Below are 121,896 nucleotides of genomic sequence, written 5' to 3'. Positions count from 1 at the left end.
ACAACACCAGTTTTAGCAAAATTCTCTGCTCCTCTCAGTCTTCCTTCCCAATCACAAACCTTTTTGTCAACATCATTTACATCAATCATTCGCTTTCTGTGCTCCAGAACAACTGTCCTGACACAGGCTGGGGCAGTGGCCCATCTGTGAGCAGGACCATTAACAAACCCTTAGGAAAGATTACATGAAACAGGACACTTAAAGAGATTATCCCTCTCCATTATTTCTCTGTCAGATTGCAGTGATCTGACATCAGGGACTTTCTGAACTTAGGGTTCAGAAACTTAAGGTTCAGGGACTTTCTGAACTTAAGTCTGCATTAGACTGATAATATTTAATACTCTATTTCTTCAGGAATCTGTCTAAATTTTTTTTAATCTACTTATAATTTTGATGGTCATAAAGCTTGCAATTTAAATATACATTGTGTGAAAAAAGCTATTTCTTTTGATTTTAAATCTGAAGCAATTCCTGCATCTTGAGAAGGAAGGGATACTTTCCGATTTGCAGTATCCACCTTAGTCATGAATTCTTATGCAGTGATCATATCCTACAGTTACCTAAGCTAAGCTGAAACAAATGCTGTCCGAGTTTTCATATCTGGGGGGTGTGTGTGTGTGTGTGAAAGAAGCCCATTGATACCTTTTTGCCATGTTGCTTTGAACCTTCTCTTGTTTATGGAGCTTTGACAGGGAAAACCTCCAGTGCCAGTCTGCTCTGTGTTGCTTACATAATTCTGGCAGATGTCTTCCAATGCTAAGAATTAGGAGATAAATGTTTGCTGTTAAATTTTTACAAAAATCCATACGCCTATTTTTATTGCATTCATTTCTTTCAACTCTTTCCTCTTTTAAAACAAAGCCTGGATTTTAGACAAAGCTGGTGAACAGAAGTGATTCTGTAACTTTTAGGCCCAGCTTACTTTTATGAACTCTAAGTAATTTATTTTAAGGAAGCCACTTGTCCACTTTCAGCATAAAAATCCCTGCACTTATCTCCTAGGAAGCTTTCATGTCAACTGACTGGAGGTCTAGATTGATGGAGGCATGGGGAGGTCTCCAGGGCAGCAGGCAGAGTAACTTATAAAGACAAATGTCCTCCCCCTAATCAATTCTCCTGCCCTGCTACTGTCACTAGCTCCTGACACATTGGTTTTCTGTCAGATGAGCTCTTGAACCTTCATTCTGTGGCTGTACATCTGCAAATGACTCACATAACACTGGTGTCCTGGTTTCAGCTGGGATAGATTTGGCTTTCTTCTTCAAAACTGGTACAATGCTGTATTTTGGATTCAGTGTGAGAATAAGGCTGATAGGAAACTGATGCTTTGGTTGTAGCCAAGTGGTGCTCACCCAAAGTCAATGACTTTACAGTGTCCCATGGCTAATGAGGAGAGGCACAAAAATCTGGGAGGGAGCATGACTGGGACAGCTGACCTGAACTGGCCAAAGGGATATTCCATGCCACAGAATGTCTTGCCCAGTGTATAAACAGCGGGGAGTGATCACTGCTCAGGGATGGGCTGGGCACCAGTCAGCTTTGTGTGAATCACTTATCTGGGGATTTATTTCTCACTTGCTCCTTTACATTACAATTATTATTGCTATTTTTCTTGTTATCTCAATATTATTATTATATTTTACTTTGCTTCAATTATTAAACTGTTCTTACATCAACCCACAAGTTTTACTTTTTTTTCTGATTCTTCTCCCCATCCCATCAGAGGGACAGAAGTATGCGAGGACTGCATGGATTTAGTTACTGGCTGAGGTTAAATCACAGCAACTAGGAAGGGTCTCCATTTAGGTCAGCTCAAAGAGCACTGACATGGCTGGTGTAAAAAACAATCTTTCCATGGAAAATGCCAGACAGAAGCAAATGAGAGGACATGGTAACAGAGTTGGATCGGTTGGATCTTAAGATGGTGTTTGAATGCACCAGAATAGAGGAAGTACAATTTTCAGTCCTAATATATTTGAGGGAGAGAGAGAAAAAAACAAGGAGAAAGAGAGAGATACTTGGGCTTCATTATTCCTTTCTGGAATTTTAAACTTTTCTTAAGGTAATGAAACTAAAAGTTGTTTTTTGAAGTTCAGTTAATGTAGCAGAAGGTAAATTCCAGTGTTGAATTGAATCTCAGGCTCATCCAGAGATGAAAAAATGAGAAATGCAAGGTAATTTGAGGTGGCCCCATTAAGGAGAGTGGATTGAATAGAGACCAACAAATAGAACAAAGCTTCAAAAAGACAGCAAAGCTTTATACAGCTGCAGAAAGAAACTGATTTCAGAAATCATTTGTTACCATGACTTGGAAGTACCAAATATAATCACAGTAGGAAAAAAAAATCATTGCATTTTCATCTAGAACAAAACAACTTCAGTAATTATATGTGTGGGCATTTCTTGCTAAGACTACAATATGGATTTCATTCTTCAATAGAAGAATGCCAGATGAAAGGAAACAACTTATTTAAAATTGCCCAGACACGAATTACAGGTTTGACTCACTGACAGATTTATGTATTTTCTGCCTACATTTTTTCCTACATCTCTTTTTCCAAAGGCTGTTCTTCTGTTGCCATAGAGACCATTTCCAGTCTCTTTTCACTTCCACAGGGTCTATTCTGGGGGATCACTACTGCAGCTTCCCAGGCCACTCTGTCTGTGTCTCGTGCCAAGAGTAGCCAAGAGAAAACCGTAAAGCAAAACATCTGCAGCCACACAATATGAGATAAACAGGGCCAGGAGACCAGCTCCATTAAAAAGGCCTTTTTAAAGACACCTCTGGGTGGGGAACCCAAGGGGTTGCGCACACCACAGATGCTCCCACTGGATGACACTGAGGAGGAGAAGTGCAGCTTTGTTTCTCAGCAGAGCTGGGGCTTCCATCCTCATGAGACTCCTTAGGAAGATGATGTTGGCTCGTAGCTTACGGGTGTCATCCAAGCTGGGTGCTATTTAAATTATGGTGACAGGACGGAATCTGGCTGTGGTCAATGGTGGGTGATTTTGTGTGGTTCTGCTGGATTAAAATCAGTTTATGTGCTGGTTTGTTGTTTTTGAGAGGGTTCATATAGTACCAACAGCCTCTCATTAAATTCAGCCTGGGTGCAAGTCCTTCTGGGAGCAGGGGAAGTGGTTCCCGACAGAAAGGGATACAGCTCCGGGGTAAGACGGAAAGGGGTACAAATACAGAGCATGATGGAAAGGGATACAAATACAGGGTAAGACGGAAAGGGGTAACTTCAAGGTTGAACAACAATTTAAATAACACAACTTGTTCTAACAGTATTACCTTGTGAACTTGTTCACAACACAATACAATTCTGCTGGTAGCAGAAATACTTCCATTTTTTTACCCACAAAGCTGGTGTGTAATTGGAAGGATAAGCTCCAGCCACCCAGCACATGGAAATGTGGGCGTTCATCACGACTGCCACATCTACCAGGATGTTTTCTTGTCATTTAAAGGGATCTGTCACATCAATCACACTCCTGAATTTACTTTTTCCCTGGCTTAGCTGTGATGGGTGTCATTAGAAATAATGGGAAGACACAAAGGATTGACTTTCGCTTCACTCCATCACCAATACCCCTGAGCCTGCACACCTGGGGGAGCTGTTCGCGCGGCAGCAGCGCGGGCCGGAGCAGGTCTGAGCACCGATGCCCATGAAGGAAATGTCTGTCCCAGGACAGGCCCTGCCCGGCCTCGGGCTCTCCTGGGTTTCTTTTCACTTCACTCGGGGGCGCTTCCAGCGAACCCAGAAGCACCTCAGCCGTCAAGGGAAGGGAGCAGGCCCTGTCTCAGGACCGCAGAAGGTCCCACTGCACAGAGAGGTCCCTCCCCTGCTCGCTCTTGTGCAGCGCTTGTTCTTTTTTGGTGGGGGGCGGGGGGGTCTTTTTGTTCTTCATTTCACGCTCGGGGGCCTTTGTGGGGAGGCGCAATCGTGAGGCAGCGCGCGCGGCCGACTGGAGGCACCGCCCGCTCCGCGCCTTCCGCGCGCGCTGCTCTGCTCTCCCCCCCACCCCCGCCCCTTCAGGTACAGGAGCGCGCGCAGAGTGACGTCAGTGCCCTCTACCCGCCCGGCGCCGCCGCCGCACTCTGTGATTGGCTGTTGGCGGGCGGAAGCGGCCCCGCCCCGTGCGCGGGACGGGTTGGCGGGAAGGGCCGGCAGGGCCTGAGGGGTCTGTGGCTGATGGGACCGTGAGGGCCCCGGCACAGCCCGGCACAGCCCGGCACAGCCATGCAGGCCTTCCTTAAGGGCCCGGCCTCTATCAGCACCAAGCCCGTCGCTGCCAAGGAAAAGAACGCGGCCGGGAGCAGCGGGGAGAGCAAGAGGACCAAACCCATTCCCTGGGTGGAGAAATAGTAAGGGATGCTCTGGGGCAGTGGGGGCTGGCCATGATGGGGGAGGTTGGCTCTGGAGGGTGTTGACAGGTAGTTGGTCCATAGCAAAAGGGGGTCGCAGGTGTGGGTGTCCCCACCGGGGAGAACAGCTTAACTTTCCCTGTTCTGGGGGAACTCCAGAGCTGGGAGGTGCTGTAAGTGCCCTTTGTGACTGGTACTGAGCAGGAAGTCTTGGCCATGCCAAGCTGTGCTGTTTCATCGCTGTGTTTTGGTGCATGAATGCATTTAATGCTTTGGTTTTTTGAGAAGCCTTTATCACAAAGTGGTAAAATATTGTAGTTCTGCTTTTAAAAACATCTCAGACAGGTGTTTATAACAGAAAAAGACAAACAGCTTCCTGATGAATTAGATCACTTCACTAATAGAGACCAGAGCCATTAGACTTCCTGTTGTGATTTTGATTTCAACTACAAAATTCACTGTAATTCTTCAGTACCTGATGTAATCAATAGGGGAAATGTTGTTTTTTCTCAATTTCAGCTTTCCTATAAAACTTTGTTAGCTAATACATTTTATTTAATGTCTTTTTATTTAGTCGTCCCAAAAATGTGGATGAAGTCGCCTTCCAGGATGAAGTTGTAGCTGTGCTGAAGAAGTCCCTGGAGGGTGCTGATGTGAGTGTAATGATAACATCTACCTAATCAGCATTTTTAAATAGGCACTTGTGTCAGTGGTAACAACAATTTCTCTTTTCCCACTCAGCAGTGATTGTTTTTACAGTACTACTTCATGAACAGGCTAAGTGACTTCCTCGTGGTATATCCTGTGTGTTATCCTGTTGTCCTATATGTGTAAAGCTTCTTATATTCCCAGTCCTCTGAACACTGTAGAATTGTAAGTTCCGTGATGCAGTTTGGAATTTTTCTAGAGAAGCTCAAATAGTAAACTCCTTGTTAATAGTTTTAAACCTGGAAAAGCTTTTGTTGTCTCCACACTGCTACTCCACTAGTACTTGTGACATTCATGTTGAGACAAGAGGAGAAAGTTTCTCTTTCATAGACAAGTCTGAATTGCCATTTTTAGTGATCTAGGAGTGCTTCTGTGAAACTGCTGAACACTAAAAATTTTGGTTGATGAGAGAAATTTAATTTGTATGTGCCAGATCTACTGCTTGGATAGTGATTCCCAAACTTTTTGCGTTAAAGTTTCCAAGTCTCTTTGGCTTTAAAAAGGTAAATATAGCAGTTGCAGGGTGGGCTTGTGTGTCCTAAGAGAGTAGATAAGCAGAGCATTTGTAGTTGCATTTGTTTACTCTTGCATTTGCTTTTGGATAAAAATGCATTCAATATTTGGTATGTTTGATGGTTATTTCTTCCAAAGGCAGCTGATGTGAAAGTGAAGGGGCTGAAGGGAGAAATAAAGTACATAGCCAAGAGATGGCTCTGCTTTTTTCCAAATCTAAACAATTCCTTCTTTTGTACATACTGAGACTTTTTTTCCTCCTCACCCAGGACAATCCCACTTGTGCTTCAAAAGCTGTCTGTTTTCATGGGCTGCAGTTTTGGTTTGCTCTGCAGTGATATGAGTCTGTTTATCTCTGAAAATAATAATTTAATCATAGCTTGCAAAACAGACATTCCTTATTTGTCTGAGCGTATGAAGCCAAAATCAAACAGGTACAACACAACTGCAAAAGATTTGTGCTTCTTTCTTTAGCTCCTTTCTCCACATTCAGTTTGCTTTGAGAATGCTCTTGTAATGTGACCTTGTCAGGTAATGTTGTACCCCAGAAATCTGTGTTTCAACAGCAATGCTTCTGAATTACAGTATTTATAGAGTTGAGGTAATTAGGAAGGAACTGTTAACAGCAAAGGAGAAATGAGCTGCTGCCACCTATTCTGTCTGGACATATCAGTTGTCTAACATTGCTTAGGTGATGGGTTGGGAAGTTCTATTTTCAGCAACAGTTATTTAAAACCCTACAGCTTGTGGATCAGCAATGTTTCTTGGATTCTGAGCCTAGTGCACTTGCGTTGACTTTTGGCCTCCTGAGAAAAGGCCAATTATAATTCCTCCTTATGGTTAGGGGCTCTGTATTTTGCTATAGCTACCCAAACTCAGCAAGGCATTTGAGAATAAAATCATGCAAGTTCTTTAAAATATTTGGTTTTTTTTTTAATTTAGTCATTTTTATTAGTTTCTTGAAAGGACTCATTCTGTCAAACAGACAAAAGTGTAATCGAACTCTGAGGTGGCTTGTACTTTCTTCAGTACATACTCATTACTGCAGAGGTTCTTACTGAGTTTGGTGATCTGGTGAGATCAAAGAAACAGCTGTGACAATGCTGTAGGTTTGAGTAATGCGCTTTATTTAAACCATAGTGTTGGAAATGGAGAGTCAGTCCTCTGTCAATTGGCCTGTATTTGTGGGCCTTGATTTGGGAGCTGCTAAATGGAGCAGGACTTGTAACTCCCTGTAACTAATACAGGATTTGTAACTCTCTATAGCCAATATACCTCCATCTGCAAGAGCACACATCATCCTGTTATAAACTGGGGACAGCAGAGTCCCAGGGGGTTTGAACTGGAGAAATTGATTTCTGTCTGCCAGGAGTGTTGATTTCTTGTTGTTTTTTGGCAGAGAAACTGACAACGGTCATGGTATTCTTTAGTTTTCATTTGCTTCATGATACTTTAATAACTAAAAAGAGAGTGTAGGATTATAATTGCAATTTATATCTTCACTTGTACTGAAACTTCTGGAAAAGCATCTGAGGTTTGCACTGTATGAGGTAGCTTTCCCATGAGCAGAGTAATGCCTGCAGGTATCATCCTTACTGCTGGCGAGCGAGGAAAAATGGATAACCAGATCAGGTTGCAGTTTATTTAAAAATACTGCCACGGTTACATAAAGGATTAGGTTGTGCTTGTGAAAAGTGGTGTAAATACTTCAGTGAGAAACCAGCATAAATGAGGTTGAAACAGAAACAGTGATAATGTTGTGGTGTAGTGGAATTAGGAAACATTCTAATTAAATCCTTTTACCTGCTTGTGCTTTTTTTGAGGACAGTAGTGTGTGAATTAGCACAGAGACATGAAATTATGAATGTCCTCACAAACATCTACCTTTGCAATGTGCCAACCTAGCACAGAGATTGGTGAATTTTCAGCTGTCATTCAGTACACTTTTGATCTCTCTGGCTGTCACAAAAGAAGGGGATAATACTATTGTGGTATCTAAACTTGAAAAGGTGTTTGTAAGTAGGGGATGCTGTTTGCTTATTAGTAATTAGAGAAACTAGCAGAAAGAGCAGGCAAAACTTGAAATTCGTTTATTTACTAGAAGTTGATTGAAAATTGAAATTCTTCTATCTCTACTTGTAGGTGCATACACAGTTAAGTCTGTGCACTGTGTCTTGTCTTAGTTGTTAAAACAGGATGTTTGTTACCAAACTGATTGTCTCTGTTTCATTTTCTGATTATGGGTTGTGTACTCCTGTATGTTTGTCTGCTCTTTGAATGATTTTGGTTTTGCTGTTCCCATTCTGTCTGCATTACATGCTATATTCAGCATAGAATTCTCTAATCTAATTTTAGTTGACTCTTTAAAAATAGAATGCTTATTAAGGGCTAGAAATCAAGTAAGACTGAGAGGTTTGGTTGGAGGGAACTTTTGGATTCTTGTTGTAAGAATGTAGAAGTGGAACATCCCCTATTGTCAAAGACAGCAGTTTTAAAGTGATAATTTATAAAATTGGTTGCTTGAAATAGTAATATAGAAAACTATCACTCCTGTTTCAGCTGGAAAGCTTCTTGATTTCAGCTAAAATTCAGTCATGGCTTGTATAGATTTTGTTTATGCCAGCTTTTTTCTTTGTGTTGCTCAAGTGTATTTATGAAGATCAGTCATATTCCCTCTCAGCTTTTGTTTTGCTGAGCTAACTAAATCAAACTCTTCAAAAAGTCACTTCTCATAAAATAGGCTTTTTACTCCTTTAATCACTTTTCTCAGTTTGGATTCATTATCCTTGTCTAAGGATGACTTGAACTGTGTGCAGCTCATTGCCTGTTAGTATTAATAATTTGCATCTGCATTAAAAGTGCACAATTCAGACCACCATGTTACACAGGCTTATACTGCTCCTCTGACAGACAAAATAGAATCAGCTTATGTTTCATTCCATGTAATGAATTTCAGGTATGTCCCAGGTACTTTGTTATGTTCTCAAATTGAGAGATATTTTTGCTTTGTGCTGCTAAATGTCATCCTAAAATTATTGCTGCAGTCTTTGCTGTGCTGCTCTTCCTGTGTCAGCATATCTCCTTAATGCAGTTGTATTTTTCATGCTGAGGTCATTAATTAAATTATTTTAAAGATCAATTAACCTAATTTCTTTAAGAAATGCCAGTGGTCTCCTTTGAAAACGGCTTGGATGGGTGCAGGAATTTGCCAGGGCGGTGCAGTGCAGGGAGTGGGTGGCACTGTCCCCGCGGTCGCCGTTGGGCTGTGTCAGCACTGTCTCGCTGCAGCCCGGCGCTCCCGAGCTGCCCGTGCTCGCTGCGGTGCACTTGGGGGCAGCACAGAATCCTCAGCGTGGCTGGACAAGGCAGGCTGGGGAGCTGAGAAAGCAAAGGATGGTTTCATCTGCACTGCTGATATTGCCCAGGCTGTTTAAGGCCATTCTTGGATAAATTTGGGTGTCACTACAATCAGAATAATAGGGTCTGTAGGCTTTAGGGGTCTCAGCCATGCCCTGGAGTGTATATATAAAAATAAATACAGATTGGAATATCAGTTTGAATTGAATGTGGGGTGGTGCCACCAAATAACACTTGTTCATACTGTACTATAAACAGCAACTGTTTGTCCTCCTTTAGAGACCAAAAGAGAAAGACTGGCCATTATTTACTGTGAGGAATAGACAGTTTTTGTTCTATTGGGTGCTCAGATTGTCAGTAGTTTTTCTTGTTAGTGGGTTTTTTTATTTCCTTTTCTTACAAATGATGCTTTGCTTTTCAGCTTCCCAATCTGTTGTTCTATGGCCCACCTGGAACTGGAAAGACTTCCACTATTTTAGCAGCTGCTAGAGAACTGTTTGGGTAAGCTAGAATCAAGTTGCTTCAGCGTAATCAACTGTCACATGTCTCCTAATCATGTGATGAAGTGCCTTTGGTCATAGCCTGCTCTTAGGTAGTTCCCAGCACTTTTTCAGGAATATCTTTGTATTCTAATTCAGCTCTAACATGAGATTTCTTTCTCATTTGTCCTGTCACAAGTCACCAATTCCTGTTACCAGTATGGACTTCAGATTGGCAGCCATGTAACCCCCTAGCAAAGACTATGGAAAGAATATGGTTTGCATATGATTTACTAAACTTTGTAAAGGAATTCAAATTTTTATTTAGTAAGTTGTTGGCTACACATAGATCTTAAAGTATTTCATAAAATGTCTGACTTTTAATCTCTCTTATGCACCCTTGAATTGTGTCTGGAAAGTAGTGTTGGCACTCAGACTAAAACTCAGCATGTAGACATTAATTAACTCACTTGGAACATTTGGGAGTTTTTGAGTAGCAAATTCAGTGATCTATAAGCAAAAGATGGATGAGAAGGTGGTTTGATGTTATGATCAAATGTAATGCTGAATTTAATACCTCCCCCATCCCATTTGTCATCTTTAATCTTTGACTCACTGTTTTTTGAAGAGAATCACTTCTACTTTAGTAGGAGGAAGACAGCTCCACATAGTGAGTCCATCTTAATTCCCAGGATTTAAAATCCAGTGTATTAATTGTTGGTTTGTTTTTTTAAATGGAGTATAGTACTGCAGGTGAATACTGAATGTCTTACACTGTTTGGATCTTTAATTCTGGTAGTGCTGCTAGTGACTGCATTGTGGCATTTTACTTGTTGTTTCACATTGCTCACGGGCTGTAAGTAAAAAGGCATTTAACCTAGTGCTCTGAACAGATGAAGCCAACTTCCTACTTTTTTTTTTTTCTTCCTGGTTAACTGATATAATTTTATACTTCATTGTTTTCAGTAGCCTGGGAGGAGATTCTAAAAATATCTAATGGAAATTCATACTTCACATTTTATGATCTCAACTTAAGTGTCTTTTAACAATGTTATTTAGTAATGCTGATAAAAATAATCCCTGCCATTCAAAACAGCCAGAAGGGTTATTGTTATATTTCATACCATATCATTATGAGGGTTAGCAGCTAACATGTTGCAATAAAAATTTTGCAGGCCTGATTTATTCCGGCAGAGAGTCCTTGAGCTGAATGCTTCTGATGAGCGTGGGATACAAGTGATTCGGGAAAAGGTGAAGGCTTTTGCTCAGCTAACGGCATCTGGAAGCCGTTCAGAGTAAGTGCTGCATCAAACCCCTCCTGCTTAGGACAAAGCATGTGGTTGTTTTTGTTTCTAATATAAATGATGGGTCAGCGCTGCCCAGAAGTTGGCAAAACACAGTGCTTTGTCTGAGCTTTTACTTCATGGAATTTCACATTGGGCGTTTGAATACCCAGGAGGATTTTTACTGTTGCTGTTATCATTGGAGGCAGACAGCAAAAACACCACAAGGTCAAGACTTCTGGGTTTGGGCACATGTTGTTGCTTTTGCAGAGGTTGTCTGACTACCATAGAAAAATTTCTGTGGATAAATTGTGCCAGAAGTTACTTCTCTAGTCCTTCTAATCTGCAGGAATTTCTACAACATGGGTAGATGATTGATTTCTAAAAGGATTCTGCTGTTAGGTGATGGGAAGCTCAGTGCAGGTCAAGCCATGTGTATGGACTGTGGAAAGAGGAAACTGCATGCCAAGACAGCCTGACTGATTCCAGTACATTATTGTGTACTGGAATTGGTCTCTTGAGTATTCTTGGGAGTTTAGGGAATCAGGAAGCCTGTAAAAAGAAGGGCTACATAAGGTGTTAAAAGAAGCATCTTACAGTTAGAGTATGTGTTTTAGAGGACTTTTGCAGTATTCAAGTGTTGGTCTTTTTATGGTAATTCAGTCCCTGCCTTTATTACAAATTTAAGTCTTCAATCTAAAAATCATTTTAAAAAGATTGAACCTCTGAATCTGTTCTATGTTTCAAGGATACATGCTTAAATAAAGTATTACTTGCTATTTGCAGTGATTTTTCTGTGTATATTTTTCATTTTTTTTCCTTTGTCTGTACATTTAATGTCTGCTGAATAACAAATTTCTAATTTTCAGTGGTAAAATGTGTCCTCCTTTTAAAATTGTGATCCTGGATGAAGCAGACTCTATGACTTCAGCAGCCCAGGCAGCCTTAAGACGCACAATGGAAAAAGAGTCTAAAACAACACGTTTCTGTCTTATTTGTAACTACATCAGCAGGTATACCTGGAATTTGTTGCTTATTTGGATTTGCTGTCTGCTCTGTAGTCTCTTTTTTATTTTTTCCCTGTTTAAAAGTTGAAATCTAATTTTCATAGTTTTCAGTTAATAGAGGTGTCACTATATGCATGCAGGCCTGAAACAATACTTAAATTTCACTTTTAATTTTTACAATGTTGCAGTTTTAGAGTTATTTAAACCTTAAGGTATTTTAAACCTTTTCTGCCTTTGTTAGCTTTGTCTGTGAGAACTTGACTCATGCATTCTTTACCCCTGTCCTTCTTTCTTTCAGAATAATTGAACCTTTAACATCTCGATGCTCCAAATTCCGCTTCAAGCCTTTGTCTGACAGTATCCAACAGCAGAGGCTGTTGGATGTTTCTGAGAAGGAACATGTGAAAATCAGTAATGAGGTAACTTTGTGGTTGCCATGTAATTTTACTGCTTAATCCAGTGCATAATTGCATAGCCAAGTCAGCTTACTTTTCCAGGCTGCTCAATTGTATGAAATAAAATATATGAATTAATTTATTCTCCTTCCATAGATGAGATGAATTTTAAGTTGTCCTAAAAGCAGAGAAATATCCACCAGAGAAAACTGAAGCCAAACTGTAGGGATTTTTTTTTTCTCTGCTGAGTGTACTGGCTGAGAACTGTGCTTCTTTCTCAAACTGTCAGCACACATTTGTGTTAGTAGAGAGGTTGTTTTGTAACTTGTGTATTGTGCTTGGCTCAGACAATCTGCTTTATGCACTACTTGGTGTTTTAAAGTAACTGCTGAAAAAGTGTATTAGATTTTAATTAACAGTGAACACTTAGCATTTTCTGACATTATTTTTCAGGCAGTGTCATATCTGGTTAAAGTGTCAGAAGGGGACTTAAGAAAAGCAATTACTTTTCTTCAAAGTGCCACTCGCCTAATGGGTGGAAAGGAGATCACAGAGAAGATAATCACTGAAATTGCTGGGGTAAGCTATGCCTTACAGTTTCTCCTGGAATTACTCTGAGAAGCATTTTTCTTACCTCTATCTGCCATTGCTCAAAGTTTGGTTAAAAAATGATTCTATACTCACTAGTATTGCAGTATGGTAATGATGCACTGCCTGCCAGAATTTTAAAGACTGCCTGATTCTGTATACTTATTACATAGCAGGTTTCTAGCGACTTCTTCTGTAAATCATTGAAAACTGTAAAACAGTCTTGTAATTTAAACTGAAGCTGAAATAATCTGCCCATAAATGCAAACTGTGGGTTTTTTTTTGTGGGAGAGTAGATTAGAACATTTTTTGGTGCTTTTCTGTATGTGTGCATAGAAGTATAGATCATCGTAATATTGGTTTGGAAGCTCCACAGGGAAATGACTTTCAGTAGCAGCTCATTTTCAGCTTAATGTTCACAGTGACAGGGACAAGGATCTGTGGGGATCCTGCTTTTTAATGAAAGAGCAGTGTTTTTTTCTAGAATGACATGGGTAATACTGAGAGGCACGGGAGAAACCTGAGAGAAAATGTGTTTAATAAAACTTGTGTGAAGGTGTTCCTATAGCAACAAAACACCCCTGAAGAAGGCGAAGTGAGATTAGGAGCTGAGGAGCTGAAAAATAGATGGGCTTTAATGATGGACACATTTCCCATGAAGGTGCAGCCATCATAGCTCATTGTAGGGTTTGGGAGGTTCTGACTTTGATGAAACCAGAGGCAATTGCTGCTGTGCAGAATTTACAGAACAATTTTAAACAATTTTACAGTAAAGTCACTGTTCACTTTTGTGTATCTGTAGACCAGTTAGTATCTGAATAGATATCAGACATCTGAAACCTGGCAGAAATTGACTGTAATGATAAGAAAGAGAAGCATGACATTCCATTATTGAATGAATAATGCTCATTTAAAGCAAGGGAACCCAACTTTACATCTTCATAAAAACTTCTTGGTCATTCACAACTTCCATGACCCTGGAGTGACCTTATTACAAAAGTTTCATAAAGAAACTTTGAAACCAAACTGTCCAGGCACTCAACTGACAGAAGTGACAATGAGTGAAGGGGGAAAGGGGCAGCTCTTCTCTGCACAGAGTGACATAATGGCATCTGTCAACTTTTTTCCTTCTGATTTATTGTCTGGTCTCGTTGCATTGGGCATTTTTTTGATGCCATTCATTTGTCACTGGAAATAAAAACTATTTGCTGTGTTGTTTAGGTGTAGAATGGTACAGAAAGCATTGGCTGATCTAACTGTTGAAGAATGTCCTCCTCTTAGTCAGTGTCCTGAATAAGCAGTTGGATTTAGGAAGGTGACTTTGACAGTCTATTGTCACGTTATGGTTTTTGTTTTAATATCACCAGTAAAGTACAAATATCACAGCCTAGTTTTCACTTTTAAAATTTATTTAGTCTGTCACACATACTTGCTAGAAGTGGATGGGTGTGTAGAGGAATGAAATCCTGAAATGCCTTCTGCCATGAGCAGTTTGTTACTGTAATCATCAACCCCAATTTTAAGTTTACAAAGTTGAAATTAAGCAATGTCACTTCTTGTTACAGGTAATCCCTAAAGAAACAATTGATGAACTGTTATTGGGCTGCCAGAGTGATTCCTTTGAGAAACTTGAAACACTGGCAAAGGTAGAGTTCTTTTAGTGCTTAGCCTGGATATTTGTCTCAGTCAAGGCCCTGTGAATTCTTTGTTCCCAGGCTATTGAGGAACATTAGGCCTCAGTCAGTTTGGATGCACATTTGGGAAGTGTCTTTTATCAGTCAGGACTCCCAGTCTTTCCCTTCTGAGGAAGAGCTGTCAAAGTTGCAAATAAATTTCCCTACCAATGTGACTCAGGTCTTCTCCTGTGTTAAACTGATGTAGATCTGTTCAGCTGAACAGAAAAATAAGGTTGCACCAATGATGTCTCTGTTTTCATTAAGTTCTCTCTCCTTAAATGGCTTCACTGGCCATTATTCTCAATACTTGACACTTTTGTAACTGGGCACTATTTTTTTTTTTTTTAAGCTCTCTTTAGTTGCCATGGGCTTTATTTTATTGAGAAAGCTTTGGTCTTACAGATCTCTCAATTCCTCAGACTAGCAATGACCAGATGAAGAAAATAAATCCTAAGTCGGTGGCCCTTTAAAATGTGAAGGCTGTGGAACTGCCATCTGATGCTGTGGATGCCAAGCCCTCCTAAATTTAGAATAGGATTGGACAGGTTCAGTGGAGGTTGTTAAATGTGTTAAATGTCTCATAAGATTTCTGAGATGTAAATTGTCAGAAGCTGGAAGAACATTTGGACAAAACTGCTGCTCTGTGCCTGCCTTGCTCGTGCAGCCTGTCAATGTCGGGCTGGGTGCAGGGCAGGGCTGTGCACAGGCTACTGAATTGTCCTCTACAATGTACAAGTTCCATACTAAATTGCAGTGCAATCTCTCAGTGCAGTCTCTCAGTGCAGTTCAGACAGAATTTTTCAATATTACATTTCCAGTTTGCAGTGTTTCTGCTGCTGAATTACTTCCATTTTCCTCTCTCCCTGTGCAGAATCTCATCAATGAGGGGTTTGCTGTTGCTCAGCTTGTAAACCAGCTGCATGACACCATTGTGGAGAGTGAAGATTACAGCGACAAACAGAAATCTGCCATAGTTGAAAAACTTGCAGTAAGTCTAGCTTGAGTTAAAAAAAAGCAAAACAGATTAATCTCTACAGCTTGATTTTTGTTTGCACAGTCTCTTCCAAGAAGTACATGGTGATTTTTTTGTTCTGGATGTTTCTTGGTAGAATGTAAACTTCTGTCCTGAGAAATTTCATAAGAAGGAATTGAAATCTTGTTAAGTGAATTTGTTATCCATATAATGTTTAGTGGATTCGATCAAGAGGTTTGTGGGTTTGGTTGTTTTGGGGTTTTTTAATATAACGTAGAAGGGAAAATTAAGATGAGAGTAAGTCAGCACTTAAAAGCAACTTAGGAGCTGCAAAATGCAAGTTTTTGGTCTGGTGAATAAAATACACCTTTCCAAAAAAGAGGAGATACATTAACTTGCCCCATTTTTAATGAAGAAGGCAAGCCAGCTGTGGTGGAGGTTTTGCCTAAGTGACTGCAGCCAGGCAGGTGGTGTGGATGCCCAGCAGTGATGCTCCTGGCAGGGGCTTGCAGGGCCAGTGCCACACCCCTTTGTGTATGGAGCTTTCATGTGGTGGCCTCTAGGAGATGAGATGGAGGCTGGAGAGCTGATAGTTCCCAGTCCAGCTGGAGGGGGATGTGATGTGGCTGCTGGAGAAATCTGTGCTGATTAAGAGAAGAGCTGGCAAACTTGTTCTCCACTGTACCCCAAGACACAGCTGCCTTGAGCATGGCCATTTTTAGAGGGTTTTCCCTTCTCTGTTTCCTCTTCAGGAAGTGGACAAATGCCTGGCAGATGGTGCTGATGAATTCTTGCAGCTGATGAGTCTCTGTGCCCTTATGATGCAGCAGCTCACACAGAACATCTGACTCCTCCAGCAGCCCTTTGTTCCAGGGGTGGCTGTGGCTCTCAGAGCAGGGACCTGTGTACTTTTGTACTGGTTTTTTTTTTGCAATAAAAGGACTGCACTGCAGTTGGAAAACCTGAGGCTGGAGTATTTCATTCAATTTTTTACTCTAATGCTCCTCAATGAAATGTGCAGTTCATTGTTAGGCACTTACACATGCAAACAAATTATCAGAAGTGAGCATATCCATACTAAAGTCTTCATCAGCTGCAAGCAGAGACACAAGGATTAGTCCTTGTAGCCTATATTTGCTTAGCAAAATGATCACATCCCTATAGAACACAGCTCCAGGCTGAACACAGCCCACACCTCCACCATCTTGTATCTGATCCTTTTGGGTTAAACATAGCAAAAAACACTACTAGCAAACATACTGCAACTTTAATTCCATTCAAGTTCACCAAGAAAAAAAAGTTCAGCAAAGGGTAGGTCACGTTCTGAAGGTGTCACTTAGGATTTCCTGTCATCTCACACTATTCTTTCTCACAAGCCATTTTAAAGCTGGGACCTGGATGAGCATCTTTGGGACATATTCTTTCTGAGGTGCTGTTTGGACCACCTGCCCCTCCTTCCTGAATGGCTTGGGAAAAAAAATACCCTTGGACAAGCATTAAGCATAAATGATGTAGTGCAGAGCTTTTTCATCAAGCCAGCACCAATTATTAAGTGAGCCATTTTCTACTGTGATGAAAGGGTGTTTCAGTTTTAAGGACATAGGTACAGCACCCCCAAGCCACAATGGCACGTGAGGCTCATCTGCTCTGGAGTCCAGAATCACCCCTGCAATTAAAGACTAAGTATGGGAGCTGTGGGCACAAGGCTGCAGCACTTGCTACCCTCACAGCTCCCACCGTGAGACAGTGCAGGTCACTGTCACCCTCCCACCACCCAAGAAGCAACTATTTACAATTTAAGTGAATATAGAAGTATTTTATTGAACATTCAAACTTCATTAAGACATGTGCAATATGGCAAATTTTACTGGGTTTAACCCTAACTAAGACAATAGTATGATTGCTTGCTTGCTGGGGCTTAGCAACAGGGTCCAGATCACACTTACCACTAATTAAATACTTTATTGAATAAATACATATGAAACAAAAATGCATTTTAATGCTCTTATAAAAGTTTAGAGATTTTGAAAGGCCTTTCCAATTTAATCTGAGGTGTAAGTACATACAATAAAGGAAGGTAGGCTAGTTTAACATAATTGGCTGACTTTATACAGCACTTATATCTTTTAGTCCATAAGTAAATTATTAAATGATAAAGAACATCTAATACAACCACTTCTATTGAACTAGGAAATAAATTTCTAATAAAGAAAAAATTTACAGACCCCATGACTTTCCACCCAACCCCAACAGTCTAACCCTAAAGTGGACAAAGCCAATGGCCTTCCCCACAAGAGCTCACGACAGAAAGTCGCTTCTCTTATCAAAAATCTGTATTTCTGATCCGTAATGAGCATTGAGACAAGATTCAATATATCCCCAAAGAAAGAAGCACAATGCGCGTTGTGAATCGCCTATTCAGCAACAGCGAGCACTGGATTCACAACCACCTCATTCCGGGGATTAAATGAGATCAGCCACATTCATCGGCATCTCCTCCACTGTAGTATTGTAGAAAGTCTCAATGTCTCGCAGGATCCTCTTGTCCTCTTCAGTGACAAAATTGATAGCCACACCTTTTCTGCCAAAACGGCCACCCCGGCCAATTCTGCACAAAAAGAAAACACATTTACATTTAAGGTAACCTCACCCATCTGCTTTACATGTCTGCAAGATCCATTCTTGATCTGCCACTGGCCCCTCTATGCTGCCTTAAGAGGGCCAGCTGTCACCCAAGTCACATCTGGTCAAGAAAACCAGCAGCTGGTGCCAGCAGTACAGCAGGTCCGTTCCATGGCAGGCAGCAGGGTACACATGGTTACTCTTTGGCTGCAAAGTAAGATCTTCATTTAATGCTTGGTGCTGTGTTCTCTGAAGTCCTGGATCAGACTCTCTCCTGTTCAACTATGCGCCCACCCCTCATGCATTCACTCCCAAGCACAGAGCACATGCTGATGTTTAACAATTGGACTGTTACCAAGTTAATCCAGTAACATGGAACACTGGCACACTTAACTTCAGAATTTCAATTCAACCTGTTTCCAGTGGGAAAACTTAGGATTTGTTGGTCTCCTTTCGAGAGTTAAATCCAAGCTTAATATTTGTGTTTAAGTCCACATCAGTCACTGACACATCAGGGCATGTGGTTTAGTTACACCCACCGTGAGCTCCACCTTCCTACAGAACGCACCATAGAGGACCTTGCCAGCAGGAGCGAAGTACACAGAAAGGGCTCTCAAAACTTAGGGGATAGTCATGACAAAATAAATAAATAAATACCAACTCGCTCTTTATTCAAACTGTGCCGCTTACGAATCCACGTCCTAAATTACGTCAACGCCGTTTCTGAGCACCATCTTGTGTCATCAACTGCTGCTATCGACTCCTGTATTTTTTTACATCAAGTAACAAAGCACAGTTTACTTAATTTAGGGACAGTCACTAGAAGCAGTTAACTAAACCTAGGGAGACAAACTGGAATTGCTACCAGAAGACACACCACAGAGAAGAATCCCGCTAAGGAGCCACCAGGAGCAAATATGGCACACACAACATGGGACACAGCTGAACCTCCACAAGCAAAGGCAGCCCTTACAAGCTAGGAGGAAGGTCTGTCTTGTCACTGAGCAGCAACAATTCCAGATCAGCCAAAATCCTGAGCAAGCTGACACTGCTGTCAAAATACTGCAGCACTAACTGTCACACTCATATGTCACAGTCTACATGAGAAGAGGAAAATCAGTTGCTGGCATTTTCCCCACAACTATAAGGTTCATCACTAAACCTGTTACATATCTAAGTTTTCCCACTGCTTCAAGTGTTCAAAAGTTCTGTTCTTCCTTTGTTTTAGAACCACTGCTGTGCAAGGCAGGGCTTTTTTATAGCCAATCTGCAAGTGATTGGGTTGCATTCCCTGCTAGCTCTGAGAAGTTTATGCATGGATACTAACACCTCTGGTTTGGTGAGGTTTTGATCTACAGGTGAGGAGGGTGTGTGCCAATGCCCATCCAGCACAGCACAGGGACTGACGTGGGGCAGAGCCAACTGACCTGTGAATGTAATTCTCACGATTGGTCGGCAGGTCGTAATTGATAACCAGGGACACTTGCTGCACATCAATGCCACGAGCCTGCAAAGCAACATCAAGTCTTTAATGCAAGTTAGAGGCTATTTTCAAGTTTATCTATCTCAGGCTTTTGTCAACCACATCATTAGTTATGAACTACAACTGTGTAGTCCACAGTGGAGCATGGTCTTTGCTGTTCCAAAAAGCTCCCAGCAGTTCAGGTTACAAAAACCATCACTCAATTATGAAGCTTTTGGGACAAGGCTGTAACAGGAACATGTTCCATGAAAGACAGTGCTCACCAGCAAGTCAGTAGTGATCAGGACACGGCTGGACCCTGACCTAAACTCTCTCATGATAACATCCCGTTCCTTCTGGTCCATGTCACCATGCTGGAGTTAAAACAAAAAGCTGCAATTAGTATAGTTCCAATGCTCCAAACCACAATATTCTTTGAAGAACAAAGGCATGTATGAATCCCAGCGTCCCTACCTGCTGTGGGAACGAAGCAGGTAGGGATAGAAAGGAAACATTTTACTTTAAGCAGGGGGAACGATAATACAGCACTGCACAGCTATATTATAACTTTCCTGCTTCTCACTGATATCCTCTCCTCACCATTTCTTCTCCAGTAAATACACAGCATTTCAGAAGTGTTTGGAAGTAGCAATTCTTACCAGAGCCGAGACTGTGAAGTCCCTGGCATGCATTTTCTCCGTAAGCCAGTCTACTTTTCTCCTTGTATTCAGGAAAATAACAGCCTGTGTAATGGTCAGTGTCTCATACAAATCACAGAGAGTATCCAGCTTCCATTCCTGAGCAGAACAAAGATCATCAGGAAACACATCATGACACAGCTCAGTACACAACAGGAACTTGAAACAAGGAATAGAACTCCAATACAACCACCAATTAAGCCTACTTTGGCACACAACTACATTCAGTATAACCTGGAAACTAAGACAAGCTTTTGCATCAATTGTTGCACCAAATCTTCAGACACAGGACACTGGACATTAAGAAAGAGGTCCACCCTAGTCCTTTTCGATCTAGTGCGTAGTTTTTCTTCTTCTTGCATTTACTCTGCTAGCATTATTGCAGAAACTAAAGCTCAGCCTTGGTTTCCGCAATTTTAGCACAGTGCTTTAACAAGAAGGTAAGAAAACCTAACTCTTCCTGCTAGAGCAAGTGTAAAGAGTACCAACCTCTCTCTCAACATTAATGTAGAACTGCTTGATACCCTCTAGAGTCAGTTCTTCCTTCTTCACCAAAATACGGATGGGATCTCTCATGAACTTTTTGGTCACTTCCAACACATCCATGGGCATTGTAGCTGACAGCAACACAACCTAAAATACATCACTCTATGTTAGCACATACCCCGTACTACCATTTTCATTTGTGCAATTCAGTTCTCAGCCACACCGTAACCAAATCTGCATGCATCACTTTACCATGCGAAAGCTTTTTTACCTGGATGTTTGTGCTTAGTTTTTGAAAGATCTCATAAATTTGATCCTTAAATCCACGGCTCAGCATTTCATCAGCTTCATCCAGAACAAACATTTTGATCCATTTTGGTGCTATTGGAAAAAGAAGCATCTCATGAAGTTTCAGAAATACACTATCCTTCAAGAATATCATGCTTCTGGTAGTACTAAGCTTTCCAGCACAACTCTCTACAGTGACAACAAATACACTAAAGCTCTTAGTGGGTATGAGGCTTTCATTGGAAATTTATCAGCAAGTGCACAATGAGGTTTATACTTACAAAGATAGCGCCTGTTTAACATATCAAACACACGCCCTGGAGTTCCCACCACGATGTGTGGAGCCTCAGCCTGGAGTTTCTGCATTTCATTGCGCACATTTGTGCCACCAATACAAGCGTGGCATGTTGCTCCCATGTAGTCTCCAAGGGCCAGGATTACCTTCTGAATCTAAAATAGAACCTTCCATTAGTAGCTCATAGGAGAATACAGCTTAAGCCATTATCACAGGCTCCTATGGACTCTGAAGCCAAGACACCAAACAAGGACTATGGAACTCAGAGCTACTAAAAAGACTGCCCAACTTCACAGAGCTCAAGAAGGCACAGGAACAGTTAAGTTACATTTTTGTTTTTACTGGCTGAACTTGCAGATGGAGTGACTGCCATGAGACAATTACTAAGCTGAGAGCAGGGCCAGGAGAAGTGAGCTCAAGCTCTCAAGCTTTCAGGCTGCATGTTAAGCACTTGAACACTCTAGTGATTTCTCTCCATGGCAGCACTACAAGACAGGTTTCAGAACAAACCTCACTTTAACAGCTTTAGGTCAAAACAAAGGCTTAACATCCAGCTAGAAGGCCCTAATTAAATTTATTATGTTTTCTGTCTGATTTAGTTATGTTTCTTTACCTTGAGAAACAGTAACATAGCACTGGCAGTTCAGTATAATCTAGTTGAAGATAACAGTAGGTTTTCTACTTTAGAGTTGGTTCAGCATTGTACTTTTAGACCCCTCATTACTGATACAGTTATCCTAAATATTCAAGAGTTCTTGAAGTGATTACCACACCCACTTTAGTATAACAGAATACCAAGCCTTGAGAGTGAAAGACATGCAATTATATTGTCAGGAAAACATACAAAGAAACAAAATCATTAAAGTAACCAAATGTGCACTGCAGTTTTCATGTTGCACAACTGCATTAAAGTTTAAATAGCATCCAAACAAGTTTATTTTTTGTTTCAGCTCAGAACACTGTGCTTTAGTAATTGTGGTTTTCTGCTGAAGATGCTTTCTTCAACTTTACACACAGCACAGCAGCTGCCTCCTGCACCCCTGCCCCAGCACACCCTCCATGTTTATCAACTCAGCTCTTCAAGGAGGCAGAGGACTTGCGGGACAGAAGCCAGTTTGTATCCCCCATTATTTGACACAAAAAGGGTTCTGAATGGATATTTATTAGAGCCCCTCAAGAAGTCTGGTAATGTTGTCTCACAGTTGTGAAACCTGAAACCTATGCAACACACAGTTTTTTGGTTTTTTTTTTTTTTTAACTACACTATCAATACCTGTTGAGCCAGTTCTCTGGTAGGGGCCAATACTAGTGCCTGGGACTCCTTGAGATCAATCTCCAACTGCTGCAGGATGGAAATAGCAAATGTGGCTGTCTTGCCAGTACCTGACTGAGCTTGAGCAATCACATCATACCCTAAAAAAAGTAGGATACACATTTACTGCTCCCACACGGGTCAATCGTGTTAGTTTTACTTAATCCCCTTGAAGTAAGTGATCAGTACTAAAGAGGTCTCTCCATTTCAGGTCAGTCCCGAAAGATGGTGTACCATCATATCACTTGTTCAATGAAGATTGGTATTAGTTATTACTGCACACTAATGAAATAACATAAGTACTTCACAATGCTTTCCTAATTATCCGATGCTGATATTAATGAATCTACTGCATACCTTTGATGCATGGAATAATAGCTCTCTGCTGAATAGCTGAAGGCTTCTCAAAACCATAAGCGTAAATGCCCCTTAGAAGGGATTCTTTTAAATTCATATCATCGAAATTGTCAACAATCTCATTCCAATTGCTCTGTAATAAAGAAAGAATAAAAAAAAAAAATAAATCCAATACCCCTGTCCACCAGCGAATAAATTCTCAGGTCAGTCCATAAGTGCTCACCTCGATGACACCATCGGGCTCCATTCCCTCTGGGCCGCCATGGTCTCTGCCATGAAAGAGAACACGTTGTTAGCACAGGAGCCGCCACCACGAAGAAGCGAGCTGACATGTCGCCCAAGACAGCGGCGGGACCCGTGACCGATCATTCCAGCAGGTGCTCTGAGCTTCTGCCAATGGACAAACTCCTACCCCTGCTCCCTAGTGTCCCAGGCGCCACTGAAGCCGGTGCCCAGCTCCCGGGGCCGGGCCCGACGCCGCGGCCACGGCCGCACCGAGCGCGCGCTCCCGCGGCGGCGCGAGGTGGGGGGGGGGGGGGGAGCGGGCGCGCTCCCGGCGCTGCAGCGGATCCCCCCGCCCCGCCCCGCCGGGGAACTCTCGCGAGAGCTCCACCCCTGGGATTGCGCAAACCGGGCGCTGCGGGCGGACGGCGCCGGGCGATCGCCCGGGGGGGCCCTCCCCCTCCCCCCGCAAAAAAATATAATGGTCTCGCCCTCAGCGCGGCCCGAAAACCCGGGGCAAACCAACGGCGCGAGGGAGAATAGAAGGACAAGAAAAAAAAAATCCCCAGAAAAGCATTTACATATTAAAACTACAACACAGCTGTATACGAATTAATATCGAGAAAGTCCCTATTAGGGCTGACTGGACTGCTAAGAAAGCCAGTAACGAAAATCGAGCCCCGAGGACTAGAGCTAAGCCGTTGCTGAACCGCGAGCAAGGGGAGCGCAGGGAAAGAAACGTCTAGAACGGGAGGGGCCAGGGCGCAGGGCTGATTGAGCACAGCTTCCCTGCCTCCCCCAGGGCGCTCCGGCTCCCACCCCTCCACCTCTTTCGACTTTTCCTCTCTCCCTGGCCGCCACCGCATAACACACGAAGCCCCCCAATGTATAAAGAGCCCAGGCCCCCGCCATACCTGCTATAATCCGCGGAGCCCCCTGACATGTTCCGATCACCAGCTCTGTCCTCAACTGAAAAGGCAAGCCCTCAGCGGCGCCCGCCTTATATACCCGTCCTACTGCCGGACTCGTTGCGCTCTGCTCTGCGCATGGATATACACCTTATACCACGAGCAAAAAAGCAAGAATCCCTCTAGTTTAAGCCCTGTATCCCAAGAGATTCCCGTCACGCGACTTTTTCAGTTAATACGAAGGTTGTGTATGAACCTCTGGGGTTTAGGAGGCTACGTGGAACATAGAACTACTTTTTTTGTCGGCTCGCGGAAGGATATTGCACCATTGAGTGCGTCACAGCGCCCCACTCCTTCCTCCCTCTGCCTCCCCTTCCCCCCCGCGCGCACGGGGTTTCCCGTCCGGTCCCTGCTGCAGCGCGGGGTGGGAGGGGGAATGGTGGCGCCGGCTTTGCCCGGCTGAGGGGATACCGCGCGGCCCTGCAGCAGCTGCTGAGGCGGCATAGCGGCCCCTTTTCGTGGCCGCGTTTTTCCCCACTGTGTTGGTTGTTTTTAAAGCCCTGGAGTTGGGGGGTTACAGGAGAGGGAAAGAGGCTTCCTCGGGCGGGGGCCGGCGGTCGCGCATCCGCCCGATCCACACACAGAAATGGCTCCCGCCTCCTCCTCCTCCTCCCTGACAGGCGGAACACACCCCAAGCTCTCCCCCTGCATTCCCGGAGCCGGGGCAGCGTTAGTCATGAGGGGGCAGCGCTGAGAGCTCATGGAGAGGCCCTGAGGCGAGGGGGGCAGATGGAGGCGCCTCTGAGGGCTCCTCGGCCCGGGCTCACACCCAGTGCAGGCCGGCGGGCCCGGGACTGGATCCTGCAGACTTGTCCCGAGGCGCTGAGGGTGGATCATTCCTGAAGGGGATGCAGGAGTATTTGTAGGAGACAGGTTAGGTGGTCCTCGGCGTGCTGCCGAAAGCAAGGTGCCGCGATGTGCTGCAGATCGCAGTACACGGAAAAAACTGGCAAGAATGATTTAAAGGTTAGTGCAGTCCAAAATAAAGCACTAAGAACTGTTACTGTGCAAACCGATTGCATGATCATGCCCAACACTTTCTACTGTGGCAGAAAAAATATTGATCATTTTAATGCTCGTATCAGGTTTCACAATAATCTAATCAATTAATCAGTATTTCTTATGGTGGCAAGTAATATCAATTATAAGCGATAATTTTGTGCTGCCTTTGTATGGTTTATGTGTATCACTTTGCAATCTGTTTCCATAGTGATTATATATGAAGAAATGGAGGCAGTGCTTGAAAAACTCAACCCTTTACTTGTCTATAATATTGTAAATTGTCTAGAACCATCTAGAATATCCATAAAGGGAATGTCTCAAAGACTGTATATATCTTAAATCTTCCTATGATAGCATCTGCAGGGGCAATATTATTTGTAGAAATAGTGCAACCTACCACTATCCCAGCAAAATTATATAAATGCAGCTCCACTGTCAGCCTATCCTAATGCTCTCAAGTTCTTTCTGTCCACCCCTCCTGGGTAGAAAATATTGAGGATATTTCTTGTTTGCAATTCAGCTAGGCACACAACAATAGCCAGAGGCCTTTTAAATGAATGTGCCAGTTTGTGTGGACTATTAACCTCTGGTTGAAAAACAAACAGAATGGTCCGAAGAAAGAATGTGAACACAGTTTTGGGCTAGCACACTTAGATTTCCTACTGCATTAAAAGTGATTTGAGTCTAAATGGAGAAATAACACTACTGAATATTTGTTAAAAATCCTGAATATTTATTAGGAAAACTGTTGAATTTGATTTGATGAATATTTTTATTCAAGCACTGCATTTAAGTCTTAGTAGATTTGCAAATCTGAGAGGAAAAGGTTTCCAGACATGTGGGAATTTCAGGAAGGTAAGCCATCATTATTCACAGACCTGGAATGGCATCTAAGAAACAAGTATCTGCTTTATCTTTTCCAATAAAGAAATCAGTGTCATTTCAGGTTACCCAGGTATTCAGATCACTTTGAGTGTTCAGATTTGACAAAAGTTTTCTAGTAACAAGGCCTTACTGACTTTCTTTATGGAGAAATTGTTCTCATTGCTCTAGCTTGCAGCAAATTTTGTTTTACAATACTTGGTCAAACTTCATTCTACTAAAAAATAAAAAAAACCTTGAAAATTTTTAAAAAATTATTATCTTCAATCAAGAGGGACAATTTTAAAAGTTGGTATTGTAATTTATTGGCTAAAATAGTAGGAGGTCTCTTGATTAAATGCCAAGACTTCTTGGCATTAGGCAACTACAGAGCCAAACAGGTCCCCCTGAGCTCCTGATCACTGGCCTTTATTGAGGACCTTGAAATATCCATGTATCTGAGGATTTGGTTCATTTCTGATTCACCTAATGCTTAAAGTAAAGCCTGTGAGCAGACTGGTTTCTGCTGTCATGTGGTTGTGGCAGAGTTTGGCAGAATTTGATAAATTATTGGATCATGTCATTTGCTCTGGTTCGTGGTTGTTTTAATGCAGTGACACTCCTCAGTCCAGTGGCCCCTTGGCAGATGCTCTATTTGCCTCAAGTGTTGTATGACTGGAACAATGAAATTATGATTTAAGAACCAAGTCATCAGTTCCGTGTGAAAGGCATTTATTTTATGGATGTTGCACATCCATATGGTATATTAGGTATGTGAGAAAAGGACCCCAGTGTTTCTTCCTGTGGAAATCATCGACTTCTTTCACCAAATGAAAAGATGAAAAAAATGTTGTTTCATAAACTTCAAGCAAACAGCTGGAAATGCAGAATCAGTCTTCTATTTTTGTGAAATAAGATATCCAGGCCTCTTGTATTAGCAATGACCCCTAACTGTACTAGAGGAGAAATTCCTACATTTTATACCCTTTAAAACCTTTGTAGAACATTTGAAAAATTTCTCTTTGGTTACAGTATTGCAAACACCCTTTTCATGTGTGTTCATACCTACTTTGTGTATTTTTAGGCCACTGTTAGCCATACTCTGCCTGGAATTATTTGTGTTCTGAACAGGAAGCATCAAACTGAGAGGTACCAAAAGGTCAGATTTTGTCACTGACAAAAATCTTGTAATAACACTGGGATTTCTAGTGGTCCCCTGGCTTTAAATCTGATTAAGCTTTTTAAAGCAACCTCAACTGAAAACTTGCTCCCCAAGCACCAGCTTCATGTTATCTTCAAGCAGAAGGGAAACCAAGAAGACACTAAATAATATGTCTGGGTTGCTAAAGATAGGATCCACAACCACATATATATATGTACACCTAATATACTTCAGTAGATGTTTCCCAAAAAGACAATCCCACTGAATCATGAGCTCTTTAGTGAGAGTGAACATAATAATACGTTTATTAACAGGGGTAACAGATGGACTAGCTGGTTTAGCAGCTGGGTTTCCAGTGATTATTCATGCAGACTGAGTGAAGTAAGGAGTGACGTAGTTAAAGAAAGCAGTTGGAGCTGACACCTCCTGAAACTGAGCTCCAGTTGAGCAATTCCTGCTCACCAATATCCTGGCAAAGGTGATGGTACAGTTTGCATTAGGAAATCTCAGAAGTCTCCTTTTAATAATCTCATGGCATGGTTTGAATTTGCCATGAAACTTCCAGGTACTTCATAGGAAACCTGCAAGATCCTGGAATTCTTTTCCTGCATTTTTAAGTCTGATGCCAGGGTTCAGACTGTATTACTTGATTGCCATGACTGGCAGGGCAAGGATGGTAATGGTAAACAGAGTTTGTTCACAGTAGGTCATGTTAAGGATCAAGATGATTTCTTAGGGTGTTGTTAGCAAGAAGTGATATTTTCAGTTCATCAGTCCCAAAGGATCCTGCCTAAACAAAAGCATGCTTCCTCAGATGTAGGAGTGGAGAGGTTCTGGAAGACCTCCAGAGGAGAAAGAAAGTCCAAATTCCTGGAGTCCCGTGCTTGTTATTTAAATGCAGTTGGGGTGTTATTAATGCTAAAAAGTATTTTTGGTTACTCCATTGAAATTACCATCTAAAAAGCTGAACAATAAAAATGTAGAAGATACAGTGTTTTTAATGGATTGAGAATGCCAGCTTTGTATTCTGTAGTACTTCAGTGTAATCTAAATTGCACATTGTGATGACTTTAGTACATTGGGTTGTTAGGCTTGCTTTGTCATCCTTTTTTAAAGTTATTTACAACTTTGTTATGTTTTGACAGATACTTCTAGTCCTTGTAACTGTAGTCAAATTTGTGTTGTGAAATCTCAGTGATGTCCCTGCTGAGTGAATTGAAAGTACATCCAGAATTTCCTCTCTCTGTCCAAGTTCTGTCTCACTGAATAGTTGTGCACTGGCCAATAAGGAACATATTCAAAGATGCTTAAATGATTTAGGTGCCAAGCACTATGGAAATGCAGTGGGATTTAAACTGCTTTGGTTGATTTAATTGCTCCACATGCTCAGTCTATTCAAGATATTCAGGCTTGTGCAGAGGATGTGGGGTGGACAGGGCCTTTTGCTGGTGAGCTGACTCACTTGTCTGAAATGTTTGCAGGGTGGTTTATGTCTTGTGCCTCCTAATTGCTTGGAGCACACATCTCCAAGGAGTGTTCCTGCTTCACTTGTGCAGAATTTTGTTTCTTAGCTTAAGTTCTCTCATTCCCAGTTAGATTTTTTCTTGATTATAATAATTTGTTAAACTATTTAAGACGAACTTACTTGGGTTGGTTTAAAAAAAAAAAAAAACAGCAAAATTTTGTGAATTTAATTTTTCAGGTTATTCATCCATTAATTCATCTTCTCTTAGAGTTTGAAGTTTAAATTCAGACTTGTAGTGACACTCCCACCTTCAGGGGTTTGGAGTTACTTATTACTTGTTTCTTGCTCTGGAATGGTGAAGTTCTTGCTGAATTTTTAAGATGGTGTTTCTTTTATACAGTGGGACAGCTCTTGTAAACTGCTGCTGAGAAGGAAGCAGCAGAAGTGCTCTGGGCCCTCAGAGGAACCTTGGTTTCTCAGCCCTCTCTCAGGGGGTCAAAAAATCTAAAGAACTAAGGCAAGTTAATTGCTACTTATTTTTATAGTGGGTATAGTTTCATCAAAAACTTTTAATTTGTAAAAAAATTTCCTTTTACTTTGTTTAGCATTTGGTTGGTCTTTTAATAAAAAACTAGGGTTAATTCTAGCAAGTCAGTATTTAATCTGTAGTGGAAGTATGTAAATTACTGTTAATTCTTTAAGTGAGTGTAACATAAGAAAACTGTCATATGGAATCACTTATGGTGGCCTTGTAATTTTAGTAACGATTCTGGTAATAAGAAGAATGTTGGCAAAATAAAATCTTAACCCAAATACTTGAAACAGAAATATGCTTTTCTTTCTATGATTTTTGTAGTCATCCAGGCCTCTGCATGCTATGAAACTCAATAATTACACTTTTATATCTTGAATGTTCTTCTTGATTGAGAACTTAGATTCTTTGTTTCCAAGTTTTCAAGGTTTGTAGTCAAGCCCAGGACATGAAATCAGCTTTGGTCTGTTCCTCTGTTGTGTTGACTCCTATTGTCACCACAGATTGGAATTTTAGCACTAAAATTGAGCAGGTGATATTTATTAGACTTGCCATTGACTTTTATTGGAATGAGAGCTCTCTTTGCACTTCAGTTGTCTTCACTGTAATGTGGGGGTGATATTATTTGTTTCAAAGGTTATGCGTGGGTAAATCCTTGAAGAATGTGGGGATCAGTAATGGAAGGAGGCCTAGAAATCTTTGATAGAAGTTGCAGGCTACTTTCAGGGTAGAGTTTGTTCTTTATATTACAAAAATAAATAAACCTGAGAGGTGAGCCAGGTGGCAGATAACACCCTGACATAGTTGTGGTTACATTTATTTTTTAAGCCATGAAATACTGCATGTCATATATTTCTGTGAGACAATTGGCCAAGAATATTTTTTCCAGTTCTTGGAGAAAGGTAAATATAAGCCTGTGCATTATTTTGAAGAAAGCTCTTTTCCTTCTGTTATTGGTTAACCATCTCTGCACATTGTTTGTTCTCGTGATTATACAAATTTGCAATCCACTGACATGGCTTGAGTTTTTTGATTGCTATTTTCAGTTGGTTAGGTTTTGGAACAGCCACTACAGGCACACCTATGTCTGTATTTAATTTGAGTACTTTTCCTTATTGGTAAAAATGTCGAGTGTTATGTACCTAGTAGGAGGAAGTAATGCATGGGAACCAAACCCAAGATGAAAACACCAAAAAGGCCAAGCAGTTCTTTGACTTTTACAGGGGTAAATTCATGGGACCCATTAGTGGTGAAAAAAGTACTAATCTCTAATGTATGCTGTACATATGTGTACCTCATTGGCTGGCTTGTGTTCTAACTGGTGACAGCAACGAGCCACATGACTCTGTCTGTCCCCATCCCAATCAGACTTTTGGATGTCAGAACAAACACACTGTGCTTTCCAGACTGTGCGTGCAGCACTCTGAGGTATGAGGGCCTATCTCAAATTAGTGACAACAAAATGTCTGGTGTTATCAGCTGATATAGCCCTGCACAGAGAGCTTTGCTTTGAGTGTATTACAGGCTGTAATACACTCTGTATTTATTGTCAGAATGTAGCAAATCTGTACATCTCTAAGCGGTAAGACATCACAGAAATAATTTCATTTTTCCCTAACAGAAGCTCTTTCTGTCCATATCCAGCATTGCATAGTAACTGAATTCTCTTGTTTCTTTTCTATCAGAGTATTTTAACCTTCACAACAGTATTTTGCATTTTATAGAGCTTGTTGTAACATGTAAAAGTTAACAATAAAGCTAAATACTTTGTCTTTAATAAAATGAGCTGTGTGATCTGAAGTATTATCCTCAAGGTAAATCTTAATTTCTATAAACTGAAAGTTTCTACTGAGCTTTTCTTTTCATAAGAAAATTGAGACTGTTCATTTCTTCAGGTAACAATAGCTCAGATTTCCCAAGTTTTGTTTCTGTCACTGATACCTCCACAATGTGAAACTATAGATGAGTAGTTTTAGCTTTGTGCCCTTCTTTCATCTCTTTATAAAATGTAAATTATTATCTCTCTTTGAAGAATCTCTTTTTGTAAATTGTAAATTTGTAAATTGTAAAGCTGGGACTGATTGCTTTGCGAGCTGTGCTTCAGCCTGCAAAGCAGCCAGCTCAGGGTGGGGGAAAGTTTAAAAAAAGTTAAAAAAATTAAAAAAGATCAACATTCTGGCTTGTTTAATAATTTTATTTCTTTGGTTTCTTAATCCTTCTGAGATTTTTTGGATGAAAAATAACTATTCAAAGGCTTTTCTCTTTAACAGTGTTAGAGATGCATGTTCTTCTTGTGGCTGAGTCTCAGCTGTGTGCCCATGAACCTGAAGTGCCAAGTGAGCTGCTAAATGTAACTGCTCTGGTTTTTGGGGCTTCTGTTTAGTGCTAGGAAGCCTCTGTAGGCCAGTCCTTAGCCCCAGTTGTTTGTGCTTCAACCCATCCCAGAAGACTATTCTTTATTATTTGGTGTGCCAACTGAATATTGCCAGATGAGGCAAAAATGAACGTGCGAGGTGCTGGATTAGTAAGGAATTCAGTGTTTTCCTCTCAGATTGTGTCCAGCAGCACTTGCCCCTGTTTTCCACGTTTTCCAGCAGGTGTGGACATGGGCTGATGCAAGCACAGACAGGATGCAGCGATGCCTTTACTTCAGCCAGGAGTAACTGTGGTGTTACTTGTGCCAGTCAGGGACATGCACTTTAACACTTCTTGTCACAGCAATTGGCAGTGGCCAGAAACCTTTGTTCTTTACACAGCAGGAGAGAGAAATGCAAGTTCATGCTGAATTGCATGAATTTATCAATTGATTTATTTTGTGCATGTGATAAAAGTGATTAGATTATAAAATACTGGCAGTCTGTTGCAGTATATAGAGAGAATGTATGTGCCTCTATTCAAAGTATTTTTATCTTGTGCTTTGATTTAAGAGCTTCTGCTAATTATTGTTTCTGAGTCTTAAGTAGTTGGCTTTTTTGCTGTCATAGTCAGCATTTATTTGTAGCTCATTGTTCTCATTAATTTAGAAGCAACAAAGTAAGAAATCAGGAAAATCCTGATTTTGAAGCAAGCAGATACTATAGTACTCAGTAACTACCCAATTACTAGTAGTTTTTCTTTTGTTGCTTTTTTATTCTCTAAGGTTTGTGCTACCACTTCTAAATGTATTCTGGTATATACTTTTCCATGGGTTACAAGACTACAAGATTTTGTATGCCATTATTGCCTTTATTTCAGCAGGATTTTAACAAACAAAGCACCGGTTTAATTTATGTGCTGAAAACAAATAAAGACTCCATCAAACAATGACATATTCTTAGAGGACTTTATTTGAATGTAATACTGTGTATATCTTAAGCTCAGAATTCTCTTTTTTCACCTTTCTGTCCAAGAAAGCTGTGTTATTGCAAAGATGATTTTATAGTTAATTTCCCAAAAGAATTTCTCTAGTTTCCTTTTCATATTATTCATTTGCATTGCTGATATTCATCTCTTCTGGGAATACAGCTTTGTACCCCCTGGTACAAGACACTTTTTTTCTGAAATAATTGTGGAATTCTGTTTACTAATTCACATCAGAATTGTCTTTGCTGATTTCCTGGGCTAACAGACTGTATCTTTATGCAGAAGGAAGGAGAATGAAGTGAGAACTGTAAAGGACTGCTGCCTCAGAACTGCTGTTGCCATAGAGCTGCTAACGAGGAAAAAAAACTGCAGCATGGATTTCTTGTGCTGCTGAAGGTAAGATGAGGGCACAGCAAAGACTGTAGGAGGGGGAGGGGAGGCGAAGCAGAGGGAGGGAGAAGAGGAAGAAAGTCTGCGTCCTTGCTGTCTAAAAAAGGAAGTTCGGTGTCAGTGTTCATGAGCAGAACTGCTGGTGCAGAAGAACAAAGCTATCTCAGTTGTTTAGGGTAGCAGGAGTGATGAGCAAGCAAGCACACTCCCATGCTTTCAGGAAGAAATGCTGCAAAGGAAGGAGGGAGAAGAAGAGTGACTTTTTCCTTTAGAAAATACTCACTGCTGCTTCAAGGTAGCTGCTTTTTGATACTACTTGGGCATTAACGTTATTATCCTGGGTAAAGACAGCCATGAAAAAACTCAGTAGGCAGAAAAACAAGAAGAAAAATGGTCGTAAAAAATTCAGCATAATCTTGAGCTGATGGATGTAGTTTGTGTGTATTAAAATGTCTCAGTTGTTACATTCAGCTGTGCAATACTGTGAAACCTTTTAAAAATGCAAGTGAAATTATGTTTTTTGTGGTAAGATTGTTGTGATATGTTGCTATGTTATCAACTTCTTATCAATGATCTTTTGTCTTCTGTTACTTAAGTAGATGTCTTTTGAGTGGAAATGTATAATAAATAAATAAAAATTAATATTAGGTACTCAAGCATACTGACTACAGAACCAACATCAGACATGCTTTCTGTGGGATCTCTTTAATGGGGCGAGCTTTGTAGTAGTTTAAGACTTCATTATAGAATTATCTGCAACACACTCATGCAAAAGCTGCTGCTGCTGTTTCTACATCTGCTGCTGCTGTTTCTACATTCTACATATTTTTGCTATCCTTCACCTGCTCCTTCTCCCAGTCACTAGGATGTTTCTGAGGTGTCTGAACCCACGTGCCCTGCGCAGCAAACCCAGCACACCTGCCATGTTTGCACAGTAGGGCCTTGAGGAGAATAAAACAAACTGTGGAGGCAGTGATAACACTGTATTAGCTATGTTGATACTCCTGCGTTGATATTGCTTAACCATCTGTTTGCTGTGTTATTGAGTGTGCTTGGATAGATCAGCCCTTTCTCACAATTTCTTGTTTTGCGCTTTATCACCATTTATCAAAGAGTATTTGACTGTTCTCCTGTAGTCTGTTTGCAGTTTGGGTCAGAGTTAATTTTTTTTCTATAGCAGCCTGGTAGTAAGACTGAGTAATTCAGGCTGTTAATGTTAGGGATTCAGATTTTATTTTTGGTATTACCATCTCTCACTGTGAAATTGTTATTCTTTGAGTATATAGAGTTTAGGTCATACATTTCCCAGTCATGAATGACACTGGGCAAGATCTATCAATCATGAATACATAAGCTTCTATTTCCAAAGTCTGTCATATGGAATTGGATGTTCAAGTGGTTTTTCACTAGCCAGACTCATTTTTGATTCAGACTAATTTTGTCAAACTTGTAAGCTGTGAAAAGTTCTCCTGCATTCTTTAGAACCATTCTTTTGATTTACTTTGTTCCCTAGTACACTTGGGGCTGATAACATCCTGTTAAGGTTTGTGGGGGTCCTCTGAGCCAGTGCATGTGAAGTTCAAGTCTTAATCCATGATGAGGCATCCTCTGGCAGTACAAATGATGGTAATTTAGTTCAGTGTCAGCAAGGGGTTTAGTCTCTTTCTCTGATCAATTAATAGTGCCTTGCTGAGAGTGTTAGGACTGATTTCTACAGAGCGTTAGGTGCTACATTTCAGAAGAGATTACTGAACTTCTGAGTCAAATCAGTTTGGGTTCTTCAGAGACATGAGGTGATTATTCAAACAAGTATGACTGCATAATAAACACGTCTTTGTAGAATAAGTGCTAAACAAGGAATGGATGGGCCCTATCCAGACAAAATTTGGTTGCCTTATATAAATATTTAGTGAATGGTTAGTGTTGCAGTCTAAGATCAATGTAACAGTTTTTCATTGGCAGAGGGATGGGCAGAAGGACAGTGTTGCTAAATGACAAGCTATTCTCATAAATTTCCAAATAATATGAATATTTATTTGTTCCAGTTGATGGATTGATGGTGGCTAGTATGTATTTACAGTGACTAAGAGCAGAGCTACAGTAGTGCTGATACAGAAATGTCTTGAGTGGAGTGCACCCACATTATAACCTTCATATTGCTGCTGTTCCTATGCCAAACTGTCAGCTACAACCCACAGATCTATCGAGTCAAAGTTTCAGAGGCATCTTGGTTGTCTTATGACAGAAAAGCAACTTAATGAAGCTGAACAGACAGAGGAGTTGTTTGCAAATCTACTATCTATCCACATTTGTACTGAATTCTGAAGAAAAAGGTGGTCTTGTAGTTTATGCTTGGTTTGCCTGTGTCTTCCACCTGGTTTATATTGTGGGAGTGATCAAGAGAAAAAGGAAGTATGGCAAACATTGCCCAGAACACTCTAATTTCTGTGTCTGGGCCAGGGAAAAAAGCTGTTAAGCCACTAGTGCTGCTGTGGTTAATGCCACGGCTTACACCAATTCCCAAAACACTGTAAAATATAAAAGCTATTTTGATGGCTAATGCTGCCCATAATTGCCTTTTTGAGGTGTTGCACTGTTCAATTTCCATTTCAACCACTCCAGGTAATATCAACTTTCCACACGATAGGCTTTGGCTGGGTGGTCCAAGGCCTGAGTTTTGAAATGCTGAGTACCCATAGTGCTATTTAAGGTTAATGGGAGCACAGACTTCTCAGCAAAATGTAAAATCAGGCTTCTGCACTCAAACAGGAGATTTTAGTTTAGCAGTCACAAGACTGCTTAAATTATTAGTCTGAATTTTGGATTCCTTCTGGAACTGATTTTTTTTTCTTTTGCAGAGCCTGAGTTATGTCCCATTATACTCCTTTGTTTTTATTAATTTTGTGAGCATAATTACTCTTTTAGTCAGTATACATCTAGTAGAACAATTGACACAGAAAAGGGAGAGAATTCAGTTTAGTATATTTACTTCTTCATAATGTTTTATGGCATTAGTCTTTTTTTTCTATTGGATTAAATGGCAAGAAATTACCTTCTGCTGACATGCTTAAGGGTTAGAATAGGAAATAAAACAATGTTTCTTTTACATGTGTCTGGTAGATTTTTCAAGTCACTGAACTATAGTGTTTTGGGACTGTAGGCCAAAGTCTTACTTTAAAAATGCTCTGATTGATATTCTGTTTATAAGCATTATGTTCCCCAACTTGAAATCAATAATCCCCAATTCTTGTCTAGCCCAACTGTTTGAGTTTTCTTATAGTAATCTAAGTTTCAGTTAAAAATGCATCCTTGTTCATTCTCTGCCTTAGTCAGACTTGTTTTGTTCCCTTGTTTTTCACTGAAACTATAGTATTTCTTTTGTTTCAAGCCAAGTGGTCTGTTGAATCTTGTGATAAGTGCATCCAGTGGAAGGTGGAGAGGCATCCACCAAATTAATACGGGGTCTCTCATAAATATATTTTGTCTTTGCATTTTTAAAACAAATATATTCCTTTGGCGTGACTCTGGATTCTGCAAGGCATTCTTATTTTCTGTGGCTTAATTTGAGTGAGGTAAGTATTGTAATGCCTGATCTTCAGCCCATAGATCAGCACTATCTGTAGTCATGGCAGAAGAGAAAAGAATCACTATGAGGTTTCTAATCCCTGTTACTCCAGAGTGGTAGGAGTTACTCCTTTGAAGGTTATGGTTGAGTTTTCAGTGGGCAGCAGATTGAAACCATTGCAGTAGCTGCAGTACTAGGAGTATTCATTGCAGCAAGATGCCTTACCCAACTAGAAAAACCTTCACTCTTTACTCCTTAACACACCCTTCCTCTTATTTTAGAATGCAGTAGAAACATTGTGTTATTAATTACATTTTCCTAAATGAACTTGCACATAAAGCTTAATTAAAACTGTGAGAGCTGCATTGCACTAATGTGGTCTTGTAAACACAGCAGAATTAGGAATTGTGGGTGAGTAGCTGGTTACAGAATTGAAAATATCTATCCCCATTGTTATTTTTAAAGAATATATGAGGAGTTTGTACATTGGATTTGGTACAGCTCTGTCTACATTACAATGGCCATGTAGTAGTGTAATTTCTAATTCTGTAGCCACTTAGACTCATTTATCCTTAGAGCTGTTATTCCAAAATTGGGAGCAATTATCTTGCTGGCTGAGAGATCTGAGAAAACAAGGAAAGAAATGGGTTCTTACATCCTATCAAATAGCAGTGTTCATCATTAATGCTCCACATGTTCTGATGTCAGGTGTTTGCACAGCTCTCTCCCATGGCTTACACTGTGTGAACATAGCACTGGAGGATGATTAAAACTGCAGAGTATGATGAAAAGGTCATGTCTGAATTATGGCAAAAATCCAATAGTCCATCCATAGTAAAGCTGAGGAATTTTTCATATGGTCAGTTAAAATATGTGCTTTGTGCCTTTGTCACAGACAGAATGAACAGGGGAAGGAGAACATTAAATTCAGACAGCTGCAGAATGGCCATCATGTGACTCTGGATATCAGCAGTAAGAGTAAACAGAGGTGTAATTCAGACATATTTTCATACCCCAGACTCCTAGTTCCGATTATCTGTATCAGTAAGAATGCAATTTTTTTGGTGCAGGAGTAGCCCTTATTTTTCATGTTCATGGAATTACATTTAGAGTGTTATTTATATGCTTTGCTTATAGTAAGTAACTGGCAAGCATTGAAGCTCTATTGCTAGAGCTTAATATTTAAAACAGATTGCACAGATGGGGTGTTTTTAGCTACAGTGTTACTCACCCAGAAGAAACGCTGAGTGTTAAGCCTACTAAACCATTCCTGGCAATGACAAACCTGTCAAAATTTGGCAATCATAAACCCTGTGACAAGCCTTGTGCCATCTGCTGGCCAAGAAGGAAAGTGCTCGTTAGGCGCTGCGGGCCCTGGATAGAGCGCTGCAGCGTGATTCCAGCAGGAGGAGAAGGTGGGAGTTTTGCAGAGCTCTTCAGCGGCTGAGCGGGAACAGGCCTGGTCAGGAGTTTTCTCACAGCAGCTTCTTCCATCCGAAAGTGCTGTTTTATGATAATTGAAACTTTCTGTGGGAACACGTCAATGAGGAATGGGAATGTTCTCTTCTAAAAATATCCAAACATTCTGTTTCAGAATTTTTACACGTGGAACACTGATTTTTATTCCCGGATGATTTTTTTAAAGGAATTAATTTTGTAAATTATATAAGCAAATTGAAATTGTCATCTTTGTGTTAAACAATAATGGAGCCTCACATCATCGCTGTAGCATGTGGTAAACGACCACTCAGTCCTGTCTCACTATTCGTGGTTGTGTATGTGCTGTGTGGGGAGAATACATCAAGAGTGTGACATTCCTTTCATTCACATCAGGGAGACTGGAAATGGAAAGAAAACTTTGTTTTTCTTATCATCTTTGTGTCTTTACTGTAATTTGCATTAATTATTAAATTGCTACTGTAATCTAAAGAAAAACTGTTTTGAGCTTATACTCATCTTAGTAATTCAGTATACACAAAGAGTTTCCAGTTACAGCCAAAATCATACCAATCAAATATTCAGAAGAAAAGAAGCAGAGAACTAAAGATAACTCTCAAGGCTTTCATTGGCATAGCTTTGTAAGTTTAGTTCTTGTCAAAACAAGAAGATAGCCTTTGCATGTTATGCTGCAAGGGAAGGAATTAATTAAAAAGGCTGGATTTGATTAGTGATGGATCTAGGGGTTAATATTACTGTATCTTTCTTTAAAATTGGGCTCCAGCTAATTTTTATGTCTTCTGAATTATTATTTTCAGAAAGAAAGGAAGTATAATGGTTCTGATACCATCAGTCATGATAAATATCTGTCTGTCTGTCTCCATCCATCCCTATGTGGCAGGCAATTATACTGTGTAAAAAAAGCTCAGATGCACACAACCATGCCGAATTTTTACTCACAGGCACTGTTTCTAATTTTAGATTTTCTTACTTTTTCAATACATTCTAATGAATTTTCTAATGCAATTAGAAAAAAAGGAACCAGGCACTGAAAATGGGAAGTGCCTACACTTTCAGGGAATGCTTAGATTCAGGCAATATGAGTTCTGTTCTGTCATGTGTTGGGGACTCTCCTGCACAATCAGAGAGACCCCTCTCTTGCTTCTTATTTTTGTTCTTGCCCCCCTTCTTGAGTTCCTGTCTTTTATAGCTCCTTGACAATTGTACCTTCACCCACTTTTCCATCCCATTCACTCTGTTTCAATTTTTACCACTTATTTGCTGTTTTCTTTTGTTATTCTCACCCCAGCCGTATCATGCCACCCTGCCTCTGTTCTTTCCACTTCTGTGTCTTCTGACCTTTCTTGGTAGCTATCTCCTGTCTGCAGATCATCCTTTGCCTTTTATGGCAAGACCTCCTGATTCTGTTCCCATCTCTTTTGCATTCTCTGAGTAGACTTCCTCTTCCTCCTCACGGACTGTAGAAGCACAGCGCACAAGAGGACCCATTCCCAGCTGTGGTGGAGGGCATTTTCACTGTGGTTTCAAGTAATGTGGTCTTTTACAACAAAATCAGTGAGGTGTTATCATTTGTAGGACCTCGCCCTGTCACTAACCCTTTACAGGATGGAGTAGCATTTAAACTGGTGAACTGATCTGGCATTGAAGTATTTTTTTATTTATTTCTGTGTGGGTTTTGGGTATTTTTCAGCTGAATAAGTTATCGCATCCAACCAGAGGGAAAACATATTTTATTTTGCAAGAAATATTTGGTGCTTTTTAGCTAATGCATTGCACCAAAAATTCAACCTTTGAAAGATACCCAGAACAGAAAAATCTGTCCAGTCTCAAAATGATGCACAACCTAATAATGGAAGAAGGCACACAAATTTTAGGTGTCTCAAGAGTCTGCAATTTTGTCATCTGATCTGTAGTATTTGTTCATCTCTGCTGAATGAAAATCTGGCAATCAATGTGCTTCTCTAGGTAGTTAACATAATATGTATAGGGAATAATAAATCTGCTTTATTTAGGATTCTCTCAGCTGTCCCTGTTATCTCATCCAACAGAACAACTGCTAGTGATAGATTGGTACCAATATTGATTTGTTTAAAGAAATTACCAGATAAAAAGGTTCCTTTATTTTATTTTATTATTTAAACAACCCACTCCAGTAAATTAAAGAAAAAAAATTTCACATATCTAAGAGAGGCTCCCTTGTTCAATATTGTCTTATTTTACCCATCTTTGGTTGAGATTCTTAGTTTAATCTGCAAAATTCTTCCTGCCATTGTTTTAGATATAATACAGTAAGATTTGATGCAGTGATTCAGTTTGTGCTTATAGAAAATTGAGGCAGATGAGTTACACAGATTTACATATTTGCAAATATATGCAAATACACAGTATTGCCATATGGTCTTAGGTCCCCAGAAGTGGTGGTGACCTACTTGAGTATTTCAGCTAACAGAATATGAGCTTTTGCTTTATACATTTCAAAAGGCAGTATTCTTCTTATTTTCTGTATCACGTTTCTGAAAAGGATCCTGGAATGTTTGAATTATGCTAAAGCATCTGTGAGATCAAAGTCTTCCTCATTGTTTTCTGTAGCTGGATTGATGTTTTCTGCTGCAGAAGGCAAGAGATCCTCATTTGTGAATTCTCTGGGAAAGCTAGGAGGGGCTGGAAAGCCCACAAGTTGTTTCCATGGTTTTCCAGGACATCTGGGGCGAGGAGATTCTGGGCGATCTGGCAACCCATTAAATAAAGAAGTATCAGGAGCAATTAGTGGCTCTGCAGGTCTACTGGTTTCCTCCCTTGTAACCCCTGTACTACCCAGTTCCAGTGCAGTTTCAGCCCTGGATGATGGGAGGGTTTCATTTTGCTTAAAACTCCTTTCATTTGACTCCTCAGAAGATTTGGAGTTCGGATGTTTATGTTTATTCTTTTTACTGTGTTTTTTATGCCCACACCCGTGGCCACTTCTGTGCCCACAACCAATGTCATGCCTGTGCCTTTTGTCATTGTCATGATCCTTTTTAACTCCATGCCTGTGCTTATGCTTGTGTTTGTGCCTGTGTTTGTGCTCAGGTTCACCTTCGCCTTCTGGTTCCTGTCTGTTGTCTTTCCTCGTTTCTGTGCTAGGGCTTTGACTTTCTCCTTCATTTTCATCAGTATGTGAAACTGCATGTGGCTGGCTTAGCATCACAGCACTCCGGAAAGGTGTGAATCCAGGAGGCCTCCTTGCAAAGAACATCTGAAAAACATTGCAATCGTAGCCACATTTGTTACATGAACAGAACAATTGCTTCTGATGTGGAAAATTCAGAAGCTGGCTCATTGCAGTACATGAATCATTTAGCAGATTTTTAAACTAAAATCTAAATAAGTCTCTCTTCTGAGATAAGCATACAAACATAAACATCCTCCCAAAATAATTCTGGAGTATTTTAGCACCTGTATGTCTAAAAAAAATTTTTGTATCACTGAAATTTTGTCAGCGTAAGAAAGGAATTATACTACAGAGACCAAAACACATGTACTGGTTTTAATTTATGAACAATACTGTTGGATCCTAGGACTAAATGTCCCAACAGATGTTAGAGTGTTACACTCCCATGTATAGCACCAATTTATGCTGAAAGTTAACACATCTTTGAATAGCATCAATGGCAGAATATACAGAAGATCTGTCTAATTTTGTTATATAAAATGTAACTATTCCATTTTTTACTTCTAGATTTGATATATACATTTCAGAATACTGCCTGGAAATAACACACAGAGATTAAAGCTGATAATATCAAACATTCTGTTGTAATTGAGTCATCTCTACTCTCTCATCAGTGTTCAACTGGAAGACAAAGGCTGTGAATACATGGTGTACACTCAGTGTACAATACAAGTTTCATTTCTCTCCACCAAAGTCTCTGATCATTATCTAGCTGCAAATTAGAGTTATTCGGGTTGAAGATAAATTTGAAAGTTGATATGGATAAAATATTATAGTGAAAGTAGAGAAGAGAGACATTAGTTGATACGTAACCAATGACTATATAGTTATGAAGGTTCTGAGCAGAGTGAAGTTATTAGTTACAAGGGCAGGGTAATCTGTCTTTATTCAGTGTCACAATGGAGAATGGAGTCTCTGCAATCCTCATAAATATCTGATAATAAAAATATTTGTATCCCATTGTGAGATTTTCAGACTAACTCTCATTCAGGACTGGTTCGTTGTGGAGCGAGTATGAAGAAATTGGAAGTTCCTTGTGCAGAGACTGACAGCTGCTGCAGGCGCCACTCGCCTCATATGGAAAGGTTCACAGACACTTTGGATAAATGTGGAGTATAATTATTGTGCCAGAAAATACATTTTTATTTCAACTTTTAAACCTAGTATGAGTAGCAATTTGAGGAATTTGATGGGGCTTGATACTCCAGAGCTTAATTGAGAATGCAGAGGAGCAGCCAACAGGCAGAACTTCTCCTTGTCCCAGTGTCTTTGTGTGATCACCTTGTTGGTTGTGGTGAAATGGCTTTGACATAACAGGTTGTTGAAGTTAGAGGGTGAGAGAAGAGAGTGTGACAATGAGGCTGTTAAAAGAACTGTATTCCTTTATTTTTGGTTTAAAATATGGGATAACTTGGAATGGATAAAGAATTTATCGACTGCCTTTGTCCAACACTCTGCTTAAGAGGATGGATAAAGAAGAATCTTACCACTTGGTGCTCCTCAGAGCAGTTCACCTGGGGATGGATTTTATCCTGCCACGGGATCACGTGAATTTGTGCATCGCATGACACTGATGCCTATTAACAAAACAAAACAAAACCCAGCACATTAAGGCAACAAAACTTCAGACACAAAGGAAGAGACTTGGGCCTGAAAAAAAAGGTTTTTTTGATAATACTTTAAAGTCCTTGGAACTTTAACTAAGTGTTTAATAAATCTTAGTGATGGATACTTCTGTATTGGGACACATCACAGCTTAGCTTTTCAAGGTTGTAGTATGTCTGTGTGAACACTTTAATTCAACTTTAGATTTCCTTTAGATTTCAGATTAAATCTTGAAAATGGGAATTTTCGTCTCCATCACTTTTGGAGCACTAACTGCATAATCTTCATGATATTCCTAAGAAATATTTTTTGTTTATGGTGTTTCTCCTACTAAAAATTGGGAAATTTAAATAGAGCCTTATTTTTACTTTTTAGTGCCTGCTGCACTAACAAATTCTAAAATCTCACAGGTAAACACTGTTCATATGGTGGGAAAAGAGATGGGAGATAAAGGCCCTCTCCCCAAACAAGCCCCTTGCCAATGGTTTCTGGCCCTATCAGCATTCCTTTCCAGTGTCCAGAACATATTTTCCCACTATCAATAGCACGGCATGCACACCAGAAATGTCATTCCTTTGGTCACAAGTAACAATCCAATTTCGTGTTTTCCTTAGCTGCAAGTCCACAGACTCAGGAGCATTGCAGCTATTTCGTTTGGCAGCAGCCTTCTCCTCTCCTTTTCTTTGATTGATTATTATCAAAAGAAAGTTCCTTTGGTTTTGCAGTGAGCACTGATCCTGCAGCTGCAGTTCAAGTTTCAGGGTTTCTTAACTTGGGTTACAAACAGTGAAAGCTGCCCTTCTTCTTGGAACAAAAGTTTACTGAAAGAGGTAACAGAACCCAGGATATGCTTTTACTTAAGCGTTTACAGTTTCTGATGCAAATGAATTTGTCCATTAGAAACATTACAGTTGGCAAGATTATCATTACTTACACTGTTTGATGTGGCTGCACAGTCTTCATTAAGTTTTTCAAATTCACTCTTAGAACAGTTTGTCTTCCAGGCTGTAAATTTTACTCTATACGTTTTTCCTGCAACCACCTGAAAAATTAGCAAGAAAGTTTTGTGCACAAAAGGCATTTTATTGAAAAGGTTTCACAGGAAAGATGATTTTCTACAAGCTTATACTACTTGTATTCTAGAAGTCCTAACCACTGGGCCAACATATATGAAGAACAATATTAAAATATTTGGCAGTAAACTTATCTGCTTCTAATCAAGTAACTTATTTACTCCAGTTCCTATTCTCAACAATTCTGGCATTGAAGCTGAAGGAAGCGGAAAAGGTCAGAATAATAGTGGGCCCACAATTATTAAATGTCTGTAGTAATTTCATTAGTAACAGATGAAATCATTAGTGAGAGCACTGTAGAGAGCCAAACACGATGTCAGAAAACTGGAATGTGAGTAAAACAAAGTGTGTGATGAATGGGCTCAGTTGAAAATGAACCTATTTGCCAAACACATTAAAGAGAGAAACTGTACGGGTTCAAGAATGTGCCTGCTATGAGTTCTCTTAGTATTTTTCACAGAGCTTGAAATACTATATCTTCCTTCAGGGACATCAGGCAAGAGATGAAATTTTATTTCCCTGAAATCTATTTTAAAGGTGTATGCATGCTAATATCAGTCATGATAGGGAAAGTCAGAAGGAAGAAAAAAGTTTGAAAGAAGAAAAAGCACAGATATTATCAGTAAGATAATATGAACTATTTGGAAAAATTTTGGTGTGCTTTTAGTGCCTTCTCCAGTGACACCTCATGCTCAGGAGTAGTTATGACCAAGTATTTTCTGAACTACTCCACTGTCAAATTTTCAATTCTCTCCTAAACTTCTGTTTTGATGTGTTGGGACAGTAAACAAGTCTTATGCAAAAGCTGACCAATATTATCCTCCTGATTCCTGATCCTTTATCAAGGTCTATTTATCTGTATGTATTAAGTTATGCACAGATGTCCTTTACTGAATCTAGCTAGAGTATTATTAGCAGCACAATCAGTATATAAAATAACACATTTCTAAGGACAATTAAGATGCCTCATTTTGGACCGTACAACACAACTGTAGGGTGGACACTGCTTAAAATAACGTGGAGAGTATTGGTGTGGTGGATCAAGGGAGTAGTCCTATCTAATAAAACTTTTGTACTTTAAAAGTTTAAAGTATGTTACAAGGGTAGAAAGTAGGGCAGATAGACAGAAATCAAATGCTCTGAGCCAACCTTATTTACATCCTTTTAAAATCATTTTGTTTTATGAAAAAAATTTGAGAGATTGGAAATTTTTGAATGCAAGCCAATATGGATTAGATTTTACAGGGAAAATTGCATGGATATTTCAGTTACCACATGTATCAGCACTTAGAAAAAAACATTATTTCCAATCTAAATACAAACTTCAGGTAACATTCAGCTCAGGCCAATAATAACGTCATGTCTGTTCCTCATCTCTGTGAAGTATCCCAACCTGAACTGTCGCTGATTGTATTTCTCCAACTTTATAGTAGAAGTCATCATCACTCTCTGAATTATACTTCTCTGTAGAAACCTTCAGTAGCTCCTTCAGTTCTGGACTGTCATTTGGGATAGTCCTTGGACAACCTGGGCAAATGGCAGCAACTACCGTTTCTTCAACTGAAAGAGAGCAACAGGTTTCAGATCTAAGAAACAAAAGGTTCAATGTAGATGAAGGCTGGGAAAAACACTTATAAAGCTCTGCTTTCTGGAACTCTTCATGTTTGGGTCTTTGAAATGAAAACAAAATATATTTGAGTTTTATATGATCAGCAATATCATATCTTGGTTATCTAAAAGAATATCAGCACCTACTGTCTCATGGGACATTTAACAACAATTCTCTTGTAGAAACGAGAATTGTATGTGTCAGTTGTAGGTAGCCAGAAAATATGGAGAGGGAATAGCTACATGTATGGAAAGACCTGATTTGGGTGAAACAAGAGGTGCATGTATCTGGCAGTGAATTTTTATGTTGAAAAAAATCTAGTCTGAATGGGTGAGAATACAGCATTTACTATGTGGAGCAGTATCTGTGTCCAGATAGGCTGGAGGAAAAAATAACAATACATAACAATAAAAGACACTGAAAACTGTGGAACTTTCAAAACTGATAGTGCCTAAGACATACCTGGAAGCTTGCAGTTGCTGGCGGTATCTACGATCTCTGCCTGAAGATTCTGAAATGCTTTGGCCTCACATTTAGCTACACGCTGGAGTCAAAAATGCAAAACAGCTCCTTGTTATTTAGAAATCATGAACAAACTCACATCCTAATATGTTCCTGCTAACAGAATAAGTCAACCAATCTTCCTTCCTTCTGCCACTTCCTTCCTTCCGCCACTTCCCTCCTTCCTTCCTTCCCTCTCTCCCTCATCTGACAGATTGCAGAGGCAAGAAATAATCACAGTTCAAAAGGACCACTCAGAGAAAATAATACACTAAAAGAGAAGCCAAATCAACTATTTGTATGTGTTCATTAAAGAGAAGAAGGAGAATGTCTACAAGCCAGAATAATATTTTATGGGGAACTCCATTGAATTTCTGTCTCAAGCTGTAAAGACCAAAAAGAAAATTACACAATTATGAATTCAAACATTACTGAGTTTTTTGTATTTTCTTAGGTCTTCTAAAGGAACTGTGGTAGCTAACTTGCTTAAAACTGCCTTGATGTCTTAAAGCTTGGAGAAAGCCGATATTGATCGTGGGGTTTTTTTAAAGATTATAAACCAAGCCTAAAACCAATTCCACCATTCCAATGATTAAAAACAGGAAAGAACTAGGGGCAATGAATACATCCAGGAGAAACTGAGGTTTTATGGTAAACAGAAGTAATATTTTACAGATTTGTCAAAGTTCTGCAAAGCATCAGCAAAGGTGAGTAAAGAGACCTGTCGATATACAGAGATTTTAAGAACGGTTTTGGTGAAATCCTTTATCAAATACTAAAGAAACCAAATAAACCATAAAATAAGAAGGAAGACTTAAAATCCAGACCTTAGGACCATGACAGTTACTTGAAAATGTAATTATAAAAAAATCTACTTACTAGTATTTTAGAAAAACTGATGAAGAATAATGTCAAGTCTTATTATCCAGGTTAAAGGGATTGACATAATGTCCCAGTATAGCTCAGTGGTTCATATGTGTGTTGAATACAGGGTACAATTCTGGCCCTTCCATTTAAAGATTAATAGTACAGAGCTAAATAAAGATATGAGAAAACTTCCTTGGAAGTTGGTCATTCCAATATTCTTGGAATATGGTATTCTAGCATCTGTCAGTGATCTGCTGGCAAGTTCAGGGGATAAGTGCTTATGATCTAATTCCAGAAGCCCTATGTGACCAAAGCAGTATGTGAGTGAGGCAGTGCTCCTGCAGTAGGTGAGGTGACAGAAGTCATCACCTCTAGGTAACAGCTGGGGAAACTCAGACTCAAGCTGGTTAAGTAACTTGCTTAAGGTTTAAGGGCACATGGGTAGTGGAGGGATTTGCTTCAGCTAGTCTGACTCTCATGCTTCTGTTATTTGCCAGTGCTGTCATTCTTTCCTTTTTTGATCAATACTTCTGAAGCATTCTTGAGATGTACAAGGAGTAATTTTTGAACAGGAGAGGCTCTTGAATGTAACACTCAATGGTGCATTTTCTCAACAGCTGAAATGGATGCCATTCTGTCCCTCCAATTTACCACCACTGTTCATAATGACTCTGCATTCCTGCCCTCTGCCTTGTGTTTGTAAAATCATCTTTCTGATGCCCTCGTGAGCTGGTTCACGGAGGTCAGTTGAGAAAGAAAGCCTCTGTTTTTGGTACAGCTGCTTCAGTTCCAGGTCAGCGAAGCCAAGGGAGTACCTGGGTTTGCAGCACTGTTTACCTGGATTATATATAAATTATGTTAATAAATTTCTTTTGAAGCTATTATTTGGACTGTGGTAAAGGTTAAGTAATAATTCAACTACTGGCTTTCCTGAGAAAATATGTCTTAGGCTGGAAATTGTGCTAATTTTAATTATCACTTCTTGGGTTGTACATGAGTAACTCCTTGAATATCTGGATAAAAACATCTCAAGGGAGATGTTTATTATTTGGGTAAGACTCTCAATGACCATTTGTTAATGTAATAGTTTCTTGATAAATAGATTTGGAGATTACTTACACCTCTAGAAGTGATTTTGCATTCTGGAGTTAAATCTTGAAATTGGTCTTTGGTGCAATTAGTCTCCTCAATTTCATATCTAATTACATAATTCCATCCAGCTACCACCTGGAAGAGATATTTAGGTTATATATTATGTAAAACAATGCAAACTTAAAAGTTAAACTATTACATGAGATTAACAAAGAAGGCAAAACTTCTCATCTAGTGCTTTCTATCTGTCAAATCACTTTGCACTCATTAAGCCATAGATTGTTTGTGGACTGCAAAAAAATCTCGTCTTTGCCGTACAAAATGTAAACTAAGTCAAGCTTTTGTTAGAAGTGCACTCTGTATTTGGTGTCCACTTCTGACAAGCCTGCAGCCTCACACTGCTGGGTTTCTTGTGCTTTCCTCCAAAGATCTGTTACTTATTACTGCCTGTGACAGGAAGCTGGTCTAGATAGATGACTACAGTAACACAGCCTGGCAAGTCTTGCATTCTTGAGCGTGGGACACAGTAAAACACTATCTGAATAATGTAACTTTATACTGCTGGCATCATTTTTTGTTGAGTATTCTGCATTTATCATCTACCCATAATTGTGTCTATCCTGGGCTTTACCTTCCCACACACACTGCTTTGTCCAGGCTCATAACCCTTTTTTGAAATTTTCTCTCCAGGAAGCTGTTCCATTTTCCTAACAGTGGCTACTTTTTCTCACCTGTGAAACCTCTCCAAATCATGTTTTGGGCCAGGTAACATTGTATTAAAAAGGAAAACCAATCAAATATAAGAACTTGTTATCCCAGATCAATTGAAGTGGAGAGCTCTGAATTTTCTCTGTTTCCCAGAGGTGACATGATGGTTCTCTTTCCAGCTGCTGGATTGCAGTCTATCTGCAACACTTTGTCATGTGGCTTAAATGTTGTGCAAGTTTGTCTTTCAGCAAAGAGGATTGCTGCCACCAGTAAATATAACGAGGACAGTCTGATTTAAATCATGAGTCAAGCTGACATGAGATCAGAAGTTGCTTTTTGGCTTTGTAAATATACACAGGTTCAAAGAAAATGGTCTGTGTTTGCTGTTGGGTTCTACACTAGTTAAAAACCAAATATGAAACTTTCCTTTCTAGCAACTTTCCTTTCACACCAATCCATAGGAAAGCCTTTCACAGGGAAGGAATTATTGCATGAAATACCAGATGACACAGAATTTCTGCAATCTGAGTAGTCATCTCTTGCAAAGCAGATATTCCCATGAGCAGAAATCTTGCAGCAAGTGGCATGCTGGGTTTTTGAGTTCTCTTACCCATTTTTGCTATGTGGGGTTTACCTGTCCTATAGCACATAGCAGCTGCTGACAAATGGGCCCTATTGCCTGCAAAAACAGACATGCCTGCTGCTGTTTGAGAGGCTGGTGAGTGTGAGAGACATCTGTGCAGGCTGGCAGCTTTGGCTCAGCCCCTAGGAGGGATCTGCTCCTGCTGGAGCCTCAGGGCAAGGCCAAAGGAAATACCCAGGAGGGTCTGAGATGATACAGGTTGTATGTGCCAGACCAGAATGCAAATAAACTGGTGCTAAACACTACTTAGAAGCAACTGCAGATTTAAATAAAAAGGGTATACTATCGGTTAAGAGTTCTGAAAATCCAATAGGTAACTGCTAAAATTCCTTATAAATGAAGATAATTATTTATTGAGTCTACACTCTATATGCATTTTGTATGATTTACTATTAAATATAATCCACTTTAATATCAGAAACATACACAAAACAAACAAGGTACCTGCTTTGGGTTGGATTGTTTCAGTAAAATTTAGAGAAAAATCATGCACAAACCTGTCTTTTTGCTTCTTTTATTTCCACAAGCTTAAAAAGGACAAGTTCATCACTGTGCTTGTTAAACTTTTGAATGGCTTTTTTCAGAATTTCTGACACTTCTGAACCATCACTTGATATAGGATGAAAGCATCCAAGACATGGAGCGGCAGTAAGTCTTATCTTTGACACATCTGGAAAAGAAACAAACCAAAAAACATAGGGCTTCATGCAAAATGGCCTTAGGTTTTCATTTTTCCTGTCTGAGAGTGAGCAAGAACCTTTCCTGCTTTTAACTGGTGTGATAAGCAAAACCTATAATCCAGTTTCAAGGCCTACAAAGACAATTTTATGTTGAGGAACATGCTCTGGTTGTGGTAGCAGGGGCTGTCCATGACCTTAGGGTCCAGGCATGGTTTTGGCAGTGAACCCCACACCAGCAATTACAAATTGCAGAAAAACCTTGCGTGTAGTTTTGACACCATTAAGGAAGGTACATTACTCATTCAGCCAGGGAGGAGCCAGTGGAAGATACAACTAAGGGGATGGTTTTCAGATTCTTCAAAGCTCACCCACAGCGTGCAGCTGCTTGCTGTCCTCACCATGTTTCAAGATGGGGACTTCAGTGTTTGGGCTCACCCGTGTGACTCTGAGTGCCCCAGGGACTGTAGATGAGCTATTCTGCTGTCCTTACCAGTCATTGTGGCTGCCAGTTATACTTGGTGCTACCTTCAGGCTTAACCAGCTGGATTGGCTGTGAATAGACAAGCTTGACAGGGATGCTCAAACTCCTGTTTCCTACTACTAATCCTATTAACTCTCTTTCCTTTCTAGTAATCATGGACTGGATTTTCATAAATTAATTTTATAGTTCAGTACATAAATTAATTTCACAAGTCAGTGAGCTTGAGAATGGAAGTGGGACAATATGTGATCTCTGTGGAATTGAAGTAAAATTTATGTGCCTGATCTTCAGCTGGCATAAACTGGCTTAAAGGAAGTTATTCCAGTTTGCACCAGCCAGGAAACCAGTCCAGGGTCAGATCAAACTGCTCCACCAAAGAGGCTGAACAGTGTGGTACCAATACAGTGGGGAAATTCCTCACCTGTCAGGTGTGACCAAAGTATGTCTTATGTTGACTCAGTAATGACAAGTAGATGCCTTACAGAAAAGCCTGACTATGTTTTCAGTAAGCAGTCACAAAGGAGATAATGAACCAACAGCACATCCACTTCTAGGCCAGCTGTGGTCTCAGCACTTTCATAAGGACTATGCTGAACAAACCTGTATTTTCCAGAGTTGTTATAACATGGTAAGAAGAGATGAGTTCCTTAGGCTGGATACCTGATTAATTTAATTTTTATATGGGGATTTTCTGCTTTCTAAGCAAAGATTGAAATGCAAATTTCCCGTGTGTTCTCTGGGATTCACACAACTTTCGCTGGCAACTAGGTGTCACCATTGCCCCACAAATGCAGCATTTGTTCAGTGCAGAACATGGAGCTTGTGTACTGCAGTTCCTAGAAGGACACTGGCTGTAGGTAAAGCCATTTCAGCTTTAAACGAGATAGCTAGGAGCAAAAAGCAGATACCAGCTGCCAAACATCTCAGAAATTGGGGGGAATATTTCTGTAGTTAATAGTTAGATGGATATTTTAAAGCAAACTTAGGTATGTCTTTCAGAGCACCAGGTATAGAAATCTCAGTTGGAAATCTTTGAAACAATGTGATCTCTTTTTACTAAGGGAAATTCCTATATGAATGTAATAGTCATATATGAGTGTCTTAAAGGTGAAAAATCTAGTACTGCTTATTGTTAAGGTGTAAAAGATCAGCCTCTTAATCATACATGATTACATCACTGCCAGATTTCTATTTTGTAAATGGATTTATTCCTATTCTTTTTGGGGTAAATACTTGTTTTGGTAAACTTTAACAGCAAGAATTCAGTCATTTTCAGTTTGAAGAAAATGAAGGTGCAATTTTCTCATACCAAGTTTTTTCCAGTAATCCCTCAGACAATTTTATGCTTAAGTAATTAAGGACAGAAAGTTGAAGTGTGACAAGTTGCATCTAGTCTCTTAAGTTATTACTACACTTTTGGTCTTAAGCAAAAAAATTTTAACTTGGCATAATTCTAGTACTTGAAGAAACTTACTACACATACATGCTGAATTTTATTACCCTGGGCAGAAACTGCCTGTGCTTCACTGATTTAGTCTTTATGTATATACCAGGGAAGTGAAATTTTATCTTTAACCAATAGTTGCTTACAAAAGATTATTTAAAAATATCTGACTAGAATGATAAGGAGCTTCTACCTTTAAAATTACCTGAAAGTCTCAGTATTGTATTTATTCCATTTTTATTTGTAAATGTATTTGTTGAAAGCTGTCCCAAATAGTTACATACCTGAGAAAATTTTGCACTCTTGTGAAACATTAGTTGTTTTATCAGCATCATTCATATGAACTCGAGCTGTGCATTCTCCTGTTTTCTGCAAAAACATATGGCAACAATTGTCTGAAACTTGCTAAAGAAAAATACAGTGCTTTAGCTGTTGAACCCAGCTGACAGTTGTAGACTGATTTTGGGGAAGAGGTTCACAGGTGTATTTGTAGTAATGTCTAACTTGCTGTTTTGTTACTGAAAAAGGATCTGTTTTGTTGATTGTGAGGAAAGTAGGGGACAAACTGAGCTGATTACTTGAATGATGCTTTGTATTTGTATGATGTGCATTGATTAACTGAAGACTTTACAGTCAGAATAATGGAAATTAACACATGACTAAAGACTGTATAAACTATGTATTTATCCATTTCCTCTCTGCTAGTATAAAGTATGCAGTAATTGACCACGGCATTTCACATAGATTCAAATTATATTGTCACCATCATCCCTCCCTGTGCACTGTGTGAAAGAGCAGTGCCACCCCCTGGGAATGTGCAGTGTTCCTGCAGTGTGTGCCCCGTTGTACCTCCCCTGGGTGCCCTCTGGTAGCACGAGTCAGGCAAGTTTGGCACTGCTGAAAGCCCTCTGCCAAAATTTCTGCCATAGTGGCTTCCATGTCAGTATTTGGTTGTGCAAGTTTTCATTACACATAATTAATACCAAGTTTTATAGTCCTTACGCTCTCACAGTGCACAAATCTTATGTTTGGTTTATTGAGAACCTTCATATTGAAGCATTGAAATGTTACCTTTCTGCAGATATTCAGGATTGTACCAGAAAACTCAGGACTATAATGGCTAACTTTGGGGTTGTAAACATTTCTGTGCTGTAGTCATATGAGCTCTCAAAAGCAACACAGCTAAAAATGTTAATTCTTCTACTGTATTTTCCCCAGGCAATTGCAGTCCTGGTCCTTAAGTTTCTGTACAGAGAACTTTTAAAGAGAACAGATACTTACAGCCTCCGCAGATACTTTGTAATGACAGTGTTGCCAATGTTTGTTTTCCTCACTGGCACAAGTGCTTTCAAGTATTCTGTATTTCACATAGAACTGTGGGTCAGGACCTGCCTGGATTAAAACAATATACATGTCATCATTTGCATGGTAATAAATCAAGTGAAAAGATAAGAGTTTCAAAAAAGTAAATACTATTATTTAGTTACCTTAAATTTTATAGTATGGTTTCCCATTAGCTGCTCAGATCTTGGTAGTTCAAATATTAACTTACCTAATTATATTATTTAGCCCTTACCTACAATGACAATATATTAATATAATGGATACAAACTGCATTCATTTTAACTTACAGTACCCATGGGTTTAGAACCAAAAAGAAGTGGTTAGACTTTATACTCTCGTTCAAATGTACTCCAAAAAAGCCATTTTGGGTGGCTGCTTGGATAGTTAGCATAATTACCAGCTTGGACTGTGCTCCTGTCTGACTCCCTCGCTCTCACTCTTGGCCTCCTCCCAGATCTGTCCACTTTCTTTCTGCACAGCTCCCCTGGCAGCCCAGAACCAGCAGCCCTCAGGCAGCCTGGCAGTGCCCAAACAGCCTCTGCTTGGTGATACTAGGAAACTTCAGCTGCCCAGCCTGCACAGGAAGGGGGGAGCAGGGATGTGCTCTGGAGACAGCCTTGAGCAGTGCCTGTGGTTTTCTACGGGCAACGGAGGAGGCTGGGCTGCAGGGCAGGACACCCTCAGCAATCCCATAAGATGAAATAAAAACATTAAGCAAAGTTTGTCCCGGCCAGTGTAAGTACTTCAGAATTTGGTAAATGAGTAATGGGCATTTTCTCCTTGTCATAAACCAGGTAGCAGGCCTGTGCCTACAGGTGACAGTGACAGCACTGTAAGGTTTTGGTTCATCCTTTAGAGAAGATATGAAGTCAGAAGTTACTAACCTTTTACAGCCACTGAAAATTCTCTGTCAATGTGACTTTTCAAATACAAACAGGCGGCTGCTGTAGTTTAGCACTGATTATTCTAAAATATCCAGTTATCATTCTCTATCTCTGCTGGGAGGATTAAATTATAATTCTTGCCTTAGTGCTAACAAAAAAAGGAGACTGAGCTGATGTGGTTGGCATATACTGGATTTGCACTGATGCAGTAGACACAGAATTATATTGTGCCTTCTCTGAATTCCTGTTGTGCTTTGCTACAGGTACGAAGAAGTGTAGAGATACTGCATACAATGGTTGTAAAAAAGGATTAAAAGGGCTCTAAAAATATAATAGACTTAATTCTCAGCAGGAAGAAATTGACTTTTATCGAATTACATCAGATTATACTATTTGGGATTTTAAAAGAGCCAAATTCTGTTCTCTGTTACAGTGTTCTAAATCTGCAATAAAACAGCTCAGTAAGTAAACAAAGTAAGAGAAGGCATTGTTTCTGTATTAGTTTAACTATTTGCTATTAGTGTATTTCATTAGTACTATGAACAGCTGTGCCTTTAACTGGGGCAGGTTTAGTCTTTCACTAGAAAGCTTTTATGTTTTATTACCTTATCAATAATGAATGTACATGAATATGTAATAACCAGCTATTTAATTAATGCATTCAACATTGTGAGACTAGCGAGGAGTAAAATCTATACTCTTTTTAGAAAAAGAATCTCAAATATGAAGAAATTTTAATTGCAGATTCCTTTTCTCTGTTTTTACTTAACATCATGATCAGATCAATGATTCAAAGTAATAATTGATTTCCACTTTGTGCCTTTTAAGAAAAGGAAAGATGCCTATCTAGAGAAGGAAAGATTAATAATAATTGCAATAAATATGTATTCTTAAAAATATAGCATTGTTTAAGATAAAATTCTGAAATTCCTATCTCTCCTTCGGGAATGCCAGCAAAAGGAAGGTAGGTGGTACTACAGATCTGATAAAGAGATATTTGCATTTGGCTGTTGTTAAGAATGAGAACGTTAAGAATATTCAGTGAGACTATTCATTTACTTTATATTAATTATATAAAGGGTTTTCTGATTTTACTCTTTGTCTCCACATGCTAAAATCTCTCCAGTGTGTAAACAGGAACACAAGAGGGCAGGTGCCAGGAGATGTGGGTAATTTGCTGTAAGTGTTTAGCAATGCATGGCTCCTTTCTGAGGTCAATTTCTGTCTGGGTAAAAGTGTCTTGTGATTTTGGAGTGCAAAATATTCTCTCTAACACTGGATTTCTTGTGATTTACATCTGAAAATCCAATCCAGTAGAAAAATATGCTAATGTTATTTTCAAGTAAAATGATGCTTGTCATTATTATGGTAATACCATCTTTGTATACCTTTCCGAGGTAAATACTCTTTTGTTAGATTAAGGCTATACAGAAGGATTCCAGGCAAAGGATCATGTTGCATTCTTCTTTCTCCTGTAATTTTAGCTGTCACCCAATTTGACTAAAATACCACCTAGTGATTCTAGATAGATCTGTGACTTAGGACTGGTGTCAATCAAATAATATTCACAAACAAGTCAGAATATTGCCAAACTTTGTCAGGTTATTTATTTTTTTTTTTAATGTGCAGCACCAGCTCTTCCCAAGTCAAGATTGTATTAATTTTTTTAATAAGTGTGGTTTGCCAGTGGTCTGAAAACCTTGCAGATGATGGAAAAGGGTAGAATTCCCAAAAAAGAAAAAGGAGAACGGAGTGGAACAATAAGACAAATTGTGTTGGTGATAGAAATTTCTATTCTTTAGTCCTTGCATTAGTAAGCAATTCTCCAGCACAGAGTTCTGCTGATAAAAACATAATATATGCCCCTGCTTGTCAGGGGAACAAGTATCTTACTGTGCAAGTCACTTTGATTTTTTAAAACATTTTTGGAAGACACTTTGCTGTCATGCTTGCCCCCTTACAAACGAGATGGAGATAAGCTGATTCAGAGTGCATAAACAATTTCAACTTTTTTTTTTTGCAAAGTCTACTTACAGTTCTCTTGGCTTCCATCACCACGTATAGAGCAAATTGGTTACCAATTGCTTCGTCTTCATTGTATTTCTTCAGTGCTATGTCAACAGCTTTAAAGACATCAGGGTCATCACAGTCCGAAAACTCAAATGCTAGAGGAATGGCTCTGCTAGAGAAAAAACTACAGCAGAGTGCTAGTACAATGAAGGCCTTCATAATTGGATGAAAAAGGCCCCCTGAATTAGAAGGCTCTTTAAGAACCAAATGGAAAAGGAATGCCTGACAGGATTTTAGTCACCTCTTCTGTTTTTCAGGAGCAGTAGTTAAGTAAATAGCATGAGTGGGTTGCTGGGGTTGGTTGGTCCTCATCATACCCTGTTTATACTGCAAATAAACTTCTGAGTTTATCTAAATAAACTTTGTTTGTTCACCAGAATGACACTAAGGTTATCCACCTGCCATCAAGATAACAGGATAAATGGCTGCAGCTGGGGACCAGTTAGGCAAAGCAAAGTGAAAGAAAAAGAAGTGGCTGTAGCTTTCTGACTTCTTAACACCTAAACTGCTACTGAGAAGGAATTTTACAGGGCTTAAATAAAACATCCAGGAAGGTCACAGTGGCAATGAAGTTTTGGGCAACAATCTTGTAAATTTTGTAGATCTGTTTAGTGTTCAGGCTGCAACAGTTCTGAGAACTCTAGTACTCAGAACATGTTTGAAAAGTCTTTGGACATGTGCACATGGTTGAAAGTCACATAACCCTTCAACAGCACTTGATAAACCTTGTCCTTCATGGTCCTATTGGAAAGTCCAACTCTGCTGCCATGTGGAGACTGCCTGGCTTATGGATTAGTCAGTGATCATAGTGCTTTGTTATGTTACAGATATGTGACACCCAAGAACAAAGGATTAAACACTATCGTCTGAGTCTGGTCAAGCCAGGATTAGAGATGGCTAAGAACATCTGATGCTTGTCTCCCCTGTGTGGCACCTAATAGCTTTGCTTTGGGTCTGTGAACACCTTGGGATTGCCTTGGCTCCTGCGTTGCAGCTGTTTCTTGCTGTACTGGGTTTGTGTGGCAAGGTTCTGATAGCAGGGGATTACAGGGGTGGCTTCTGTGAGAAGCTGCTGGAAGCTTCTCCTACGTTTGACAGAGCCAATGCCAGTCAGTTCCAAGATGGATCCAGTTCTGGCCAAGACTGAGTCCATCAGTGCTGGTGGTAGTGCCTCTGGGATAACACAGTGGTGAAGGAAAAAAAGAAGGAACTGGGAAAGAACAGGAGAGAGAAGAGAGAGAATATGTGAGAAAAACAGCTATGCAAATCCCACAGCCTGTGAATAAGGTGTGGGAGGAACTGCTATGGGTGAGGAGTAGAGATTTTCCTGCAGCCTATGGAGCAGACCATGGTGAGGCAGCTGTGCCCCTACAACCCCTGGAGGTCAGTGGTGGACCAGGGATTCACCTGCAGCTCAGGGAGGACCCCACACCAGAGCAGGTGGATGCCCAGTGGAGACTATGACCCCATGGAAGCCTGGGCTGGAGCAGGTTTGCTGGCAGGACTTGTGAGGGCCCCAGTGCTGGAGCAGTTTGTTCCTAAAGGACTGCACGTCATGGAAAGGACCTACACTGGAGCAGTTCGTGAAGGACTGCCTCCAGTGGGAGGGATCCCTGATGGGAACAAGGGAAGAGTGTAGAGTCCTTATCCTGAGGAAAAAGGAGGGATAGAAGCAACATTTGATGAGCTGACTGCAACTCCCATTCCCATCTCCCCTGCCCCAGCTGAGGGATAAGGTAGAGAAAATCAGAAGTAAATTTAAGCCTGGGAAGAAGGTGTTTTAAAGATTTTACTTAATTTCTCATTCTCTTACTTTGGTTTGATTAGTAATAAGCCAATTTCCCCAAGTCCAGTCAGTTTTGCCTGTGATGATATTTGGTGAGTGATCCCTCTATCCTTAGCCTTGACCCATGAGCTTTCTGTTATATTTTCTCTCCCTTGTCTGGCTGAGGAGGGCAGTGACACAGCAGCTTTAGTGGGTGCCTGGCACCCAGCCAGGACAAACTCACCACACTTGCTACAAGTTTTGATTAAAGAAAATGCACTTTAGAGACTGTGGATAAACTAAACCAGAAATAAGTTTGTTCATATGTGATAACAGACTTTTAAAAATTAGTCAATCTTCACTCAGCCACAATGGGTCTTCATTTTGTTTCTTTTTCTTCAGTGGCCTTTGCACTGCATTTCACTTTATGCCATTAAAAAGCTATTTAGATGATCAAATTACTAACTTTTTTGAGATTTATCCCATGTTCTTGCTGATGACATGGCTGTTCTGAACCAGCTTGCTGGTCCCCGGACAGGTCCTTGACCTTGATGGGGGTTGGAATATAAAGAGGCACCACTATTCTTTCTTCCTGCTCCTCCCAACTCAGTTTCCAGTGAGAAAGGTTCAGCAATAAAGAAAACATTTACATGAAAGAGTTATTACATGCATCTGCTTTTCTCTTCCCCTGAGAGCAATTATGAACTATTTGAGAAGGGCTGTCCTTGACTGCAATATTTCTGTGTATCACCACCAGCAGCTGTAGCAATGGAAGCACCTGTGCAGGCCACCCTGCAGTGAGACAGCAAGTCATTAACTGTTCTCAGACCCCTTCTAGATAACAGTGCTAACCCAAACACCATTAGTCAATTTATGCTAGAGTTTGCTTTGTGGATGTTTAATACCTAAATAGCTTCATAGTTTAATATAATTTCTAGTTCAATATCTAATAGCTAATTATGTGTAGCAAAAAAAAACCAAACCAGGCAACTGTGTCAAAAAAAAATGCTTGCATTTTTATTTTCTATAAATCTGTATAAAGCATGAATGTAGTGTAATGGATTACTTTTTTATGGAAAGCAGTCGAATTTCCTCTAGGTCAGATTCATTGGAGAAGTACATTATAATTATGAATGATGAAAAAACAAAGATTATAGATGGTAATTTGCACTATTAGAGAATTTTCCTTTTTGTTAGAGCTGAAGGAACATTGCTTTCTGAGGAGATTTTTACCCATTCACCTTATCTGAAGGACTCAGAATTTTGAGCCTTTCAGTTGCAGTGGAGCTAGAGGTAACCATGATGGAGATGCAGGTTGAAATACTTAATGAATATTTTCAGTGACTCTCCTTTCTAGAAACAGCATGCTTTTCCCACTTCTCCATCTGTTGTTTTAATTTACTGTAGGACTGTGGTTGCCCCTGAAATTATTGAGTCAGGAACATCTTTCTCTGAGGTCATATAGGAGAATTTTCTGTTACAAAGCTATGAGGAAATAAGGGCAAAATTTTTGGAAGGTCAAGTTTGGGTTTTCCGGGGCATGATTTTGATTGTATAGGGTGATCTGGAAAGCCTGGAAGTTCTGCCATCTCCTTTAGTTTTGAGCCAGTGCTGGAAAAGTGAAGATTGCATTGGGATAGTTCAGGAAAGTTTGCAGTGGGAGGTGTGAGAGAATCCTGCTGATTTAGAACTGGGATGCGATAGACAGTTCCCATTACATGGCATGGAAAATACTTTCCTGATATGCTTGTCTTGTTGTGGTGATGTCTGTAATAGTGATGGCAGTGATGAGGAGGGTGTCCTGGAGGAGGGGGACAGGGTGGTCCATGGTGGTGAGGAGGGTGGTGGTGACCTGGTCCATGAGGAGGGGGACAGGGTGGTCCATGGTGGTGAGGAGGGTGGTGGTGACCTGGTCCATGAGGAGGGGGACAGGGTGGTCCATGGTGGTGAGGAGGGTGGTGGTGACCTGGTCCATGAGGAGGGGGACAGGGTGGTCCATGGTGGTGAGGAGGATGATCATGGTCTGGTCCGTGAGGAGGGGGACAGGGTGGTCCATGGTGGCGAGGAGGATGGTCATGGTCTGGTCCATGAGGAGGGGGACAGGGTGGTCCATGGTGGTGAGGAGGATGGTCATGGTCTGGTCCATGAGGAGGGGGACAGGGTGGTCCATGGTGGTGAGGAGGATGGTCGTGATCTGGTCCATGAGGAGGGGGACAGGGTGGTCCATGGTGGTGAGGAGGATGGTCATGGTCTGGTCCATGAGGAGGGGGACAGGGTGGTCCATGGTGGTGAGGAGGATGGTCATGGTCTGGTCCATGAGGAGGGGGACAGGGTGGTCGATGGTGGTGAGGAGGATGGTCATGATCTGGTCCATGAGGAGGTGGAGTAGGATGGTCATGATCTGGTTCATCATGAGGAGGAGGGGGAGAAAAATGTCCTTTGTTGCTGTCTTGATCTTCCTTGCTGGATGTGGGGTTATGCTCAGGGTCTTCAGGTCTGGACTGAGAAGATGGGGGGCATTCATGTCTGTGGTGATGCTTATGGCGATGTCTGTGACCAAAATGATGATGACAGTAGGGATGTCTGTGTGGATGTCCCTGGGCTGAATGTTTCCCTCTTCGCCCACAGCCATGGTGCTGTTTATAAAAACACCAGGGAAGAAGTATTAATCAGGTGTTAATAGGGGAGAAGAAATTGATGAGAAAGAGAGAGGTGGGAGTTAGCAGGTTTGCATTCGTAGCTCTGATGATCTTTAAGGAAAAATATGGGGTTTTTTTGGGATGGAGTAGAGGGAATAGCTAATAAAATGCCAAGTTACTGAAAATCTACTGGAAACACTACACCATGTTGAAATTATATAACCATCTGAGAAGTATTTGTGATAGATCAAAACAAAGCAAATCCTCACTGGAGTAGCTGTTGTGATATAAACTGGAATACCAGATAGGATAAAGATTATCTCCCCTCCCCTTGCTTTCTAAAATTCCTTTGACTTTTTTGCCAATCTCTACTCACTGATACTTAGTCAAGTGATTAAACTGAGAGAAGACAGCTCAATTCTGATTCATCCTTTGACTGACCTAGGACTTGCAGGTCAGTCTGTCCTGACATGCTGCATCACACCCAGGCAATAGAAAATTTGCATAAATGTTACAATCACCTGCCAGTCTGGACTAAGTAAGGTTGCTGCAACCTGCATGAGGATACAGCCAGAGATGTGTCCATAACTGAGTACATACCCAGGGATGGTAGATTTCACAGCCTATATCTGTTCCATCAGCTTCATCTCCATCACTGATAATTCTTGCCTTGCAGAATCCAGTATGCTAGGCAAAAGACAAGGAAAAAAGCCCACAATGCACATCTGGGTCCTTGTGATGGAATTAATACAAACTACTGGATGTTCAACATTTTACAAGTTAGGCTATTCCTTTGACACCTAAGTATCTTCACATAACTTCGCCAGATCCCAAGCCTTCCAACCAATGCTTGCTAGTGATTAATAATGATTAAAATAAGTGCTGGTTTTGAGGGATTTTGACTGTGATGTGCTCTAGATGCACTTCACCATGTGCACCTAGGGGGCTACTACTCTGCATCTCACTTCCCTTTTGATGTCTAAGAAATTGGCCAACCACTAATGCCTCCAGAATGAGTACTCCTGGGTGCCTGATTTTTCTTCCCTTTTTTTTTTTTCCTGTCTTTGCTTGTCAAACATCTGTTCAGACTGGACTATCCTATAATTCTGCTCAAAGCTCTCAAAACCTGGTACTGTGTAGCTATGCTGCTTCAGATAAAGCTCAAGCAGAGCTTTCTTCCATTCATTTTTTGAAAAGCAATTTGTTGTAATTTTTTTATATTACTTCCCTTAGCAATCCTGTTTGCTATGACTTTCTCCAACTGTCCAGTTGTTGTGTGTGGAATTGCTCATGTGAAAGAGCACAGAGCTCAGGTGATGGGTTCTGTGTATGCTCTCTGTACTGGGTGTACTTTGGGCCATTAGCAGCCCATTGTGCTCAGTGACTACAAATCATAATGGCATTTTACACACAAACAGCAGTGATGGCAGCACTGAGAACAGAATTCAGACCCTCTGTTGTCATCTGCCTTGTGCTTTGTTCTAGTGAATTTGTGTCTCCTTTACCAGTTAATTTACAATCTTTTCCAGTCTTCTGGAGTATAAATAATGAGAGAAGGTGATGGATGCAACCCATCAAACCAAAATGGATGTAAACCATATAAACAATAGTTTTACACATTTTATTTTTTCCATGTTTTATTTCATTATTTCAATTTAGTTTCTGGGGAATAATTTATTCTGAAATTATGAGATCTTGCCTAGCTGTTTCTTTGGTGTAGACAATAATTGTAATGGAAAAATGGGGTGAAGAAAATACTTTGGTAGTTTTCTGCAGATGAGCTTGAATTATTCCACTCTCCATTTTTCTGCAGCGGAGAAAAAATTGATCCTGAGCTCACTGGAATTACATAAGACATATATTTTTTTCAGGATCTATGACTCATATTGATGTAAAAGTTTTTATGGACATAGCATGAATGATTTGCTAGGGATTGGCCTCAATTTGAATGCAAAAGCCAGATATAACCTGAAAAACCCTAGGCCTCTAACATGACAGATTCCAGTCACATTAAGATTTGAGGGTTCAGACTGTTTCCTTATAAAAGATAATGGAGCAGCTGTAAAATTAGGATCTGGGCTTGGACATGCTGGATTTTTAGTTTTGAGTTTGGGTTCATGCTTATAATAAACACTTGAATATATATTGGTAGAATCTTCCCGGTACCACCCTTTATATCAGTTCTTGTTCTAAGACTTTACTTACAGCGTGCCAATCATGCAGAAAATCACATTCCAGTGCCTGATCTGTTTCCTGCATAGATTTTGAACAGTTGGTCTCTTTTATAGAGAATCCTAAAATGTGACCTTCACGGGAGGCAGTCTGAAACCAAGAGGTCAAAGAAGAAGTGGTAACTAGGTGTATTTAAAGTCTTGTAATTTTCAGAGCAACCATACATCATCTTACTGTCAAAATCCCATCTACCTCATGCTTTCCTGGCCTGTCCTGTTCAAATGTTCATGCACATACACATATTCAGCAAGGAAAACAGGTTAGATAATTTATATCTCACACACTTACAGCTTCCAGGAACACTTCCTTTAAATCTTTGTTTAGTATGCATGTGTTATAAAATCTGTTACTTTTACAGCCTGTGTTTTTAGGAAGTAGTGTCCTTAGAGTCTTCTTTCTAAAGTGAACTGCTGCTTCTGTGAAAGTAGAGAGAGATCTATTGGATGGCAACCCCCCATTTCCAGTGATGGGAGTGTGTAGTATTAGAGTGCTGATGTTAATTTGAGGTGAAATTCTGCCAGTGACTGTGAGAATGTTGCTTTCTCTGTTGTCAAGGGCATCAGTTATGGAGAAGGCCTTACTCCATATGAACATGGGAGAAAGCCTTTGTGATCCTATTAAAATCCATAAAGAGGTGTTTCATTTTAATTTCCAACTATAGCAGTACTTTTATATCAAGTCTGTATTGAAGGTGTCCTTAGCATGTGTGCACATACGAGTTTCACTAGTTAAACTAAATTGGTTGAAAGTGCATGCACATACTTTATGGTATGGTTTTTTATTGTAATTCATAGTTTCTGAGTGTTAAAATTCAGTGGTACAATGTAAAGTGTTGCTGTAGCTGAAAATGGTGAAGTGTGAAAACAAAATGTTTGGGGAGAAGCACATGAACCCAGGCAATGTGAAAACAATCCCTTTCTAAATGGCAGGGATACAATGTGCACAGGGCTCCAGTGTGGGACACTGTCAGGTTTCTGAGTGATATTAAAAGCTGCAGGGAGGTGGCTTTGGCGTGCTATCATTTAGGCAGTTTCCAAGATCAACATGTGTTATGGTGGGAGCCTTGGGACCTCATTACAGAGGTGTCCTGGGCTGACACATGTGTTGGCAGAATGATCCCTTGCTGTTTAAGTGAAAGTCTTCGGTATCTACCAACAAGAAATTTTGTTATTAATATACTTCAAATCACCCAAAGGATAAGTCTTCATGTTGACCTCACTTAGATATGGAGATATTTACCAGACCCAGAAGTTTTTCAAGAGTTACAGCACAAATTCACCTCCTTTCCTCAGAGTGCTGCTTTGCTCTGCAGCAAGAGTCAAAATGATGCTGATCATGTTCCACTGTTTGCTGTACCCATGTGATATTTTAAGAGTATAATATTTTAAGAGTAAAAAATTTTCTGTCTGCAACTGACAAAAGTGTGACTGTGGTAATACATGACTGTCCATCTTGAAGTCTGCTCAGTGGTAATCATGTATGTCACGTATGCCAAAATTAAAATATGTACACAAAGGCGGCCTTGAATTCTGAATGCCATCATACTGCTATAGTTCTTCAGCAAATGAGAAGTCCTTTTGCTTTCACACACCTAAATTAAAGTTGATAACAAGTCTCTGCTAAAGTAGGACCTTAAACTTAGATCTGATCCTTGAAGGGTTTGAGTTCTGGTCCCATGGTATTGGAGTTGCTCACAAAATTGTGTCATTTCTAAGATATTCTAGGAGAAAATGCCACTTACCATCTTTAAAACTCTTTCAACTTTATCCACAGCAAAGTTGTTTGTATGGTTGCTTTCACTGTTGAATTTCCTCAGGGCCTTTGCAGCAATATCTTTATGTTGCTCAGTGACTTCTAAGGCTTCAAGTTTCACAGGACAATCTTTGCACTCTATTAAGTCAGGTGGAACTGTTAAAACAAATAATTTACTAATATTACAGTGGATATTAATACTTTTGGGAGTGTGCCCATGCCTTTAATGTGAACTCATAATGAGAATCTTAAATGCAGCATTTTCTTGGAAGTGAAATACCTGTCCCTTGCTCCACAAATAAGGGTTTGCTCTGTAATGTGAAAAAACCCCAAACCCATGAAAATGAGTATTCTTATAAATCACTTTAGATTCTTACTACCCCAAATGTGCAGTCTTCCCAAGCTTACATTTGTTCTGAGGTTCATTATCATATTTTAGTGGACTGGATTGGTGATATCAGCTGACATCAATTAAGCCTGGTTTAGAGGAATAGGGTAACCTTAATTCTATTACTCATTCTTAACATTCCATTTGAATTATCTAAAATATGAATTACAAGCAGATGAATGGATCTGTTGTGGTTTCCATACACTGGTAGTGTATAAACTTTGGTACGAGGGCTGGTTTGAGGTATGCATTGGCTTACAGCAGTGGTTATTTTACCTGGACTTAATGTACAATTAAATCCATATAGTTGAGGTTTCTTCAGCAGATGGTTTGTATATGTGATAATCTTACATTGCCCAAAGTCCTGAGAGGAAAAAAGAATACATGATTATGATGTTATTTTCCCTGGATTTAATTGGATGTAGGCGATCATAGAAATTATACCTCCTTTTAATGTGCAGTACCTCTAAGAATAACAGATGTGGTCATTAATGGAATGTTTGATCAGGTACCACTCAAAATTTGTCTTCAGATAAACTGGGATCGCTCTGTACAAGAGCTTTTATTTTAATTCTCAGTTTGCATTATTGAGTAGACAACGGAAAACTGAAACAGCTTTCTTAGTCATCCTGATACTTATTTAGAGTAGGATAAGACAAGATGGCAGGGAAACTTAGAATGCCAGGTTACACAAATCTGTGAAAAGTAGATGGACCTTTTCATCAATTCCTTTTCTCCATTAAAAAAAAAAAAAGAATAAATGCTTTCTCTTCTCTGCTCCTGGCCTTTCTGCTTTGTCCTTTGTCAAAGTATCACAACTCCTATTTAAATAAAGTTTTGGACTGGGAGTTCTCATCACTGGAGTGCAAAAGAAAGGACAAGTATTACTGTATATCGCTTATGTAATGACACTACCAATATTTCCCATTGTCATACCACAAATGTTATGACAGAAAACTGACAAAATATACCACTGGTATTTCTGGCTCATATACCAGGAACATACTTAAAAAATAATTTCTAGTACCCTTTAGTTGTCAGCAAATTACCCTTAAAACATAAGTTCTGCTACAAGCAGTGGAATGTGGAGTATAGTTCCTTTGAGACAGCAAGTTAAATAAAGTTATACTTATTTGAAGACTCAATCCTTTCCCAAGCCTTTAGCATATGTTTAACATTCTAGAATTAGATAGTTTTTGGTTTAGAATGAGCCATATTAAAGCCCAGTGTTCACTGAGACACAAATTTCTGGGCAGTTCAGAGGAAGATCAAGTTAGTGCATTATTGGTGTATGAGTTGGTGCAGGTGCCATTGCTTGCCATTGGATAGGTGTCACTGTATTCACAGGACTCCCAGTGTCTTCTGGATAAGACAGAGCATTCCGTTTCCAGCACATCCAAAGTTAAGTAGAAGACCGTTGAATTTCCCTGGAAGAGAAGTGCAAATAAAGCAGTGTTTGTAGACAAGAAGCTTTATCTGAAATAAACTTTTTTTGAAGTCACTATATTTAATCTTTAATGAAGCTTCTCCAGTTCTCTATTAAAGTTTTCAGAGCTGACAAGCATAGAAAGGGTTCAGGCTGGAAGGGACCTTTGGAGGTCATCTTGCCTAGCCACTTGCTCAAGGCAAAACTGAAACTTCAAAGTTTTGACTGCATTCTGTGTATCACCAAGACAGACATTCCACAACATTTCTAGTTGGGCCATTCTAGTACTTCACAACTTTCTCCATTATTATTTTTGGCCTTATATGTAGTCAAAATTTCCCTTCCTGCAACTTACACTTGTTGCCTCTTATCCTTTTGTTGATAACCTGTGAGAAGTGTCTGTTGTTATTATGACGTTCATCAAGTAGGGAAAATGCCGGTGTTAAAAGTTTGCTATTCCCTATTTCTGATTTTCCTGTAGAATGTACTGTTCTATTAGGACATCATTTGTCTTGGCAGACAATTATGTATCTACATTCATTTCAAATTACCTTAGTGACCAGAGACTCTTTCAGAACTTTGCTTCCTGCTCAGTTTGTTCAGGGAGTGATGCAACAAAACTCTAATAATCCCAGTCAGAATCCTTAACTCTGAAACTATTCTAGTATGTTCTGTCTCCTGAGCAAATACGATTAGGAGAATTAAAATTTGAATTTGAATGGCAGTGTAATGGCATGTGGTGCTAAGAATTTTCTGTGGCCCACAGAAACTGTTTTGGATTGGATTATTTAAACTTTATTCAGCCCTTGTATGGACATTCAGAATAAACACATATGTATTTTATTTTGTCATTTAGATAAAAACATGCAAAGTCCTTCACTGTGAATAAGTGTCCTTGGGCTTTATGAAGTTCTATCCATTCCGGCTCCTTTTTCAGTGTTTCTATATAGATGATACCTTGTTGAAGAATGGCTGCAGTCTAGTGTAATATTTTCACTAGTGAGATTCCACCAATGTCATGTTAAACACTGGTTTTGCAATATTTGTATATCTTAGCATTGTCTATAATTTTAAAATAGGGGTTAGGTGTCTACATCCAAATACACAGTAGAAAATTCCTATGTTCGTCTGCTCAATAGCTCTTCAGGGGAAATGTGGTATCTTCTTGGTTGTTTTAAAAGCATTTTGCCCACTACAGTTCTGCACAAGTCCAAAACTATTTTTGGATACCTGAGTATCTTATGCCTCTAGAACTCCTGTGTAAACCCACTAGAGATTTGGCTAGAATTGCTCTGCTTAGGTTTCTGAGGGGGCTGATATGATAAACCTGTTGCACACTATTGCATGGAGAAACAAAAATAATGTTTTGGTCTTTTTTTTTTTTTTAATATATACACATTCTTAATGTTATCTTGGCAGTGGAACCAAAAAAAGGTCTTGCACAATAATCTTGCACAATAATGTACATGATTAGTGTGCTGGAGATCACATCTAGTGACTTGGGTCTGAGAACGTACAGAGACCTTACAGGGAGGATTCTTTAGCAGGCAGATAGATAGAAGTGTCTTTTCTGTTCTTGTAGACACTGTGTGACAGCTGAAGCTGTGGCCCTGGACTGCAAAGATGGCAAAATTTATTAATGGTACAAAGCAAAACATAATGTGGTAGTGTAGTGTTTATAGCATTCATCTGGAAATGTGAATCCTCAGCACTCGTCCATATTCCATGTTGGTTTATACTTTATATAGTCAATACTTGCTTAAAATGTAGAAACACTAAGATTTTTCTTTTTAGTCATGACTTTGCTTTTTATCATTTATCCAACGCATTTTGCATGTCTTACTGCCTGGTAGTACCACTTCAGAGGGGTGGCACACACATAGGTGCATGGCAGCAGAATTCTTCTGGACAGGAGACTTCAGGGTTTAAATCTCTTAATGCAGAAGAGATCCTTCCTAGATGAAGCGCTTTAACTGCCTGGCAACATGTACAACCCGATGGTATAATTTGCTGCATTCTTGTCTTTGAAAAGCAAAAAAATCCATCAGGTTTTTTTGCAGGTGTACCTGAAGACCTGTGACAACCAGCCTTTGGGTCCCTTTCTGAATCTTTACTTGTCCTTACAGGCACTACTAAGCAGCTCCTTCAAAAACTAGCCTGTTTTTTCTGTTGCTACACTGAGACTTCTGTGACGGTGCATGTTTGCCTGGATACCAGTTTCATAATCAAGCAGCTGAAAGCTACCAGGTGGATTAGTAAATCTGCCTGTCCTTAGTCTCTTTTGTGTACTAGTTAAAGACATTTTAATTCTATTGCTTTTTCTGCTATTGATTTGTTTTGGCATTTCAGCAGTCATTGACAAAGGCTTATGTATCTTCTCTAGGAAAAAAAAAAAAGGGAAATAGGAAGGAAATAGAAAATGACTGATAGGGATTCTCTATCCAGTCGCTCCCCTGTTTTGCAGAGTAGCAACTCCTTTGACTCCTCTGCCTTTTTCCCTTTCCACAAGTTTGTCAGCTATGTCTGAAATTAAGATAATAACAAAATACCAGTCTTGCAGGATACATTGTTCTAATTAATGTTAGACACTCATGAAATAAAGAAACCTTCTGAATATAAATTTTGAGTTTCAGTAACATCTGAAACCAGACAGCAGACAGAACAGATTAATTTCCAGAGTTGTATAGAGCTATTCAGAACATCTCTTATGCAAACATCCTGCTGGCCAAGAGAAGAGAGGCCATTCAGCATTGTTTGAAATCAAGTTTACGTGTAGTAAATCGTACACAAATGAATACTGAGGTGGCGTAAATCACAGCTGATTCATTGGATTACATCAACATTGTTCTAGTGAAAGCAATAAACATAAGCTCTTAATTACCTGGCTCATTATTTAAAAATCACAGTCTTGTGTAAATCAGCCTTTAAGTTCATACTTACTAAATGTAGTTCATGTGCATCAGCAACACGGAACAAACCAAAAACATAACCATCTCTGCGATGTCTGTTGACCAAATCCAGGGCCACTCCTGCATCTGTTTCAATGGTGTTACAGTCTGCAGGTGTAATGCTTATTTCATTTTGGGCATTAGAGCACTGCAGTAGTGTTAGAAAAAAAGCTGAAGCTAGAAGCAGCATTTTGTTTTCAGTGTTCGGTCACTTGTGCCCATGCCCTGATAAAGCCAGCCTGCTTTTAAATCAGGGCAGCCCACCAAAGTTATAAATGAATGCTGAAAGGGCATGGTTTTATATAAGTTTAAGTGTCATGTCAGACAGCCATTACCTTGACCCTGGATTAACATTTGCAAACAGCAAGTAAATGATTATATAGTGATTGATCAGATTTTGAGAAAAGTAGGCTTTATAACACTCTCTGGACTACCCATCAAAGGGCCTGTTTATGATTCTTTAGGCAGACATTGTGCAATGGTGCTTTATCATGGAAAGAACTTACTCCTAACTGTGTAAGGCTGAGCCTGGCAGTAAGAAGGTCCAGTTTATGTGTGCAGGTATTACACAATCTTGGTCTTCTGTTTACTATTAAAACAGTTGAACTGAAAATATGCTGAAATATTTGTGGTCAAATTATGGCTATATCCATATCCCTGTTTTTACAGATCCTTAACCACCAGGCAACTAGTGAAAGGGAAATAAGGAATTCACTCATATGTGGAAAAGGGATATAGCTCAAGGTGCACTGCAGGCTGGTGATCTGTAGCTGCTATGTGAGTACCTGCTACTCCTCCAGCTAAAGAAAATTTAGTGCTGATTTCTATCAGCTTTACATAATTTCAGACTGGTACTCAGAAAGGGACTGACTGGCTAATACCTGTGTAATCTAGGTATGGCAAGAAGTTACATAAAGCTGCCTTTGCATTCTCAACCTGAGCAGTTTTGTGTGCTTTTTGGTTGTGGTAGTCTTCACAGACTTCTTTAGAGAATTGCTGGTAATTTTTCTTTTTGTATTTAATAAAATAATGGAGTACCTAGTAAGATTTATACCTTTCAAGGATATGCCAATATCCTCTCCTAAGCAGAAAGAATGAGATGTTCTCTCATTGTATTCAAAATCTTTTATTCAGAATAGTTTAAGACATTCTTAAAAGGCAGTAATTGCTTGTCAGGGAGTGGTTGAAGATGGAATACAAAATTCAAACACTGAATAAGAAAATACAAAAATGCAAAGTGAGTCCAAAATGACAAGGTCAGACTCAGATGAGGAATTTTCCAAATCTAGGTTGATGTGAAGTTTGGATTATCTTCTCACAGAAAAGGTGCTGGCTGTATAATTGACTTGGGGGCTGGAAGCTAGATGATCTTTAAGATCCCTTCCAATTCAAAACATTCTATGATTCTATGACTTGGATTTACATGTTTGACCATGAAGGGGTTCTTTTACTTATTTTTGAGAAACCTTTAGAAATACAGTGAATAATTATCCTTAACAATTACCTCATTTAATTAATTTTTATTTGTAAAAATTCCACCTCTTAGCATGTCTTTTGTCTAAAGAAATGATGTTTTAAAATGAACTGAGCTGAAGCAGTATATTTCATTCATAGTTAGTTCAGGACACACTTAACAGTTCTCTGGTAATAGATAAGCTAAATGGAGCATCTTACAATATTGGAACCAGGGGCATCCAAAACCATCATGAGTAAGTTTAAAATGGTTAAAAATAATCCCCCCACTTGTGGAACTTGTTGCCACAGAAAGATCTGGATGCAGATACTGTCATTGGGGGCAGAAATTGCTTAGAAAACTTCATGGGCAGCAGGTCCTGACCTGGATACCAGAAGGACTCAGCAGAAGAGAACCCTTTAAAGTCCCTGGTAGAATGATTCTGAGTGCTGGAAAAGTACAAGGGGAATGCTTTGCAGAGAGGGGCAGGTCATAAGCTTCTTCTAACCACAATTGTCTTTTGCTACTGGGAGAGATGGATACTGGGCTGGATGTACAACTGTTCTGATGAAATAGGACATTTCTTTTCTCTTGGTTTTATAATATTTCACTATAATTACTCAGAATCTCTTCCAGAAGATGGCAAAAAAGCAGTGAAATAAATGTTGTGTAAATAATCAAAGACTTTTGAAATATACCACATCAATTAAAAATAAAGTTCCTGTTATTGCTATGCTCCAAATTGCACCCCAATTCATTTATTACAATACATGCTAATTTTTTCAAATGTGCAGTGATACTGAAGAAGAGCATTGGATTAGGTGATTTATAACATAATTCTCTCAGCTCTCTGTTGTTTGCAGATTGTTCCTTTTTTCCTCTTCTGTTCTGGGTTGTTCATTGTGACACTTTTTTTTTTTCTTTTACCATAGCTTATGTATATTTTATGTATGAAATTGAAACAGTATGAATAAACAGTGGAAAATGTGCAATTCCTGCAAAATTGACTGCAGAAGTAAAGTAAGATTCTGTTTCCACTCTAGAGAGTTTTGTCCTTGATTTCTTTGGAAGAGAAAGATTCGACCCTTTTATTAAAGCACTGACAAGAACTCCAAGCACAGTAAGAGCAGTTAATTAAATATTGGTTGTACTTAAGTCAGAATAATGTATTTTTATCACTCCTCCTTCAGTTTGATATCTTTTTAAAAACTTATTTTGTTTTATATTTATTACCTTTAAGGTTTGTGTTTTGCTTTAATGAAGCCATCTCTGTAAATAGATTGCTGGAAGGAATAGAAATATTTATCCAAACATGTAATTTCTCTTGCATAGTGTATCAAAACCTCATTTATGACTTTTACCAAGGCTTGACTTGCAACAGTAAGAGGTGATCCACATTCAGACTTTAAGGATATGGTAATAAACATCCATCCTAAACCTCTCCAGAGCACTGGGAGAACACATCAAAGAGGCATATCTTCCCCTCTTGAAAAACAGTGTATTAAATGTGCAATAAATATAACTTTAAACTAGAGGGATAGGAAGAAGAGAGCTGACACATAAAGGAGATGATATGCAATAACCAATTCCTCCTTTCCTAAAGTACAGCTGTAATTATTTACAGATATCCCTGGCTTCTTGGGAGCACAGCTGCTATAAGCAGACTGTTCTCTGCCTTCTGCAGGAGTGCTTCACACCCAGGCTGGTGTCACCACATGGCACAGCTCGGTCACCTGTGCAGGCAGCAAAGCCTTTCCCATTCCACACTGCGCTGCTCTGCAGCCACTCCTGTTCCTGCTCCCAAGCCAGAGCCCAGCTAACACAGACATGTGTGGCTCTAGCTGCTTAGAGGTGAATTCTGGGCTGGCTTCTCTTTTTTTTCAGTCTGAAATTCCCCAGAGCTTCAGGCCTTATTGGTCTTGATGCAAAAACCAAAAAAGATTTGCAGTTCTTGGGGTGGCTCTGCACTTAACAGGAATTCCCCCAAGTAGGACAGAAAAATATGTAAATGTGACGTGTCTTATTTTTATCTGCTGGGTGTAAAAAGGATGTCCCCAATGCAAATGCAATGTTAGACAAATTTGCTTTGGTTATGGTTTTCAGAGCAGCAGCTCCAGCTCCAGCTTCCCCTCTCTGTCTGCAGCTTATTTTTCTTTACCAATCACCAGTTTTTTTATCAAACTCGTAGAAGTTTCATCACCTTGTCTATCAAATTTCATTCAAAGAGACCTTAAGTTCAAAAGCTATTTGGAGGAGACAACCTGTCAAGTGAGGAGGTTGGCAATGTAGATACAGAAGTCTTGTTGACTACGAGGCCTCAAGGACTAATACAGGGAATAAAAAGGGTGTCAGTATTCCTTGTCTTGTCCTCAGTGTCTTTGGCTGTAAATTGCTTTTCAGAAAAAGCAGTCTAATTGTAAATTGATGACTGTAAGGATATGTTGATAGACTGACCTTTTTGCAGAGGGGCTTGAGAGGCTGGGGGAAAAGGTGAGGTTAAGAATTTGATGTTAAGAATGGAGTCAGAGGGAGTTCTACATCTCAGATGCAGAAGAAAATGCTTAATTATGAAGTGTGTGCAATAGGTAGGTTCTGAAGTCACACAAATAAAATTTATACTTAGTTTATTTTATAAAAACCTTGTTTTTAAAACTCGTCATAAGAACTTTGATGTCTGGGTCTTGCTTTTTAAAATCTTCAGTTTCCTTTGAATATTACTGTTCCTGTTTTTGCGTTCATGGTGCCTCACTACATTCTGAGATAAAGGCTCGAAAGTATCAGATAAAAATGTCAACAGTCCTGGAGGTTATTGACCATCATTTATTTGCACCTGAATAAAAAATGTTGCTTATGTGAAATTGGAATGTTTGCTCAAACAAACATTTGATCACATTTTAGACCACTTATTGCACAGATAAGTTATTAATGGATGATATTACATCATAAGATCAATAAGTGTTGAAAAACCGTAAAACAAAATTGAGAAGTGAATTGGGAATTGTCTGCCCAAATCCATCTGCTTCCATCTCCAGTACTGGATGAAGGGCTTCTTTGTGTCACTGGCCTGTTTTCTGCAGAACAAGGACAAGCAGCATGTAACAGATCAGAGTCCAGGGAGGAAGTGAGGAGCACTTGGGGTGTGGCTGGAGGGACACAGGGTGTGTTACTGCCCAGCTGCTTTGCTCACACTGGCTGGAAGCTGAGGCCAGGCCAGAAGATGGAGAGGTTCAGCACAACCTGGGCAGGTTTTTAAGAGGATTTCCTGCAGTCCTGAGTCAGAGAGTCACTGTGTGGAGACAAGCTGCCCATGTGGGTGTGCTGGAGGGAGGATGCTGCAGTGCTGGCCTACTCACAGATTGGCATAAAGGTGCTGAATCAGCAGCAGGATTTGAAATCCTGATGACTAAATGCTACCAGCTGTTAATAATATCAATGCCATATGGAGTGCTGCAGTATCCAGGTATGTCCTGAGGACAAAGGAAACACAGAAACTATAAAGCCTCAGACTCCTTCTTGTAGTTCAAGAATTTAATCTTGGACATCAGTAGCAGGACTCTATTGTGGTAACACTGGTGGTGGCCCAGGTGACACTGAAACTGGGGATGGACTCTGTGCTAGAGTGGCCACAGCAAATAAAGGAAAGGCTCATGACTCTGCAATGACCACTGGTGCTTTGCTGATCTGTGTTGGAGGTACAGTTAATAAACAAATAAAAACCCCTTCTTCTGTTTATTTTTAAATCAGAGAAGTCTTTGAACCCAAATCCCAAATCCAGTTTAGGGAAATTATTGATTCAAATACCATTTCTGAGCCTCATCTGCAGAGCAGGCTACACAGTGTTCAAATTGAATGCTCAAAACTGGGCATCCAGACTTTCCAGTTTCCCTTGCTTATGTTCACACCAACTCCACTCCATTTATCTCCATTCACTGTGGCTGTTCAATTTACTGTTGTAAGGAGCCATAGTCAAGGAAAAGAACTGAGTGAAATGGGGTATTTGTGGCTGTGACTAGCAGTTAATGAAGCTGATTTCTTCCCCAGTGCTCCTTTAGGGGAAGAATCTGGTTATGTTGATAAAAGTCTCAGTAATGTCATTAAACTGATGGAGCCACAGTGAGAATAGAATCAACATGCAAACAGTTAATAAAAAGGACTGTGCAGCAGAAGTGAGAAGTGTGGTGATTAACTGAAAAGAGGAGCAGACCCAGTGTTTTGAAAATCCCTGAATTGTGACGGGCTGTTGCCCCAGCGCTCTGTTCCCTGACTCACTAAAGGCAGCCATGGGTGTTCTGTGTGAGGGCATGGAGCAGTACCTGGGATCCCAGATTTTGGCATACGGCAGATCAGCAGTTTCTGTCCAGGGAAGGAGAACACAGTGGTTGTGTTAGAGAAACCTGAGCTGGCAAAGGTGAACCTTCCTGAGGGAAAAACACTGGAGATGCAGTAATTCGATGACTTGATAAAAAAGGGAATGCTGACACAGCCTATAGCTCCTACTGCAATAAGAATTAATTAGAATTTGAATTTTAGGATTTTTCAAGAACTATCTGATTTTGAAAGTTTTTCTACTCTGAAATGAATGAAACCATAATATATTGAAATTTCTCATAATGTGGAATTAAAATGGAATTATTTTTGGCTCAGTTGATATGTTTCACACATCAGTTTTTAGCTTATTTTAATCTTTGAAGCAATTAAATTACTTCTTTATATCAAATTTATGTTTGTAAGAGTTTTGCAGACTGAAAATGCAAACATAGTTTCTGTGAATATAATTCCACACATTTCAATATTATTTTGGTCTCACTCAAAATAAAATAATACTTTATATTTTATTTATAATAATAAAATAATACATTTTAATCAATTTGCATAATGCCAGGATACATGGACAAAACCATAGTTTTTTGTTGGAAGGCTCTTTAAATGCAGAAATTATCCAGGATCTCTAGGGATGATACAGCTCATAAAAGCTTGAAACAATATTTTATTGATTTTGTTTTGAAGAAATGGTTTTACAGATCTGGTGGCAACTGGAAAAAGGCTTTATGGTCTCATACAAACCCCTTAATTATTGCAAATATCCGTGTACTCCTGGCCATAGATGACATTTGTTTCCTATGTTCATTCTTTTTCTTCTTGTCTTCTCATTTATTTATGTTTGTTTTTGTCAGTACAATTACCATGTCTGACTTTAGTGAAATCGATTTTTCTTGGCTGCAGGCTGTCGAGTGTCCCTGTGGCTTTTATTATAAAGCACTTAATATGACCTATCTCAAGAAAGAATTAGCCTGATTTTTAAATCATTGTTTTTCCTGCACAGCAGCATCACTAGAGCATAACAATCCCAACAGCCTGGATTTGATTCTTCACCAGCCAGAATTATGTGCAGAGGCTTCACACGTGTGTAGGCTCTTCCACCTGCTTTAAGTGAGGTATGAAGCACTAAGAAAAAAATAATCTTTCTTGAGATTTTCTTCAGGAAATACTAAAATAGGCTAAGCTCTTCACATTATAATTAAGTTTACCCACAAAATAGCAAAACCTCACTAGCTGTTAATGCTACCCAGTGCTGCAGTGCCATTCCCTGTTCATGCCCTGTCCCACGCTGTGACCCTCACAGAGTGTCGCTGCTTCAGCGGGGTTTGATGCAGAGTGCCAGGCTCAGCACTCCGGTTCCTTGGTGGCTTTGGGGACAGGCTCCTGGGCAGTGCTGGGGAGGCCACGGCCCTGCTTCCCTCAGGAGCTGCTTTAGGCCGAGGCTGCAGTGTTTGTGCCCTGCCCGAGCTGCAGCTCCTGCTGCATCGCAGCCCTGCCCGTGCCTGGCCCCAGATGCAGGGCAGGTCCTGACCCGTGGCCTTGTGTCCTTCACGCTGTCTGGGCACTGCGGACTTGCTGGGCCACTGCTGGGCTGTGCCTGACTCGCTGCCATGACCACTCCAGCCTCTGACCATGCCTTGTTAACTCGCGTTCAGGGCTTGCCCTCAGGCCTGCCTCCTGTTCCTGGACTGACACGGTGACCTGGCTCCTTCAATAACCTGCTTTCCACGCCTGGGTGTGTCCTGCTCGCCTCCCTCAGGCACCACAGGACGGGTCCCTGCCTGGCCAGCCTGGTTGTCGCACTCACTCATCTCCCCATCCCTTGGGGAGCAGCCATCCCCCTCTGGGCCCTGACAGATTTTGCTACCAAGGATATTTTTTTTCTGATGTCTTTGGGCTGTCCCAGCCCTGCAAGTTCTTTTATCCTCCACAGTTACCTTTCCTTCATGCTCTGTTTGATGGGGGGAATTTGAGAATTGAAAGCCAAATACTGTTGTTGGAAAATGCCTCTGTTAAACTTCCCAATCTGTTCTTGTGCTTTCATAAAACTGAGGATGCCAGAGATGAAGGACTGTAACAAACTATTTATTTGAAGATGTTACACAAATTGAAAACCATGTTGCCATTTTGCTGTTATTGTGTTGCAGATAGTTGAGGTGCTTGGGTGCTGGCTAGACTGTGGTGGGCTTTCTAGTTATCAAAGGATGGAGGATGCCTTCTCTCCGCTTTGCTTCTCCTGGACATGAATCTGATAGAGAAGGTTCTTCAGGAAAAGGGAGAATAACTGGTCCAGTGACTGGTTTGGTCAAGTCTGGTTTGTTTGCTTGAGTCTTTTCTCCATCACACCTGTGGGCAGATCCTACCGCCTTAGGAGGAACTGGCTTTCTGTCTTTATGTTCATTTTGACTTTCTCGTAAGCTATGGAAAGTGATGTCCTCATTTGAAGGGGGTAGAATTTTAACCCAGCCCACTGTTTTTTCCAGGTGTAGGGAAAAAGGATTGGCATCTGAAGGGGAAGCCTGTTGATCCTGCGTGGATTTTCCAATTGTCTGATTAGCTTCCTGGTTTTCCTCTTCAGTGGCAGGATCCTAAATAACAAGGAATAAACATCATCTAAAATGAAGCAGTTCCAAATTCCTTCAGATATGAAGGTTACCCTTTACGCTAAGGATCTCTAGTCCTCCAAGACCAGCTACAGAACAGAAGCTCAAAGGATAAATAGATGTAACTACTTGTGCCAGTGAAGATGGGTGCATGAAACTTGGTTAACTACAGTAATATCCCCTGGCATTCCCTTTGTGATTTACAATTTCATTGTAGAGCATTCTGAACACATTCTGCAGGATTGTCTCTACACTCACTCTATTGCCTTTTTGTCCACCCAACAACAGTCTGTTTTATCTCAAGAGAGATTTCTTCCTGATCTGGCCTTATCACTTCCTTGAAGCACATCTTTGTGAATAAGAAAATTTAAAAATGGCTAGGCTTTCAAAAGTTCAATACTTGTTTTGTAAAGGAGTATTACTCTTGCAATATTAAGATTAGATTAAGAAATACCTGCTGACTGTAGATTTCACAGGATATTGTGACAAACTGTTCGGCACCACTGTTTACTACAGAGCCTTTGCAGAAACCGATTTTCTGTAAGAAGAAAGTACAAGCATTCTTTCACATGGAGCCCTGATACTAAGCTCCTATCTTGTAAAATAAGTGATTATGAAAGGCTGAATAGTTATAGCTTCTAAGTATATTTATAGGGATAAACAGCTTGGGCAAATTTTTATTTTGGGATTGGCAACCTCACAAAGGCAGGCAGTGTTTTGATAAAGGCCCTGTGTTTGCAAAGGAGGGTTAGGTAACACAATAGCAAAACTAAGCTGGCTACTTAAGGCCAAACTACAACAGCTTGCTTCAGTTCTCCTGCAGCAGAATATCCCTATACAGGCAAGTTGTGTGTGGAATATAATATAATTTTCCACACAGAATCAATTTCACACCATACTAGTGAAAGAAACCATGAAAGAAATGCTGTTTGTAGTAGTTGTCTGTGGGTATATACATCTCTAGGTATCATGGCTTGGATCTCACTTAAGATGGGGCTTGAAATGTTACCTCTTGACTCTCGACAACATGCCTGTTTAGTCTTCCAGTTTATCTTACAATTTTTTCCTTAGTTCCTAAATGTTTTCCTTAGCTGACCTGACTGTAGTATGAATATACTCTTCATGCATTGTTTGTGATTTATAGTCTATGTTTGTTTCTTTGGAAGAAATCCTTTAGACTCACTCAGTTTTGTAAGGTGATTGCTACCCCACCTTTTTCTGAATGGTATTTTTTGTTTTCTTTGCTTCTGGAATGCTGGTAAGAATTCAGAACTTTTGCTGAAATGTTTCTCTATTCTAAAGCAGTCTGCAGACTTGCAAGACACTATAGAGCTATGATTCATAAATATGTGACTGTGGGTTTTGGTTCTTGTCTGCAAAGAGCCAAGTAGATAAATACTAAATATTTGCTGAGGAATAATAGTATCTGGAAAATTGGTGTTCATACAAGGAAAAGTACTTACAGCTACTTCTGGTGGAAGTGGCTCACACATTGAGGCATCAGCAACCGTGTCATCTTTGGAGCAAGATGTCTCCTGAATTAAAAACTCCACAAAGTATGCAGGACCAATGACCCACTGTAAATGAGAGGCCAGTGGCAATTAGAACTTATGCATGTGTCAGGAAGAATAAAGAATTTCTACTGACCTTGAAATATATTAAAAACTCCTGCTAGGTCTGGAAGGAACAGGAGATACTTGGGCATTACTGTTAGTTGTGTTACAGTGATTTTTTTTTTGCCAGTGCTGCTTTATTGCCTGGTCATTTTTTACTTCTTATATATGCACAATCTTAATAACCTCATGGATTGGTGTCGTGGAAATGGGTTTAGATTTTGTCATAAGTTAGCATCCCCATAGAACTAAGTTGCCAAAGACCCTCTTCAGTGTCTTGTTGACAATTTCTGGTTGTTTTAATGAACAGGATCATTTTACTATTTCTGAAATTGGGGTTAGAAAATGGAAGTGATTAAATAGTATAATGTAGTAATATCTAATGGTTTAGACAAAGAAGAAAAACCACTTTGCTATCTACACATACTGAATTTTTGAGAGACTAGGTAACTGTGGTAAACAAAGAGGATTTAGCCATGAGATCATGAGCTCTCTGTTAGTCTGAAATTAGTTCTAAACCATGCTTATAATCATTCAGTAAATTACAGGTATGTATTGGAAGGTATGACTGTACTTTAAATACTTTCTATTAGGGAATTGCAAATTCATGGTGGTGGAAGAAGAAAAAGTTAACAGTGAAGCTTTTCTGAACTTTGGAAGAAAGTTTATGCCTTGACTTCTGCATTTCTTTTTGCAAGAAATGGAATCAGAGCCTTGGATCACAAAAATCAGGAGTATTCTGAATAGAAGGATTCTTGAGGGCTCAACCAAGTCAGATGTGCCTTGGCTTACCTGCATTGAAGCTCTTGTGACATTGAGGACAGAGAAGTAATGAGTTTGTTCACTCTCTCCATTGAACTTGGCAAGGCTTCGGGCAGCAGCCTCCAAGTATTTAGCTTTAGTTGGAGAATCATCAACTGGGCAGTCAGGACATACTGACCAAATATATCTGCCTGGAACTTTTTATTCAAGAACAACAGTGTTGTTAGAGAAGGTATAATCAGAAAAGCATGCTGACAGTGTAGGTCACTGTAAATGCATCTATGCCCCCAACCCTGCCCACTTGTCCTCCACTCCCCTGGAGTAAGATATATGTGGTTTGCACCCCTCAATAATTTTGAATTTCTTTATATATTTACAGACCCATAAAAATGTTGCAGGGGAGGCAGACACAAAGGAAAAATTCAACCTATTGACAGTGGCCTTGCTGTTTTTCCTTGCCTTTCACAAACCCACAAAAATGTTTTTTGGTTCAGAGGGTAAAAGCCCATATAGAGGCTCTGCTGAGTCTCCCAGAGGTTAAAACAGTTATTACTGAACTCTTTTGAGCTGCATTACCTCCCTGGCCTTATGATCACTGACTTGAGAAAATCAGGGCAGCTGAAGCTAATGGAGATACTGCAGTGTCATAATTACATTTGGAATTTAAAGTAATGCTATTTGGCAAGGAGTTTTTCCAGTTCTCTTATAAAGAGTATGTTAAAGACATACCTGGTTGTAAAGTGCACTCATAAGTATTCAGATGAGCAATATTTCTTGCCTGATTAATATAGATAATTGCTTTGCATTGACCGTAAATCTAAAACAATATAAACATTTAGAAACAATTAATATTGCACCCTTTACTGATCATCTAGTACCTAGACAGGAGTGGTTCATTTTCTTCTTGCAATTATGGAATTCTTTTCAATACAAAAGTTTTGTTAATACTCAAATGACAATGAAGTACATTTCCAAGCATCTCATTTAAAAACAAAAGGCCAGCTCATCCCCTGGTGTGATTCTGAGCTATAGAGATACAGTGCTTGACTGCTGGGTGGCCTGCCCAGAGCCACTCTTCTGGCAGCTGAGAAGTGCCCAAGTGTCACAGAGTGCTCCTGGGTCTCTATCCTGGGCTGGGTGTATGTCTGGAACTCAGAGAGTTTAAACCCAGAGATAATTCCAAGTGTCTGGATCCAATCACCTGTCTTCCACCTTCCCCCTTTTCCCTATAATCATAGGGAGAGTGGTAGGAAGGACCATAAATCAGCTTTGTGGCACAGTAGGGTCATCCTTGCGCACAAAAAAATCTGACTTTATGGCTGAAAAATATTCTCTGAGGGCTTCTTAGATATTCCTGCATGTGTGCTCAAGGCCTCTGGATATGCATTTCTTGGCTTCACTGAAGCCATATAAACCATATAGGCTTTGTGCCCTTTTTCTGCTGAAAACACTGTAATGAGAAGAGAAGTGAGCAGAATTCTTTTTATTTTTTTCTAGTTTTTCATTGAAAAGTGAAAATTGATTTGCCTTAGAAGCAGTCCAGGAAAATTTAATCATAACTTTATATATATATATATATATATATATATATATATATATATATATATAGTTCATATATATATATATAGTTCATATATATATATATACATATGAACTTTTTTCTTGTCATTCTTCATTTTCTAAGAGGTTTTTTTCAGTTCTTCAGAGCTGTTTTGGTCACCTGTAGCAACAGACTTAGACCACTTTCTGTCTTTTCAGCTTATCTTGCTGAGCTTTCCTTTTTCTCCTATTTCAGTGCAATTTTTGCAAAGTTGTCAGAATAAAAGTGGAATTAAACTAACCCACAAATCACATGTTATATAAAAGTGTGTTTCTTTTATTCCCTCCTTGACAAGCTGTCTTTAAAAGAAACTCTTATGCTGTTGCTATAAAAAGTAAACCATTATTCTAAATAGTGTCCTAGCATGGCTATTTAGTTTGGTCTCTTTATTTGCTCTGGTCAAAAACTTTCTTTTAATTTTCACTTTTTAAAATAAATCTTACCAGTCTATAAACTAACTAGAAGGTACAGAGTAAAATTGTGGATATTATAAAATGGGCTTTGATTTTTTTTAAGTTTTTGGTTTTGGTTTTCTTTTTTTTTTTTTTTTTTGTTACCCACTGAAAATGCAAGTGTAGGGTTTTTGCAGTCATCAGTGGTACCTGAGTAACTCATCATATGTGAGATTAAATAGAAAAATAAAATCCTTACAGTTGAATGAGCAGGTCTGGTGTTACAGTTCTTCCACAACTTTTTGCTGAGTACATGGCATTCAGTATCTACTACATCCAAGATGAGATAGAAGACAGAACCAGTGATCTCCTGAAAACAAGAAACAAAAGGCTCATATCCCAGTTTTGTATCAAACAAAGTAGGGACTCATAAAAATGAGAGATGAAGAAATGGAAAACACCCAAGTGGAATGCATAGATATCCTAAAAACTGAACACTCTCTGTGACAAAAGAGGCAAATCAGGTGAAATTCAGGTCCTGTTAGAACAGGCTTGGTCATGCAGCTAGCCAGCTTTATATAAAGAACAGTCCTTTGGTCAGTTTTATTCTTCAGTTTCTGGTACCAACCAGAACACAAGAATAAAGACTAAACATTTTGATGTTTTCAGTGTCAACTGCATTTTATTATCAGATTTGAAAGGTAGGTTATTTTGCCTGAAGTAAGAATGAGATTGTAAATACCACAAGTAATAAAAAACTGCTAACATGGAACATTCCCAGCAGGCATTAGAAAGAGAAATATCTTATTCTTAGTGCAGTGTCTTCTTCAAGAGGCAAAGGCTTTGTTGATAGAGAAGCTTAAATATTCTCTCAGCTATCAATGAATCCTGTGAGAGACCTTGCAGAGTCACATGGATGTCTCAGACTCACTTAAAGCTTCAGTCCAGTGCTTGAGTTCTGACCTGTGCTTAAGTCCAGAAACCTTTATTTAGTTCACTGCAGCACCAAGCAATTCAAGCTCATCTTTCCAGGCAAGAAGTACAAGGAGGGACTAAAAATACAGTTCCATATATCCAGTGCTTACATCATGTAGTGCAGGAAGATGAGCTGCTGCATGGTACAGCTCCTCATTCTGCTTCCACAGTAGACATGGGTAAGCACCTTTCCAGCATATTTATCAAGCTTAGTTGGATCATGTTTTATTTATATCCTTAGTGGAAAGCTGGAAAGAGGGCAGCTGTCATTTATACAACCTAAAGAACTTAGATGTGAGCGTTAGCTGCGTGTTTAGACTGAGATTATGTCTTTGCTGAAGGGGGAGAAAAACCAAACTGAGTGACAGCAGTGTTCATTCATGTCTGCTCGATTTCATTGGTTTGTGGAGAAAACACTAAATGGGGCAACAGTCTTGTGGAAGTCTGGGGCTGATATCTGTATCATTTTGGCTTTAGTTTTGGCCTCTGTTCAACAGTGACTAAATACCAGTCCATAGGGCCTATGAAGCTGGAGTACTGCTGACTTTTTTGTCTTCATACTGCTTAGAAAACCACAAAGTGGTGTCTGCTCTGGAGTTCTGAGCAGATAGAGAGATAAAAAGTACTCTGATCATACCTATAGAGATCTGAGGGATGGTGATTTTATGTGAGCTCTACCATGTATACTAGTAATACTAAACCATTTAAATATGAAAGGGCAAAACTAAAATAAATATGAAGAATGATTAAATTGTTTTGTTATCACTGTCTATTAGTTCTGTTCTTACATCTGCACCTTCTCATGCTTTCTACTATTTTTTTTTATTTTCATATTATCTTTTTTTCCTAAGTGTTCTATAAAGTAATCTGGCAATGCCTTACACAGAGATCTCAGGGCTTGCTTACACTAATCCTGAGGTTTAATTATGAGTTTCATTTTGAAGGCTGTGGAAAGATCAAAAGTTATTTTGACAAAGAGTGACACTGAGGTGCAGCAGTGCTGTTTGTGCAGTGGCACAGCAATATCCCCACACCTGGCTGTAGAGATTCTTCTGTGGAAGGGACCAATCATAATTTTCTGTTTAGGTACAAGATACCTAAATACCATGATGATAATTCTCTTTAATGTGATAGCTAATACAGCTTAAAACAGTAAACACACAGTAAGACCAGTCAAAGAGTAATTGTTATTTGCTGAAAATGTGTTTTGGAGTAGTGCAGCATTTGGTACAAGTTTGTAACTTTAAATATGACTTCTATTAAAAAAAAAGCCATCACTAAGACTATCCACATGAAGAAGAAATAGCCGAGAAAAATGTGAATCTTTAAGGAGTCTTAGATTTGGAATTGGTGACTTGAGCTTTCAAATGGGTTGTTAAGGTGTTTTGGAGGCAAAAGAAATTAAAGAAATTTTCTTATAATCAAATATGTTTGGTGTTAGATGGGTTTCCTCAGCTGAATCATGAATATTGATTATAAAGAGTCGTGATCTTAGAAACACTAAATGCATTCAGGGCAGACCAAACTGTATTTCTTGTTGCCTATAGCTCTCTTGTATAATGCCAGCTCTAATAAGCAGATACGTTTATTACAAAATCTACACATCTTTTGGTCTACCTGCTTCTGTATGTATCATTCTCCCCCAGGGAAAGGATAACTTGGGGCTTATTCAGAGCTCAGCAGATCACTGAAGGTTTAATCATCCTTATTTTAATTTTCATTACAAGACCGTTATGCAAGGGCCTTTTGATATCTGCTCAGTATTGAATAAAAAGTTGTATCTCTTTCCACTGCCAAAAGGATCCCTTCCTCAGCACTGCTGGTGCCAGGCTGCAATGTGTGCTGGGCAGCCTGGGAGCCAGAGATGTGGCAGCAGGGTGACCTGGTGCAAGGGAAAGAAATAAAATATTTTGGCATGCTCTGTAATTTTGGTTAAGTGCCTATCAGTGAAGCTAATCATAAGTATCTTGTATGAAAGCAAGCTCTGTCCTACTTGCATATAAGTTAATAGCAGATGGCTCATTAGTTTCAATTAGAGCAAAGCTGAACCACAGGTTGCTTAAGGGCAGATTTGAATTTGAAGTAACTTTGAAAATGTTTTTATCCTCAGTACTACTTTAGAAAGTGAGATGGAGGACCACTGACTGGTGCACAGGAGAAAAAAAACTTAATTTTTTTGAGAGGAATGGGAGGTGGCATAAGGCTGTTACTGTCCATGAACCCCTTGACATTGCTGACTGCTCCTTATGTCCCAGCAGCAGCAACCATGGGACAAAGGGCTTACAATGTCTAGCTTGTTATTGCAATGTCTTGAAACATCTTATTTACAGGATACAATAATAGATGGGGAAAAAAAAGAAATAATAAAAGTAAATAAATTAATTAAACCTCGGGATGAACAAAGTATGCTTGCTCTAAAGCAGTAAGTTAAGTCTTCAGGAAATTGAGTGACAGACAAATCACAACCAAGGACCAAAATTCTCCAGTGTTGAGATACCTTTGGCACAGAGGAAGGGAGAAGTAGGGAGATAACTGAGGTGGTTTACAGCATGTCTGCACCCACCATGCTGCACTCCAGGGTGCTCACAGGGGGCTCTAGTTATTGTCAACAGGAAATAGCCCCAGGAGGGAGGTCTGAGTACCAAACTCCATGAAATAGCCCCAGGAAGGGGTCTGAGCACCTAACTCCCTACCTGCTGATGTGGATTCTGGGCCAGCTCACCTGCATCGTATCGAAAAATTCTGAAGAGATCTGATCCAGTTGCTCAGTGGGCACATTCTGTCACCTGAGCAAGGCAATATAGAGAACATAGTGCAAAACACAGCAGAGCATCTTTAGCTGTGAATCTCAGGTTGCTGGAGTCCACAGTGTGTCTGCAGGAACCATGTCCTTATAAGAGCAGCTGGAACAAGTGTCATATCCTTGCCAGCACAGATCTTTAAGCATCTGGCAATGAGCCTAATTTTCTTTAGTGTTCAGAACTCAGCCTTTCAGGCAAGGTAAGCTGGGCATTGCAGGGAATGCTAGCAGCAGGCTTCCAAAATGTCTAATCTGCTGCAGGCCCTTGTGAATTCATTTCAGGCTGTCCCTAGTTAGTGCCAATAGATTCAGTTATTGTAGCACAAAATTGTCATAAATTAAGCACACACAGAGAAATACGATACTTGAGGAAATGTGAGTGATATTCTGTAGGTATTTCCAGTGTATTTTTTGCCCTTGAACTGGTTTCAGGTTTCTTCTGGAGAATGAGTCATCTTTTAGAGGTCTGTAAAGGAATTCCTTGGTCCCAAGCAGGATGTGTTTACACCTGTTAGTGCTCATATCTTTTGTGCAAAACACACTATGACTTACTAGCCTTTGCACTCCAACTGCTCAAGGCAGTGGGAGGAAGGTGTAAAATGAAATTAAATCAGAGTAGTGGTGTTTCATATCAAATTTGAACTGATGCCTGGAGCTATTCCAAGGGCCTGCAGCAGAGAGTCATGACTGAGATTTGCTCTCTAATTGCCCACAATGTGATGAAATTGTTTCTAGTCTGTGCATAAAGTTGACATGGCCTCTGGAGTCCTGTGAATAGAGCTCTGCATTTGCCTTTGGAAATATTTCTTCATTCAAATAGATATTTCTGAGAAATAGACCCAGGCAGGAGCATATATTGAGCAAGAGGGTGACTTACCTGCGGCTGGTCTCGGGCGCTGACAATCCTGTAGAGGCTGAGTACGTAGCCCTCCTCTCGGTCAGCATTGATCTGGCGGAGGGCCAGGTCTGCAGCCGCCTCCACTGCGGCGTCATCGCAGCGGGGGCAGAGCAGGGCAGCCCCTGCTCCTTGGGCCGGAGGGGCAGCAGTGCAGGAGCAAAGCACCTGCATGCCAAAGAGCATCCAAGCAAGCCAAACCATTCTGCTTAGAGAGCCAGTGCTGCAGATCAGGGTGGTGAGTCAGGATGGAGAGGCTGAGGCCTGACTAAGATAACAAACCTTCATAGTGGAGCTGTGTCTCTTTATAAACTTGTGCCCCCTTTTTATTGCATACTGACCATCACCTTTAAACCTACAGCTGCAACAGCAAACACTAAGTCAATGATTACAGGGTTTTACAGAAGTGTTGTTGCTCCCTGTGAGACCAGACAGCACTTTTTCCTCCTGGCTTTCCATCTCTAATTTGGACTTCACTGGGCAGATATGCAATTTTGACCTCATGGCAAGGGATAAGAATACACACACAAAGCTGCTTCCTTAAGAAACCAGATTTGCTTGAATAAATCTATGTGCAGAACAGGTCTGGCTCTAATTCTGTTCTGTCAGTGATCCAGTTCTGCCAAATAAAACGAAGACAAAGGTCTCAGTATTTTGAACAGAAAATGGAAAAGTGCCACAAGGTTGACTGATTTTGTGCTTTGTATTTGTTAAATGACAGTTTTAAACAAATATATTGACTCTATTATGTGCAGTCAGTTTGGTTGTGATAGAAAGCTCAGTTTGGATTCATTCTGTGAGTATTTCCACTCATCTGGATACCTACAGTTGAATGCTATCCCTTAGCCCTGGAGGCATTGACACCCCTCAAGAGTCATGGCAAATTCTTCCCAGAGAAATTTTAGTTTGAAATGACAGCAGTGTGCCTTGTGAATAACCTGTCAGGAACTCCATGCTGGAGACAAGGGGGAATAACTTTACAAGTAGCTTCTATCTTGAAGATCTGGAGAAGTGACAGGGACCATTACTTGGGGAGGATCCTGATGAATGTCACTGGTTTTCTACTAGGGGGCAACTCTGCAGCATTTCACCTTGAAGGATGCCAGAAGCTGGGTTACCATGTCCCTGGCTCTTATTTTTTGTCATGTGACTCTGTGATTGCACATTTCTGCTAGAGGACACCAATTACCTTTAGGTTTAAAAGTTCTGTTGAATGAGGATGAAAAAGTGCAAATGAAGTGTATAATTGTCTCTTCAATACTACTGTGATGTTTGGAGTAGTTAAAGATTTCTATATTGTCACTTTTTTTACTGGCTGTGTAAAGAATCTTAGCCCAGAAGTGTTTAAAGCACTGGGAGGTGGCAGAATGTGTCCCAGGGAATGTCCATAGAAAGCTGGGATTATAGATACAGCCAGAAGAGCTGCAACAGCACTGGAGCTGAAACTCCTCTAAGAAGACTTTGCTTGGTGGCAGAGGTGCAAAACCCTGCTAGCAGGACAGAAGGGGCACATGGCTGCTAGAGTGAACCCCTCTCGTGTTGGGTGAGGGATAATGCATGGACTGTGTCCCAGAGGGATGGGATACAAGGGCTGAATGTTGAGGAACACTGCTGTAGCCATAGTGCAGGAACCGCAGCAGCAGCAATGCAGACTCGCTCCCATTGTTCCTTGTGCCTGGGGCTGCTTCCCCTGCGGCTAAAGGATAATAACTCATTTTTCTTTATCCTTACAGTGCATGGCATTTCTATGGAGATGGGTGCCAGTTAGTGCTGGCTGTGTCAGTGCTTCTTATAATAGGGGATTGTTATATCCCTGACTCTGCTCTTTGTACTCCTCCTCTGCCTGGAAAGGAAAAATGTCTCTGTTGAAGTAGCTGACCTCAAAACATGGACGCAGCCAGGAAATCCGAGCATGTTCAGCTAAAGCAGCACATGAAGTACATGAGCTTTTGCAAAACAGGGTCTGAAAAAGCTGAAAAACATTGTCAGCCAGTAATGCAGACCTGGCAAAAGTCTTCATGCTGCATTTCAAGGGAGGAGGCATTTGTACTTTGTCTACCACCATTTCATATGTCTCATTGCCCAAAGAGTCAGTTGTTAAATACTGAATCTGTTACTAAGGCCTAGGTGCATGAAAATAGAGCTGTACTGGTAGGAGACAAAATGCTTGCTTCAGAGCAGTCATGGCCCCTTACAGACCTGTAAGGGGGCACGATGTGTCCTTAAGAGGACAAGCACTAAGGAGAAAGAAGATGAAGTGCAGCTACCAAAGTGGAATGCACAGAGAAAATTTTTTTCTTCCTGTTTTAGAAAACAAGGGATTGGTTTCACCAGGTATAGGAGAACATCTGTGAAGTATGGAACCCACAGATGTTTCTGCTATATATCTTTGCTTTGTGTGGTTTGAAAAGGCAACAAGAAAATGCAGTATTTCTGGATTTCAGTGATCCCCAGGGGTAGTGATCCCTTCTATAAACATTGTTTCTGCCATCAGAAAATTTTCTAAGCCTGGAAAACACTCTCTCTTCAATAAGTTAGTTCCTATTTCATTATATAGAAGACAATATCTATCGTTTAGTAATGGTGATTCCTAGTTTTGAAAAGTCTCATGTATCTGGTGTCACAGGGATGCAAACAGAATAGTTGCAGTTTCATTAAATCCTGTGCTGTGTCTCATGCAGGGAGATGGGAAGACCTCCTATCTTACTGCATTAAGAGATTTCTACAGCTTTATACTAGCACTTTTTGAAGGAATGGCTGCATGCAGGTTATACTGGAGTCACTGCTTTACAGAGGAGCAAAAACTGCCTGAACCACTGACTGGCTGTGGCTGGTGCAATTGCCCACAACACGCTTCCTGCAAAACTCAGCATTTGCTGAAATGTGAGAGCAGCTACCTTCACAGGCAGAGCTTGCCCTCAGTGTGCTGCCATCACATTAGGCTGTGGTTTATAGAGTCTGGGCTGATTTTCCTTTCTTTAGACATCCAGCTGAAGCACTGGTGCTAGTGCCAGGGACTTTTCCCTTCCCTATTGACACAGCAGAGCAGAACCTCTCTGTATCGTGAGCTGTTGCACTATCACCAAGAGCAAGTGTTGGTTTTGTTGCTTACTGAATACTGGATGGTTGTAACTAGAAGAACAGAATAGGTTATTTGAAAGAGTTCAGAAATGACATGTGTTCTGCATTTTTTTGCTGCCTGCATGATAATTATCTTGTAGCAAGAGCTGTTCCTGGTTAAACATTCATGACTGTCTTTGAGACTGCTCCCAAGGGCCTGCAGAATTCCAGTCTGGCTGGCAGTAAAGATCCTTCTGGCCCCAGCCCCTTATTAATTCTCTACCTAGAATGGATTCTGCCTCTAACATGTGCCAGAAATTCAGGGAAGATTTGACTGCTAGGACAATGGTAAATTGCCATCACTGTCAAGGTCCTGTTATGTGAGATACATGCCAGTCATATATTTTTTATTCCCTTGAATTGGCATTTCCTCACATGCACACAGACCATGCAGGACCCCACGATTGTACTGCACCTGTGTGTCTGCTGGCAGACAGACAATGCACATGTATTTGGCTGCAGGGATTGATGCTTTCAGCCTGCCAGCAATGAGTGTGACCTGACTCTCTGTTCTTTTCATAGGTATGGATGCTCTTGTGCCATGTCCAAAAGTTTTGAGGTACTTCTGGTGGATATAAAAAGTAGGTACATGGTAGGAAACATTATAGGTGGAAGGGAAAAGTACTTTTTTTCCTGCCACTTCTTTAGTGCTATTGGTGTGTGATCAAAGGGGAGGACTGACCTGATTTTCCACAGTGCTCAGCACCCACACATCCCAGTGAAGCTGATGAGAAGTGCAGGAGCTTAGTGTTTTTGAAATCAAGCCCAGAATATGACTCATAATGCTGTGAAGGAGATACTTGACAACTAAATGAAAATATATACGCATAGAAGGTAGCAAAGCTTTGAACATTTTATTGTGAACTAACCTTTCAGGTGGTGTTTCCATCACAAAGCTACAACTGTTGTATAGCTCGTACAACAGTTTCACTGAAACAATATTTTCTGTATTTTAACTAGAGAATCCCTGTATGTAAAATAAACTACTGCTATATGTTGTAATAATATATATTTTGGAGCACGCCTTTGCAAGACCGTGACCATGGCTCTGCCCTCTGGAGGGTAAAACTCATTTGGGCTCAGAGTGAAGTGTTCTCACCTATTTGTAGTCGATGTTGTGGTCTGTGTGTTGCTGTTGCACCGATCCCTCAGTTTGGCTTCATTGCATGTCTGAAACACAGCCTAGATATCAAAATGGCGAATCCTGCCAGGGCAGGGAGGAGGAGGAGGCACAAAGCCAACTGGGCGAGGTACTTTGTCATGCTGAGCAGCCTCTGCAACTGCTCTCTTTGCTACTGGTTTTGCTGAGAGCATGGAACGCAAAATTTCTGAAGAGCTGGATTCAGATGCAACAGGGTTATTGTGGAAAAGCCCAAGATTATGGTTTGTGACACCTACAGCACTGGGTGCCAGTCCTGCTGATGTGTCTTGACCTGGATGAGTGTAGATAACTCCAGGCTGGAAAAGAAAAACAGCTCATGTTGGTTTTCGGTGATCTGGGGCTTGTGATGTACAGGTAATTGATACCTTACTAGGCACCCTGCTCCTAAATGTTATAGGCCTGCATCCCAGGTTCAAATGTTCCTGACTATCACAGAAGTCTGATTTGCATTGGAACACATGCACAGGAACCCAGGAACACATTTTTTATAGCCAATGAATCATCAGGACTAAATTCTGTGCTATATGATCTTTCAGGGCCACCTGCACAGCTGGTGAAACATTCAAGACCAGCTGTCTCATTTTCTCTTTCATATACCTCTTAGACAGCTAATTACTGTTGAGTTACCAAGAGCTGTTGTCCATAGGAAGCATTCAACCACCACCTAGTCCTCCTGAGACCAAATGTGAGCTAAAATACCTGGAGAGTACTCAGGTCAAGTGCACGTTTCCCTCCCCTTGCTACAGCAGTGCAGAACAAGGTCCCTGAATTCAGTAATGTCTAAGGACTGAAAGCCTCCAGCCTCACAATGCTGATTTCTGTTTTACATTTATCTGCCTCATCCCTTTAGCTGAGCAGAGTTGGGTTCCCTTTGCCCTGACAGACATATGAATCTCCCAGATGGTCAAGAGGGCAAATTGTGTCAAGCATGGATGGCAGACATGACTTAATTCCCAGCACAGAAATCCATGGCATAATCAGGAGCTACCTTACCTTGGCTTTTAGGACACAAAGTTATCACGGGTGGCTAATGCACTCTATAGTGAAAGAAGTAAACTCAAGATGATGCCTTGTAACATTACCAGTAGGCTAGAATGCCCAGGAAAGCAAGGGAATATCTGGAGCTGGTACCTGATGTCCATACAACTGGCAGTCCACCTGAAGGTCTTGTGAGGGAGCTTTTACCATCACTGCTGTGCAGAAACCAAAATTCTGGCAAAGCAGAACATAGTCAAGAGAAAATAGTTAGAAAATAGAGGGAGGCTGCATTAAACTTTTAATTTCAGCACATTTAGAAATGGCAACTTGTTCTCATGTTTTATCTGAGCAGTAAAGGGCTTGCTTTTTAGCCTGCTGGGTTAAAAAAAAAAAAGCTCTTTAAATGCATAAGCAGCAAATAAGGGAAACTCCTGTGTTCTTCTATAGTAAGATCCTTTGTATGTCTGGATATGAGGAAGGGAAAGAATAAATAAGAATCTAGGTAAAGAGCTCCCACCCCCTAAAACTGCTTCGAACTCAGTTTCATCAGAAACAGAAGAATTTTAACATGGTAAAGTATAGAGTATAATTCTCAAGAGCATATATATCAGAACTGAGTGCACTGGAATTGTAGGAGGGGGAAACAGTCTGCTTTTTTGGTTTTTTGTTGTTGTTGTTGTTGTTTTTGTTTTTTTGGTTTTTTATGTGATTGTGTATTGTCCAGTACAAAGAGCCTGATTTTCTTATTTTAAGAATAAACAATAAAATAATATATAGTCTATTCATTAAAAAGATTCTGTCTGTGGTGCTCAAGCCTTTTTCAAATGCATTCAAATCCATGAGAATTCAGTCCAGATACCTCAGAGAAAAGAGAAAAGTGTGATATAGCTTTAAGAATGATATAGTGAAAAGCATATCATGATAGTACACATCTCTTGCACTTTGATCCCCACAGGGGTCTATTCCTGCTCCAGTGCAAGCACATCCCAGCATGGTGCTGCTTTTCTGCCTCAGAGCTGGGGAGGCTGGGGTTGATGTGCTGCCATACTCACAGACTGATCCTCGGGCAGCAGCTGACAAGCCCCCACGTTGGCTTTAGCTTCTTCTGCAGAGCAGTTTGTGGCACCCACAGCAAACTCGGTAACAACAACGTGCCCTGGGTGATACTGATAAAACAGGAAAAATGTATGACTGACTTTGCTCTCAGAAACTGCAGAGCTGCTGAGAAAAGATAAAAGGCAAATATTGTGGCTTCATCTCCCACTGGAGTAAGAGGGAATCCTGTGGCTAAAATGACACATAATAGTTGGGAAATTAAAAGCAAATCAGGAGGGCAAATTAGAGCAAGCAAATTGCATCTGTTTGCAAACATAACTAGGTAGCAGTGCACAATTACTGTAGATGAAATATTATGTTTACATGAAAGGCTAGACAGAGCTGTAGAAATTACCTGTATTTTGGCTCTTCCAATCTCGAGGAGTCTGAGGTAAGAATCAGTGGTTTTGCTGTTGTAGTCATTGAGTGCAGCTGACACCGTTTCTAACACCTCTGTGTCGTTCATTTTTGCCAGCAGTGGACAGTCAGGGCAGACTTTGCGAATGTCTTCACTGGAGTCTGCAGGAGGAATAGATCATGTTTTGATCAGATTGCAAATTGTTTAGAAAGGCATTATAGGCCTATTCAGTAGCACAAAGCACTGTTTAAAAGCCTGTCCCAAATTAAAGTGGCAGGAATTTTTCCAGTGCAGGCTATAGATGGCAGTGTGTCACACGACTTGGCCATTCAGATCTTTCTACAAGGAAAAGTGCTGTGGACTTCAGTAGCACATCTTATATGTTCTTACTCAGTTTTTAGAAAATTTTATTTCTGGAAACCTCTCTATGACACCAGTGAAAAGGTGTCTCAGCTCACACAAGGAATGGTAGAAAAATGAAGATATTTTACCTCACTGGAGTTATGTTTGTGTTTGTTATTTCAGTCATCAGTTTTGACAGTAGTACTGAAGGCATCTTGTACAGAGCAAAGAGATCTCACACTGAGCAGGCAGAATAGACATTCTGCTTTCCCATGGCAGTATTGAAAATGCTGGATTTAGTAAAGAAGCTGCATCTGCCAATGGGACTCTGATGACCAACAAGTGCAAGTAAACTCAGACCAGCAAGGAATAAAATTCTTAAGGTTAAACTGCTGCCTGAAAAGACTCATATCCGGAACTTGCTCCCCAGTTTGTCTTACAGTATCTTAGTTGTCACAGTAAAGAGGAGCAAAGAGAAACAGTGGGTTTGTAAGGGAATGAAACCAGAAAAGAGGGCTGGATTTAGAAAACCCATTAACTGTTGTCCTTTATGCCATATTAATACCCAGGAGTTTAGAATCAGAAAAGCCACTGAACTGTAACCACTGCTATAAAAATACTCCAGCCTCTAGATTCAAACCTGCAGAACAAAGCCTTTACCTGCATGTGAGTGGCATTTGCTAGCGATTACAGATAATGCCCCATCCACCTTCTGCAGTTTAACATCACAGTCACCCTCAACTGCCTAGAGAGAGACAAAAATCAAAGGGTTACATTGTTGGATTTTCTGATAAAGGGCCACTAAATTCAAAAGAACAGATCCTGGCTGACCATTCCTGGCAACATCGGTCTGACGGCAAAGGCACTGCTAGGCATGTCCTGATGTCTGTGATTTTGTAAAAGGCAGATCAGAGCTACAGAATCTGGATCCAAATCTGGATCTCAAAAGTATCAAAAGTACCAGGGTAGCAAGATTGTGGACATTTAGTACAGGTTTGTCTCTCATATAGAGCAAAGAATATGAATACTTATGAATTAAGACCTTCCACAGAGCTCTTTGATAATGTTCTCACTAATCTCAGCTGGTCAGTGGCCATGGTAACAGCAGAGTGTGCTGCCTTGTGTGAGCAACATGATCCAGCAGGGAGGAGATGTCAAAGGCAAAGCTGGAGTCACTGGGAAGAGGGAACAGTTAGAGTTACCTCCCCCCCGATGGAAAATAGAATCTGAGCCCTGATGAATACACTGATAGATCATGATTCATATTTAGTGAGCTCTGTGAATTGGGCCCCATTCTAGAAACAGCAGGCTCAGACAACATTTCCACTGCTTTGGTCAGGAAAGCGTCTCACAGCTGGATCACACTTGCATAAGAACAAAATATCTGAGGCCAGTAAATTCCAGCTGAGCATTACTTCAAAGGCAGAGCCCTATCTGAAGGAGTAGCTCATCTGCAGCTGTAACTAGGAAGAGAAGGCTTGGTGGAACTGCACCAGGTACAACCCACATGTAGCCAAGGGAGGGGTATTTTTGCAGACATTGACAGCCTGCCCTGTCTGTGGTTAGCAATGAGGTAGTGACATCTGGGCTGACTGAATCTGGAGCCCCTAAAGAAGGCCCCATGGCATTCATGGACTGTGTGTGGGATGTTATGTTGGCAGAGATCTGTTCTCTTCAGATAACAGGACATGAAAGAAATCCAGGAGTGAAGTCCTTCATGACATGAAGGCAGTGAAGTCAGCAAGGAGGTTACAAGTGGTTGGGTGGTTATAGGCTGTTACAGGGGTATGACATTTGCTTGGGAATCTGGTGATAACCTGGCCTCTAGGAACAACATATTGAACATGCACCTTTGGACCAGCTGGTAGTGTTCAGGTACTCACATGTTCTGCAAAGCTCCTCACTGTGCAATTTGCAAGAGGTGTAGGGCTGAGAATAGGGCACTTGGTCTCCAGTAAGTCAAGTTCAAGAAATATGATGTCATTATTTGGCCCCTGAAAGGAAAAAAAAAAACAACCCATTGGAATAGATGTAATTTCTTCCCAAAACATCACCAGATTTCTTCCCTGGGGCTGCACTTCTGTTGCCGACTATCATGGGTAGCTCCAGGTATACACCAGAGTAAATGAAAAGGTCCATACTTTTAACTTCATCAAAAAACAGGACTCCAAATCTGGAGTAAGTCAAAATAATCACACTGGGTTTATTCCAGCTAATAAGGAACAGGCTCATAAATTTGGCAAAGTCAAGCTTGTATGTAGTGAGTCAGTTCTCTTAATTTTATTTTGTTGGGCAGTTTAAAAAAATCAACAGCTTTCTATTTCTTGAAAAAACTTTGTGTTTCTATAACCAGATACCAAAAAAACACCAGTGAACATTGACCTGTCTTGTTTAGTCCATTGGAATTACACTGAATTGCATCAGTTCCTTTGCATCTGTAACACAGGACATATTTCCTTGTGTTCTCTAGGTCCAAGATTGATTCTGATCAAGTCATGAGTGATTCCATTTAAACCAATTAAGTCATTTTAGTATAAAAGCATTAATATGAGCAAAGCAGTGTCACCAGTGTTTTTGTATGAGTAACTCTGGATACACTTCTAATCTCATTTATGTCTGTTGTAGTCTTTTCTATACATATCTTCTGGTATCTTCTCTTTCATAACAAGTAGAAAACAGTCATGGAATTTGACTTATGTGTATCGCTCATGTCATGTTTTCACTCATGGGACTATTTTCCATGTTTTAAGAGAATCAAAGGTTCTGAATTGGCACATACATTGTATTCATGACCTTTTCTATGGTCTTTCTAGATGCCTTCATTGAAAGCAATAGACCTATGGGAAAATAAGCCACGGTAATTTCCATTTAGACTCCTTGGCAGCTCAATGGGACATTAGGTAAAATTAATGCCTACTACAACATCACAAATAGCATGGAGGTTTGATAGGTATGTGTTTAGCCAATAAGTAATTACCTGCATCTCAAAGATTATCTTCAGTTTTTCTCCAGATTAGCTACTAGGCTTACGAATCAGCACCTGGAATGATCTGCCCTAGCAAATGTGCTGCATTTGTAACCTGAGCTCTTTCTAGCACTGTACAAAAGCGTCTGAGCATTTCTCTCTCCCCCTGTGTTCTGCTCTTTGAGAGATACATTCCAGTGACCTGGATTCTCCATTGCTACCAGGTGTCCTTGCCCCATTTAAATCAACAGAGCCATGCTGATTTCCCCATGTGAGGATACAGCCCTTGCAGGCCCTTGGTGATTTCCAAGCATCCCCAGGTGAACAGAGTGTTCTGCTGCAAGCTCCTCACTTACCTGGGGTACCACGCGGATATCCTCGATTCTGTTTAAGGCAAACTTGTATCCATGATGACTGTGGCCATTAATATAATTCACAGCAACTTCAGCTGCAGCTTCAGATTCTGGGTCATCACAGCCCAAGGGAGCAGGGGGAGCTGCTGGTACAGCTTTGTGAATTGGAAGCTGAACAAGCAGTATTAAAGCTACTAGTGCCTTCATGGCACCTGAGGAAAACTGATCCCTTTCAGAAATAAAGATCTAAGAATACAGCTCAGATGGTAGCTAGGTAGCAAGAGCTGGGGCCTCATTTATATAGTACATACCTCAGATTTACATGAGCACACGCCTGATATTTGTCCCAGTTCCAAGAAGCATTGCAAACAACAAAAGAGAAAAGTAAATGTTAGGACATCAAGCTGACTGATTAATTTTGGCCAAAGTAAATTTTATCAGGTAGGATATTGCGAAGTCTGCTAAAGCAGCTTAAGAAGGAAGCGTCAGCAAAAATGTAACACAATTTTTAGGTACTTCTACCAACCAAATACTGTCCATGTAAGAAGAATGTGATCCCTTCTGTTAAATGTGTAGAGTTGCTAGTGCTAATTAAGCTTTCTTGTAAACAGGACACATTCTGTTGGGGCCCAAATCTCACCAGACACCGATCTAAATTGTGAGATCAGTAGCATGATAATTTAGAAAATGGAATTTTAAGTAGTTCTAAGGATCACATTCAACAGCAAATGTAATTGAATAGCAACTTTTGCTACTGAATTTATTTGGAATAGGAAATGAAGCATAGTTCCTAAATCCTTTGCATCAGCTCTTTCTTTCTCTGAATAATCTGAACATATCCAATAGTTCTTGGAGTTTTATTTTGCAAAGCAGGCATCTTGTAGGAATATTTCTGGAATATGTTGTACAGATTTGAGGATTTGGCAGAAGATCCTAAAGAGCACAAAGTGTTTTAAGGAGGATATAGAGGAAAATTAGCTGCTTAAATGCTTAGGAATGCTGAATCCAATCTTATATTTACATTCACAGTGTACATATTTACAAAAGAGTAACGGGATAAAATAATAATCTGTGTAGCAGAATAAAGCATCTATGATGTGTCCAGCATTTACAATCTTTAATTTAAGGTGAGATGACTTTGGCTAAATAGATTATAGCTAGACAGTCTGGCTGAATCAGTAGAAATGGTTTTCCTGCAGGGGTTTCAGAGCAGGTTTCTACCATCCATGCTAGGGCAGTGATCAGAACAGTAAAGGTCCCTTTTGGCTTTAACACATCTGAATCTCTGTTGTCATTTTTAGAGTTGAGGAACTAGCTGCAGATTTGAGATGAATATAAGGACTTTGGCATAGTTAGAAGTTGGGGTTTTTTTACTTTAGATAATAAGTATTTCTCCTCAGTTTGCATGATATTGTGAGAGAGGCTAAAAGTTTTGGGAAAAAAAGCAGTCTTGAGTCATTCCTCTCTCCTCTAGAATCTGTGAATAGAGGAAACACTATAAATAACAATGGTTCAGCTGGACAGATTACATGATAAAGAAGGAGAATGGGAAGAGACTACAAAGATTGGATTATTTGCTTCAGTTGTGTAGCATGAGGTGTGTTATGGATGCTAGGATTTGCAAATTGAAGAGATTCATGGGGAAAAGACAGACCTTTTCTCTCTCACACATTAAAAAATTGGTCTGAGCATGATTTATTTCTTCTCCATTACTTGAAGCAGGGTTTGTTTTTTTTTTTTTGCATTTGTTCTCTTGTGTGGATAATCATTTGTTTTCCTGACTTTGGACTGCAACAATTAAAGAATGAAGGTTTGGTGTCCCAAAAACACACTTTAAGTGTTCCTTGTGGGCATCTTTTGAATCACAGCAAATTTATTTAGAAAGGTAGTATTTTACTCTTTACTGTTAATGCACAGTTCAGTTTCTAACCTGTAAATCCTTTAATTCCCCTTTTCTTTTTTTTGGTCTGAAACATTGATGTGAACTTCCACCAGGTGCAGATTGAAATTAATTTTCCCAGTGACATATAATTATCTCAGTGAAGGACTTAAAATATTATTTATAAATTTTGTGTGGTCATTACTCAGTTTCTTAGATTACACCTTTTCTACTTAGAATTGCAAATACTGTAGGATGTATAAGATTACTGCAGTCAAGCTCTGCGTATTCCTAAATGTAATGTATAACCCAGTTCAGTCAACTTCAGGTTCCAGTTTCAAAGAACAACTTAAGACCTCAAATAGCAAACAGGATTTATTATCTTCTTTCTTCCCTCTTCATTGTCAGTCACATTCCGTATTCCATTTACCAAGCAGGACAAAAAGGAAATACTTTGAAGCCTGCTGTACCTCTCCTTAGTTTCTCTATAGGCTTACTTAAGCCCTTCCCCTCTTGGTGACTGTATGAACTTTCTTTGTGGGCACACAGAGGATGAGAAATGTTCCCACATGATTATTAATGCTCGGTGCAATGTGGAATGTTGGCAGTTCGGGGTGACTTGTGATATGTGTGAGGAAATTTGTATTTGGTTTTTATGTTTGGGAAAGGAGTTTAAAAATACAATCAGGTAGTTTGGGTACAGGTAATATGACAAAGGAGCCTTTCACTTTTTGGGTACAGACTGACACACATCTGCCTAATTATTCCCTCTGAAGGTGGGATTGCTGGTGTCAGCTCCCTGCAGGCCTGTGGCCCATCTCGACTGTCCTTTTTACAGCCCCCTCAGTGAAGAGGCAATAATTGCAGAGATAACTTCTCACTGAACTCAGGCAGATCTATTCTCTCTCTTTCATGCCTGGGACATAGTAACACATTGTCCTGTATTTGCAGTAGTGGCTGCAAATAGTTCTTACAGCACAAGAAAGTGACCTGAATGCCATGGGGTCCTGCACAGAAGGTGACATCTCAATCCCTCTGAAGTGAACAAGTCTTACACAGAATAACACAAGGGTTGACTTTGGAAAGAACATCGAGTGGTCACCTTGTGCAGCCCCACTGCACAAGTAGGGAGGGCCACCTTGAAACAGTCACCCAGAACCACGTCCAGGTGGCTTTTGATTATCTCCAAGAAAGGAGACTCCACAACCTCTCTGGCCAACCTGTGCCCATGCTTGGTCACCCTCAGAGTCAGGTGTGTTTCCTGATGTTCAGACAGAACCTTCTATTTCAGTCTGTGCTCCTTGCCCCTAGTTCTGTCACAGGATGCCACTGACAAGAGTCTTGCTCCACCCCTTTGCACCCTCTCTTTTGGTACTTATACCCATTAAGCCCTTCCAAGCCTTCTCTGTGCCAGGTAGTCCCAGCTCTCAGCCTTTCCTCACAGGAGATGCTCCAGTACTTTAGTTTCCTTTGTGACCTTTTGCCACCCTGTCTCCAGTATGTCCCTGTCTCTCCTGTATTGAGGAGCCCAGAACTGGGCACAGAAACTGGGTGTGACCTCACCAGTGCTGAATACAGGGGAAGGATCACCTCCCTACAGCTGCTGGCAGTGCTCTGCCCAGTGCAGCTCAGGGTACTGTGCAGCAAGGAAACATCATTGGCTCAGCTTGATGCCTGCCAGGACCCCCCCCGGTCCTTTTCTGCCAGGCTGCTTTTCAGCTGGGTGGTGCTTTCCAGCATATTTTCCTACATGTGCTCCCCTGGGGCAGGATTTCAGACTTCTCTCTGAACTTGGTGAGGTTCCTGTCAGCCAGTTCTGCAGCCTGCCATGGTACCTCTCAGTGACAGCATGACCCTGTGGCATACCAGTCACTTCTCTCAGTTTTGCTCATCATCCAGATCACTGCTGGTGTTAAACAGGACTGGACCCCAGTATTTCTCCCTGTGAGGCACTGCAGCTTACTGGCCTCCATCTCTACTTTGTGCCATGATCAGCACCTCCAGGCCCAGCTCTTCAGCCAGTTTTCAACCCACCTCAATCCACCTCTTACATCAGAGGTGTGAGACTTTGGCCCTGGTGAATTAAGTTGCCTGAGAGACTTGACAAGGCTTCACTGCAATGGAAGCAGAACAAGCTGGGTTTATTGCTCTTGTTATATAAAATATAGTATTGATTCTATGCTCAAAAATTGAGGCTCCACTGAATCTCAGTTCTTAATAATTCATATAAACCACAATGGAAAGGTGAGTTGATGGTTTTCTTTTTTTCTTTCTCTCTTTTTTTTTTGGTTGGATGCTTGGAACAACTAGCGATGATTGGAAATTTGCTGCCCCTGCTCAAACTTATTTGGAAAAAAAGCAAAGAACCACTTTCCTAGATGTCAAATTGACACCTTCCTGAGCTTAAAATTCAAGCAAATTAACCAAGCAAACAAGATAAATATCATATTTTTAAAGCTTCACATCAAAGTTAAACACTTGTGGGGATTTCTGAGGCTCTCTTTTCAGATTACTAAACCGACATTTTTTGGTAAAGCAGACAGAACTGGTCCAATTCTCTGTACCACATCAAAAGATGCATTTCTGAGCAGTCAGGCATTGTACAGTACTGCAAAACTTAATCACCTTTTGCTTTACACTTGATTAAGTACATTACTTTTGGATCATCGAGTTCACAAGATATTGGAACATCAGGGCTGTCTTCTATATAGCCATCACCTTCTCCAAAACCTGCACGCCAAGGCAAGAAAATGTCTGCAGGGAAAATGTCAGAAAGTTAAAGTCACCAGTCTTGTCAAGGCAGCATATTGCTCCCTTAAATGACAGTATAATCAGCATTTAAAAATAAAGTGGTGAAAACCCATAGAGGTCTGAGAAAAACCTCAAGACAAATTAGACTAATTGATTTGCATAGTCTTATTGGCCCCTTTCCACTACCTGGGCAAATCTTCAGCAGATGTAAATTGGCTCAGAATCACTTCAGTTCAAATCCCCCATTGTCCCTATAACAGGAATTTCAGGCTGAAGAAAAATTGTGAAGTCTGAACAGTTATACCAGATTGTAATAGTAGAATATTATATGTAAATTAATTTATTTTTATTAAATGTTAGAATCTTCAAGAGAAGGAAGGCTGACCATGTGCCCTAGTTTGCTGTGCTATTTGCAGTTGAGAAATTTCTTACTGTGAGATATAAAGTGTGCAGACATGGCACCTAGTTTGGGAGCCTTTAGTGCTGGATGTCCAGCTAGAGATTCCTTTTCAGTGAGCTTTGCTGATCTCAATCTGTTAACCTTTATTTTCTTTTAACTGTAAGGTTAAAATAACTATTTTCCCTTTTAATTCTGTGATCTGAAATAACTCACTGAATTTTGTAAAAATGTTTGGTATCACTGAGTAGAAGGATGTATTCAAAACATTAGAGGAATCCAAGAGTCAGAAAAACCAAATGCCAGTCAGTAAAAGCTTAGATAAGACTATTTCCTGGACTTATCAGAAAGGTAGAAAGATTGAGAGGATTGAAATTTGGTCTTCCACATTTAGTATTTGTTATTTCAGAGACATTTTTCACTGGTTAGAGTTTCTTTTTAAAAAACTGTATTGCTTTTATTTTTCTTTTCCTTTGAAAGAGCATAAAAAGTTGTCAAGAATTTTGAAATTTTTACTGCAATGGAAATTTTAATTTTTGACCAGCTTTTCCAAACAAAGCTAACCAAGTCTATTTCTGTTCTGTTCTCTCTTGTTCATTTTGCTCTTCTATTGTCTATGCCACTGAAATACTTGAGTGCCTTCCAGAAGTACATCAACTGACAAAACTAGCACTTGTTACATGAAAGTCTATTCTCCTTCTCTTCCCAGTGGGAAGATTATATAAGATGTTTTGTCTTAGTGAAGTTTTTGATTGATTTAAATTTTCCTCCCCATTTCCGCATTTTCCCTGCTCTGTGTTTTGATGCTGCAGTCAGTAACAGGAGCAGTTTTATGAGTTGAGGGTTTTCAAGCCCCTGATTGACTTACCCTGTGTTACACTGACCTGGTATGGGAGACCCCCCCTTCCTAAATTTGTTATACTTTTTTACCCTTTTATCGAGGTCAAAGTTATTTAGGTTGCCATGCAACTCTAAACAGTGGGATATTTTTGCTTCAGCCCTGCAGGGATGTCATGGTTCTCTCAGTATCATTCCTGTGCAATTTGATGGGTGTGGGAAAGCTGTGCTGGAGATGGATAGGTGGCAACTGTGAAATCAGAGATTAGCAGCTGCAGAAGGATTTGGTGGGGGGGGGGGTTGGCTTTATGTTCTTGTGCTACAGTTTGTTCTTCCAGCTTCTATGGGTGTTCCCCTGATCATTGCTTCATACCAGAACCTAGAACAAACAGAGCAGGATACCTGGGAAGAGACTGCAGGGCTGAACCTCCGGAGCAAACAGTGGATCAGAAGCAGAAACAAGGTATTTCACACTGAGTAAACAAACGCCCTGCAGTCACACTGACCTCTCCCCATCTCCATGAGCACCAAGGGAATTTCAGCTCCACTCCCTGGGAGAGCCAGTGACTGTCCTGCCATTACCAGGGTGTCCACAGACACATGGCTCCAGTTTAAAAACACAAATTGAAACATGCCACATTAATTCCTTCTACTTACAGGAGTCTTTAAAGATGCAAGTGCACAATTTGTCTGGGCGCTGTCATGTTCTATGACGCTGTTAGTCTCTTTGATGGAGAACTCCACAGGATAACTCCACATGCTGTCTTCCCTTGCTGAGTTAAACCCTGAAATTTAGTAGCAAGTGTTAGGGAAGCCTGCTGTGCTCTCTGGATTCCCCACATGCTCAGCTGCAATGACATATTTTTGATGTGAGAAACAAAGTTCACTCTTGGCACTGTAGGTAAGTGCTTTTTCCACAGAGTTTTGTAGAAAAAACTGCACATTCATTCTTATGAATTCTTGTGCTGTGGCAGTCTGAGAACATTTGTTCCCTACTTATGAAATTGTTCCCTACTTATACTGGGCTACTGTTTTGAAAACAGTGCATGTGTTTCCATGTGGAAGCTCATTGGCATGAGTGACAGGAGGCTCCACACTATTCCAGGCAGGGCTAGGGAATGGCAGGTGGGGGATGGCAAACTGATATCCTTTCTCACCTTGGAGCACTCCTTCAGGGGCATGACAAACTCAATCAATATCCCAGTGAGATTTACATAATTCTGACAAGCAAGAGAGTCTTAAAAAATTGAAGTTATTTATTTTTAGTGAGGCAGATGATGAAGTCCTATGGGGTTTTGGTTTTTTTTTTACTGCTACATGTCCCTAAATCACCCATTTAATTCAATCTCTGCTGCCTTCCAGCCACATGGCTAAAAATCTGGAAGTAAGATCGGAAACATGAGGGGGACATTTTAATTTAATAGCATGGAGGCGATATATTAATAACACATTTGCAACGGGGGAAGTGGGTCTTTCCAAGTCAGTGCAGTTTGAAAGAATTTATATAGACATTCCTGCTTAAGGAGTTGAAATTTTGCATGTTAGACATGAAGTACAGATGACTTTTATGACAACAAAGTAACTACACTTAGAGCTTTCCCTGCTTAATTTACACAGCCTCGGATTCACAGCAGACAGGGAGCCCAGGCTGTCAGGAGCAATAAACACAAGGCTCTCTGAGCAGACACACCTGGGCCCAGGTGACCTCCTCCTTAGTGTCTCAGAGCAAGGGAGATGTGATGTGAGCATTGTGGGCTGATTAAAAACAACATCCAGTGTCACATTTCTGTGCAGAGGTGCATACCAACACTTTTTCCCAATATGCTTGTGAATTTGTTACGTTTTGTTATGCCAGAGGAAAGAAAGCTGTAGCTTTGTTTAGATTCAGCCCAGAAATTCTGACCAAACAGTGATGTTAAATGTTTCCAGTAAAATTGTACATGTAACTGGCTAGTGCAGAACACTGATTTTGTACTCATGGATTTATGAATAAAACAGGCAAAGAGAACTCACAGAACTGCTTTGGTGAGGCTACAAGGTTCTGTATTGGGCATCTCAGCCTTTGCCCCTGGCATGTCCCCTCTGCTATTCTGTTCAGCATTGTGAGTCTCAGTAAATTTCTACTTTTTTTCATTAGTTATTTCCATTCTTCTGTCTCTTGAAGGGGATCTTGGGTCTTTTTGAGTCCTCTTGTCTAACACAACTACTCTGGGTCTACAGCATAATTTTCTTCCTGTCAAATGTATCTGAAATCCCTGTTTTATCTGTCACTGTAGCTCAGTATGTTCAAATTATGATGAACTCCATATGATGACTTCCTCTACCATTGGTCCTACTCCCTATGCAAGGCTGTATTTCATCATTTCTCCAAGTGGTTCCCCATTCACAAGAACATCAAGCTCAATTTTCTCCTTGCATCTGCAGGGCCCTGGCCAAGACCAGACCCTCTTGCTCAACTTTCACGGGGATCTCACCTTGTCCATTCTGCCATCACCATCTCTTCGGGCCATTCAGCCTTGTCACTGACAGATATGTCTCTTGCACTCTCTTCAGAAAGAATCCCACTTTTGAGCTTGTCCTTGAGGCCATCACCTCTCTGAGCTCTCACAGGGCCTGAAGAGCTGCCCCTTGTCACATTATCTGCAGTAAAGTGTTACATGACTTTTAAACCCATTTTTGTAATATGGGTGGCTGCACTCACACTGAAAGAATTTAGGACTTTGGGAGGCAAAATGTTTGAAAACCATCTGAAATGGTGAATTTATCTACCACATTTCAGTTTTGACAGGTATCTTCTTAATCTGCCTTTAAGAGCACACATGGCAATGCCACTCTAGGGACAGTCTTATCTTTGCTTACCAAAAGCAGTTTGGTATGAACACATTCCTTTGAAAACAAATCTTATTTGATAAGAGGGACTCTTATCTGGTCCCTCCCTAACTCTTGCCTTCATTTTGGGATATGTGAGGAACAAAGAAACCGTCCTGTAGTTCATACACAAGTCTTGCAAATAAGACTGTCCTTGGGGTAGCTGGATGAAAGCCTTTCACTTGACAAAAGGGAATATATAATATTTACTTGTTATAGAAGGGGAAGTGAGGTCTAGTTCATACATTTTGAAACCTTTGAGATCTTAAGAGAAAGGTTGGTAATACTGGTGTCAAATATTGTTATTTGTATTGTTATGTAACTCACCTGTAGCTCACCTGCAGTTTTAAGTGTGCATTAACATGGGAGCATAAGGCTTGCCTAGGATTGTGGTGTTGCAACTCCCAGGTACTTTCTGAAAGGAAACAAGATCTTTTGCAAACTTTGGACCAATAAAAATATCGTAGTTGTCATTTGTATTCAGTTTCTTGACAATTTATTTGCTTCATTTGTGTGAAGCTTCCGTCTAATGACGCAAGTTAAAGATTTGGATTTTGAAACAACTGCTGGGTGTTGGTTACAAACCTTACAATCTGAAATCTCACTGAGGAGATATTTCCAGAAACAATAATTTTCTGAGTACAGCTGAAGATATTAAAGATGACTGTGTAATGTTATGTGTGTGTTATAGGAACAGGTAAAGACAGGCACTAAAAGGGGATTTTTTTTTTCTTTAAATTCCCACCTATTGTCAGTGTTCATCTCCTTCTTGGCTTTTGATACAGCCCATCAAGTATTTGAGAGTCAGATACTTGGGGCAGGCTCATGGAAATGCCAGGACAGATGGACAGATGCACTACATGTGCTTTGGAGAGCTAAAGCACTGTTGCAAAGAGTTGCTGGACACTATTTGTGCACAGAGAAACAAATAACTCATATTCCCAGCTCTGTAATCAAAAGCCATTCTTGGCTGGGGGAGATCCCTGCAACAACATTCTTGCCTCCCCTTGAGAGAAAGAAGCCAATGATTATTCTGTTACCCTTCATTATCATTCAGTGTGGTATAAACTGCCCAGGACTTGAACTCTCAAGTGCCCAGGAGGGCCAGTACATGAATATACCTTGTGTCAGCAGAGGCCATTTCAAATAATACAGATGATGACAGATTGATGTTGGTAGCTCATTAGGCAAAGCACTGACCGAGACATCAAATTCCTTTCAGCGAGAATATGGCTGGAGTGTTTGCTGTTGTGCATTAAAGGAGAGACACATTTTTCTTCTTTGATTTCTCTTGCTTCCTGCTTCCCATGTTTGCATCAGACAGTGCCAGCTATCAGATCTGTCATCATGTTTGACTTTCCTAATGTGAACAGCTGTGCCAGAAGAATCAAGGTGTAAAGCTAAACCCTATCTGCAGATATAATATATATAATATATTTCAACAAAAGACCTGTGTTCACAAGCCTCCTGTGGCACACAGATTTTAATATAACACTTGGCTTCTAGCTTGTCCAGATCCAACAGTACAATCTTCCCACCCGTGCCTGAACAGATAGAGAACAGATTTCTGAAACAGTGTAAGGTGTATTCAGATTGCTGTCTCCTTGGTATACTAACTCCTGCTCTTGTGGATTATGCTTTCACACTTTTGGGGCAGGCCTTAACCCGCCTGGTTAAGCTGGTAGCCTTCTGCCTCTTCCTGAAGAAGATGGGGAGAAGTTTCCCAAGCAGTAAACGCTGCCATGGTCCTCTACCCACATATCACAGTCCAACAGAGGAAGCCAGGTGACTTCTGCTGCCATCACATTCCCCCAGTGATCTGTCTGTGGAGGAAGGCAGGGTGCATTACTCTGCAGAGAAGAGAGGTAGGTCCAGGATTCAGTGAGGGAGGGAAAGAATCTCCAGTCCATATTTGGTGCTTGGGCCCAGACAGAATAAAATACTTAGTCTGGAGGCTAAGTAAGGGCAAACACATCTGAGGCTAGCTGGTCAATGTGTCAGTGCCAGAGAACAGGAGTCCACAGCTGCTGAGAGGAACCACAGAGAAGAGATGGACACCAGAGGAGGAAATCAAAGCAAGGAGAGGAGGAGGAGATTATTCAGCAATTGAAAAGCTCCCAGGGTGAGGATGGGTGCAGACATACCCGAGGCTCTGTTGGCTCCTGCTGCACGTGGCAGCCTCATCAGCCACTGCTGACAGCAGGCAGCTGATCCAGCACCACGGCACAGCTGCAGCCACACAGTTCTGGGGCTTTGTATGCACTCGGTGATCTTACAGGGTACTTCATCCCCACAGTGCTTTTCATATCCAAAATGATTTTACAAACTGTGTCCCTTGGAGATAGGAAGAGACAAACATTGCATTTATACAAAATACAGTATTGGAATAAACATCACTGCCAGTGTAGTGTGGCAAATGTCACAGAGGGATCTGATTGCCGTGGTACAAAAATGATGTTTTAAAGCGAATGTGTGTTTTTTCCCAGTTTATTGTAGTCTGCTCTGCTCTTAGGTCCTTGTCTTCAGATGTGGTCTCAGGTATATGCATAGAGTAAATTGCAAGAGTTGTGATGGACTGCTTTAAATAGAACTGGGTTTAAATAAAGTCAATGAGAAATGACATTATGGGGCAGAAGCCTGTCAGACATTTCCCACAACTCAGTGTAGGGCCAGACTGACATGAAGACATTAGCATTAACATTATGTCTAATGTTACTAGTCTGATGATTTACGTACCTTTTATTGATCTTGTTTGAATTGAGTTTGTAACTGTTGCTTTGGTCTTAATTTATATAACCAGTGCCCAAATGCACTGTTTTCCTAGTAATTCTTGCATTACAGAGAGCTACATGCAATGACAGTAACTGTGCCTGGCAGTCTACCATCTGGGTACATGCTAATAAAATAATCATCTGCATAATTTTGGAAGTCATTGCAGATACTGGGGGGAAAATTTATTGGGTTTGAGATGAAAATTGCAGGCAGCCTGGTAGAATAATAATGATACAAATAATTTCCCCTAAAATCCTGGAATAGTCTCTGTTGGGATTTATTTCACATGCATCATGAAGCTGCCTATGCTAACTTTGCTTTGATATGAAAGGTAAATAGAGGATGAATGATTAAATAATTTCTATTCAGTTTTGTTGAAAAGAAAATTTAAGTCAGTAAGAAATGGACAATTTCTCTGCTGTATTATGACAATAATGAGGGAGGAAAACCCTTTTTCCTTGCATCTCTAAGTAATAAACTTATAGGGATTACAGATCTTGGCCACAATTGGGTCCCACTGCTAGGATCAATATGTGTTTTGCAGTAAAAGACAGTTTGCTCTGTAAGGAATATATGCCCTTTGCTTCTTCTGCAATCTGAAATCAACTGTAACTCACCCCAAATATGCCCCCTAATAAATCCAGAAAAAGTAATAAATCCATAAGAAGTATGTCTCTGTGAGAAGAAACATGTGGTTCCAACAGATTAGTACTGTATTCAGGAGTAAATTCCCCTATTCCAGGCCAAAGGCCCTTTCTGCAGTTGGAGCTGAATACAAAACATCTTATTTGGGGGCAGGAATAATTTCTGAAATAGCTGTTTCCATCTCCAGTTCCCACTCTGTCCCCATCCAGTTTATATTTGCCAGAGACCCTGGAGAAGGTGCAACAGTGCCCGTGGAAAAAACCCAGGAGCAATGAGCCAAACTGATCGGTATCTTGGGTAGAGCAGGGAGGTGGAGTGGAGATCTTTGGGTATTTATGGCCTTGGATGCCACAAATTGAAACCTCTCAGCAACTAAAGCCTGTGAAAGGAATTATGGGAGGGAATAATAGGAAAGCCCACTAAATTCCACTGAAACTAATCACTTTAGAAGAGCCAGCATGTAAAGTTTTGTAGACATTTAAAAAACCATTACTGGCCTGTCCCTTCAGACTAGGGACAATGTGGGACACTTAACACTGAAGTTTGTACTCAGGCTTTTGAGTGATTGATATTCAAATGGAAAGCTTGAGCTGGGAAACCAGTTTAGCCAACTTTGAACGGACTACAGAATGGAAAATGTACCAAGAGCAAAAGAGACAACAAGAAGGTGTTAAATGGACTTGCAGAGTACTTCAGGAAGCTTATGGAAGAAGACAGGGAGAGATGAACAGGCTTTCTTAGAGCAGAAGTTCAAGTTTACTGTGTAACAAAGGTCAAAGAAAGTGAATCTGAAATAAGAGCATGTTTTTGAAGATAAGCTATCGAGGCAGAAAAATCCGAACCTACAAACAAAAAATGCTTCAGAGTAGCTAGAAACTAGAAGAGGTGCTGAACATGAGCTTAAGAACATTTTACCTGCTGCCAAACTCTCTTAATGTTTAAAATTTTTGGTATTCAGAAAGCTGTGGAAAACGTGCACAAGTGGCATGTCCCACAGAGGTATATTCTGGATGCAGGGGTTTGTACCTTCAGCAAGATAGTGAACACACTGGCAGAAAATTAAGGAGCTGGTGCTACTAATGGGTTTTAATCACGATGCTCAGGGACTGCCCCTGCCAACTGTTTTCAGGCACGGCTCCGTGCCTGCAGTCCAAATGCCAGGATCCATGCCTAATGCCTCCCAATGGCAGCAAACCTGGGGCAGGCTGGCACATGTCCATCAGAGGTACTCAACCACACCTGTGGCACCGTGACAGCTCGGGGGAACGGGGCGGGCGTGGAGAATGGAGCAGGCTCAATTCCCGTGTCTGTCCCATGGCACGGGTTGGCGTTCCGGGTCGCTGGTGTAGCGCTAACTGCCCCGGAAAGGGGAGGTGCCATTCCCTGCTCCTGGCCACAGGCTCTCACCCTCCTCTGGCACTGCTCCTTCATTCACCCAACCATGCAGTGCGGTGATGCAGGGAGTTCTGCCATCTGAAGATGGATCATTCATTGTGGTGAGGTTGGTTCTTTGGCAGATTGACTCCAGGAGTTGGGTTGACACAGATCCTGTGAGTGGCTGTGCAGCCACGTGGGAAACAACAGCCACCAGAGGAGAACCTGGATAATCTAACCAGTCAAGTCACCGGATCATAAACGCTTTTGGAAGGGATCTCTGGAGATCATTTGGGCAAACTGCCGGCACAAAGCAAGACTATCACTGGCATTACAGCGGTGGTTGGAGGCACCAGCTCTTTCAGCTTCAGTTTCTGTGCATGTGAAACAGAGGTGACACCACACTGGGGAAGCTGAATACCTGTTTGGTGAAGCATCTGGAGATCAACAGGTGACCAGCACTGCCTTAGTTTGAAGGACGTACAAGACTACTCAAAGTTGCTGGCAGTCAAGGATAAGAATTCTGTTTTTCCTGGCCTTAGTATAAGGCTCGTGATATGGATTCATGTTTTAGGCACAAGAATGCTGAATCTGTTCAAATATAACATTTCTTGTAGAACAAAATGCAACCATATTGGTACATACGCCATTGAAGAGGGGATGATACAGCCCTAAATATTCATCTGTTTCCCAGTAGATTTAAAACCAGTGACTGCCTAGAAGCCGTTCCTGATGTGATACTGGCTGTCATATTAGTTTACCTAAACTGAATGATGTCAGAATAGAGAGACTTTTTTTGCTCCTTTATAGTAGCTTCCATGTTTCAGACTGGATCAGGTATAAACATTTCCTTCAAAGAAAATATTTACTTTTCATCAGAAGTTTACATAACATGTTCTCCAAAGGAACAAACACTGTATTTCAGCATAGTTTGAAACATGGGAGATGGAAAATAAGTTAATGAACAACATTTAAGTCAACACCAAACCACTTTCTCTCTCTAATAAACACCCAGACCATCACACTGTGATGCAATGAGGAGAAGTTCACGGTCAGTCTCTTTTAACTCACTCTTTATTATATTTTTGGGACTTCATGCAAAAATTCTACACTGGCCTTGAAAATGTTAACTGTGGGCAGGGATAAATAGTGCATATATATACTTTAAGGTGAGCCTGATCTCACTGGAGAAGTCCAAGGGAGAATTATATAAAGGTATTATAAATAAATGAGAATGAGTGGAGAAAGCCTTAGAATCCTCTCTAGCAGAAGGAAGCACCTGGTGACAGGTACTGTGGGATTCTTTCCCAAAAAAATACTGCCTGGCTAGCAAGACAAGACAAAGGGGAAAAGCAGTAAGAAATACCAAAAGTTTGTGACCTCAGCCTGTGGCAGGGGTCTTGCCTGCAAGTCCTGTGCTGGGGAAGAAACAGAGCTTGGTTTCCTTTCTGGGAATGGGGATCTCCCCAAAACAAGCCCACGCTGTGTGGGTTCAGTACTGGAGACTGCTGGCCTGTGTAAGGATGTTTCAGCAGCTGAGCAAACCCAAGGCTGGGTATGAGCTAAACAGAGTGAGTCTTGGAAAGAGCTGCATCTCTGCAGACATGCATGAGGAGTTTGCGGTTCATCCAAGAGACAATCCCAGTCCATTTAAGCCTGATGACAATAGTACATAAACCTTTTGCATCTTTTCATTTCATGATGATCTGTAGCCTTGTTCCAAACATAACAGGAATTAGCTACAAACTGCTTACCATTTCCCTAAAAAGCCATTGGCAGAGATGGAAGAGAGAAAATGTCACAGCAAAATCTGTATTTGCACAGCAAAATCTGTACACTTTTATGGAGGGAAGTGGGCACAAGGACAAGGCACTTTTTGTACTAGAACCCTTTCAGACTGGGCATGAGAAATGAGCAAGCAGAACCTCAGGCTTGTGATTGGAGAACAGCAAATAAAAAATGCCCTGTATTTCCAAGCAGTAACAACAGGGTTGCTCGACTTCTTACAGTAGCATGTAACACTTATGAATAGACTTTGGAGGGAAGAATAATAGGAGAGGAAGGATAGGAGAGACAGAGAGAGGAAAGTGGAATAAAATGTAGCAAGCTTTTACTAATGCTGGTTCATGTCACACTACTATTTTTAAGATAATCAATTTTCATAGTGAGGAAAAATGTGGTGGATCTCCCAGGCTTTACTATCTGATAGCTGCTATATGGGGAATTACTAAAGATGTTACTTACATGCTACAATTCTGCTGGCTAAAGTGGAGACAAAAATATGTACTATAAATGTGTAAAAAATATGTACTATAAATAGGAAACATATCAGCTTGGAGGAAAACTGATAGTGATGTTTCCCAGATATCTTAGGTTAGTCTTAAAACGTATCCTGCTTTACTATATTGGTTCATGTCCTCAGCACACAGGTAGGGACACTGTTATGCAAATTGCTGGTAGCATTTGGAGGACACAGTTAGTAAAGGAGGACCAGGATATGCTACACAAAGGGCCAGGTGACCTCCAGAAGTGGAGTAATAGGAATGGAATGGAATGTAACAAAGGAAAGAAGAGAAAAGCAGAGCCATGTAGCTGGGAACATTGTGCTGTAAACTCTTCAATAGTATAAAAGAGTGAAGAGGGAAAAGTGGGCATTTAGCCTGATTTCAGGATGATTGGACTGTTAGCATGTAGCATCTGGAAAAGAATTTCAGTGTCTGATGGTGAGGAGCAGCAGTACAGGGAGGTGTGAATGCCTTTGCCCAGGGAACTGGTAGAACATCTGCAGTGCCATACCCCTGTCTGGCACCCTGCTCAGGAACAGCCTTCTGTGGAGATGGGTGTAGGAAAAGGCTTCTAAGGTGAGCAGAGTCCCTTACACAGCAGCAGACATGGGAAGAGTAGCTCTTTTATACTTGGAAATTCAAGACTAAGGGGAGGTAAGAGCAAATAAGGCCTTTTTTGTTTTTAACAGTACAGTCTGTCAGTCATTATCAGTCACTAAACTCTGGACAGATTAAAAAGTCTGTCTGTCTGAAACAGAGAGGTTCACCCAAGCTTCCACTTGCTATTGTGCTTCCCCTTACTGCATTGTGCAGTGATCTGGAAGCCCCAGGCATGTGCCAGTGCCTGCAGACCCAGCAATGGCCCTCCTTAGAGTAGAGACAGACTAATCAGGTCCATCTCAAAAATAAAGGACAAATTGCAGAGGTGAGGAATGGTAATGTGGAGATAATTCCATCTCCCCTGTGTGGGAGGTTGTTGCGCCCTGACTGCAGAACCATCAGACATTTGTCTATGTAGCCTTTAAAAAGGAGAGTTGGAGGATGCTGATAAAAGAGCTAAATCTTGAGATTTAGTGCAAAGGCTTGTTTGAGATCTGCCATCACAGGTGGATAAAGCAAATGGATGTACAGTCCTGTGAATGTGGATGCAGCCTCTCTGGCAAGGCAGTGTTACTTAGGAGTGACATCAGGACACATATTTAAGTCAAATGTGTGGGGCTGGAGAGGGAAGCTGGGTTGCAGTCCCCATTATGCAGACCTGAACCTGGAGTGACTCTACCTGAGTGGCTGAGGTTTTACCAGCTGGCTGCCAGCCCACTTTGGTTCACTTGACCAACTGTCTTTTCACCTTTGCTCGCAAACAGCAGCAGATAAAAGTTGGCCTTGTCTGTGCTCTTCTGGGTGACTTAATCCCCAGCACAGGCTTACTTATCAGACCTCTGTACACAAGGCAGAGTTAATTGGCTCTGATCCACCCGAGTAGAGGTCCCTGGAGCTATGCTGATTTTTACCAGTATATGTTCTGACTTAGCCATTTGATTTCCTTATGTAAAAGAGCCAGTTGGATTTTTCAGTGAGCTTAAATTAGTGATAAAAGATAAATCTTCCCCATTTCATGAGCTGGAAATATATTTATTGTGTGAGTGCTTTCTGGGGAGGTGAGAAAATTGTTCCCAAGCCATGGGGATGTATTTATTCCACCTCCCCTGCTCTCTAACACCAGACTGTGTTTTGGCTGCAGCAATGTGTATCCACCTGTGAGTTCCTGAGTGTTGATGTCACAACCCCTGCCTAAGTGGCCTCTGTTTTTATTCATCTTGCCTTACAAGACAAATAAAGCTCCCGAAGGATGAACACGCCGAAGCTCGAGGCGCAGGGAGGCGGCGGGTGCGGTGCGCGCCTGCCAACAGCAGGGGGCGCTGCTGCTCCTCGTGGCGGCGCCTTCCCCGGGGGCCGCGGGCCGGAGGGGCTCGGGGCCGAGCCCGGGAAATGTCAGCGGGCGAAGGCTGGGCAGCAGCATCTCCTCCCCAGCACGGGCTGTTTAGCAGCCCAGTCACGGCCCCACGCCAGGCTGTTGAGCTTTGCTGAGTTCTCAGCTGAAAAACGACCATAGAGGAGAGTGGCAGGAAGCATAGCGGCTGTTATGAGACTTTGTGAATTTTAAATCTATTTTCAGGAGTTCATAAAAAATTCTCTCTGGCCTGTACTGAGGAAGCACTCTGAAAATTATTGCAAAGAAATGAAAGGCCAAGGTGCAAAACCTGAGATCAGCAGCATAGATTTTTACTCCTCATTTTAACCTTTTTTTTTACCCTACTGATGTCTCTGTACCTTATCTTAATTATCTCTGAAGGAAATCCTATTCTTTCCTCCCTTTCTATATAAGATCCTGCAAATGTCATTAAGTCACATTGTTTCATTGCACCGGGGAGCCCAGGGAGCGTTTCTATCATCCTTATGCATGTGATTAACACAGATTTTTGTAATGGGAAGCAGTTCACCTGGACCGGTTTCCATGGTGCTGCTAAGCTGGAAGCATGGGATCTGGCACTCATTTGCTAAAAGCTGATGAGAAGTTGAAAGAAAATTTTCCCTTTGACCTTTCTTGGCAGAGGTCACTAGTGCTAATCAATATCCTTATTGGATTTCAAGCATTCAGGGACTCTTCTTAGACATACCCCTTGAAATTGCCATGAGGACTGATTACAGGGAGACAATCAGATTTGCAATATGGCAACTCCTTTCAGCAACCAAGGAAAGGTCAATCAAATACTTGTGAGCCATTATGAACCACTGGACTCCTTCTTTAGTGATAAGGTGAGCTGTGTTTTGGTTTGCAGGCAGTATTGCTGCCAGCTTGCACAGTTCATGTAGAGCACTAATAGAGAGAGATGAAGACCTTAAAGAGCTGGTTTAGTTTTGACCAGGGATGGTTTGACTAAGACTGTCCGTGCCTTTCAGGAATGGCTTTATGTCAGATTCATTCTTTCATCCTGTTTTATAAGTCTTAGAGTAACCTTCCACTATTCATTGAAATGTCTGGGAAATTAAAAATCCACTTCTCTCTGTTGTGGCAGTGATAACAACAGAAAGCACATTTTGTTTACCTGTTTACCACTGTTTACAGCTGTCTAATACAGCTTGGCACAGTGAATAGGTGCACAACTTATGTGCACAATAATTGGCAAAGATGTAGTAAAAGTCCATTTGCCAATGCCTGATAACTGACATTTTAATCATATTTTCGTATTGCCCTTGTTAAGCATTAGTTCCTAATCAATACTTACATCCAGGTACCACTCACTAAAAATATTAGCAATTAAAATCAAAGCTAACAATAAATTCAGACCCCAGCAAATCAGTGAAAGCTTCCTGTGGGTTGTGGGTATAGTCTGACCAAAAGCACCAAAATCAGTGCAAGGATCCTTATCCAGTTCAGTGGATGAGCAGTCAGGGTCTTTCTTCTCTCAAGCACAGCCTCACCTTTACACTCACGGCACGTCTGTGCATACACAGAGCTACAGAAGACAGATCCCTGAAACCTGTTCAAAAACATTTTTGAGGTTAGGACTCGTCTTCAAGGAGTTTTGCTTCATCCTAGAACAGTCAAAATTAATAAACTTTTTGTGCAAGTACATACACCAGGTTTCACTTTAGAAGTATTGGTCAAATACAAATGCACTTCATTAGGAATTTAAGGGATTTTTTTCTCAGATTGATGTGAAATAAATAATGTGAATTTTCTCACTTCTAGACAGGCAAAACATATTTAAGAAATGGTTAAAAATACCCATGAGAGAGCTAGCAATCAACACTCTTTTTACTAGTTTTGTTTTGTATTCTTTTCTGACTAGTATGTTCATGACCAGCTGTTTTTAGAGCTAGTAAAAATTCTCAAGCTCACATTAGGAAGGTTTTCAGTTACATGATCTGTAGCTACAGTTGTTAGAATACTTGGCATGGCCTTTAAAAATGAGAAAATTGTTTTTGTTGAGTAAAGCACCAAAGCTCTGAAATAATATTTCACTGGACTTACAGAAAATGTGTTTGAACTTTGCTTTTAATGCCCGAGTGACAGGCAATTTGGTACTCAGGGAGTTTCCAAATGTGACTTAAGCGATGTCCATTTCATCTGTGTGAACATTAGAAATTTCTGTGCATTTATGAGGGAAGAACTTGTACCAAATCAACCTTGACCAATATTTCTTTGTCCACACTATTGTGCTATCTCGTCTCACCCAGGGTTGCCTCAGCAGCGGTGCTGAAGTGCTGCAGCAAGGGCGTCTCCTGTCTTTGCTGCTCACCTTAAATGGGGAAACTGCCCAAGTGGAGTTAAATCCTACCAAGTTTTCCTCTTAACTGTGCACAGCCTAATAATGTTTCTTGTTTTCTGGGCAGAAAATACCTATCTTGTCTCCCATCAGTCTCTGCCTGGCAGCTTGTACAAACCTCTATTACAGAAGCAAGGCACAGTAAGAAGCATATTTGGACTACACTGATGGAGAAACTGGGGCTTATAATGGTGCAGTGGTTTGTTGCTCTCTCAGATTACTTCAGACTCCACAGGGAAAATAAATTCTGAGAGTAAAAGGAATGTGTGAAATTCAGAAGGGTTACAGGAAAAACTAGTCTGCCATTCTCAGAGCAGCAAAACTAATGAAATAAGGCCGGATGATTGGATTTACCACTAAGATTTATTAGGCAGGATCATTTCAAGATTCATGAAATGAGGTGAAGGGCACAAATGCCAGTATTGCCTGTAGCCCTACCCCCAGGTGCCCATGGGAAAAGAATATCTTGTGAGAGCACTGAGCTAGCCTGCTTCCTCCCTTTCATACCAGTGTTTGTGCCAAATAGGGAAAATGCTACATCCTGCTTCCAGCTCTTGTGACATGGCAAGGAACAGAGCACAGCCACTGTGCCCCACATTGGCCAGGTCAGGAAAGAAACTCTGACCCTGTCTCTCGTCCCTAGCACCAGCAGTGTGGTGAGGGAACAGCCCTGAAGAGACAGTTTTCATGACAGACTAGAAGAGCTTAGTGGCCATTCTCAAATGTCTTGTGATTAATTCCCAACCCTAGTATTTACTCCTTGAAAATCATTCCTGGCTATATGCTATAGTCACTGTCTCCATATAAAAATTCAGAAAATGAAGTCACAGAGCCAAAACAGATCAGCGTAAGTAGTGTCAGAGAATCTGAATGATGGGTTTTATTCTTAGGGTAGGAGTGGCCATTGCTTTGGATATGAGTGGACGGAAGATGCAAAATCCATAAGGAAATCAAACATTCAACTTCACATTCAGGACATCACTCTGTGCCTCCTCTCAACAAATATGATGACTAAAAGGATCAAGGAAGTTAAATATCAGTGGGGCTGGTTGAGATTTTGTTGGGGTTGTGTAATGAGAAATAGGGCATATTCCTGCTTTTTTGAACTGAGAGTCAGATGGAGTGTAACTAACATTTGTCATGGTACCACTAGTCAAGTTAAATACACTGGAGTGGAACTAGAGGGGAATTGGGAGGAATAATTTGATCCCACAGCCATGACATATGGACTGGAAGCAGGACAGTCTGGAGATGTGGCAGTTCCCTTACAATTACTTTTGTCCTGCCACAGACAGTTGTAACAATTACACTTACACCTAATTACTGCATTTAGATTGTGGTAGGCTAAAGCACTCCATAGGATAGGAGGTGTTAAGAAGCAGAATGCATTTTAAATTTAGAAAATCCCCTTGAGAAATATCCTTATTTCACACTTATTATTAGTAAAGCCAGCTTTGCAGTAAAAATCTTTCGTTCCATGACTGGAACCAGTGTCTTCAGCAAGAAGCACTTGTACAGAAATCTCTCGTATGGGGACATCGACATTCCATCTGCTCTGAAAATCTAGGAGCTGCTGAGTCATCTCCCATCTCATGTGTATTTGACATAATTTTTAAAAGTTATCAATACTGGGGAACCAAGTGCTTAACAGAGGGGGGTTTTTATCTTATTTCATTTTCCGTGAGCCAGAAAGTAAACACCTGCCTGATCCTGCTACTGTTAAATTCAATGACTAAAGTCTTTGTTTGTTCCAATGGCAGGGCATTTAATGTTGCAACCCTAAATAATTGAAATAAGTGGCCCTTAGTGATGGAAGGCACATATCAAGGCACATATCCAACAGGCAGAAGGTCATTTTCTTCTTAAGCTGTTTATAGGTATGAATTAAGATGCCTATGAAAAATGCTTTACCATTTCTTCCAGATTCACCCACGTAGCAAAATACACGCAGAGCAAGCAGAATTTATAGGGGAAGGACTGGAGCAAAAAATTACAAATAACATTGTGCAGCCCCCAGTCTTTGCTGAGACTGTCAGCACCCAGCAGTTTCTGTGGTGCTGCTTACGGGCTGGGATTTTTGGTATCCTGTGTTCACTGCGCACCTTGTGTGTTGGTTTCCTTTGAAAATTTAGGTACTTGTTTTCCTGCCTAATTGGAAGCAGAACTCATTTGAAAATGTATTCGCTTTCCCTCCAGGGATGGTGCTATACCAAAATACAGTGTATGCTTTGGCTTAATTTAATAAGTCATAATCTCTTCTCATATTTTATTACGTCTTAGTGCGAGGTGATTTTTTCCAGAGATGACTCAAAATAATACAAAAGAAAAGGCTTGTCCCGTGAACAAAACATGAATTATAGCTGATAAAATCAAGATAGTTTGAAGGCTTGCCAGCACAAAGAACAAACTCCCTCAGATTCCTAACTTACAGAGTAATGTTAGCAACACCAAATTTCCCGAGTAATTTTGAAGTCTAAAGGAACCTTAAGGAAAGTCTAAGGAGATCAATAGAAAGAAAAAAAAATTCTGTTAATGCAGAAAATTGCTGCAAAATGAGGAAAAGAACAAGGTAATTTCTGCTGTTCTGATGAAGGCTCACAGCTTGCAGTGCTCTTGGACACACTTAACCCGTGCTTTTTGGATATGGATGTTGTTATGCTCATTGGGAACTGCCATCTCAAGAAAGTATGTAATGCTGCCTGTGGAAATGTCAGCATAAGCAGAATGAGGTGCTCACTTGGTTTTCTGGGCTGCCTGCACAGGGGTATTGTGCTGAGCTCTGTACACTGCACTATCTCACAGCTCCTGGCCAGGTGCTGTTCAAGATGAGAGCTTTGGCTCTAAAGCCATTTATGGGTGGAACTCAGCACTGCTGGCTGGAGCTGGGGGCCTGGACAGAGGGTGTAAACTCGGCAAGCAGCACAAGTGAGCACTCAGAGATTTACACTCTGAGTCCCATAGGATTTGGGAGTCTGGTGGAGCTGTTTATTTCAATCTTGAGGAGCATCTTTCAGTCAGACCTTTCTACCCAAGGAAGTGGAATATCAAAGAAAGAATATATTGGATTTTTTAATATATTGAACTCACTTTTAAGCAAACAAATAAATTCCTAAAAATTCATTCTATAAAATGTGTAGAAGAGCCTCTCTTTGTCCTCATTATTTTCTCTGTTGCAGAATGCAAGAAATGAACTGATTTCAGTGGAGACTATGTCTCATGAGCTGAAATCAGCCCTGGTTCAGTAAAGAATAAAAGAATGTATGTAAGCACTCTTACATTAAGGCTTTGAATGTAGGTAGAGTTGTGACTAAAGTGAAACTCATTTTTGTTAAACACTTTTAGGCGTGAAAGAGGCAATCACACAAAGTGTGTGAAGCTCTCTGTCTCTTCAGGATGTCTCACACGGGAACTTTTCTCTCGGTGCACATGATGTACAGGCTTGGTATTTTTAGAATGACAAAAGACTGTTCTTTCTTCATCAGATCATTCACTTTTCTGGATGCCTTAGACCAGAGTTTTCAGAAGGTTTCCACTGGCTCCGGACCTCTGCACAGTTTGAGAGATTTATAATCACTGTGCTGCTCTGCCTCGTGCTTCAGAGGGACGTTCTTGAACATTCCCCAATCTGATCTCTGCTGGTGCTTTTGGGCCTCTCCAAAATTATAATTCTCAGAAATTAGACCCCTTAAGCCACTGGCAATATATTTAAATGTCTGAAGATCATATTCCAGACTTCTTTTGTAGCCTTGGGCAAGTTGCTTAACCTCTCTGTAAGCTTCAGTTTCCTCACCTGAAAAGGAGGGAGAATATGTAATCGTGCTGTGCCACTTAATTCAGGAATGTGAGAAGGAGGAGCTCTGAACTCCTAGGGGCAGAATGCAATTAGGTTACCAAGTGTTGCTAGTACTAGTATTAGTATTAAATAACGATACATATTTATTCTAAATATACCTTTGTTCTACTTCATGCAGTGTGATCTCAAAGACCATTCACATTACGGAGCGATGTGCCCTGTGTGGCATGGCTCAAGTCTGAGCTTCATGAAAATTTTGCCATTGGCTTGTGTGGAGCCAGAATTTCATTTCTTGGTCAGTCTCAAACCTGTATAAATCAGTGCAAAGACAAGACTTTTATACTGTGAAAGTGTGAGTGGTCCTTCATTATTATAAATACTACAGAAACATTTTTTTAGGCATAAAATACATTTTAAAGGAAAAAAAACCTAACTATGCATTTCAAATCAGTTAAATATTGCTGGCATTAAATATACTTTAGTCTTATGAATAATTTGGAAAGACTATTTCAGAGAAAGATTAATCAAGTTTCAGAAATATCCCAGGGTTGCAACTACTGCCTGAAAATCAGTATGTACTTTCTGAAATCTTCAGAGGACTAGTCCCTACCCTAAAGAATTCAAAATATAAGATGGGAAAGAGAAATCCCTGAAATAAAATAATAACCTCTCTGTCTTTTTCAGATGCTGGAATTGAAATTGGTCAAAGTTGATGGCAGTCTACTAATGTCTCTCTTATTCTTTAGGATTTTGTTAAAAATGAAGGCTGCAACACAAAACAGATTGAGAGGGTACAAAATCTGAGATGAGGAACCAGTTCCCCATTGACACATTTTTTTGTCTGAGTACCTAGCCTCAATTTGAGTCAGACTTTTCAATTCTCCTTGTAGAAGTGTAAGAGTGGTTATTTTAAATGCATGCATCATACTGTAAGGATGGTGGAATTGATGCTTTCTAGTTCCACATCTACTGCTGAAAACA

At 40.5% G+C, this 121,896-nt stretch overlaps 6 protein-coding genes and 3 non-coding genes across 13 annotated transcripts; 1 reads left to right on the top strand and 8 right to left on the bottom strand.

The window, feature by feature from the left end:
* The first annotated feature begins 4,107 nt into the window (after positions 1 to 4,107).
* RFC4 (replication factor C subunit 4) lies at positions 4,108 to 16,314 on the top strand. Of its 2 annotated transcripts, XM_059855697.1 has the most exons (10): positions 4,109 to 4,369; positions 4,944 to 5,022; positions 9,369 to 9,448; positions 10,602 to 10,721; positions 11,579 to 11,722; positions 12,015 to 12,135; positions 12,565 to 12,690; positions 14,265 to 14,345; positions 15,247 to 15,363; positions 16,101 to 16,314. In XM_059855697.1, the coding sequence occupies exons 1-10, from the start codon at positions 4,245 to 4,247 to the stop codon at positions 16,194 to 16,196; spliced, it is 1,089 nt and encodes a 362-aa protein (XP_059711680.1). In that variant the 5' UTR covers positions 4,109 to 4,244; the 3' UTR covers positions 16,197 to 16,314. The 2 variants fall into 2 exon arrangements, with proteins under 2 accessions (XP_059711681.1, XP_059711680.1); XM_059855698.1 differs by lacking the exon at positions 14,265 to 14,345 and having other exon boundaries at positions 4,108 to 4,369.
* Positions 16,315 to 17,143: 829 nt separating this feature from the next.
* On the bottom strand, positions 17,144 to 24,154 carry EIF4A2 (eukaryotic translation initiation factor 4A2). Its single transcript, XM_059855696.1, has 11 exons — positions 24,005 to 24,154; positions 23,092 to 23,137; positions 22,869 to 23,001; positions 22,473 to 22,612; positions 21,186 to 21,354; positions 20,888 to 20,997; positions 20,620 to 20,763; positions 20,092 to 20,229; positions 19,717 to 19,806; positions 19,398 to 19,477; positions 17,144 to 17,956 (listed from the first exon to the last, which is right to left on the bottom strand). Exons 1-11 carry the CDS (start codon positions 24,031 to 24,033, stop codon positions 17,812 to 17,814), a joined length of 1,224 nt encoding a protein of 407 aa, XP_059711679.1. The 5' UTR covers positions 24,034 to 24,154; the 3' UTR covers positions 17,144 to 17,811.
* LOC132332056 (small nucleolar RNA SNORA63) lies at positions 19,883 to 20,010 on the bottom strand. The gene has a single exon (XR_009487778.1). It is a non-coding gene; the product is annotated as a small nucleolar RNA SNORA63 (small nucleolar RNA).
* Positions 20,392 to 20,572, bottom strand: LOC132332007 (small nucleolar RNA SNORA81). Its single transcript, XR_009487730.1, has one exon. It is a non-coding gene; the product is annotated as a small nucleolar RNA SNORA81 (small nucleolar RNA).
* Positions 22,688 to 22,758, bottom strand: LOC132332010 (small nucleolar RNA SNORD2). The gene has a single exon (XR_009487733.1). It is a non-coding gene; the product is annotated as a small nucleolar RNA SNORD2 (small nucleolar RNA).
* A 15,790-nt stretch (positions 24,155 to 39,944) lies between the features above and the next one.
* On the bottom strand, positions 39,945 to 56,295 carry KNG1 (kininogen 1). Of its 2 annotated transcripts, XM_059855695.1 has the most exons (11): positions 56,012 to 56,294; positions 53,031 to 53,141; positions 52,034 to 52,118; positions 49,642 to 49,814; positions 47,821 to 47,928; positions 45,796 to 45,877; positions 45,118 to 45,284; positions 43,586 to 43,693; positions 42,534 to 42,623; positions 40,911 to 41,070; positions 39,946 to 40,562 (listed from the first exon to the last, which is right to left on the bottom strand). In XM_059855695.1, the coding sequence occupies exons 1-11, from the start codon at positions 56,204 to 56,206 to the stop codon at positions 40,375 to 40,377; spliced, it is 1,467 nt and encodes a 488-aa protein (XP_059711678.1). In that variant the 5' UTR covers positions 56,207 to 56,294; the 3' UTR covers positions 39,946 to 40,374. The 2 variants fall into 2 exon arrangements, with proteins under 2 accessions (XP_059711677.1, XP_059711678.1); XM_059855694.1 differs by having other exon boundaries at positions 39,945 to 41,070; positions 56,012 to 56,295.
* A 2,548-nt stretch (positions 56,296 to 58,843) lies between these two features.
* HRG (histidine rich glycoprotein) lies at positions 58,844 to 69,447 on the bottom strand. Its single transcript, XM_059855693.1, has 7 exons — positions 69,190 to 69,447; positions 66,143 to 66,250; positions 65,100 to 65,187; positions 64,425 to 64,591; positions 62,657 to 62,773; positions 61,052 to 61,138; positions 58,844 to 60,448 (listed from the first exon to the last, which is right to left on the bottom strand). The coding sequence occupies exons 1-7, from the start codon at positions 69,385 to 69,387 to the stop codon at positions 59,270 to 59,272; spliced, it is 1,944 nt and encodes a 647-aa protein (XP_059711676.1). The 5' UTR covers positions 69,388 to 69,447; the 3' UTR covers positions 58,844 to 59,269.
* Positions 69,448 to 77,034: 7,587 nt separating this feature from the next.
* On the bottom strand, positions 77,035 to 90,408 carry FETUB (fetuin B). Of its 3 annotated transcripts, none has more exons than XM_059855688.1 (7): positions 86,593 to 90,408; positions 82,200 to 82,310; positions 80,678 to 80,765; positions 79,979 to 80,145; positions 79,037 to 79,150; positions 78,028 to 78,111; positions 77,035 to 77,558 (listed from the first exon to the last, which is right to left on the bottom strand). In XM_059855688.1, exons 1-7 carry the CDS (start codon positions 86,812 to 86,814, stop codon positions 77,142 to 77,144), a joined length of 1,203 nt encoding a protein of 400 aa, XP_059711671.1. In that variant the 5' UTR covers positions 86,815 to 90,408; the 3' UTR covers positions 77,035 to 77,141. The 3 variants fall into 3 exon arrangements, with proteins under 3 accessions (XP_059711671.1, XP_059711673.1, XP_059711672.1); XM_059855690.1 differs by lacking the exon at positions 86,593 to 90,408 and adding an exon at positions 85,638 to 86,530; XM_059855689.1 differs by lacking the exon at positions 78,028 to 78,111.
* Positions 90,409 to 90,560: 152 nt separating this feature from the next.
* Positions 90,561 to 97,265, bottom strand: AHSG (alpha 2-HS glycoprotein). The gene is made up of 7 exons (XM_059855691.1): positions 96,987 to 97,265; positions 95,549 to 95,659; positions 94,326 to 94,410; positions 93,321 to 93,484; positions 92,923 to 93,036; positions 92,024 to 92,104; positions 90,561 to 91,188 (listed from the first exon to the last, which is right to left on the bottom strand). The coding sequence occupies exons 1-7, from the start codon at positions 97,188 to 97,190 to the stop codon at positions 90,913 to 90,915; spliced, it is 1,035 nt and encodes a 344-aa protein (XP_059711674.1). The 5' UTR covers positions 97,191 to 97,265; the 3' UTR covers positions 90,561 to 90,912.
* Between the last annotated feature and the right edge of the window lie 24,631 nt (positions 97,266 to 121,896).

Source organism: Haemorhous mexicanus, chromosome 10, assembly GCF_027477595.1.
Source record: "Haemorhous mexicanus isolate bHaeMex1 chromosome 10, bHaeMex1.pri, whole genome shotgun sequence".
Lineage (NCBI taxonomy): Eukaryota > Metazoa > Chordata > Aves > Passeriformes > Fringillidae > Haemorhous > Haemorhous mexicanus.
Note: the sequence above shows the minus strand (reverse complement) of the source record. Positions and strands in the feature narration are given on the sequence as shown.

Coding starts and splice junctions, on each gene's coding strand:
- HRG (XM_059855693.1), bottom strand. CDS start 69,387: ATGCTGCTTCTAGCTTCAGCTTTTTTTCTAACACTACTGCAGTGCTCT. Junction 64,592..65,099: donor TAATTGTACATTAAGTCCAG/GTAAAATAACCA, acceptor TTGTTTTAACAG/TTCCACCTGACTTAATAGAG. Junction 61,139..62,656: donor TTCTGCATGATTGGCACGCT/GTAAGTAAAGTC, acceptor TCTTTTGCCTAG/CATACTGGATTCTGCAAGGC.
- RFC4 (XM_059855697.1), top strand. CDS start 4,245: ATGCAGGCCTTCCTTAAGGGCCCGGCCTCTATCAGCACCAAGCCCGTC. Junction 4,370..4,943: donor ATTCCCTGGGTGGAGAAATA/GTAAGGGATGCT, acceptor CTTTTTATTTAG/TCGTCCCAAAAATGTGGATG. Junction 15,364..16,100: donor CCATAGTTGAAAAACTTGCA/GTAAGTCTAGCT, acceptor TTTCCTCTTCAG/GAAGTGGACAAATGCCTGGC.
- FETUB (XM_059855688.1), bottom strand. CDS start 86,814: ATGGTTTGGCTTGCTTGGATGCTCTTTGGCATGCAGGTGCTTTGCTCC. Junction 78,112..79,036: donor CACTTCCACCAGAAGTAGCT/GTAAGTACTTTT, acceptor TTCTTCTTACAG/AAAATCGGTTTCTGCAAAGG. Junction 77,559..78,027: donor GTGAAATCTACAGTCAGCAG/GTATTTCTTAAT, acceptor CTTGTTATTTAG/GATCCTGCCACTGAAGAGGA.
- AHSG (XM_059855691.1), bottom strand. CDS start 97,190: ATGAAGGCACTAGTAGCTTTAATACTGCTTGTTCAGCTTCCAATTCAC. Junction 95,660..96,986: donor ATATCCGCGTGGTACCCCAG/GTAAGTGAGGAG, acceptor TTTTCCTTTCAG/GGGCCAAATAATGACATCAT. Junction 91,189..92,023: donor GCCAGTTGTATGGACATCAG/GTACCAGCTCCA, acceptor TTTCTTTTCCAG/CCTGGAGTTATCTACACTCA.
- KNG1 (XM_059855694.1), bottom strand. CDS start 56,206: ATGAAGGCCTTCATTGTACTAGCACTCTGCTGTAGTTTTTTCTCTAGC. Junction 53,142..56,011: donor TGATGGAAGCCAAGAGAACT/GTAAGTAGACTT, acceptor GTTTTAATCCAG/GCAGGTCCTGACCCACAGTT. Junction 45,285..45,795: donor CAGCAACTGCAAGCTTCCAG/GTATGTCTTAGG, acceptor GCTCTCTTTCAG/TTGAAGAAACGGTAGTTGCT.
- EIF4A2 (XM_059855696.1), bottom strand. CDS start 24,033: ATGTCAGGGGGCTCCGCGGATTATAGCAG. Junction 23,138..24,004: donor GGCTCCGCGGATTATAGCAG/GTATGGCGGGGG, acceptor CTTTCATGGCAG/AGACCATGGCGGCCCAGAGG. Junction 22,613..22,868: donor TATTATTCCATGCATCAAAG/GTATGCAGTAGA, acceptor TACTTTTTTTAG/GGTATGATGTGATTGCTCAA.